We start from the raw sequence: 144,179 nt of genomic DNA, 5'->3' as shown, positions 1-144,179 counted from the left end.
CTTGGTCATATTACCTCTGTTTGGCGCATATGATACCTTGTTGCAAAGGTATCTTCGATTAATATAGGATTTTCTGAAAGCCCTTGCTTATGACTATGGGTTGAATATGGCCTTGGGCTTGTTGTGAACCTCGAAAAAACGTTGTTTAGGGTGTCAAAACTGCTCCGGAATTTTAGGACTGAAAAAAAATTCTAAAAATAGTAAATGTTGCAATAAACAAGGAAACAAATGAAAGTGACTAGGGGTCTAGGTGGAATAAGCAGGTGGCCACCAATATCCACCTAAATCAATAAGTAGAGAGATTCAACCATATTTAATTCCAAATTTCATTTTGTTCCATTTTTCCTCCACGTAAATCCATAAATGAAGGCATCCACTCATTTTTATAAATTTGTTTCATACAAATTTACGATGCAAGTTTTTAGCTAAAGATTGAAGTCCATTGCTCCATTACTTCACATGAGCTTCCATAGGTGAGAATTTTCCCATTTCTCTCTTTTATTTGTCCATTGCATAAGGAGAAGTGTTGTTAGATAGTTTCCCGATCATAGAGATCCTGGTTCTATCTTTTATTCTTTCCTAAGTGCTTCCAATGCATCTTTGAAGACTTGCATCTTTCATGTAGTCCTCATGAGTATAATTGCAAACTTCCCTTCTTGTTTTCTCATCTTTCATCTTCCTTCTTCCATGTCCCCTTGCATTTCCTCTTGCATGTTTATTTATTTTATGCTAAGCTCTTATTCCACTCTCTCCACTCTTATTGTTACAGGTCATTTTGTCACATTCAAACAAATGGCCCTGAACCTAGATCTATCACCATCCATTTACACTTTACATCAATCTCATACAAAGCCAAAAGAATTCCATTTCCAAAAGTTACAAGAATATTGGGTTACATTAGCTAAAAATCCTAATTTTGCTATTCACCACACTTGTCTTTAAGACAATCTGCGCTGGTGCAATTTTCACACATGATACTTGCTGGCTAGTGAAGGTTGCTTTCATAAAAAGTGCGATGAACACCTGGAAATGAGGAAATATAAAAATTAATTTTGAAGTTTCTCTCTCTATAGGCTTTGGGAGTGGTTTTAACTATTTATTATTGGATAAGAGCTTTAACTCCCACTATTGAGGTTTTATCTCTTATCTCCTACCACTTACCTACATTTAATGTGGATCTAAGCCCTAGAATGGTAAATCCAAAACCATCTCACTTACCCTGTAAATACAACACCTACCATAGAGAATAGGTTGGCTTTTAGAGACTTTGATTATGCCCTTATTCTTCTCATTTGTGTTTAAAGGTCCATAATCCATCCATGTGCTTTAGGTGTGATTAAAGGCTTAGCATTGTGGCAAAGGAAGGACAAGATAGCTAGGAGAGATTCACAAAGTCAAGGCCTACAAGGGATGTAATATTTTCATGTCATTATTAATACAAAAGTGAGATGTTTCTCCAATACAATATGTCTTATTTATGCATATGTAGAACATGAATCCTTGGCTTTATATTTGTTTGTATATTTTGGTTCTCTTGATTATTTTGGATGATTTGCAGGTTCCACTTTTAGAAATTGGAGTTGGAGCCGGAGCTAACAAGTAAGGAGTAAGATTGCGATAGATTCCAAGTAAGTTTTCCTACCATATTTCAAACATCTCTAAGGAAAAACATTAGAGTTTTGTCTTGGTTGTTTCTAGACTAAGCCACTAGGTCTATCAAGATTACTTATGTCTACAGAAGCAATTTATCCATAAAACAAATTGGCAACTCCACTAGGGAACGATATGTTCTTTAGTGTTTTTCTTTTCCATAGCCTTTAGGACCTCTAAGAAAAACTCTATTTGTCTAGTTCAAGTTGTAATTGGACTTAGGAAAGCTTAATTTCCATCTTGGTTAGGATTTATTTTTATATTTTAAGTGAATTATCCCCATTGCACTTTTTATTCCGAGACAAATTGGGCCAACGCACATGTCCCATTATATAAGTGTGATGACTCGCACTGGTTTCCATAAACTATATGCAATGATATTGTAAGTGCAAAAAAATTCATTTTCCCTATCTTTCTCTAAATTTTGTTTTGTTTTCAGTGTCTTCCTGAGTCTTCGTTATGTCAAAGGTATCTGTAATGCTAGTAGGTTGTGTGAAATTGAGTGTGATTGCCTTTTTGATAAGATATTGCTTCTTATTTCCTCTTCTTGTCAATTAGGTTTCTTTTGTCATTTGACTTGGTTATTGATTTGTTAAAGGGTTATTCATATTACAGTTCCAACCTGTTTGAATTCACTTTGATTCAATAATCTTGTCACTTTTCATTTTTCTTTACATTTGAAAATTGAAAGAAAGGAAAAGGAAAATTTCATTTTCTCATGCATTAGGGGTTCAAAATTTTGAATTGGAATAGTAAATTTGGGGATATTATTTGGAAGTTCTTGTTTTCTACATCATTGTTTGAAACTCCTTCCCTTACTTAGTTACATCTTCATTGAATAAAAATATTTCATTTTCTCATGCTAGTTTCATTCTAGGAGTTGAGGTGAATTCGTTCCGATCATTGAAATTGAAACCTTAATCAAGATAAAATTTAAAATTTATAAATGAATCTGTTATAGCTGTTGCAACAACACTGCCAAAAATCTGGGTAACCATTAAATTTTTGGAGCCCCTACATCAAGCCTAAGCTTCGGCCCCTCCAGGTCCTGCCCGAAGGTTCGTCAGTGTTAGTAAACTTAAAGAGAAATCCATTTTTTTGATTAAATTAACACAATTCACTATTTCATGCCTTGCTATACTGGTCATAGATTCAGAATGTGACTATCATCGATAATTGTGACCATGGAAAACCATTGCGACCACAGTGACTCGCGGGTCGCAAGGTCGCATAGTCGCACCTCCAACCTCTCAGCTATCCTGCGACCTCGCGACCTTTCGAGTCGCAAAGTCACAAAGTCACCTTAATTACCATCAGTCACTTGTGCAACTATGCGACTTTGCGACTCGCAAGGTCGCAAGGTCGCACCGCCTACTCACATCCCCCAACGCTACCTCGTAACTCATGCAACTTCGCGACCTGCGAGACGCTAGGTCACAATAATCGCACTACCAACCCTCATGACCTCCACACGTGTGATTATTTTATAAATAGGAGGGCACCCAGACGCATTCATAAAGGCTCTATTGGCTCCCACTGGAAGCCAGAAGCCCCTCCGACCTGAATTTCGTGTGTGTCCAACTCCGATAAGTAACAATCCTCCCCCCTACAATCATATTTCCTTCCAAGTGTCACTGACTGCCCCTCCTGACCTCTGGCTTATCTCTCACCCTAGGGTTTAGCCTTTTACTTAGCTTTCCTCTCCTTTTCATGCTTCATAGGTTGCCCTAGCCTTTTCCCTGTGCCTACACTTAGAATTTTTAGTTTTCCTTGCATCTGATCCCCTCATTTTATCAGGAAGCCAAAACTCCATCCTTCTGAGAGTGACCCCGGTCTCCCAAAGCCATTTAGGGCCTTCTCTGAGCCTTTATGAGATTTAGTCGTGTGCCATGTGGCCACGCTACCCTTCCCCTTGCAACTTTTTGACTTCATGACTCCTCATCCCTGCAACCTCCCATCGTTTGCGACCTTCGACCACCACCCGCCATGTGATCTGCAACCAAATTTTGTGCATCGCGACCTTGCATTCGCTCCCTGACCTTTGACCTTAGTCGTGCAGTCACATTCTTAACATTTGAGACCGTGCGACTTGACTTCCCCACGATCTTCCTTTCACTAGCTAAGTCTCCTTTTTATTTTACGGTTGCAATTAATTGTCATGCCATCTCTCTCATCGTGGGATTGCATTTTTGACATGCCAGGTGACATCGAGCTTGAGTGCATATCCATTTCTTCTTTTGAAGACGAGATGGGTCACCTGACTACTAAAGAAGATCAAGGTGCCCCAAGAAGTGGGGCATGGGAAGCCAATCCAAAAGAACATGGAGGAGGAGCTAGAAAGGCAACGGGCACTAGTAGAAGGAGAAAAGAGGCAACAGGAGGAGGAGCTTAGGATAGACAGGGAAAAGGAAGCTGAAGTAAATGAACAAGGAGAGACAAGCAAAGCAGTCGACTCAGGCTCAGGACAAAGTGAGCTTCCTCCTTTGGATGTACCTCCCGTTACTCCCCTCACTGGTGGACACCTTCCCCTCCGAGAGCTAGGCATCTCAGAAGATCAAGACGAAGAGGTTCTAGATCTAACTAAAATCACATTTGATGAAGTAAACCTCAAAATTATACAGGAGAGGAAGAAATCTTGCAGCAGGAACCTAGCTGACCCATTTTTAGTAACTACAGCAACAGATATCGTGCCAAATATCACGACAAATCCTCAAATGATCACCTCCGCCGGAACAACATTCGTGGCTGCCATAGAACACAACGTAGCTTGGATGAGTAAGCAAATTGTAGATTTGCAAAATAGGCTATACGCATCCAAGCAAAGGGCCACCGTTGCAGAACAAGGGAAGAGAAGGATGGAGGAGGAAAACATGACACTCTGCTTATTACACATAGGCTCAGCTGAATTCCAAGTGGTAGTCGCATCAGAAACAGAGATCCTAGGGGAGACTATGGCAGTAGTGTATGAAGAAATGGCAAAACTGCACCACACTATAGCACCCATAGTGACCATTCAAACTCACTCAAAAGAAAGGGTTGCCATGCTCAAAGAGGCCATGACCGCTTTAGATAAAATACATGAGTGGTCTAAAATGTACCCCGAAGCCTCGATAGTAGTTCCCACAAAAGATTGGATCATTATGCAAAATACTAGGGTCTAGCTTCATATCAAAGTTTAGTCTAGAGAAAAATTGGCCAAAGATGTGGAGAGGGTGCTGGCCTCCTACAGACAATTGTTCAGTATTTTGGAATCAGTGATACAACTACATGGGGCCCCATCCATATGAGAGATTGGACAGGTAAAAAATCAGGATGAGATCAACAATGAGGTGCAGGAATTCATAAAGACATATAGACAAGCCGCCCGCATGGGAGATATGCTGATCTCAATAGAAAATATCAAGTGCGACATAGTAGAACCAGTGAGGCTCTTCACCAAGGTGGGTACCTTGAATAATCATATACATGCCAAACAGAGTACCGTTCTCCTAGACGCACTGGAGTGCTTACACTGACATGATGAAGGCCAGCCACAGATCTCTCCCATCACGGTAGAATACAACATATGGCGCACTTACCTGACAGAAAAGCTCGGGCTCAACATTCCAGAACTTGCCATCTGTAGATTAGTCAATTAGGATGGTAGTCATTTTTCTTTTTGTATAACATTGTGTACTATGGTAGCACAAAATGCCCTGTGAATGTGAAAGGTCACATAGAATGCCAAGAGTCATATGGTAGGTGAAAGGTCATGAGAAAGTCCAAGAGTCAAGAGTAGACCAAAGGTCACTCTTATCCTATAAATGTAACCTCATGCCTCATTTGTAAGGGATTTTTGCTGAGGACTATTTTGGAGATTCATATACATATTGCTTGAGAGAATTGTTGTCCTTCTAGTCAATACAAGAGTTAATTGTACGTCTTCACTATTGAATTCTTCAAATATCTATGTGCTTGTGCCATGAGTATTTTCCTCACTTAACGGATCGAATGTTCCTAAAAGCTATTTGATGTGTAGTCTCCCCACATGTTGTTTCATACTTCAAATCTAGTTTTGCTACGTATGAATGGTATTTGGCTTACTCACTCTATGCTCATGCCAATGAACTATTTCTTTTGGTATTAGTATAATTTGTTTTGACTGCACAGTTATGTACGCTGATAAATGGTTGATTGTTGTGAACTGATTTACAATTGTTAAGCATTATTTATCTAGTATGCACAAGTCTTATCTAAAGTCCTGCTAACAGTAACTTTATGTAAGATTTTTTTTTTACATTTTGCTATTCATGGTATATATATGGTATAGGATATTTGTCAATTATTCTCTTGTGTTTATTAAAGCTCATACATTCTACTAAGTTTATATCACACCTCCGTGCGAAGATAGCTCCACAAAATGGAATGGAATTCGGGCCTACATACCGGAAGGGATCTCCAGTACACTCAGTGGAAGCTCTAGTTTGGAACCTACACCAGAGAGATCCCATTGACTGTTGGTGTAAAATGCCAGCCCATCAACAGATTTGGTGCTAGAAGGAGGGCATGGCAAGCACTAAAATTCCTCCTCACATGGAGACTTCCCATCAAGGAAGTAATCAACCTCAGCCTCCCATGCCCCCTGAGATACGATATAATCCTCCTTTCGAGCCACCCTTCACGAAGCCACTCCCGGAAGAACCCTATATTCCCATCCTTGAAGACACCCCTGGCGGAGAGGAACTCCCCATGTATGAAGTCACTAATGGAGAGCTCAGGGATCTGGGCCCTATCACACACCAATTCGCTAGGGGTCTAAGATGTATCCCTACCACTAACTCCCTAGCCAACTCTCACACCTCCAACCTTCAACATGCATGTCAAGGCGTCCTGGTTAACTCCATATCGCAGTTAATCGGCTTAGCCCTGGATGACTACATGGATGTTGTTGAAAGACTATCTATCGAAGGATTGGAAAGCCAACCTGAAGATGAAGAAGGGGAGCCTAAGAATACCTTTACTCGCGAGAATAACTAAATACATAGAGAGGAAATGCACGGGAACAATCGAAAAATCACTGAGGAAACCCCCGTTAACAATCAACCTCTCACCAGGGACACTCATGGGATCTTGGGGCAAGGAGCCAGGGACTACCTTAGGGACCACATAAACTTCTACAACAATCAAAATCTCCTTATAAACTGAAGAAACACCTATAATGTGAGAAACACGAGAGACCTAGGACACCTCAGAGTGTTGAGAAGAGAAGGTGGGCACCTCCTCGCACCAGCGGGGGGTCAGGCACAGATAGTGAATTAGAAGGCAATGATCGCCGCCTCCTTTTCAACCCTAGAGCAAACCGCCATCCCCCGTGGTGGCCTGGATGGATCAATCCCCTTTAAACCTTAGAGGCCTCCTTCATGATATGCCTTGACATTCTGAGAAGCATCTCCCAAAATTTGACCCAGAGAAAGGGACCTCAACCGATGACCACATTAGCAATTTCTACTTAGCTTTGTAAATGATAAAGGTCTATTTGGATGACGTAGCATGTCACCTATTCCCGCATACCCTTGAAAATAAAGTGGCCACTTGGTATCGGGTGCTACTTGTTACCTCCATCCGAATGTGGGATGAGTTCCGAAAATCCTTTCTGGACAATTTTTTAGAAGATAAGACACCTTCCATGCTCCTCACCGAGCTCAACACCTTGAAATGCCATAAGAAGGAGAAGGTAAAATATTTTATTCAACATGTCACCACTATTCTGAATGAATTCCCCATGGATGTAGCCCTTGATGATTCCATCATGAATGATTATTACACAAGGGCCCTGCCACGAGACATTGCCATATTCGTTAAGCGTGAAGCAAGCTCACTCTCGTAGAGAATTTTGCCATGGTGCTCGAGGTCGAAAATGATCTTCTCTCGATTGGCATCTTGGAACACAAGTCGCGAGAAGACGCAAAGTCCTCCGGTAAGAAAAACTAGGCCTCCTCAAGTAAAACGGTGGATAAAGATAAAGACTCCTTCGATTTCAAGGGACTGACCAAATCTCTAAAACAACTCACTAACGAAGTATCTAAGCTAAAGCAAAGAACCAGTGATACTTTGGGAGGTTCCAAGCCCGCTAAACCCTTCTTCTGCTAAGGTCTCGCAAAATCTCAGCTCAACCTTCAACGTAGAAGAGTTAGGCAAAGATAACTTCTGCACTTTCCACCAGGCCTCACACTCCAAAAAAACCTACCCACAATGGCTCCATAATATGATCATCATTGTCACCCAATTGTTAGAAGACCAGGCCATTGGGGAAGCAGAAGAGGAAACTAACGAGTCGAGAGAAGATGATCCTCCCCTTGGTGACGATTCCCCGTCCGTTGTGTTAACTTTCGAGGTCATCTGGGGAGGAGACGTGTGCACTACACAAGAAGCCTTTGTCAGGGAGACTCCCCAAAAGCCCCCCAAAAGTTACAATCTTAGGAGTAAAGGCGTTGTAGCAGACCCTTCCCTGGAAGACAAGAAAAGGGCTTTGTTGTGTAGGATCTTACCCCTGACCGATACCAACCAACCATCTTCCTCCTCACCTAGAGGAACGGATGATCTATGCCCAAACAAATCACCAGCCAACGTGAAAAGGAACTCTTCCACACCTAAGGATGAATCCAAAGGGGTTACCACTAAGGCCACCACGGCAATACCGCGCGCAATGCCAGAATCTTTACCCGTGGATTTAAATTACAATATCATCAAAGATTTGAAGAAAACATGAGCTAATATCTCATTATTCGAGTTGTGAAAATTGACTGCTCAGCGTGAGCTAATAGCCAAAGCCTTCACTTTCTCCCCTGCCCCTGTTAAACCCGCTACATCAAACAAGGGAAATTTCGTAGGTCGATCCCCAGCTGTGGTCGACCTCCAAGCTATAGTAAACGCTGCAAACACCAACTCGAGAGGCTCAACTCCCCCATTCCTCTTAACCTTTGAAATGTTTAATTTCAATGTCCACAACTACCTCGTTGACTCTGGCGCATCAACCAACATTATGCCCTGGTCGGTATGCAAGAAACTGAATATTCAACCAGAGAAAACTGACGCCAAAATTATCCAACTTGACAGGTCTCAAGTCCCCACCGTAGGAGAATTAAATAATGTCATCATTCAATTATCTTCTAATTCCTAAGTGCACCAGTGCATCGACATAATCATCGTAGACATCCTAGAAGCCTATGATCATCTTCCCAGTAGAGATTGGTCTTGCAAGTTGCAGGGCTACTTCGCCATAGATTGGTCTCATTTGTGGCTGCCTTACAAAGGAAGGAATAACTAGATCAGGGTAAATAGTGAGCCTTGTATGAAACATACTATTACCAACCTTGAAAGCTCTAATGAGCCAATCAGTTATGTGCAAAAAGATCTATGAGTATGCCTCCTTGAATCTTCATTTGGGTGCTATCAGCCTCAGACATCAACCGTTTCCCCGGATACCTAGGTTGAAATCCCCATGCAAACCTTGAGCCGCGGTGATGATTTTTTTTCCTTAAACTTACATAGGTAATATTTACCTTCCCCCAGCATAGAGACATGGACATTGTACTATGATGGTTCAAAAACCCATGATGGAGCAAGGGTGGGATGCATCCTGCTAAATCCCAAATGGGATAGATTTTTTTATCTCATGCAGGTTAGCATTCCAATGTACCAACAACACTGTAGAATATGAGGCATTGGTGATCAGCCTAAAAAAGCCTATCGACTTAAGAGAAGACTGCATAAAAGTAACTGGAGATTTGAAAATCATTACGAGATAGGTACGCAATACCATCCATTTTTTTCCCCGTATCTAAAGAACTACCAGCAAGAGGTATGGCATCTCATAAATTGATTTAAAGCTTTCAATATCATGTATGTTCCGAGGTTTAACAAAGTTGTTGTTGATACTCTAGCTAATGCCACGACTAGGTTCACACCCCTTAGAGATGGTTTTTCTATTGAAATTATGTTTAAACTAGTAGTACCAGACAATGTAACTAACTCACGCGTGTTCAATGATGACCAACAGATTCTGGAATTTATGGCAAATGCGGAAGTATTCAAAGATGTAGCTATTGACAAAGAGGAACATAAGAAATCATTACAAGATGAGGCGGATTCCCTGAAAGGAAATACCTTACTGAAAGGGGTGGTGTCATTGGAAAAATTATTCGACCTTCAGAACCGTTTCAGAGGTCCACCAAATACCAAGATGCATAGTTCCACTCTCTTACATGGGAAAATCAATCTCGGAACTGAGTCTGACCCCAAGTATGTTAACTTGGGGACAGAGTGCACCCCAGAGGAAAGACAGGCTTTCATCAGTTTATTTCAAAAGTACTGCAATGTCTTTGCTTGGACTTATGATGACCTGAAGGCGTATGATACTCAGATTATTCAGCATGTTATTCATACCAGAGAGGGAGTCAAACCATTTCAACAGAAACTGAGGAAGGTGAATTCCGTGTTGGAACCCCTCATACAAAAGGAGTTAAAGAAATTTCTGGATTCCCGCATTATTTTCAAGGTTAGATACTCAACATGGGTATCTAATCTGGTGCCAATAAGGAAAAAATCTAGAGAAATATGCCTATGTGTCAATTTCTGGAACCTTAATCGGGCTTCAGACAAAGATAGCTACCCAATTCCATCCATGGAGAAAATCCTTCAAACCATCTTAGGAGCCAAGTTCTTTTCTCTACTAGATGGATTCTCTGGTTACAATCAGGTTCTGGTATCAGAACCAGACAGGATTAAGACAACATTCCGAATGAAGTGGGGGACATTCACGTTTCGTCGTATGCCACGCAGACTCATAAAATCTGGGGTGACTTTCTAGAGGGCTATGGATATCGCTTTTCGAGGGTTAATGGGTCAGAGTGTGGTGGTCTACTTGGACGACGTCACCATTTTTTCAAAAAGAAGAAGTGACCATCTATAACAATTAAAACAGATTTTTGAAAGATGCCAGAAATGTGGGATCTCTCTCAACCCTAAGAAGAGCGTATTTGAAATTTCAGAAGGCAACCTGCTAGGCCACATCATTAGCAAGAAAGCAATCACTGTCGACCCTGACTACGTAAAATCCATAGCACAGATCCCTCAGCCAAACACCAAGAAAGGTATGCAATCTTTCCTTGACAAAATTAATTTATTGCGCAAGTTTATTTTAGCTTTTGCACAAATTGTTAAACCTTTACAGAACATGATAAAGAAATATACGGTTTTCAAATGGGATCAGGAAGAAAAGGAATCTTTTGATTGGATTAAGGCATCTATCATAGAAGCACCTTCCCTTTCAAGCCTAGATTTCAGCAAAGAGTTTATCTTGTACACTTACGCTTCAGATTCATCATTAACCGTGATCCTTACCCAAAAGGACTACGATCATGATGAACATCCTATATCATTCATGAGTACAGGACTGCAAGGGGCAGAGCTAAATTACATGGACATCGATAAGCAGGCTTATGCTATTTACAAAGTAGTGAAACACTTCAGGCCCTACATCCTAAAGAATCATGTCATTGTGATGGTCCCCCATCCTGCCGTCAGATCCCTCTTTGTACAACAAGAGATGGGGGAGAGAAGAGACAACTAGATGACATCCCTCTAAGAATATGATTTAGAACTTAAGCCCTCCCATACTGTAAAAGGGCATGGTCTCTGTAAACTCACCACCGAGGCCGTAGATCATAGGGACACAGACTTCGATCTACTAGCACAAGAAACAGAAGAATGGGAGCACGAGATCGAAATGTACCACAATGAACTCCTCAGCTCACCCGACTCCTCATCATGGTATGTTGATTTAAAACAATACCCAATACAGGGGTCTTTGCCTGAAGCCCTGTCTGCTAAATAGAGGAGATCCATCAAGCTTAAAGCCGCCTCATATTAGATGGTCCAGGGGAACCTTTTTAGGAATCATTACCTCGATGTGTTACTAAGATATCTAGAATACGATGAAGCTCAACGGGTGCTGAAATATCTACATGAAGGACTAACAGGAGCTCATTATGCAGGCGACATCATGGCTCACAAGGTCATGAGGGTAGGTTTCTACTAGCTCACTCTATTCAAAGACACTCATGCCTATGTACAAAAGTGTATGATCTGCTAAAAGCATGCAGATAGATAGGCAAGGTCATCTGCTCCTCTACAACCCATAGCAGTCAAAGAACCTTTTCAACAATGGGGTATGGACATCATAGGCAAGATCATACCTAACTCGTCAAAGCAACATAGGTACATACTCACAACCACCAACTATTTCACCCGATGGGTAGAAGCAATCCCATTACGAAAGGTTAACGATGATGAGGTAATATCTTTTATTAAGCAGTACATCATGGCCAGGTTCGGTGTTCCAACCTCCCTTGTTTTTGATAACGCTACTTACTTTTCATCTTTGAAATTATATGATTTTTCTCTAGAAAATAGCATAGTGTTAAAACATTTGGCTAATTACTATCCCCAAGGAAAAGACCTGGCAGAATCAACCAACAAGAACCTCATTCATATTATCAAGAAAACCCTGCTCTTGTAGCAGAAGAATTGGCACAATGCCCTCAGTAATGCTCTTTGGGCTGACCGGGTCACTCCCAAAACCTCAATCAACACATCTCCATATTTCCTGGTCTACAGGAAAGAAGCCATCCTGCCACCCAATCTGTATCTCCCCACCCTTAGGCTAGCTCAAGAGTCACAAGGCACCCCGTGCCCATCTATACAAAGTCGGATCGATACCTTGGTAAAACTAGAGGAAGAAAGGTCCAAAACTAAGGAGAAGTTCGCCATCCACCAAGCCCGGATCAAAAGATGGTTCGATAGGAAATCCGCAGGGTCCCACAAATTTGAGGTAGGGGACCTCATGCTCAAATGGGACCGGGCTCATGAGGACAAAGGAAAACACACAAAGTTTCAAGCTTTGTGGGTAGGTCCATTCCAGATTGTAGAAAAAATTGGTCATCACACTTTCAAATTACAAACCCTGGGAGGGCGAGTGGAACCCCTCCCAGTGAATGGCCATGACCTCAAACGTTACTTCACCTAGCAACCCTAGAGTTGCTAGCCCCACCTTGTACTATAGTCTACCATTGCTTTCATAGATAGTCGTCATTTACTATCAATTAGTTTCGATTGCTAGTTTAATCATTGTCTTTTTGAATAAAGTAGAGATGGCAGTTTACAGATAAAGCATCCATGCACTTTGGATTGCTCATATGTTCTCTGGATCCATTAACGGACCAAATCTTAAGTTGTGACAAGAGTATAGTAGGTCAGATTGGTGACGACGGGGAACTCGATGGCACACACAGGTCCTCATTCATGCCCACGTCAGTCTATCCCCACTGCTTACATGTTCAAAATTCTTGAAGCCATTCTAGCTCACCCGCAAACCTTGGAACAAAAGAGAAACTGAAGAAACTAGTAATGAGTATACATATATCCTGGGAAAATAATAAGGACTCTGAAAAAGCCAAAAACAACCTCTTTTCAAGTCAAATAAGTTGGAATCCCTCATCTGTCCGGGCTTTAAGCCTTCATTAAATAAGTGCATATATGCACAAGCAAAATAAGTGCCAATGAGCACCTATTAGTGCCTAAATATACCCGAGGCTAAAGGAAGGCAGGTCTAGGGTAACATCAAACCATGCTTAACCTGGTAGCTAGCCCTACCAGGTCGGGAGAGGGCTCTCTCCCTGTAAATCTTAGGAAAATATAGAAAATGAGGCTTGAGATGACTGATGTAAAGACTAATTTTAGGCTAGGTATATACTCAGAGGAATTTGATTGAGTTTTATGTTGATTTTCTAGATCAAATGTGAAAGGCTGTTTTGGGTCTGGGGAACGGACTCAATCTTGCAGAGGTTTCTGTGGGGTGAGGTAGGCAAATGATTTAGTAATTTGTATTAACTGAAATGGAGAGTCTTAAGACTGGTGAGGAGTTGGAGAGGGCATGACAGTATCAGGAATCCTCTTCAAATAGTTGAATACATGTAAAACCAAATAAACCCTAAGGTAGAGCACTACAACATCAATGAATTCCACCTTTATACTTGATTCATTTAGTTAAGCTGAAAAGAGATAGATGATGGAACACATAAACACATGTAAACTTGAATCACAGAAGGAAAAGCAATACTAAATCACCTTGCAACAAGAATCCCACGAAATTCTACAAACCCTTATCTATTTCCTTGCCAAACTGCAAAGATGAATGTAGAATAATGCTCAAAGCATTCACAAGAGTCCAACCTTTATAAATGACTGGAAAAACACATGATATAGAACTCCAAACCACTTGTGCTATCCATTAGGGGTTGAATCCATGAGAAGAGGGGTGGTTTCAACCATATCTAAACTAGGAACACAAAAATAGGCAGTGGAACAACTTGCCTCTAAAACCTAGGAAACTGATTCATTTAACTTTAAACCACCTACAACTGATGTATCTACCTTATCAAGTCAATTTTTATCATTTTTACATAATAGTACATCAATTTACATCATGTCACCTTATCAATTTTACCATAAGAGATAAAAAGTCAAACTAGAAGAAAACTAGGTGACAAATAGAGTTTTTGAGCAAAATTGGCACTTTTTCATCCTCTGCGTAGCACCACTTTTTTTGTGCGTAGCACTTTTCCCAGCTAAATTTGGAGGCCTTCCCCTTCACCAAATTTTCTCCAAGTTACCTTTTTGGAAAGGTCTATCTGTCTAATCTCTAGGACAAGTGGAATTTTTGAATTTGGTGTCCATTTTCGCCTCCAAAGATTAGTTCTCCCAACACTGCTTCCTATGTGGCCAAAAAGGGCAGAAAGGGCATTTTGAGGTGTTTTTGGCCCTTTTGGGGGTCCAAAACTTGTTAAAATTTCATAGTAATTTTTGGGCATGCATAAATTTTCATAAGAATCTAAAAATTCAAATTTTTCCTCCAAAGGATGTCCCTACTAAAAGCGAGCGCCGAGTGGCGCTACGCACCTGCCGGAAAAACCTGTTTTTTCCTTGAAAAATTCAAAATTGCCAAAAAGTTTGCCAAATTTCTTGAAATTTGGCATGAGTGATCTGCATCAAGTACTATGCTGGGCCAATGAAGCTTCAGCCAAGATCTTGAGCTTATCTTGCTCTTTCTTTCTCCTCAAAGTCTTCCTCAAATCGGCTTTTAGGCACCTTATCCTTGCTTTGCAAATCTTGTTTCGTGCCAAATAGTGATAGGCCATGTGCCACAACATATTTTTCTCCTTATTGGCTTTCTCAAGTAGCTTCTCCAAGTGCATATTTTCCCTCTCTAGCCAAGATTCCTGGTCAGCATCAATCTCTTGCTCAAGCGGTGTCAATTTGACTTTCCTCCTTTTTGTTGCTTGCTTGTTTTCCCTTATGGTTTGCAGCTCCATAATTATTTGTTTATCCTCCAACTGCTTGTTCCGATTATCAAGGTAATTAATTATCCACTTAGCCCTTTCAAGGTTAAGAGATAAGGCATGGATGTTAGCTTCTTGTTATTTGATGATCTCCTTGAGTCTTGAGCTTTGGGAGCCCAACTCAGTATCCTCCTCCTGAATCAAAATAAAATCTCTCTCCCGACGTTTAGAAGGCCTTTCCTCATGCAATGGTTGCTTCCCTTTATCCTGTACCTGCTTTGCTGAAGAAGAAGGCAAAGCCCCTTTCAACCTAGGTGAAGATAGCATTTGCCTGTGGTCTAATGAAGGAAACGAGACCCCTCCCACCCCAGGTGGAGATAGTACCCGTTTGTCAGCTACAAATAATCTCCTTGTGCCCTTTCCATAAGTGACAAATACTAGCACACCTGTAGTTTGATTATCATGAACCTCTTGCTGATTTGAAGGCCCTCCTTCCTCTTGAAATACTGATGGGTTCACTTGAGGGTTTTTGAAAACCTCATGTGAAATGAAAGAATCACATGAAACATTCAACAAGCTCAGCTGATGCAAAACAACAATCTTGATCAATGAAAAGTGATAAATGTTGTTGAACTATTGATGTAGAGGTTTTGTTTGCACCAATGTAGCCATTTTCTCAAAATTTCTGCATATGAAATAGGGGAGGTTCATCATCCTCACTCTAGTGAAATGCATCAATAATCTGACATGATAGGTGTACAAGCGAGAAAATCTCCCTTCACAGGTGAAGTATTTGATAATGAGCTTCATGGGTGGAGCATAAGTGTCCTGTAGGTATTTGAAAGGAAAGACCCTACTGATTTTCTTTTGATAACTAGCCTTGATATAAGGCTCATAATGCTCTTTGCCCACAAGCCCTCCTTTGTTCTACTATTCACCCACATTTGGAATACCTGTTGCTTCAGCTATAGTTTCAGGTGTCAAAGTGAAGGAAACACCCGCTAAGTTCACCTGGCCATTGTGAAGATGAAGGAAAAATAGCCTAGCAAGTTCATGGTGGTATTTCACCCTCTCCACCATCTCACAAAACTGGTAGCAAGACTGATGTTTAAAACATGTTACTGCAAGAGGGCAAGCTAATAACTTTGTGAGTGTAGTGGGCTCCTCCCGGATGTGTTTTCCTCCCTTATGTGGTTTTCTTGGTGAGTGAATCTCTTGGGAGGAATCACTCACAGTTTCTTCATCCCTTTCATAAGCTGAATCTATTTCCATATTTACCACTATATGGTGTAAAATGATGAGTATGAAGAGATTTTAGTTCAAGAATATGTGATTGTTGTTTTTTTCTTTGGGATTTGATGAGTGGAATTTTATGAGTGGAAGGTTTTGATGCTGGCTGTAGGGTTGTTAAGGAGTGATAGGGTTTTGGGAATAGTGGGAATTAGGTGTAGGGCTTAGGGTTTGGGAGAAAGGGAGTAAGATGAGTGTAAATGAGAGAGGGAAAGGGAAATAAAATTAGGGAAATTCAGTGGAGAGGAATGGGATATGGGAAAATGATGCAAGGGATTATAAACAACAAGAATGACAAAAACCCTATAAAACCCTAGACAGTTTTGCAAGACAACTGTGCAACAATTTAGGGTTTGATTTTTCACCTATTAAAACACCATCAAGGATGATAAAATGTCTTGCTATGGAAAATAGGAGGTTTTACTTACTTGGAGGAATGATATTTGCAAAATTTGGAGCTTTAGAAGGTCGATTGAAAGAGTTTTTGGCTTGGAAGACTGGTGCGTCGTGCCAACACCTAGGTGTGCCGTGCCCGATCAAAACTGTATGTAAATCCTGTGCCCAGTGCACCACACTAGGCTGGTGCACTGTGCCAATACCCAGGTGCGCCATGCCAATACCCAAGTGCGCCGCACCAAGAAAAATCTCAAAACTTGTTGCAATTTCCCTCTTTTCGCCTCAAATGCGATTTTGTCTTTGTTCTCTCTCACTTTTAGCACAAATGAAGTCTTATAACACAAGGAGCACTTTATATACTTTTGACTTTATTTTTTCATTTAGAAAACCCACTTTCTAAAGTTTTCCTTTCCACTTTGTTCTTTAAAACCCTGTTTTGCAGTTTGGCTCTCTTTTTGTCATTTGATGGACTAATGCTTGGATTTTCTTGCCTCTTTTGCAGGAGCTGGAGTGCAGGAATTTGGAAAGGTGGCCCAGGGCTGCAGATGATGCTTTATTACATATGAAAATGATAAAATTACAGAAAATTTGTACAAGAAATGGAAAAACCCTGTTTTCACCTCAAAACAGAGTTTTGAGGTAAAAACCCTTTATGGAGAAAATCATGAGTAAAATTTGTGATTTTATGAACTTATTGAACATCCTCATGTGACTGCTGGCCTGTTATTGAGCTTTTGAAGATCATGGTGGTAAACCCTAGACCTAATAAGACTTGAAAACCATAAAATGACCTCTGCAACTGAAATGAAATAAAAGTGACTGCAAATGATCTGTACATGTGCAAATAGGCTAGCAGATGAAAAGCATGAGGGAAATTGACAAAGAACCGCCACCATCAAATGATCCATGACCTAATGGAATGCAGCTGATCAGATGAGACACCTAAAATGCATGCAAAAAGAGAATTTTGATCACTGATGGAGGGATGAAGATACCGACACTAACAACACCTACATCTTTTCATAATAAGGGCTAAAGGGTTGAGAAAGGCTTCTTGTGCAAAGAGGTGAAGCAACAACTCCGCTGGGGTACTGACCAGGCTCGCTGGTAATGGAGCAATGTTTGCGATTTCTAGGTAGTGACTCCGTTGGGGTACTGTTCAGGCTCGCTGGTAGTGGAGCAACACCAAAGTACCATGACCACTATACTGGGAATACCTCAAAACTCATACTGTAACTTTAGTTTCCCTTTTGGGTCCAAGACAGTAGGAGGTAGTGCCCTATTGCATGTGCAAAGATCATGTCAGGCCAGTCGGGACAACTGACCAAGTTCGAAAGGGAGACCCGGAATACCATTAGTGGGACCCGCAGCTCCATGAAGTGATATTTACTTAAGTCCCCTTAAGTGAGGCCCGTAAATGTCAGAGATCCTAGATTCTTCCAGGGAATCGCCAATTGTTGTAGTTGTTGCAACAACACCTCCAAAAATCTAGGTAACCATTAAATTTTTGGAGCCCCTACATCAAGCCTAAGCTTCGGCCCCGCCAGGTCCTGCCCGAAGGTTCATCAGTGTTGGTAAACCTGAAGAGAAATCCAAGTTTTTTACTAAGTTAAGCCAAGTCGCCAGTTCACGCCTTGGTAGACTAGTTGCAGAGTCAGAACGTGACTATCACCGATAATTGCAACCATGGCAAACCATTGCGACCACAGTGACTCGTGGGTCGCAAGGTCACATAGTCGCACCTCCAACCTCTCATCTATCCTGCGACCTCACGACCTTATGAGTCACAAAGTCACCTTAATTATCGTCAATCACTTGTCCAACTATGTGACTATGCAACTCTGCGACTCGCAAGGTCGCACCACCTACTCATGTCCTCCAACGCGACTTTGTGACTCATGCGACTTCCCAACCTGCGAGTCGCAAGGTTGCAATAGTCGCACTCCTGACCCTCACGACCTCCACACGTACGATTATTTTATAAATAGAAGGGACCTAGTTGAATTTATCAAGGCTCTATTGGTTGCATTGGAATCCAGAAGCCCATCCGACCTGAATTCGCACGCGTGTTTGAATCCGGTAAGTAATAGTCCTCCCTATTAAGAAATTTACTGCATAACATAAATAATTACTGAGAGGAATAAATATAAAAATAACCAGCAACAACCATAAACACAGATGTTTATCCGGGAAAACCCCAAATCTGGGGAAAAACCCAACCTAATAAGATCTTATTAGCATTGGCCAAAACCCTGGCCAATCCGACAAAGTGAGCCTTCACCGCTCACCTCTAGGTCTTGCATTACAATGAAGTCCTTCCAACCTTTTATAAGCTCCATTACATATAATACCACGGGCAGAATACTATGGGTGCACAATACCATGTGCCCCAAAACCATCATTGTTTAACCTGGTCAACTTTGACTCTATCCTGAGTCAAGTTTACCTAAAAATTCCCCCCTTAAACTTGACTTGGAGTTCCTTGACTAACTCCAGCCAAACCTGCTAAGTGAGACAATCCCTCTCACTCTAGCTCTTACCCCCCTCAGTGTTTTTACCTAGGGTATTGTTAACCCGACATCCCCCCTATCACCTAGGTCTAACCCAGACTTTACCGGTGATCACCGAGGGGTACACATGCCTTACCAGGTGTTACAGTAGTATGCCCATTTACCTACAATAATCTTGACTTCATTAATTTTTTTTTTTGTTTATTGCTGCTGCGATTCTGATCCATCCTCTCTCAATTTGATTTGTGCAAAAACTTCTATCAAATCGCTCCAACTACGAGCTCGACGAGAACCTCGTAGATTCTAGCACCGGTAGCCTCACGTAGTAGAAAGCGAAAAATTTTTGAAGCCGCATGAACAATTTTCTTCTGCTGACCTTCTTTAAATAGCCGCATGAATCCCAAACAATTTGTCAGCATGTTCCAAACTGGTAAATATCCCAAATGCACTGTGATCCCTGGCAGTTACGACACTATCTTCCACACATTCTCCTCTAGGTTCTTCCACATACGATTGTTCCACCATTATTTTCAGACCCAGATATGTAAAAAGGTTGCATTTATCTCATCAGGCACTATAAACCCTTGGCGTCAAAGAATCCCTTTGAAGCCAATATCTGGCTCTGATACCAGTTGTTAAGAAATTTTCTGCATAACATAAATAATTACTGAGAGGAATAAATATAAAAATAACCAGCAACAACCATAAACACATAAACACATATATTTATCTGGGAAAACCCCAAATCCGAGGAAATACCCAACCTAATAAGATCTTATTAGCATCGGCCAAATCCCTGGCCAATCCGACCAAGTGAGCCTTCACTGCTCACCTCTAGGTCTTGCATTACAATGAAGTCCTTCCAGCCTTTTATAAGCTCCATTACATATAATACCATGGGCAAAATACTATGGGTGCACAATACCATGTGCCCCAAAACCATCACCATCACTATTTAACCTGGTCAACTTTGAGTCTATCCTGAGTCAAGTTTACCTAACACTCCCTCCTGCAATCAATATTTCCTTCCATGTGTCACTAACTGCCCCTCTTGACCTTTGGCTTATCTCTCACCCTAGGGTTTGGAATTTTACTTAGCTTTCCTCTCCTTTTCATGCTTCATAAGTTTCCCTAAACTTTTCCCCATGCCTGCACTTAGAATTTTTAGTTTTCCTTGCATCTAATCCCCTCCTTTTATCAAGAAGCCGAAACTCCATCCTTCTGAGAGTGACTCCGGTCTCCCAAAGCCATTTAGGGACTTCTCTGAGCCTTTCTGATCCGTAGTCACCCGCCCCTCGGCTGCGATACCCTTCCCCTCGCGACTTCGCGACTTTGCGGCTCCTCATCCCCATGACCTTTGACCATTTGCAACCTTCAACCACCACCCGCTGTGCGATCTGCAACCAAATTTTGTGCATCGCAACCTTGCATGCGCTCCCCAACCTTTGGCCTCAATCGCGTTCTTAAAATTTGAGACCATGCAACTTTCCTTCCCCACAACCTTCCTTTCATCGGCTAAGTCTCCTTTTTATTTTATAGTTGGCATTGATTGTCATGCCATCTCTCTCATTGTGGGAATGCGTTTTGACATTCCAGGTGACATCGAACTTGAGTGCATATCCATTTCTGTTGGAAATCATACTGAGAGGGGGGGGGAATCAGTATTATCAGATCAATAATTTAATTTTGCAAACATATTTGTATACACTACTTCAGCTAAGTGAACTAGCGTGTATACATGACTAGACTTAAGGAAACCAACATATATGCAGAGAACTTTTGATTTACCCAATTTATCATGCATTGAACTTTAACCAGTATATCAGAGATTTATTAGATAGTGCATTAAAAGTAGAATAAAGCATCACACATGAACACCAAGATATAAGGTGGAAACCCAATGTGGGTGAAAACCACCCGCTGTTGTTGTCTCTGCCTTTTTTTAATAATAAGAAAATTTGTTTACAATTTTGTACTGGTGCAAACTTATACTAGTACGCAGGCTTCTACTTGCAGAAGTTTACAACCTTCTCTCGTTCTCCAGCTTCTCCTGGAAGGGAGCTACAACCCCCTAACTCTTGTACTAGATGATACGTTTACTAGTATGTAGGCTGCGACCTACAGAAGGCTACGACCTTCTTTCTTCCTCCAAGGATCACGTTTCAGACTGGATCCATCAACAACATCATAACTGTAATTCAATCATCAAATACATCTGCATCAACCAATCACTTTCTGAACCAACCATAACCAAATCAATCAATTACTTCGACAACTCATCAACATGATCATTCATAATATTGTCACCAGAATACAGTAACCAGAACCCAAACCAAAACCCAAAACACTGCAACAGAAAACACAAACAACTGAAACATATTTTATAAGGTATACGCTACTTCCATGTGTCTAACATGCATGTATACGTGCTTTTCTCAAAGCCAACCAGCGTATACATCTCCAAATATTAATTCATAATTCTGCAGCTATTCCAGACTTCAATTATACCCAGATCATAATATTTACAGAACAACACATGTGTCAGTATACAAATCTAGAATAAACATGATCAAACCATATAAAGATAATTCATTTCAAGCCTTAAGATCCCAATCCATCATTAGATCTTATCCTCCATCAACCGCTAAGGTTCATCCCTGGTTCAGATCAAGCACAACACCATAAGCCAATAACCTGCATACTAGATCTCACACTTCATCAGATATTCGATACTTGCACACCTTGGCATAATGATATTCTCCTCCTTTTATAGTTTTAGGCCATTCTCAATACCATGGACCAAAACCACCTAGGACCAATACCTTAGACCAAATACCTAGGGTCAATGCCTCGGACCAGATAACTTGGACCAATACCATGGATCAAAATATCATAGACCAAATACTTCGGACCAAAAACTTAGTTTTCCAAGGTATACGAGCTTGTCCTTCTGTGAAAGTGTGTGTGTACATATATGCTACTTGTGGTCAGTGAACCTACATGTATACGCAGCTTGGTCAAGGTGAACCTGTGTATACCTCTCTTTCTTCATTCTGTGTAGACTGATCTATAATTCTTTGTTGTTAACCTGTTGTACTGTGATCTTTCATCTGAGTGAGTTTCCATCAAGGAAAATACCTGTATCATAATGCCGACAATTTCTTTGTTTGAATACGAGATGGGTCACCCGACTACCAAAGTAGTTCAAGGTGCCTCGGGAAGTGAGGCATAGGAAGCTGATCTAGAAGAACATGGAGGAGGAACTAGAAAGGCAACGGGCACTAGCAGAAGGAGAAAAGAAGAAACAGGAGGAGGAGCTTAGGATAGACAGGGAAAAGGAAGCTGAAGTAAATGAACAAGGAGAGACAAGCAAAGTAGTTGACTCAGGCTTAGGACAAAGTGAGCTTCCTCCTTTGGATGTACCTCCTATTACTCCCCTCATTGGTGGACACCTTCCCCTCCGAGAGCTAGGAATCCTAGAAGATCAAGACGAAGAGGTTCTAGATCTAACTAAAATCACATTTGATGAATTAAACCTCAAAATTATACAGGAGAGGAAGAAATCTTGCAGCAGGAACCTAGCTGACCCATTGTCAGTAACTACGGCAATGGATATCGTGCCAAATATCACGACAAATCCTCAAATGATCGCCTCCGCCGGAACAACATTCGTGGCTGCCACAGAACACAATGTAGCCCGGATGAGTAAGAAAATTGTAGATTTGCAAAATAGGCTATACGCATCCGAGCAAAGGGCCACCATTGTAGAACAAGGGAAGAGAAGGATGGAGGAGGAAAATGTGACACTCCACTTATTGCACATAGGCCAAGCTGAATTCCAAGCGATAGTCACATCAGAAACAGAGATCCTAGGGGAGACTATGGCAGTAGTGTATGAAGAAATGGCAAAACTGCACCACACTATAACACCCATAGTGACCATTCAAACTCACTCAAAAGAAAGGGTTGCCATGCTCAAAGAGGCCATGACCACTTTAGATAAAATACATGAGTGGTCTGAAAAGTACCCTAAAGCCCCGGCAGTAGTTCCCAGGAGATTAGATCACTATGTAGAATACTAGGGTCCAGCTTCGTATCAAAGTTCAGTCTAGAGAAAAATTGGCCAAAGATGCAGAGAAGGTGCTGGTCTCCTATAGACAATTGTTTAGTAGTTTGGAATCAGTGATCTAGCTACGTGGGGCCCCCTCCATAAGAGAGATTGGACAGGTAAAAAAATCAGGATGAGATCAACAATGAGGTGGAGGCATTCATAGAGACATATAGACAAGCCGCTCACATGAGAGATATGCTGATCTCAAGAGAAAATATCAAGCTTTACATAGTAGAACCAGTGAGGCTCTACACCAAGTTGGGTACCTTGAATAATCATATACATGCCAAATGGAATACCCTTCTCCCGAACACACTGGAGTGCTTACACTGACATGATGAAGGCCAGCCACAGATCTCTCCCATCGCGCAAGAATACAACATATGGCACACTTACCTAACAAAAAAGCTCAGGCTCAACATTCTGGAACTTGCCATCTGTAGATTAGTTAATTAGGATGGTAGTCATTTTTATTTTTGTATAACATTGTGTACTACGGTAGCACAAAATGCCCTGTGAACATGAAAGGTCACATAGAATGCCAAGAGTCATATGGTAGGTGAAAGGTCATGAGAAAGTCCAAGAGTCAAGAGTAGACCAAAGGTCACTCTTATCCTATAAATGTAACCTCATGCCTCATTTGTAAGGGATTTTTGCTGAGGACTATTTTGGAGATTCATATACATATTTCTTGAGAGAATTGTTGTCCTTCTAGTCAATACAAGAGTTAATTGTATGTCTTCACTATTGAATTCTTCAAATATCTATGTGCTTGTGCCATGAGTATTTTCCTCACTTGACGGATCAAATGTTCCCGAAAGCTATTTGATGTGCGGTCTCCCCACATGCTGTTTCATACTTCAAATATGTTTTTCTACATATGAATGGTATTTGGCTTACTCACTCTATGCTCATGCCAATGAACTATTTCTTTTGGTATTAGTATAATCTGTTTTGACTTCACAATTACGTACACTGATAAATGGTTGATTTTTGTGAACTGATTTACAATCGTTAAGCATTATTTATCTAGTATGCACAAGTCTTATCTAAAGTCCTGCTAACAGTAACTTTATGTAAGATTGTGTTGTTTACATTTTGTTTTTCATGGTGTATAAATGGTATAGGATATTTATCAATTATTCTCTTGTTTTTATTAAAGATCATACATTCTACTAAGTTTATATCACACCTCTGTCCAAATCTAGCTCCACAAAACTGAACGGCAGCTGGGCCTACACACCGGAAGGGATCTCTAGTACACTCGGTGCAGGCTCTAGTTGGGAACCTACACCGGAGAGATTCCCTTGACTATTGGTGTAAAATTTCACCCCATCAACAAAATCTAAGAGCATTTGAAAAAATAAAGACACTTTTAATTGGTCTAGGCTAGAATACATGTTCTGACATCTCTAAATGTTAAATTTTTTGTTAATTGTCTATGTTACATTCTGTGGGTGGTTGGTATTCCACGTACTTTCAAGTATATCAGATGGTTCTTCCACGTACCCTTAGGTAATCAGAATGAAACTCCACATATGAGGAGTATATAGGGGTTCTTCCCATCATACATGACACATTAGAAAGCACTGCTATGGACTGCACTTCCATGTACCCTTGGGTATATAGGAAGTCCCCATTAGGTTGCAAACCTGCCATAGGTAACTAAGTTTTCCGCATTTTTCCTGTGATACACTGAACACAACATTCAGGGATATTACCTTCATCTACTTAATGATATATTGCAATTCAAAACAACTTGGTAATCCCTTCATACCTAGTGACCCTTTTCATTGTTACAATTCCTTTGATTGAATTCACATGTTTTACTCCTTAGTAGACCTTGAGTTGAATCTTATGGCAACAAATCTAGAGTATGTCAGTCAAGGAACCCACTTTGACTCTAATCCTGTTCCTTTTCCTTCTTTTAGAAATATTGGTGCCCCTTACATGGCTACATTTTTACTTCCTATGTTCATGATAGGTTTACTGGTATGGTTGTTTTCAACCTCCTTGGTTTTGAATGTCCAAACTACTTCACAACCAAGTCCTCCACTTGAGCAACACCAACCTCTAGTTGACCCTCTGCCTTCTTCACCCATTTTATCTTCTTCCCTTTCTTCTTATTTTCCTGGTGAAAGTCCCTATCCTATCAACTACGAAGTTAAGAAGAAGAAGAAAAGGAAGAAGACAAATAAGCAAAATAAGAAAGGGGGCAACCAACCAACCATTACTATGGATGTAGCTAGTGTGTCCAATCCTTGTAAAGTTAAATTCCCTTGAAAAAATTGTAAAGGTGAACACCTTCTTAGAGATTTCTCTTATATCCCCCAAGTATTAGAAGTGTGGTCCATAGGTTCACATCAATCCTTGTCGTTAGTCTCTGGAGTTCATGTTGGTGAAAAACCATCAACTAGTGATAATAAGGTTCCCTGAAAAGAGGGTAAAGTTAGGTTTCCCTGTAGGTTATGTGAAGGAATTCATCAAAATCACCTTTGTAATCATATGGATGAAGCCTCAAAATTGTTGGAAAACCTTATTGTTTCTCAACAACAACTTCCAACTGGTTACTGTAAGCTTTCCCCAAGTTGATGAAGTTATTGATTTGGCTCCATTTTCAGTCAATCCCACTCTCCCTTAAAGTGAATCCCATGAGTCCTTTTCCAAACACCCATTAGTTGAAAAAGTGTATGACTTGATTCCATCTTCAGTTGATCATACTCTCCCCTTCGAGAGTGAAGTAAATACCACTCAGGTTCTTGTTATTACTTCAAATCCCACCAAACAAGGGGGAGATTCTCCCATTCTCACGAAACCCCCTCCAAGTACTGAGGTCATTTATTTTGATTGGAATCAATTAACAAAGCCTCGTCTCCCTTCTTACATGCCCTTCCAAATCATGGTAAAGGCTTTGGATAAGAACATATATCACATTATCATAGATGAATGTGCTTATGTTAACATTCTATCCTCAACTACTTAGCAAGCTTTAGGTTCCCCTCAACTTGTGTCATTAATCAGAATATGTTGGCTTTTAATAGAAGAGTCATTGAACCTTTAGGGATCCTTCCTCAGATACCTATGACCTTATAAGGAAAAAATGTTTGTATTGATGTTATGGTATTCCACAGTCCCTTGGATTTGAATTTTCCCCTTAACCGAGACTATGTTTATGCCATGAACGTTGTTGTGTCCTGACTCTTTCGAGTGATGTCTTTCCTACATGACGGAAAAATTATGAATCTTGACCAAAATTCATTCATTGGTCCCGATTTTATTATCAATCATCCAACTTCCCCAAATGTTCCTAATATGCAAGTGGATTCCCCCTCGCCACAAGTTAATTATGTGGCAACCTTTTATATGTCTACACCTACCAATGAAGAAGAGCCTCTCACTATTTTCTTGACTTATTTTAACCTATTAGGCAATATGGTAAATTATTTACTAGGAGCATTGGAGCCTAATCATTCTAACCCTATTTAATTCCTCGATATGAATTCCATCTAGAGCATTGTTCTTCCATCTGATAAAAACATCCGGGAAGCCATGATAAATCCCTTGATATGTATTCTTTCCAAAGAATTGGCCTCTTTAGAGCCATGATCAATGCAAATATTGTCTAATCATATTATTCTACTGTGTCAAGCTCATTAAAAAATGAAGCAGGTTACCACGATCATAGTTTCGTCTATGTTTCAAGTTTGCATAAAAATGAAATAAACCTTTGAGCATAGTTCTTTTTTTGTGTCAGCTTCATTTCATTTGCCCATATCACATGATCATCTTCCTTCCATCCTGATGAACATATTTCTATCAGCAACCAACATTCCATTTTATTCCATGAGAAGAGTTGGTGGACGAAATGAAGCTGGGGGGCATGCCTCTACCGCAATGTTGGGGGAAATATCTTATCTCAATCATAGTTTTTCTTTGTTTCAAACTTGTGCAAAAATAAAACCACTTGCAAGCATAACTTTTCTCTGTTTCATTATGCCTTAGTTCTGATCCCATACAGTTGTGACATTAGCCCTCTCTCTTACCTATATTTTAGCTTAATGATAGAGCTTACCTGATCACAGATGACATAGTATAGTGCCTTTTGTTGTCTTGCTCTCCATGTAGTCATTTTTATTATCTTTTCAAAATCCTTCCTTTTGACCTGCCATGACCTAGTAGATGAACCCCTTGTCCTCTTCTTTGTCATATTTTTGGCTTTACCCTGGAAGGATTCCACACTTTATCCATTGTGATTGCCATTTTTTCTTAGCTTATTTATGCAATATGAGCCTTGGTTTTCTCCTTCCATAATCACCATATGCTTGGCTGATCATTCACTTTCACTTGGTGTTTTACACTTTCCTAAGGAACTACTATGATGGGTGGCCTTATTAGCCTGCCTCTTGACCTATACATGTTTTGAGAAGTTCCATCATGACCAAAACCATTTTCTACCCTTTATACCACTTGTTCCTCGAGGAGGAGTTTCCTTTAACCTCTTTTCAGACTCCCAAAATATGAAAATATTGTCGAGCACTTATCTCTTTCGAGCTCGTTAAAGTGAATGAAAGGACGTCTACCCAGTATAAGTTTAACCCTTTTTTGAAATAGGATTATTTAAGAAAAATAAATACTTTATTCAAACATGGCTAAAAGGTTCTCCTAGGTATTATTTTATGCCTTTTCAGGCCTAAGAGACTAAATTTATAGAAAGGAACCTTTCAAAGTTTTCATTTTTCCTCTATTTCAAAATCTCTAAACATGAAAAAGAGTTGATTTATACCTTTTTTGGACTCGTAAAAATGTAAAAAATGTAGTACTCATCAAGCATGATGAGACCGAACCACTCCTTCTTAAGGTTTGTTAAAATATTTAGAAGGATTCATCTAAAGCATGAACTTACAGGTCAAACATATGTTATCCTCTTCAAGCTTGTAAAAAAGTAAGAGGTAATTGCCATAAATGGTGGGGAAATTGGGGAAATAAGACATAAAACCTATTATGGCAGTGAGTTTCTCTTGAACATTAAACTCTTTCACTTTCGTGACTATTTTGAGTTGGGGAATCCACTTTCCTCTCTATTGATTACACCTCATTGAAAACATTCAAAATGGGTCATTGAGTCAATGTTACCAACTCCATAAAAGTGCCTCTGATATGTTCAAGAGAATTCCACCCTCAGTTGAGATTTGCTATAATACCTTTAACCTTATTTCATGTCTTCCACTCATGAATTAGCTTTGAATCATCACATTCTACCTCAAATATTGATACTCGTTTCGTGTCGTTGGAGGGGCATATATTAAGGCCCTCTTGTGCTGGGTCGCTTCTTATCGACACTAACACTTTATCTAGGAAGTTTAATTAGAAACTCCCTTTATTGCCTTAGAACTTGCATACCTCAATGGAAATTCTCCTCACTTTTGGCATCAAGTTCTCATCATTGGCCTTCGACTGGAGGATTCTATGTGGTGTTCAACTTCAGCTCATTTATTTGCACCTCATATATTGTGCTTAGTACCTTGAGGGCCATTATCATTATTGGTGGTTCCTCTCACATCTATTAATGAATTTCGTTATTGGTCTGTAATCATTTGGTTTCTACCATGTTCGACTCTAATGCACCTATTCACATGGTTAGACTTGTACTATCGAGTGATGTGATAGAATACCTTGGATCTAGTTTCATTCATCGATCTATGATTTCAAGATTCATACAAGATATACAGCCTACGATCATATAAAGAGTCATCCACGCATAAGTCCACAATGTGTAATGAGTGGACGTAACTTTGATCATTTTACATTTAAACTGGCTTATATGTTGAGTATGGGTATGCCTACCTCAACAGTGATATCATGATGATAATGTATTGTAAAATTCAATTGATGACCTCAATTAATCGATTCTTGATCTGGAATTTTCACATGCTAATGCGCTTCAGTCCTTAGCCACTACTTCTGACTTTGTACTTTAGGGGGAAATCTATTACAGGTCATTTTGTCGCATGCAAACAAATGGGTTTGAACCTAGATCTATCATCATCCATTTACACTTTACATTAATCCCATACAAAGTCAAAAGCATTCCCTTTCCAAAAGTGACAAGAATCTTGGGTACCTTAATTTTGAGGATCATCTCACTTCTATTTAAGACAACCTATGTTGACTCAGTTTGCACACACGAAATTTGCATTGGAAAATGCAGGTTGCTTTCACAAAAATTACGATGAGCACCTAGAAATGAGGAAAAATAAAAATTAATTTCAAAGTTTCTCTCTCTAGAAGCTTCGATAGTGGTTTTAACTATTTATTGTTGGATAATATTTGAAACTCCTACTATTGAGGTCTTATCTCTTATATCCTAGAACTTACCTTCCTCTACTATGGACCTAAGCCCTAGAATGATAAATCCAAAACCGCCTCATTTATCCTATAAATCCAACACCTGCCATAGAGACTGAGTTTTCTTTTGGAGACTCTGGTTATTCCATTATGTTTTTCATTTGTGTCTAGAGGTCCATAATCCATCCATGTGCTTTAGGTTTGATTAAAGGCTTACCATTTTGGAAAAGGAAGGACAATATAGTTGGGAGAGGTTCACAAAGTCAAGGCCTATAAGGTTTGTAATCTTTTCCTGACATTATTAATACAAAAGTGCATTGTTTCTCCTATACATTATGTCTTTTTTATGCATATTTAGAACATGAATCTTTTGATTCTTGTTTAGATTTTTTTGTATATGCTATTTTTTATATTTTGGTTCTCTTCCTTGTTTTGGATGATTTGTAGGTTCCGCTTTTAGAAATTGGAGTTGGAGCTAGAGCAAACAAGTAAGGAGAAGGAGGAAGCTTGCATTTGATTCTAAGTAGGTTTTCCTTCCATATTTCAAACATCTCTGAGGAAAAAAATTGTAGTTTTATCTTGGTTGTTTCTAGACTAAGCCACTAGGTCTAGGGAGATTACTTCTATCTAAAGAAAAAAATTATCCACAAAACACTTATCATATTTTAATTCTTCATAATTATTTATTTCACTTTGGGTAAATTCCACCAATCATGTGTTTGTAGTCTATTTGTGAAGCAACTGAGTTGTACCATAATGTTATAAATACATTGTTGAGATATGTGGCTCCACATAGTACACTGGAAGCTTTTGCATGCTTTCTTCCCCCCTACTATTTGCACTATGTTTTTGGTGCTTTTTGTTGCTACTTTGAAAAAAAATTGGGAATCCATTTCACTCTAGAAATTATAGGATGAAAGTATATTGAGCTAGTGATGAGATTTTATACTAAGTCAATTTTTTCTACTTAAGTTCTCTTGTTTTTTCGCCATATCTCTTTTCTTGTTTTCATGTCCTGTTTCTCTTATATCATTCCTATCCTTGTTCCTTGGATTTGTAGGCAATTAACCTATGTATGGTCATATGTATTAATTTTCTAACAATAGTTGAACATATTCAATTTTATAGAAACAAGTTATCAAATCATGCTCCCTTTTCCTCTTCATTTTAATTCCTACTTTTGTGCATTCCACGAGGTTGGTTCTCTTCATTATTTGTTGTCTTCTCAAACATTTAGATGATCATCTCCATATGTATTATCCTTTCTTAAATATTTTTCATTCTTATGCTTATTTTTGTACTATTAATATCTATTTCACATTCCAACTTAAGTTCTAGAGAAATGTTGAGGAGTTGTCTTTGTGTCTTTATCATTGTGGTCCTTTCACTAGAATTGACATTGAGAAAAAAATCAAAAGATCTACCAATCTAATTTTTCTTCTTCTAATAGTTGATAGTTACCTTAACCTAGTAGCTCTTTAACTTTTCCATCATATTTTAGGGTTGATTTTGTTGGCTATTACCTAATATACTCGAGTTATTGAAAGGTTGAGGGTTTAGAATCAAGACAAATGTATGTTTTATTGAACCTTTCATTAATGTATCTCAAATAATGGAATATATTTTATCTCTCTATTGTCTTATACCAATTCAATGTAGTTTTTTGACAGTGCTAGATACCGCAAACGTACAGGGGATCTCCCTGATATGAGGTCCCAAATAGACCTCACACCATTTGGTGTAGGATTCATTTCCATAAATATGACCTGACTTCCATTTACTTAAATATTTTCCTTTGCTTAAGAAATTAGCATGAGAGAGTAGTGCACATGTGATTTCGAATGAGAAAAAGAGTGTGCCTTGTGAAATGTTCAATTGTAGATGTATCAAGGTTCTTCCACTCCAAGGATGTTATGAAACCATCTCAGAAAAAGATAGGAAATATAGATCAACACCTTAGAATTCAGCCTCGTCAAGGGGGCAACCTCCTTTACATTACACAAACAAGTAATTCTTGGATGATACAAATGACTTAACCTCCCTTCTATATATAGGAGTCTAAGGGGTCACAATATAATCAAGACGACATAAGAGTAATAACATAAGGGCACAACAATAACAATAGTGGGTTTCTATGGGGCACACTAATAACAATATGGGGACAATAGGGGCACAATAATAACAATAAGGGCTACAATGACAATAGTAATGGGGGAAGCACTAGTATTATAGGGACCTAACATGCCCCTCTCCTTCAAAAAAGTGTTGTCCTCAACGCTTGAGTAGTTATGGGTGCTTTTGTATAAAATTCTCATCCTCCCATGTGGAATCTTCAATGGGTAAGTTCTTCCACTTGATGAGATACTCTGAAATTGATCGATTTTGTAGTTGTCGAGTTCTTGTTTGTGTGACTGCTGCCAGTTCCAATATGATTTTTCATTCCTCGTCAAGTTTTGGAAATATTGTTTGAACTGGGAGCTTGTCCCTTATAACCTTCTTTAAACATGAAACATGGAAAATTGGGTGCACTCGAGAAGTTGCAGGAAGCTCCAATTTGTATGCCATAGTACCAATCTTTTGCAACACCTTGTATGGACCATAATACTTTGGTGATAATTTTTTATCCTTCTTAGCTTGCTTGAGGGACATTTGTTTATATGGTTGTAGCCGTAGAAATACCTAGTCAGCTACATCAAAAATTATTTCATTGCGATGTTGATATGCTTGTTGTTTCATTCTATTCTATGCCAACATGAAGTTATCCTTAAGAGTTGGAGAACTTGTTGTTGATGCTCGATGTGATGTTCCATTACCTGAACCTTAGAATTTTCTCTTAAATATGATGTGATGGATGGTGGATGTTATCCATAAAGTGTCATAAATGGGGTCATTTTTGCTGCAGTATGGAAGGAAGTGTTATACCACCATTCAGTCAGAGGCAACCATTTGACCCATTGTGTCTATTTATCAGATACAAAGCAACAAAGATATCCTTATGGTTTACTATCTCATTTTTCCCATCAGATTGAGGATGATAATATGAGCTACGAGCTAACTGAGTACTAAGACAAGAAAATAATTATGTCCAAAAATTTCTAATGAAAATGGGATCGTTGTCACTTACAATAATATTTAGGTTTCTATGTAGCTTTTGAATTGTTTCCATAAATGCAGTAGAAAATGTACTGGCTTTAAATGGATGTGATAATGCACAAAAGTGTGCATACTTGGTAAATCTGTCAACTACCACCATGATGACACTCTTTCCTTCAGACTTGGGTAAACCTGTGATAAAATCCATTAAATCCTCCTCCCAATGTTGGCTTGGAATGGATAAAGGTTGTAATAGACGTGGGGTCTTAATTGTTTCAACTTTATTTTGTTGGAAAACCAAACATTCTGCCACAAACTTTTGAATATATGATTTAAGGCCATCCCAAAAAAATTCCTTCTTAACCTTGTGGTAAGTTTTTAAAAATCCTGAGTGCCCTCCTAAGGGAGAAGTGTGCAATTCCATAAGAATATTTTGTTTGAATTAGGAATTCTTAAATAGGTATAAGTGATCTTTGTACCATAACAAATCATTTTTCCAACTAAATGTATCAGATGTACTGGGATCTTGTTGTATCTTTTGAATGAGGGCCCACACTTCTTCATCATTCATCCATTCATCCTTTGCTTCATTTATCCAATCTAGTTGGATAATAGAAATGTCACACAACAATGCTTCCACATCCTCATCCTTTCTTGAGAGTGCATCTGCCACAACATTTTGCTTCCCTTTTTTGTAGATGATTTTAAAGTCATAACCCAACATCTTTGTGACCCATTTTTGTTTCTCTTCAGAGGATAATATTTTTTCTAAAAAGTATTTAAGACTATCATGATCTATTTTTACCTTCAAGTGTCTTCCCATTAGGTAGCGTCGCCATTTCTTAAGTGCATGTAGTATTGCCAACATTTCCTTCTCATAAATATCTTTGAGTAAATAATTTCCTTTGATTGGATGACTTTTGAAAGAAATGGGTCTTTCATCTTGCATTAAAATAGCACCAATTCCATTTCCTGAAGCATCTCAGTCCACAATAAAGGTTTTTGTGAAGTTCGGTGTAGCTAAGACCACTGCTTGGCACATTGCCTGTTTAAGATGTTCTAAGGCCTTTGCTGCTTCTGGAGTCCATTTAAATCCATCTTTATTCAATAATGTTGTTAGAGGTGTTGCTATTCTCCCATAATTCTTAACAAACTTGTGATAATACTGTGTCAACCTGAGAAATCCTCGCAGATTCTTTATGAATATGTGTATTTTCCATTCCTTAATGGCTTTAATTTTGCTAGGGTCTACCTAAACACCTTCATGAGATATAATATGACCCAGATATTCCACGTCTTGTACTCCAAAGAAACATTTGGAGCTTTTTGCATATAATTGTTTCTCCTCCAATAGTTTGAGCACCCTGTCAACATGTTGAACACGATCCTTCCAAGACTTGTTGTAGATTAGTATATCATCAAAAAATACTAACACAAATTTTCTAAGGAAGGGTATGAAAATGGAATTCATCAAACCTTGAAATTTAGAAGGTGCATTGGTAAGGCCAAAAGGCACGACCAAAAATTCATAATGACCCTCATGAGTTCTAAATGTTGTTTTAGGAATGTCTTCAGTCTTCATTATGATTTGATGATATCCTGAATGAAGATCCAACTTCGTGAAGTAAATTGATCCATGCAATTCATCCAATAATTCATTAATGATAGGAATGGGAAATTTATCTTTAATAGTGAGCTTGTTGAGCTCCTTATAATCCAAACACATGCGCCATGATCCATCCTTCTTGTGCACCAATACTATTGGAGTAGAGAAAGAACTTTGACTAGGTTAAATTATACCAACCTCTAGCATTTATGAAACCATGTGTTCAATTTCACTCTTTTGGGCATAGGGATATCTGTACGGCCTGATTTTTGGAGGAACACTTCCTGGAATCAAATGAATAGCATGATCATGATCACAAATAGGTGGGAGGCCTTTGGGAGTCTCAAATACCTTGGAATGATTGTCTAAGGCTTCTTGGAGATCTGGAGAAATAGATGATTTCGATGTGGGAACCTCTAGCGAACATAATTGTGAAATTATGCCTTGGTGTTCCTTCTTTAGAAGCTTCGTCATACCACTAGAGCTGATTATCTTTCCCGGTTTCCTTGCAATACCCCTTAATTCAAATTCTTTTCCTTCCACAAAAAATTTCATGAAAAGTTCTTGAAAATTAAAAGCTATTGTACCCAAGGATTGTAGCCATTGGACTCCTAGTACAACATCAGCACCACCCATTGGAATGGAAAGCATTGGGCTATTCAATACATATTCTCCCATGCATAGCTTGATATTATGGCACTTTCTAGAGTAATTTATGGTTCCTCCACTTGTAACCATCACTTGACACTCTGGTGTTGGATATAGGAAGCAATTCAATTCCTTGGCTATCTTACAATGAATAAAATTATGGGTACTTCCCAAATCAATCAACACTATTACCTTTGTCCTCTTGATATGTCCTTCTATCTTCATAGTTTGAGTAGTGGTAATTCCAACCAATGCATTACAAGATATGGTTGGATTCATTTCTTCTTTATCTAGGGTTTTTTCCTGGGGTTTATCCTCTTCTTTTGACATTTCTTGTTCCTTTTCTTCCTCCATTTCACAATCTATGTAGAATAATTTCTTCTTAGCACACTTATGACCTTTAGTGTATTTGCTATCAGAGCTGTAACAAAGCCCTTTTGCTATTTTTTCTTCCAATTGTTGTGGTGTCAACCTTTTAGGTTGTGGAAGGCTAGGGGCAACAATACTTCCATCTTTATAGTTGTGAGTGGTAAGCTTCCCAGTTGCCATAATTTTTCTTTCCATTTTTCTTGCTAACCTAAATGCATTCTCCCATGAATTAGGTTCCCAAAGGCAAAATTCATGTTGGATCTTATCCTTTAAAGTCGCTATGAACACATCAATCCTATGCTCCTCTAGAATATCTTTTACCCTTATGTTCAATTTTTGGAAGTCCTCAATGTGCTCCATCATTGAACCCTTTTGTTTGAGATTTATCAATTGGCTAAAAAAGGTGTTTCTTTTTGTATCCTCATAATGTGCTATTTCTTCCATAAAAATTTCCCAAGTGACAATTTGTTTATGAGAGCAAAGACAGCGATACCATACAAATTGATTTGGTTCCAAATATAAAGTTGCATTACGTACCTTTTGTGTGTTTTGCACATTATGGAGATCGAAAAATTGCTCCACTTGTAGTATCCATGTTCTGGGATCCTTGCCATCAAACTTCCTCATATCAATTTTTGGAACATGGTGGGTCTCTAATCCAACATTACAGTCTATGAAATCATGATTAACATTTCTTTTGTTCTCATCATGAGTTTCCTTTACTACCCTTTCACCATTAGTAACCATTTATTGTAGCAAGTTATTCAAATTTATCTTCAATTCTTCCATCTTAGCATCCATGCCATTCATCTTAGTGCCCATGCCATTCATATTAGCTTCCATGCCATCCATCTTAGCTTCCACACCATCCATCTTAACTTGCACGTCCTTCATATTATCTTCCATGCCATTCATCTTGGCTTCAGTTACCTTTTGTGAGAGTGAAATTTGTTGTACTTGGTCTTGTAATTTTGATATATCATGTTTCATTTCTTCCTCTTCTTCATGAGTCATACTAGAGCTTTCAGGTTGCTTACTAGGCATTTCCATTTTCTTTCTTCGGGGCATCAATTAATGCTAATAATTCTTCATTTTTTTTTTCACTTTGTAAAAGCTCGATATTGAATATATTGTATCTCTGTAACTGTGGACCTCGAATATCTGAAATTGCATCTTGCAGTAGCCCTTTGATTCCTCTTTCTAACCCCACAATTCTGATCAAGATTGGATTCTCCAAGGAAGAGTTATGCCAAATCTCCCACGGTAACCTAATTATAGACTAGTTCAGTATAATGAACTTGTAGGAAGTGCCATGTGTCATTGTTTCGACCTTAGTACCTAAAACTTATATAAATAAAACTACAGGCTGTCCTCATTCTAAAAATTCTTACTAAATTTCCATCTAATTCTCAGAACAAAAGTTATTCCGATTTTCCCAGGTCACATGTTTGGAATGTAATTAAGGAGCCTGCAAAAACCCTAACTTCATCATATCATATCTCCAAACATATAGCGAGACAAGCTTTGAAATTCAGACCCAAAGTTTAAAATGATTTCGGCTCAAATGGGCTTTTTGTTTTGGATTTCTAAACGTTGCATAAAAAATGTTATAGCAAAAATGCCACGATGACCTGTTTGGAGCAGCGAAACCCTAGAATCCAAAGCTCTGATACCAAATGTTATGAAACCAGCTCACAAAAATATAGAAAAGATAGATCAATGCCTTAGAATTTAGCCTCTTTGAGGGGGAAACCTCCTTTACATTACACAAATGAACAATTCTTGGATGATACAAATGACTAAACCCCCCTTCTATATATAAGAGTCTAAGGGGTCACAATATAATCAAGCCGACATAACAATAATATCATAAGGGCACAACAATAACAATAGTGGGTTTCTATGGGGCACACTAATAACAATATGGGGACAATAGGGGCACAATAATAACAATAAGGGCTACAATGACAATAGTAATGGGGGAATCACTAGTATTATAGGGACCTAACAAAGGAAGAGAAAGTGAGCCTCTAAAATATAAGTAATAGTACTAATCTAATGGAGACACAGAAACACATAAACAAGAAAGAATCATTAGAAATAAAGAAAAATAGTTCACATAGATGATACGACCATTAAATCATCATAAGACATTTCCAACAAGTTAAGCACCAAATTGACTGAAATAGTTCAATCACTTTAGTACATATGAAAGCCAACATAAACCAAAAACATTAAAAGAGTAGTCTTCAAACATCCACGATCTATGCATGAAAATGTGTTGGATAAATGGCTTCAAGTATTAAGCAAAAGTTCCAAGATACATAAGTACAATGAACATCACTAGCTCCGATAGTGGAGCATTAGGGCCACCACTTCATCCCAAAAAGTAGTATCTCTATCTCTCTAATGCATTATGGGAGAATCCAAGGTTAAAATTCCTTTCCTTGAGAAACAAGGATCCTTTTATAGCTTGAGGCATGACATAAGTTCATATCCTCATGAATCTTGACTTTCCAACTTCTAATAACCTTTGGACTTTTAAATGACTTTTGGAATTACATGGATTTTAGAATTCTATCCATGGCTCTTTTGTGCATACATGACTCTTGGAATTCTTGTTTGGCCTAATGATTGGGTGGAGATCATGGTAAATCCTATTATTACATGTTTATTGCATTGGCCTAGTGATCCAGGATCAATTACGTAAAGTTTGGTTTCTATTAATGAGGGTGAGGTGGTTTAGCCTCAGGATGCCCTAGTTGGTTCTTTTGGTTTGAGTCCCACATTCATGCTTGGAATATTCCATGAGGGTGAATGGATGAAGAGAGATTTGGCTCAGCCATTCTATGGTCGGGTAGAATGTGGTAGTCCCATCCCGGGTTTGGATTTTGCATCATTAATGAAAGGTTATTTATCCTTGTATTTTTATGAGTATTATATTGATTTATATGTGGATCATATGGTTGTGATTTCATTGGTATTTCTACTACTATTATGTTGGTTATATATGTGTTTTATGACAGTGTCTATGTATGCTCATCATATTTTTACTTGTAAATTAATGGACAATGCAACAAATGATAAGAGGGAACAATGGTTCTTAGAGATTCTCAGATAAGTATGAGATCCTTTTGCTTAAATCTACTGTTTACACCTCTAGATTATATATTTGTAATGTGTTGGAAGAAATGCCTATCATGGCTAGTATGGGTCTGTTTAAGAGCTAGTTCAACTATTTTCTTTTGCATCATTGTTTCCCTCTTATTTTACTATTCTAAAGATGTCATTCAATTATGGGCAGTGACTCGGGCTCTGGGCCTGAAAAAGTGGCTGAAATCCCGGGGACGATTGCATAGAACTAGAAAAAATAGTCCTTGGATGTTGACATGCCTATAGCATGAGAGAATCCAAAGCCACCTAGACGCTAGCATACCTATATCATGAGAGCGTCCATAGGTCAAGTGATCAAAAAGTTCAGTGGGACCTAGGGGCTAGTTGTCTGAAGTTTTGGGATGGTTCTCAGGGGTCCTGTAGCTGATGTGGAAGGTTTGTGTGTTGTGTTTCCATAGATTTCATTTCCTCAAGGTCACACAGGAGGTCTAATATGATCATAGTAGCCTCTTGTTGCATGTTTATCCCGGTTGGCCAGTTACTTGTGTAGATGTGGGAGGAGGGTGTTACACTGAACCAAATTGTGAATGAACAAAAACTATTCAAATGGTCAAACTTGTTGGCTCAACAACTGAAGATCCATGTAGCTAATGCTAAAAATCCTCACAAGTCCAAGAAAGCCATATTTTACATGTTTGCATACCTACTGGATGCAATATACACTCACAATTCATTTCCTGGCATGAATTGGACCTGGACACCAAGAGAGTACGTCGTGCACATCTATTGCAAGATATTTCAAAGTGTAGCCACAAACGAGTAATGGAAAATTTGACTGATCACTTCCTCATTCCATTATACAAATTAATATTTGAGGAAGCATCACCTTGCATGTCACATGGGGAAATGGAATCTATGCCAGAAATAGCTGATTGGAATGCCTCACCAGATGGAACTTTCCTCAAAGTGTTTGGTAGACAAAAGTCATTGCATCTTCTACCGAGGTATGCCATCAATAAGTTGGTCATCCAAGAAGTTGCTTACCACCCTTCCATAGGGTTATCAAGGGTTCTGCATAGGAAGAAGAAAGCACCTTGGCCGGCTCTTCCTATGTATATCAGATTATATGAAATCAAGAATTTGAAAGTCACAAACACCGAAGGAAAGGAGATTGGAAAATTCACATGTATTCGTTTGGACTTCAATCAATACGATCCTAGGAATGTTTGTAAATACCACTATGCAAGAATTCATTTTCAGTGGCCAAGCGAGGCCTTCGTAGGCTCGAGGAGGAAGAGAATAAGAATATTTATAATGCTTCCAAGTCCTGTGAATCAGTTAGCGTCGCAGTGAAATCATAGGTTACTTTGAATAAGGAAACTTATTTAGAGACAGTACCAGTAGAAAAGTGAAACCCAATGGATGAAAAGGGAAAGAAGAATTTGTTTTGTAGTCTAGTGGAAAAGCAGATCCGTAAGATGAAAGAAAATCCAATCATCCTAAAAGCAACCATAGCAACAGAGAAGAGGAGGAATCAAAGGAAGGGGGAAGATATGAAGCAAAGGGAAGAACAAGAGTAGAGGAGATTGGAATAAGAGAGGCAAAGACAAGAAGAATAAGAAGAAAGGTGGAGAATAGAAGAAGAAGAAGAAGAAGCAACATAGAAACAAGCCAAGGAACAAGACTCAAAACTGGCTACTAGGAGAGGAGAGAAAATAGTTGTAGGACAAGGGGTTTGCTCAAGAAATCGAGGAGTTGATTGTGATTAAATAAATAGAGGTGGAACCAGAGTCATTTAACCAAGATTTTGATTTTAAGTTGAGCACTCAGCAAGTCACCATTCAGTCTCACCCTCCTCCAACAACAGAGAAAGCTCCAAGTGAGGAAGAGGAAATTGTACCTCTTGATGAGTGTCCAGTAATGGACACGTACAATATGAATTACGATGAGCTTCAGAAGAATATTGTACAAGCAAGCAAGATTTTTTTTACAAACGATCTAGCATCTCATGCATTGATCAGAGAAAAGGCGATTATGATAGACACCAGAAGGAATAAAAATGCTATTGTCGAAGCCAACTTGGCCTTCACAGGTGCTATAAATTCAAACACAGTGTATTTGATGGATGAGAACAAGAAGTTGGAAAAGAACTTATAGGTTGCGAGACAATAAGTTGAATAGCTCCGAAAATAGGTCTGGAACACATCTCCCATGCAAGTGTATCTAGAGGAACATAAGATAGCCATACTCGGTGAAGTATCGACATTGGGGGAAACCATGTAGATCCATTATGAAGAACTTGTCACCATCCATAAAGCAGTTATTTTCTTGCATGACATGCAGTAAAAGTGTAAGGATGATTATAAGTCCCTCAAGTATTTCCATACATACATCATTGTTGTGCATGAGTGGTCAATGTAATACAAAGGGGAACTATCTGAATTAACAAAGAAAACAAGACAAAAGGTAGAGATGGAGAACTCACAATTGCATATGATCATTTAGAGTAAAAAAAAACTTTCCTCATTCATCGCCAATATTTAGGCCTCATATGCATGATTGTAAAACAATGTGGATTTCATGGTTAAATTGCACAAGATCCCATCAGTTGGCTCATGAACTGAAGCCAAACATAAGAATTAGGTCAGGAAGGAGGTTAAAGAATACTTGGATTGGTTCAGGCACATCGCTACCAAGGAAGATCTTGAAGTGAACAGGATGAACATGTAGATGTACATTGGTGGCCCTATACATATTAATACTATGATTCTCCTGCTAAAGAAGGAAACTTGGACCGATTCCAAATTAGTGTACCTGGATGCCATGGAAGCTAGAGCCTACTTCAAGCCTGATCCCATCACACAATTTAAGGAATTCATCATGCAATACAAATCTTGGCACTTTCATGTGACCGAGAACCTAGAAGTTGAAGTTGTTGAGCTGGAGCTTCCCCAAACTCAAACTTCGCTTATTTTTCTTATTAGGATTTCTAGTTGGCTCTACCCAATTTTTTCCTATATGGGTACGAGTATATTGTAGTATTCTTTTGTAATTAATTTGTAAGGGGAATTCCAAGTGTCAATTATGGAATGTGAAGAGTCACTTTGTAAAGAAGTTGAAGAGTCATGAGAGAAGTCTAGGAGTCACAAAAGGGAGATGAACAGTCACCGCTTTTGTTATAAATATGTCCTCATAACTCATGTAAATGGATTTTGGGATCCAGGGTTTTGGCCAGGCTTTAAACCTAGGATCAAGAGCTTGGGATTTTTGTTGAGAGCCTCGACTTCCTTGTAGCATATTGGGAGAATCTTTATTTGGAGGAGCAAGTGTAGACTTCATGTTCCACTATTTGGATTAGTGGTTTGCCAATGATATATGTAAGATTGGAACTTTCATTTTAATAAAAGCTCGAAGCTGACACATTTTTGTGCATATGTTGTGAATATAGTAGGAATATTCTTGTTATGTTTGAAATATATGTTATTTCAATTACGCTTATGCTTATGAACTATTTGTTTTTCATTATTATGAATCTTGTTGAATGCGTGTTGTTGTATATTTTCATCATGGTTAACTTGTGAACTATTTTTCAGGCTAACTCATGATTTATTTTACGCTTGTAATTTCCTTTCAAGATATGTATTAGTATAAGATTCTAAGGGGCTCACTCACTTTCCCTTCATCGTGTTAGAATCTTTAATACATTGCACTTGACCTTTGGCAGAGTCACACACTTGTTCATGAAAGTCACGAATACGCCACTCTATGCGTTATTGTAGCCAAGGCACATCACTAAAACCCTCTACTTTGGCAACCAGGTCGTATTCTAGATCATGCTCCAAATCCAAACTGTGTGAGGCCTAATTGGGAATTCATATTTGGGAGACCCCGTAAATGTCGGTAGTTCCAACACCGTCAAAACCTTCTTATTTACTAGGAAGGAGGTTTGAGTTCTTACTTTGACCCTTTCGAGATGAACTTTGATTCCACTCTTTTCAATGATGTGTCCTAAGAGAGTGCCTTTTGACACACCAAAGATGATTTTCTTGGGATTGAGAGAAATCCCATATTTGTGACACCACTAAAATATTTGTTTTAGATGGAAAACATGGTGAGATCTTCTTCTAGAGAATGCAATAAAATCATCCATATTAACTGATACGCTTTGGCCAATCAGGCCATGGAATACAATTTCTATTTCTCTTTGAAATGTAACACCAACATTGGTAATCCCGAATGGCATATGCTTAAAGGTGAATGTTCTCCTCTTGTTCCTGAAAGTGGCTTTGAGATGGTCTAATTCTGCCACTAGCACTTGATTGTAGCCAGAAAAACCATCTAGCAGAGAGAACATCTCAGACCTAGATATTGCTTGGAGGATCTGTTTCATGGATGAAACCAAGTAATTATCTTTGTCTGATTTCCAGTTGAGATTACAAAAATTGAAACATAACCTTATCTCACCAAACTTCTTCCTCACGGGACCAAATTCAAAACCCAACTAGAATGTCTAACCTTGAAAGAGATCCAATCATTCAACAAATTTCTCAATTCCTTTTGGATTAGGGATTCCAGTGTTGGATTAACTTCTATTAGTTTCTGCTAAAAAGGCTTTACCCCTTCCTAGATGGTAATGACATGCTAGATAATACAAGTATCATATGTATTCAAATTGTTGTAAGTCCATGCAAAAACATCATGATACTGTTGGAATAGGCGGATGAATGCTTGTCATTCTTGTAGAGAACAACATGTACCGAGGTTTACATATTTCATATCATCTTGAGTTCCCAAATTGACTTGTTTGAATGAAATCTTCTAGCTCTGAGTCTTAGTGTTAATCAATCCTCTGAACCATTTTCACGGGTCATATAATTTTTCTAGGCACACTACACCTTTAGGCATAGTATTTCCTTTCATTGCATTAGATTCCTCCTTCAAAGCCTTATCATGCTCATCCTCCTTAACAGTAACATCTTTGAACATGTCTAAATTAGCCATAAAATTCAGTATCTGTTGGTTATCATTGAAAACAAAAACATTAGTGATGTTATCAGGAATAGATGGTTTATATATAATCTCTATGGAAAAACCATTTTTCATAGGCGAAATTCTAACAACTGTATTAACTAATGCATCTATTGTAACATTAGCTAATGCATCTGTTGCAACATTTCTAAGTATAAGAACATAAATAATATTAAAATATTTAAAATGATTAATCAATTTCTGTACCTCCTATTGGTATTTTTTATGATTTGGTGAAACACAGTGGATAGTGTCCCGTACCTAATGAGTGACCACTTTTGAGTCACTATTTACAATGAGAAATTCTACCTTCAGATCGATGGCTTTCGTTAACCCAAGAACGAGTCCTTCATATTCGGAAGTTTTATTTATAAACGTGAAATCAAAACGATATGATAGGATGTACTTATTATTATATGGCTCTATGAGTATGTAACCAACTCCAGAGCCACCTTGTGTTCTTGAACCATCAAAGTATAAAGTCCATATATTATTAACTACTAAACGAGTTCCTATACTATTATTACTATTACTATGTACATCTATGTTATCAGATTCATTAACACTAGTTGGAGTATAAGGAAGGAGATTCGATTGTATATTTGGTGGGATGGGTGATGGTTGTGCTTTCTAACCCCCATGATCAGTTTCCAAAAATAAAAAATCCAAAGATCAAGTCTACAAAGGAAACAGGCTCATTATGACCCTCAAGTAGCATAATAGTATATTTCATGTATGGTTCAATATCCATTCGAATTTGTTTGTTTCTACCCTTATATGGAAGCCACAAGTGTGACTAATCTGGAGCAAAACACCCTTGTAGTTTACTACACCAGTCTTGACTGAGGAGTATGCCATAGGCGTTAGGGATGTCCATAATTATAATACTTATACATTGGTGTACCTGGTGATCAAATGAAAAATAGATAATAACATTATTCAACTTACCAATATCTTAGACAAGGGTTCTATCTAGCTAGATGATTTGTGCATTAATTTTATCCCATTTAGCATTAGTTTTCTTAGCAACAGATAATGGCATTACATTCACAAATGCACCTGAATCAACCAAACAATCATGGACATTGTAATTAAATATTTCAAAAGTTATCAAAAATGGGGAGAAAATATTGTTAGCATCTAACGTTACATTATAGACTATAGATTCGAGAGTTCTAGAAGACTTATCAGACACCTTTTGAGAAGTAGAAGCTTTGTCACATAATGAAGGCTATGAGGAGGCTTGGAGTAGTTCGCATCAGCCTACTATCTTTGTGAGCTCAAAGACGGAAATATTGGCACGATCTTTTTCCAAGTCTTTAACAATATTATAATTAATGACTTCACTTTTAGCAAGCAGTGTTGAAGTGTCTGGCGGTGTAGCTTTATTTGACATTTCCAAAGTGATAGAATTGTTTTTCCTGCTAGTGGAAGTGTTCTTAGAAGTGGCTGTATTTCAAGACTATTTTTGTGCATTCTGAGCAATATTGATCAGTGGTGAGATCCTTCTTAGCAATTTCTCCTTTAATTTTTGTCTCGTCACCTCATGTTTAGAAATGGGCCCTTTACTCCTCAAACTATAATTACCATTTCGTTTCTAAGGGGGGGCTTCACTTTGAGGTCGTACTTCAACACTCTTCCAGTCAGTATTAATAATAAAATCAAAAGTGTTAACTAAGTTTCCAATACCTATACTTTCCTCAGCCACTGTAGTCTCATTTGTTTCTTTTGTCTACTCGAATGGCTCATCTTCTATTAATGTATCAATGATATGCGCTACCATAACATTCATTTTATGGTTCCACTATGGGTACATTTTATCTAAATTCCATTATTGATGGAAGGAACAATAATTATCCATACCTACACTTTCAATATTCAACACAACATTTAAACTCTGGGAATATTTAGTCAATTGGTTGTTGTTGTGATTATTCCTTCTGAATTGGAAAGACTTGGGGGGATTTCTACTCATAGAGGTCTCACTTGACTTTCTCTTTAACTCTGATACTTCATTAGTGAGTTCCTTTAACGATCTAGTCAAGATTTCAATATCAACATAATCCTTTTCTTTAGACTTAATTGAAGAAGACTGAGACTTCTTACCATTCTCCTTGGAGTTTTTAGATTCATCATCACCAGTAATGGCTCCAATGGCATGCAAGTCTTTCTCCACAGTGACCACTTCTGAAAAGTTTAGAGCCAATGTCTCCTTTGCAGCTCTTTTGATGAAAGCATAAATATTTGTCGGCAAGGAAACTATATAATAATCAATAGTGATAGAATCATGAGGTTACGTATCTAGGTGAATCTTGTTTAATAAGTGGTTTAACCTTTCACTGAAACCCTTCACTTTCTCCTTTTCCCCCATCTTAATATTTTTGAGCTCTTTTAATAACATGGTGGGAGTTTTATCATCGAAAAATTTCTCTAGAAATAATTTCTTAAACTCCCTCCAACCATGGATTGAGTTAAAAAGTAGACTATGATACCATGTTATTGCTATACCTTCTAAAGTGAAAGTAAAAATCCTATAGGCAATGTCATTGTACCATAACTCTAACATCCATAGATGCATGTTGTTATGTGGAATTTTGCAACTACAAATAAACACAATTTCCCTAGGTGGGTAGCTACACCTAGAACAATAGATTTAAAGTGCTTAACGTTTTTCTATAGAAGATAAATAAGACAAGGGACCTACTTGTTATATTTTGCTTTCCCTTTGTCTCCTTTTTTTGGCTCTTATCGCTCCTTCTCGAACTTAATCCACTCAACAAGTACCTGCAATCATAAACAGAGGACAAAAACCAATCAAAGCAACAGATCTATCTACTATAAGAAAATGGAATCGAAAGCATTTACACATATAATCAGCATACATAAAGACAAGAATATGGGAAAATGCGTAAACAACTTTATTAAGTAGAAGGAAGAATTACAACCATGAAGTCCAATCCATTGTCACTCTTCCAGCTTGGGTTCCAACCAACATCACATCAAAAGTAGAATACTCTGGCAGCATAACAATACTTGCTTACAATCTCAAACCTCACACCAACAATATCTCCTTACAAATTCTCTAAGTCCAGCCCTGATCACTTAGATGAGTGCTCAATTTATAGGAAAATAGAGGAGTTTTGGTCATAAATGAGGGTATTGAATGGCCTTCCAAACTTAGAGTTAGTTTCCATGGAGGAAGGGATGAGAGGATAGGAGGTTACTTAACTCATTCCCTATCCAATTTTGAGCTCATAGGAGATGATAAGTGTGGGAATATTCTAGAAGGCTCTAGAAGATAAGAATATTCCCAGAACCCTATGAGGATTTCGCTCAATCTCGCCCAACGCAGGTCAAAGTGGGCCTAGGTGCTCTGAAATGCACCTTGACATGGGCCTACTTGCACTAAAGCACACTTACCCCTGACCAAGGTTGTGCTAGTCCCTCAAGGAGGCATTTCTGGAGGGCTTCAGGCCAAGAAACTCTCAAGGAAGGAGGCATTCAAAGTGATGATTTCTCTAGGGTATGTAGCAACTGAATTAGGGTTTTATGAGCCCTAAAAGTACTAATCTGAATGATGGGAGTGATGTGCCCAAATGGATCTGTAATAGTTGCCCCCTAAAGCATGAAGTTGAAAATGTTAATGTCGAGTGATATGCTTTACGATGTGATGAGGAGGTTTCGAAGTGGATGGTGACCTGCATCAATTACAATACATAATATCATGATATTTTGATTTTTTCATGAATTGCTGAGGGAAGGCATACCCATGCTCAGCATATAAACTTTCATTACATGTACATAGATAGTCGTCTACAGATATATACCCATGATGGGATGACCATCAGTGTAAAGCCATTGTACGAATGATTTGGTACTTTCCTGAAATCGTAGCCTAGATGGATGAAACTAGATCTGGGTTCTTCTATCTCGTTCAATTATTCACTCAAGCACCATTCTAACCATGCGAATATGTGATCTGAAGTTGAACATGGGAAGACACCATCTGATTACTAGCCAATGATGTAAGTCATTAACAAATGCAAGAGAAATCATCGATAATGTTAATGATCTTCAAGGTATTGCAATACATTCTGCATGGTGTGAATAGATGTTTTGATGTCAAACACCATACAAAGTATTTTGGTCGAAGGCTAGTTATGTCAATCTATCGCTGGAAGTGAGAAACCTGCCATTGATGTATGAAAGGCTCAAGGTACTGGAAGGGTGTTTCTAAGCCAACTTCTTGGATAATGTGCTGATGTCGACAAGAAGCGACTCATCGTAGGAGGGCCTTGATGTATCCCACATCAATGACATGAAACGAGTGTAATGATTTTTGGAGAGGAATGTGACTGACGACACAAGGTTCAGGAATGGCGGTCATGAAAATGAAGGTTTATGAGTATTGCAAAGGATGAATTTTAACTTAGTGACTTATCTTGAACATGTCGACGACACTGAATGGATTGGCAGCATTGACCCAAAACCAAAGTAATGGATGGTATAATAGACTGGGGTATGATGACCATCAGGCAAATTACCCAACCCAAATAGTCACAGTGATGAAGTGAAAGTGTCATGTTCAAGAGCGACCTGCTTCCGTAAAGTGGTTTACCCCTTTTCCTATTTTCCCTAGTCATTGTTGACAAGTACCTCTTTATTTTTATCAATCTTGAGGAGGATAACATATGCTTGTTGTATAATTCCACCCTTTGGGTTAATCCATCACTATGTGATGTTTTAACGAGTCTAGCGAAGGTGAAACTCGGTCTTGTCATGATGGACAAGTTTGTCACTATTTGATGTTTTAACAAGTTTAACGACAATGATAACTCAGTCCTTTTCATGTTTAAAGAGTTTGAAAAGGGACGAAAAGAGAACTCCACAAGTTTTTTTTCATAAGTTTGTCTCTCAAGTCCGAAAAAACGTAAAACAATACAAGAGAGAACCTATTGACCATGTTCAATCAACGTATTCCTTTTTTGTAGATAATCTATCTCAGTCCGGAAAAGGGTTAAACTCATACTGAGTAGATGTCGTTTCCAATTTGTTAACGAGCTGAAAAGGACAAGTGCTTGACAATCTTTTCATATTTCAGAGTCTGAAAAGATCTTAAAGAGGACTCCAAGGCGATTCCTTTTTCAATGTTTAACAGAGCTCGAAAAAGAGATAAAAGTATGCTCTGTCGTCAAAGTACAATTCACGATCATGCATGTCAAATTCTGTAAGTCAGCCATAAATTTGTTCAAAGCAACACTAAATGGATTAAACATACCTATTTCATTGATAAAAATAGGTAAATACTAAAGTTTACTCATTTAATTATCATGAAATAAACATAAAAACAAGAATTTACCATGTTATTTTCACCATTTGATATTTACCATTCAGTTTGTGCTCTGACCCTGTTTTTTACCTCAATCTTTAGCAGCTGATTGCGAGATATTCTATGGATCATTTCTCATGTCGTCCAGACCAGGTAGGAGATCTACCCCTCCTCTTTCTTTTCATATCATTCTTTTATTGTTTCATGCAAGTTTTTAGGGTTTTTAGGGACCCTGGGGTTAGAATATTTCGCCCTGGGATTAGCGCAGCCTTCCATGTCAAAAACTGCACTGGGGAGCACCTAGACAAAAGGGTAGCTGCACTGCAGTGCACTGTCTCCTTGCCTAGGTTGCGCTGGGCGAGTTTAACAAACTTGTTTCACATTTTTGGCCCAAAATTTCTCTAGTTTTTGCATGAAATGGATCCTAACTAAGCCTATGGTTTGATTTTAGGCTTTCATCGGATCAAAATATCTATTACTTGGTGAGAAAGAGAGCATGAAGAAAAAGACATGGTTTCCCTAAATGATATGGGTACAGTTGAGGCCCTCAGAAACTGTGGGTTGCTGAAATACTTCAGGTTGTCCGGAATGAGGCAACAATAAGAACTATTGTAGTTCCTAGTTCATAAATGGGATCCAACGGATCAGGCTTTTCACATAAGGGACAAAGTTGTCCCTATTATGATCAATCTTGTTTACTTTCTTACAGAATTGTCAAGACGTGGTGCCCCCATTTCTCTTTCATGTTCTTCCCATGGGGGGAATCAATGAGGGACTATGTTTGACAAGTCTGTCGGCCAGGTATAAAGCATAGCAAATACAGAAAGATAATCATCAAATATATTCATGATTCTCCATTGAGAGCAATCCTATTCACTATCACAAAATTGGAAGGCAGTGTGACACTTCATCTGGCGAACATATCATACATGCAGTATGCACTTGAGTGTCTTGAGCCAAATTTATTCAACTGGTGTGAGGCAGTACTTTCTTCATTGAAAGAACAACTAACAAAGGTAAAGAGCGGTAATATGAATAACTTTAGCTATGGATCGCTCTTAATTTCTTTTACATTAGAGAGAATTCCATTGATGCAACCTCAGCATGTAACACTGGGTGTAACTGGTCCTAAAGATCCACGGATGCAGAGGTGGGTCAAATTGATGGCTAGACATGTCGGTTAGTCATCAATCACATTTTCTACTGCATTCTTCAGTTGTCTCGATCGGCAACACATTGTCACCAAGGAGCATCCATACGCAGGGATGGATTTTCATGGAGATCTAGAGTTGAGTTTACCAGTGGGCACTCAATCGCGTGCTATAGGTAAATTGTTTTTTGACCAAAATGTTTTTTGATTTTTAAGTTTCTACATGTTTTTGTGTTTTGATGTTTCCAAGACTAAACTAAAATCGTTCTCATGGATACATATTTTGGTATTTTTCGACCTCTGAGACACCAACAGGAGGTAGGTGGACCAACGCAGAGAAATGTTGGGAGAGCAGTTCTCCAGGATTTGGATTTGGCCGAGACATTGGAAGAGTTGCACGATCATGTAGAGGGATTAACCCTAAATATTCTGAATGTTTGGATCGAGGAGTTACCTATGAGGCTGCAGCACCATACTATTGGTGTTCTTGGCCGTTGGATGCGGCTCTTGTGCATGATAGCTTAGCCTGTGACCTGTTATCATGAGCATCACTAGGTCTACTTAGGATGATGTTTGCATGCATTATGAGTTTTTAAGTCAGATGAACAAACATGTCTTGGACACAAATTTTGTAAAAAATTTTAAAACATTTATCTATTTTTTACTTTCAGAGTTTTGATATATGGTTATATGCAATCCTATTCAACTAATGATGTGAATTGAAAATTTACTTTTACATGTGCTGCAAATGTCTGTTTAAAACATAGTTCTCTAATGAATCAGTTAATGTGTTAAAGTTTCTGGAAATATGTTAATATTGAATGTACTCAAAATGGCTTTCCAAAATATGAATTCTAACGAACATACAAAGAATTGTTGGGTTTTAGACGGTATAAACTTTTGTCAGTTGTAGTACGATGAGTTGTGAGTCTAGCCTAATGATGATTTGGCAAATGCCAAGTGAAATGGAATCAGAGAGAAGTTCGATAAATGCACTATACTTAGTGATATTATTCGTAGAACGACCAATACAAATCCCTTAAAAACTCACTAACTCGCCACTTGGAGCGAAAATGGCACATGCTGCAGAAGATAGGTTCTACATACTATGACTAGCACCATCGGCATAACCAACAAATGGTTCCAAAGATTTCGACATCTGCAACAAATGAAAAGTATATTACTTAACCACATAAAAAATTCTAAAAGACACACTAACACACACACATGCAATTAAAGCATATATATAGTGATTTTACTACACTCAATTAAGCATAGTAACATTTGAGGTACAACCCATTTCGGGGCTGTGACAATGGAATTCCATCATAATCCACCAAATTGTAGGCACCTTTTTCCAAAACACGCTTGACAATGTAAGGGCCCATCCATAGTGGTTCAAATTTCCTTGCTCCTACTTTATCAACTTCCTGATCATAAAGCAAGACTAGGTCTCCTTCCATGAAAATGCAAGGCTTGAAATTTATGTCATATTGCGCCTTGATTCGTTTCTTATGTGCTTCTTTAGCCAATGTGGCTTCACGACGGGTTTTGTAACGACCTATAGCTCCGGCTTGAAGTGCGATGGTGGAAGTGCGAGCTCTTCCAAGTGTGCAATGACACTTATGTGCACATATGAGGAGGAGAGCTTGTGTATATGGCGTGGGATGTGTATCAACACATATGAAGGCCGACTTGATGGTTTAGGGGCTTTTGCGATGGAGCAAGGGCGTGGGTGAGGTCGGCTGGGCAAGCCATGACCTCCCCTTCAACGCATATATATTGTGTTGCGTTGGCCCTCATTTGACATCAACCAACTCGCTCATACATCTTCGCTAAGGCAAGGAGGCGCAGGTTTCTAGTGCGCAAGTCTAAGAGGAGGAGGCGCAGATTTCACATGCGCCCATTCTTGGGCAAGGTTGCACGGTAAGGCATGGTTGCGGGTGAAGGTTGAGGCAGGAGCGCTCGGTGGTTGGGTGAGGGCATGCACGGGTGTGTGGCACCTGACGGACGGTTGAGACGTGCACGAGTAGTGCGCCCGGTTTGTGCGAAGGTGCCTGACGGTGAACGGAGGAGCGCCCGGTTTGTGCGACGACTTGGCACGGGTTCTTGGGTGACTCGGGTGAGCGCCCACCCGTCGTGCAAGTGTGCACGGTGACTTGGTGAAGTGTTGAGATTGTGAATGGAGGTGTGTCTCGGGCAGAGGCGCCCGTGTGTGGCGACTTGGAGGTGCGCCCGAGTTGGGCAAACAACACGACTGTGCGACAAGGTGAATGAAGGGTTGGAGAGTCATGCGGCGACCGTGCGGAGGTACCGACGAGCTGGGCAATCGAGTTTGCTGAAGTTGTGAAAATTTGGCTAAGTATAAATTTGGGGTTTCCCAAGGACTTAGTCTGTACTTTGTAAAAGTGGAAAAATTATATATATTGATATCGGGCAGACTCATATTGCAGGGAGTTGCCCCTCCCTTTATACTATTGTGCATTTCTCTTATATAATGCTATTGATAATGAATTTGTATGGGTATTCATTGGTATAAAGGAATACATTAATAATACTTGGTAACGAAAATAAACTAAGTATGGAATGTTAAGGCGTAGTCTACAATCGTAAGTATTGGTGAAAAGAAAACGATTGGTAGTGCCGCACCTCACTATAAGCGGTTGAAAGACTACCGCAGGTGTAGGGGCATGACAGGTGGTATCAGAGCTGGTACGTGACGAAGTGTAGGTGTGGATGCACTTGACAATTGATGATAGTGGAAGCTTGGTGCAGCTGGTGAATGGTAAAACAGGTTTAGCAGGGGTGAAACTTAGTGCTTGGGCCAAGCTGAACGACAAGACATGGTAGGTTTGGAAGAATGCAAAGGGAAGCTCTTGCTTACCTTATACAGGTTGAAGCGGATGAAAGAAGAGAATCCCCGGATTCGAAAGGAACTTGAAGTCTTGGAAAAGAATGTTGAAGATGAACTTCTTCAACTTGGTTGGACAATGGAGCAGGATGAAGTTGCAAATTGTGCTGACCAGGAAGAGGAAGCCGTGATGATTGAAGATGTTGCAGATGTGACAACGATGGAGGATGAACTTGAGATTGATCAAGTTGAACCAGGATCGTGCAGTTTGCAGACATGGATGGATGAGGAGACTCACATGGAGGAGCCTCATGATGATGATGTAAGTAGTATTGATACTTGTGTTTCACTTGAGAATTTGGTAGATGGACCGTATGCAGGGAAGGGAAAAGACAGTTTGCCGATGCTAGGGAGCATCTTACCATGGATGTCTATGATGAGACCTTGTATGGAGAAGCAAGGATTGTTGACTGTTGCAGGACTTGTTGGGGTTGTTTGTGACCTTATGGTAGAAGGTACAAAGGCCCGTGACAAGGGAGGAACATGATGATCGTTGCGGATGAATGGGTCATGCTTTAGTCACATTGGCTAAGTGCCCGGCATGACTCATGGACAGATTGGGGAAGGGCACACACTTGAGATACTTGGGTGAACTTCTCATGGCCGAGACCAAGAGATAGTCTTGTTGGAACCTTCAGTGGAGGAGCCATGATGGAAGGGACTCGTGATGTGATGATGATGATATGGTTGGGTGACCGAGTTCACTAGACTGAAGATTGCAGACTTGGATGAGGATGACTGATTGTTGTGATGGGTCTACTTGGTTGGACTACATGGGAAACTTAGTCATCAACATCAGGTTGGAAACATGGAGCATGGCAGTCTTATGCATGGACATTATGCAGGAGCACTTGTAGAGGTGTCACTTATGGGCATCCAATGAGGAGTGACAAGGCAGGGATGTTGTGCAGGTGGATTTTTTAGTGTGACATGGAGACTTATTACTTATGAGCCAATGGAGAGGTTATGCACTAATGTACAACAAGGCCATGGACTTGGATGGAGTTGTGAGTAGACTATGGAGCATTCCTACTACATGGAGAGCTGAGGCATCTTGGAGAGACCTTTGGGCTGAGACTTGTATGCTTGCTAGGATGTTGGTTGGGGATGACTTATGGAGCTCATGATGACATGAGATTGTTGTGACTTTTGGGGACACTTTGGAGCAATGGAGTTACAACGATGATGATGCCTTGGTGGCAACACTTGGGCATGGGTTGAGCCGAGACTCAACCACTTTTGACACATGGGGGCTGATTGATCTATGATCATGGGCAGCACATGGATAGATGAGACAGGTGTATACTTGTTTCTATGACAGACTTGAGGGATGGCACATTGCAGATATGATGGAGGTTGCTTCATGGACCTGGATGTGGCACATCGAGAGTCGGAGCTTGATGAGATGGTCTCTTCATATTGAGGAGATACACATATGGATGATGTTGGGATAGATGTGGCTGATTTCATGCAGCACATTGGTACCAAACATCATGGACAACATGTTGCAGATGAGATGAGGACTACTTCATGGACCTGGGCATGGCTTGCACTTATATGGAGATGGATTCTTGATCGAGTTGATGATGTGACAGGATGTTCTGAGAAATGACTGATGATGGCATGAGGATGTTCACTCTCATGGTTTGAGCGTGACAGTTGGATTAGCTACCCAACTAGTTCAAGCATGGGGACGCGTAGTGTACAGAGATGTGTTAGCATTGTGTTGGAGTATCATGGCAGCAGTTCACACGAGGATGACACATGATGAGGTCAACACGATATGTTGCAGGAAGCATGTAGCTTGAGATGGAGGGGCCAGCCTTCCACGATGGGGAGCAGCATGTGGAGATTGTGACAGGGTGATCGATGGTCATGGATTGAGATGATTTCCGATGTATGACATACCGATGAGGTGTATACCTTGGTATGGTGATCTTGGTGACAGATGGTTGCCGGGACGAGACATGGTGGAGACGGTGGTTCTACATATGTTGCAGTGATGTTTGCAGTATGTGGAGGAGTTGACATCATGGATATTGTTGATCTTGGTGGATGGCTACCAGGATGGTATGTTGTCGAGGACGACAACGACTTCAGGTGGAGGAGGATGTAACGACCTGCAGCTCCGGCTTGAAGTGCGACGGTGGAAGTGCGAGCTCTTCCAAGTGTGCGATGACACTTATGCGCACATATGAGGAGGAGAGCTTGTTTATATGGCGTGGGATGTGTATCAACACATATGAAGGCCGACTTGATGGTTTAGGGGCTTTTGCGATGGAGCAAGGGCGTGGGTGAGGTCGGCTGGGCAAGCCATGACCTCCCCTTCAACGCATATATATTGTGTTGCGTTGGCCCTCATTTGACATCAACCAACTCGCTCATACATCTTCGCTAAGGCAAGGAGGCGCAAGTTTCTAGTGCGCAAGTCTAAGAGGAGGAGGCGCAGATTTCACATGCGTCCATTCTTGGGCAAGGTTGGACGGTAAGGCACGGTTGCAAGTGAAGGTGTAGGCAGGAGCACCTGGTGGTTGGGTGAGGGCATGCACGGGTGTGTGGCACCCGACAAACAGTTGAGGTGTGCATGGGTAGTGCGCTCGGTTTGTGCGAAGGTGCCCGACAGTGAACGGAGGAGCACTCGGTCTATGCGACGACTTGGCATGGGTTCTTGGGTGACTCGGGTGAGCGCCCGTCCATCATGCAAGTGTGCATGGTGACTTGGTGAAGTGTTGAGATTGTGAACGGAGGTGTGTCTTGGGCAGAGGCGCCCGTGTGTGGTGACTTGGAGGCGCGCCCGAGTTGGGAAAACAACACGACTGTGTGACAAGGTGAACGAAGGGTTGGAGAGTTGTGCGGCGACTTTGCGGAGGTGCTGACGAGCTGGGCAACCGAGTTTGCCGAAGTTGTGAAAATTTGGCTAAGTATAAATTTGGGGTTTCCCAAGGACTTAGTCTGTACTTTGTAAAAGTGGAAAAATTATATATATTGATATCGGGCAGACTCATATTGCGGGGAGTTGCCCCTCCCTTTATACTGTTGTGCATTTCTCTTATATAATGCTATTGATAATGAATGTGTATGGGTATTCATTGGTATAAAGGAATAAATTAATACTTGGTAACGAAAATAAACTAAGTATGGAATGTTAAGGCGTAGTCTACAATCGTAAGTATTGGTGAAAAGAAAACGATTGGTAGTGCCACACCTCGCTATAAGGGGTTGAAAGACTACCACAGGTGTAGGGGTGTGACAGGTTTCATCTAGATGGATGAGTTCTAAGAAACGCGCTTCTTCATTAGAAGTGTCAGGTAACAAGTCAATCGCGAGTCTAAGAGATGAAATTTCACATTGTATCGGCAAGATTTCCTCCAGACCATACACCAATTGAAAGGGTGTGAATCCAGTTGCATTCCTAACTGAGGTTCGATATGCCCACAAAGTAGAGTATAGGATTAAATGCCAATTTCATTTATGAACCCCTATCATTCTTTGAAGCATTCGCTTCAGGACTTTGTTGATGGCCTCAACTTGTCCATTAGCTTGTGGATAATAAGGAGTAGAACTATCATGTGAAAGTCCTAACTTGGCAGTTAACTCACTCATCATGTGATTGTGAAAATGCAACCCATGATCTGTAACTATAGCCTGTGGTACACCAAACCGGGCAACCACGTGGTTGAAAAAGAAAAGTGTAGTTGTCTTGCCACTGTTGTTTAATGTTGGCATCGCCTCGGCCCATTTTGTGAAATAGTCAACTGCGACTATAATGTATGTAGGAATTTACAGGGTAAGTTCCTCAGAAAGAATACCAAAAGGACACCGCTCACAACCAGATCACAGATCAATACACCAGTATTTTTGACGTGGTTAAAACCCTCAAAGAGGGAAACAGTCCACGGCCTGTCCCAACGTGGGTACTACAGGCAATTTATTAATCAAAGAATGAAAATTTACATAAGCTTCTCTCATGCACGGATTACCCGAACAATGACCCTCCATGCGCTTTAAATAGAACTCATGGACCAATCGGGTGTCAAGCCACAGATCAAGTGTCGGTAATACCGAGGAGAGAATGAACCGTCGGATCACTACATATCGTGACTGTCGGATTGTAAGTTACAAAATGTACAACGGTAAAGAAACACACTTTACCTAACTCTATACCTAACTCTATACTAGACCAAGTTGAACTTAACTATTTCCTATGTGTCGGAATATCCTAACATCCCCCCTTAAGAACAACTTGGGATAGGATTGAAGGATTTACAAATATGACACAATAGGAGAAGGAAGGAGGCACTAGAGCCTATCCCCCCTTAGTGACAACTTCCTGAACTCCAAGCATATATCGAAGTTTAGTGAACTTCGCCTCTGTGAGAGCCTTTGTGAAGATGTCTGCAACCTGATCATCTGTTGAACAATATTGCACTTCAAAAACATGGTCATGAATGAGCTTTCTGATGAAGTGCATGTGTAGTTCAATGTGTTTGCTGCGCTGATGCTGGACTGGATCTTTGCATAGCTGAATGGCACTTTGATTATCACACCAAAGTGTGGTTGGATGCTGCTGCTCAAAGCCAAACTCTGATAGGATCTGACGAAGCCACAAGGCTTCCTTACTAGCTTCCACGGCACCACGATACTCTGCTTCTGCTGACGAAAGAGAAATGGCAGCCTGTTTCTTACAAGCCCATGTAATAGGTCCTGAACCAAGAGTGAAGACATAACCGGCAGTAGACTTCCGATCATCAGGGTCACCAGCCCAATCAGAATCAGTGAAACCAACTAACAGAGGAGCTGCTTTGGCACTGTAATGAATCCCAAACTGTACTGTACCTCGAACATAACGAAGTATTCTTTTAGCTGCTTTCCAATGACTTTCACGGGGGTTTTGCATAAAATGAGCAACAAGGCCAACAACAAAGGAAAGATCAGGACGAGTATGGGTTAAATACAAGAGTTTTCCTACAAGTTGACGGTATAAGGTAGCATCAACTTCAGGAGAAGTACAAGAGACTGAAAGTTTGACTCCAGACTGAAAGGGAGAAGGGGCTGGCTTACAGTCTTCCATGTGAAAATGATGAAGAATATCACAAGCATACTTGGACTGGGAAAGGAAAATACCCTCCTTAGATTGCAAGACTTGAAGACCGAGAAAATAGTGTAAGTGTCCTAAGTCTGTCATTTCAAATTTCTTTTTAAGGCTGGACTTCACATGGTTTATAAGGTTGGGATCACTACCAGTAAGAATAAGATCATCAACATAAAGAACAAGGATGATAAGAGAGTTGCCCACTTTCTTGGTGTAGACAGTATTGTCAGAATGACACCTAGAAAAGCCAGATTCTAAAAGAAAGCTATCCATTTTGGCATACCAAGCCCGAGGAGCTTGCTTGAGGCCATAAAGGGATTTCTTAAGTCGACAAACAAGGCTGGAGTCTGTTTGTATGAAGCCAATGGGTTGTTCCATATAGATTTCTTCCTGCAAGTCCCCATGCAAGAAGGCAGATTTAACATCCATCTGATGGACTTCCCATTTTAAAGAGGCAGCAAGGGAAAGAACAAGGCGGATAGAGTTCATTTTGGCAACAGGGGAGAAGGTTTCAGTGTAGTCAATGCCTTCAACCTGTGAAAAGCCCTTAGCAACGAGACGAGCTTTATGTTTATCAACTTTCCCATCTGGTCCATACTTGGTTCTGTAAACCCATTTACATCTAACAAGTTTGCGTCCCTTTGGTAGAGGAACAAGATCCCATGTATCATTTGTCATCAATGAATGATATTCTTCATTCATAGCTGCTTCCCAATGTGGATGGCCTGAAGCTTCTGCAAAAGTGTCAGGATCATGATTTACTGGAGCTTGAGCCAGTAAAGAAGAGGCTCTTTCAAACTGAGAACGTGTACGTCGCTGATCTGTAGGATCACCGGCAAGATCACTTGCTGCATCCCGAGTAGCACAGACCCATCTTGGAAGTTGAGGATCCTGAGAAGGTGGGGGAGGATTATCATCCTCGCTTTCATCATCTGAAGAAGAAATGTTTTCAAAAGTAGAAGAGATAGGAAGAGGTGGCACATCCGCCGGACTAGGCTCGCAGGCCGATTTATTTTCATCAAATTTTACATCTCTTCTAATGATAACATTTTTGGACTTAAATGGAATAAGTCTATAACCTTTTACATCTTCAGAATATCCAACAAAAGTACATTTCTCACTCTTAGGTTCTAAAGCTTTATGCTTTTCATCTGGAATATGGGCCCATGCTTCACTTCCAAACACACGAAAGTGACTTACATCTGGTTTAATGGAACTCCAAGCTTCTTCTGGAGTGATATTCTCTAGAACCTTAGTAGGAGTGCGATTGATTATATAATTTGCACAATTAATTGCTTCAGCCCAAAAACTAAGACTGAGTCCTTTAGATTGCAGCATACAATTAGCCATTTCCTTTAAGGTGCGATTTTTCCTTTCAGCTACACCATTTTGTTGTGGAGTGTATGGAACAGTATGTTGCATTTGAATTCCATTTTCGGTGCAAAAGTTGATGAATGTGTTTTTAACATATTCTCCACCATTATCAGTTCTTAGCTTAAGAATTTGATGTCCAGATTGTTTTTCAACAAAGGCTTTGAAGGCCAAAAAAGTGTTAAATACTTCGCTCTTGAGTTTTAAGAAGTATACCCAAGTGCGTCTGGAGAAATCATCAATGAAAGTTAAGAAGTACTTGCAGCCAGAGAATGAAGCAACAGGAAGAGGACCACATAAATCACTGTGCACAAGCTGTAAAGGGGCTGAGGCGTGCCAAGAGGCACGTTTGTCAAAACTGTCCCGATGATGTTTTCCGAGTACACATCCGGAACAAACACCATCTCTGCAAGATACCATAGGAAGACCTGTCACCATATTTTCTTTACATAGATGCTGAAGGGAGCGATAGTTTAAGTGACCAAATCGCTCATGCCAAAGTTTGCTCACTTCATCATTATGAGCAACAAATACTGAGGGAAGATTTGATGACCCAAAGTTGTGAAACTTATACAACCTTGTGGAATCATCAGCAAGACCAGTAGCTAGAATCTGTTTAGGATCTTTTAGATCCTTGATTACAACATCATGAGGTGAAAATTCAACAATTTTACCTTCACCTGAATGAGTTATCTGATAGACAGATAGAAGGTTGCAGGATAAGGTTGGAACACATAATACATCATTAAACTGACCATTGTCTAGATGAACAGTTCCAGTCCCTACAACATTAAGAGATCTATCATCACCAACATATATATTTTTGGTGTTACAATCATTTAAAGAAGAAAACATGGCTTGGTTTTTGGCCATGTGATAAGAGGCTCCAGAATCAATGAGCCACTCATGAGAATGAGAAGAAGAAGAAGATACATTTAATGCATAACCAGACTGAGATGATTGACAACGACATGCAGAAAGTGCCATTCCGGAAGTTGAAGTTGAAGTAGGCTCCACATGGATGTTATGTTTCTTCATTGCGGCTTCCAAGGCTTCCATCTTCTTAAAGCATTTAGATTCTAAGTGGCCATCTCGATTACAAAAGTTACAATGTCTATCAGTCTTCTTCCATTTGTTTTTATTGGTCTTATCATTTTGCTGAAATGATCTTTCATTTTGAGGCTGAGTTGGTTTAGGACCATTCTTTTGAGGATATGACTTCTTAGGATTCTTTGAATTTGGTTGCTGCTGGGCGGCTAACGCTTTCGTGGAAGAGTTTCCAAGATTAAGAAGACCAAGGTGTAAGAGTTTTTCTTGTTCTCTTATTAAGGAATCACAAAAGGAGTCAAAGGAAGGGGCCTTGTAGTCTTTTCCTTGACAAATGAAAGCTTCCCTTGTAGAATGGAAAGTGGAAACAAATACAGAGTAGGCTGGTCCCAACTTAGTAAGGATGGAATAAATAAGGTTACCATCTTCTTTCTTAACTTTAACACCTTCCAAGAGATATCTAAGGGTCTTGAATTTGGACAAGAAATCTTCAATGCAAGAAAAATTATTAGGATCCAAAGTAAGCAACTCATTTTCAAGTTGATGGGCTCTAATTTCATTTTTAATCCCAAAAACTTTAGCGAGTTTTTCTAATGCTTCATGAGGAGTCTCAAGTTCTGCAATGTGGAATCTAAGATCAGGAAAAATAGACATCCCTATCAAACCACGTGCTTGATCTTGTCTATTTTCCCATTTTGCAGCCTTGTCTTCATCTTTTGGTTTCTTCTCTTGGTCTGTGGCTATTCTGAAGAGACCTTTACTTCTAAGTAAATCTTCCATGTAGGCTACCCATTGGAAGTAGTTAGTGCTGTCAAGAATGACTTGGCATGGACTTTCCATTTTTTAAAAAATTGAAGCTAAAGATGCTGAAAGTAAGTGTTCCAATGGATAGATCTCGAAAAAATAGGCGGTTTTAAAAAAAACGGCTCTGAAAAAGGCTTTCGGATGAAGAAGTTATGGCTTTTTGAAAAAACATTGTTGACGTTGCCGGCAAAGTGCGCGAATGTGCGGGAATGAAAAAATCCGCCCCCACAAAATGGAGACTTGAACCCAAGACCTCTACTCTCTTAAAATAGCTTTGAACCAATTGATCTATACAAAAAATTTGAGAGAGAGAGAGAGAGAGAGAGAGAGAGAGAGAGAGAGAAGGGGGGGGGGGCTTGGTTTGCGTGCTTGCCTTGAGAAAGCTCTTTTTTCCCTACAAAACACAAAACACAAAACCCAACACGAATATGCAAAGAAAAACGAACCTTGCGGCTCGAAGTTAGCTTTAGCCAAAAAACTAGAAATTTTTTTAAAAAAAATCTCAAAGTTAGCTTTAGCCGAAAAATTAAATATTTTTCTCAATGTTTCTGATTTTCGAGATCACACTAAGGTGCAGGGAAAAGAGCATACGCATGAGAAAAATCCTTCCTTTTTGTTTCTGATTTGCCCAGATCGCACAGAGTCGCAGGGCAAAGAGCATATGCAGAAATGAAAGGTATAGATCCGGTTAAAAAAAAGGCTAAATAAACCGAAACCGAAATAAGCAGAGAGAAAATAAACTGCAAAAAAAACACTGTATACCTCCCGATCTGAAAAATGACGCAGCTAGGGCTACCGGAAACCTTTTCGCGTGAAACGAAAGGGGTTCCTCACTGGAACAGATGCTCCGAATGCAACAGAGCAGTCCTCTCGGCCCGAAAGCAGTCAGAAATAGCAGATCTAGGAAACGACAGCCGCATGCAGTTCTACCGGCTTCAGATTTGGATCACCAACGGACGCGGCCCTCAAATAGCTCTGATACCATGTAGGAATTTACAGGGTAAGTTCCTCAGAAAGAATACCAAAAGGACACCGCTCACAACCAGATCACAGATCAATACACCATTATTTTTGACATGGTTAAAACCCTCAAAGAGGGAAACAGTCCACGGCCTGTCCCAACGTGGGTACTACAGGCAATTTATTAATCAAAGAATGAAAATTTACATAAGCTTCTCTCATGCACGGATTACCCGAACAATGACCCTCCATGCGCTTTAAATAGAACTCATGGACCAATCGGGTGTCAAGCCACGGATCAAGTGTCGGTAATACCGAGGAGAGAATGAACCGTCGGATCACTACATATCGTGACCGTCGGATTGTAAGTTACAAAATGTACAACGGTAAAGAAACACACTTTACCTAACTCTATACCTAACTCTATACTAGACCAAGTTGAACTTAACTATTTCCTATGTGTCGGAATATCCTAACAATGTACCCATGGCCCCCGGCCGAGGTGGGGTTACATGTCATGAAGTCAATGCCCCATTTCGCGAATGGTCCAACAATGACAATAGGATGTAGTGGTGTAGGTGGTAATCTAGCTTTACAATCATAGATCTGGCATGCATGATAGCTTCTGATGGAAATAATGCATTCTTTGAATATGGTAGGCCAGAAGTAACCAGCACAAAGAATTCTCTCTGCGGTAGTATAACCAGATAAGTGTCCACCACAAACATCTAAATGGAAATCATTCAAAACTTTCTCGGTTTCCTCATGAGTGAGGCACATTCATAAAATCGTATTGATACCATGACGAAAAAGAGTGTCACCAACGATCAAATAATCTTTGGAATTGTATCGGATATGTCACTGTTGCGAATGAGAGGTATCGGGCTGGAAAGTTTGGGTCTGGAGATAAATCAGTATATCTCCATACCACGGGTCAGATGATGAAATCAGGAACAACGACTCATCCAGAATTGATTGTTCTGACGTTGAATCAATGGTATTTGAGGGGCAGTCGCAAAGAAGCTTGGAAAACACTAGAGATTTCTTTGATTTGGATTTGATGAATTCCAAATCAAATTCCTGCAAAATTACGATCCATTTTGAGTATTTTCCCCCCAACAATTGACGTGAAAAAATATATGTCATATGATTGCAATCCAAAGTGATAATCGTCTTTCGGAGAAGGATATAGTGTCGAAATCTCTGTACCGCTTGAAAAACAGTGAGAGCTAGCTTTTTGATGTAAGAGTACTTAACTTCTATATCATTGAGATTATGGCTCAAATAATATATCAGATGTTCAATCCCATCTTCTTCTTGGACTAAGATGATTCTAATGGTTGTATCTTCAGCAGTGAGATACAGGAGATAGTCGTTTTGATAATTCGGGGAATACATTAATGAGGCTCTAATCAAGGTATCTTTAAGAGCATCAAAGGAATCTTGCGCAACTTGATCCCATTGGAAGGGTATCCCCTTTTTCAATAGACGAGTAATTCCTTTAGCCATTTCAGCATAATTGGGAATGAACCTCCTCAGAAAGTTAGCCTTCCCTTGGAGTCTCTGTAATTGTAGTAGATTGGAAGGTGGAGGTAAGTCAAGAATTGCCTGAACCTTAAGTGGGTCTAGTTGAATTCCCTCCTTAGACACTACGAAACCAAGAAAATGACCATAGCCAACACAAAACACACATTTGTGTCGATTGAGTCATATTTTGTAGTGTCGGCACCGTAAAAATATAGCTCTCAAATGCTGTGGGTGATCAATCCACTTTCGTGAATAAGTAGTTAAATCATTAAGATATGGTTGAACAATATGTTTGATGTCATGGAAGGCATAGTTTATTTCCCTTTGAAAAGTTTTCCCTGCGTTCTTCAAACCAAAAGGAAGTTTCATGTAAGCTAATGTGCGCCATGGACAAATAAAAGTAGTTTTAGATTGGTCCTCTGGGCGAATATTAATCTTATTATAGCTGGAAAAACCATCAATGAATGAGAATATTTCACATCCGGCACATTCATCAATAATCTGGTCAATAAAGGGAGTGGGATAATTATCTTTTGGACAAGCTCGATTAACATCCCTATAATCGACGCACACTCATATTGTCCCTTGTTTCTTCATGATAGGAATAATATTGGAAACCCAATCAGTAAGAGGAACAGGGTATATGAAACCAGCATGCAAAAAATTTTCAACTTATGTTTTAATGGCAACAACCTTCTTTGGATGAACAGGATGGAGGTGCTGTCGCACTGGTTTGACATCAGGATACATTTTGATTTCATGTTCAACTATACTAGAGTCAATTCTTGGCATCTCCTCATATGATCATGCAAATATATCTTAGAATTCATGAAAGAGAGCATGGTAATTATCAAGTTTTGATGGAGAGTAAGATTTTCCAACATGAATGTTTTCTATAGCTTTAGGTTTGGTTGAAATGTTGATAGAAATTGTTTCTTTGATATTTGATAGGTTTCGCTTGGAATCTACTATATCTATGAAAACAGAATTCAAAAGGAAATCAACAACTGAAGGGTGATTAAGTTCATTTGAAAAATCTTCTATGTGATCTGGAAGATGGGAATGATGATGATAATCTTCCCATGGTTCTTCTTCCATCAACAATGATTGGATGATTCCTTCATCAGTAGAAAATATACGTGGAAAAGTATCGTAGGAAGTACCATATTATAATGAACGATCTACCCATACAATTGGTGAAAATGGATTTGGGTTCACTGCACAAGCCAAAAAAATTGATTTCTATGCAATCTCAATAGGGCTTAGCGGCATGATTTCATTATTACTATCAAATTCAAAACTATTGGTAATATTCCTTAAGTCGGATGAAGTGGAAGGTATCATATTGCAAGTCTCAACTTTTGCCACTTCCACCAAGTTTGATGGTGACGGTAGTGAAAAAGTACCCATTAGGGAAGGATCCTTGAAGAGACCTATGCAAATGTTTTAAAGAGATAGCGAGGGTTCGTGTACTAATGGAATGCTTCTAGTACCCTGTGAACTAGAGCCGAGGAAGGCGAGTTGGTCAATAACTGTGATTACACCCTTATGAGGGAATGCAATCGTACAAAAGTATGTTGAAACCACAACAGCCATAGCATAAACCGATGGTCTTCCTAGCAAAATGTGTAGTCAAGGGGTCCGTCAAAAACCTCAACTTCAACAGTTACTATTTCGCCTCCTAATTCGATTTGCAGATTACTCAATATTCCACAAGGCGTCTTTGTGCGAACATCAACATCTTTTAACGTTGTTGGTGACTATGACAAAGGCGGTGAGCCAAGTGTTTTTCAGCAATTCATAGACATAATACAAGTAGATACCCCCTCGTCAATAATGGATCGATGAATAGGTTTATTCAAGGCATTTAAATTAATCATGGATGCCAATTTCACTGGTAACTGTGGTGTATAACCCGCATGGTTGAAAACCACAAGATTGGAATCAGTTGGATCGATTCCTCCAATTGCTAACAACAAAGCTTGTTTTTGGGAGGGGAAATTTTGAAGTACCTCGAGCGTTGAAATAGCAGAAGGCTACTAAGCCAAATCTTCTACTATGTTATAGTTCTGTGCAGCTCAAGCTTGAGGGTTAAATGTTGATATATGTACAACTCCCTTAGGTGGTTTTATTGCTAACTCTAGTGCAATATGTAGTGGAATAGGATTAGACGAAGTCAAAGTCAAAGGATTAGTTTGATCAGCCTGGTTATTTGACAATGACGGTTGATTTCCATAATCCTTACTTCCTGTTGACACCAAAACTTCAATTTTAGGCTTAGAGGTGGATATCATAAGCACTTGGGAAGTGGAAGCATGGTCTGTAGCAACCATATTTGTCTCCAGTTTTGGAAAAGGATCAGTCAATACCGCAGATGTACCAGAAGTCTTAAGAAGCTTTGAGACTTCTGAGTGGTGAGGAAAATCTCGCATAAAATTCTCATCATTACGTATTAAACATGGGTAACGAGGTTTCATAGCTGAAGGAGAGGAATTAGATGATTTATCTTGAGGAGAATTATTTTCTTTCTTCTTGTTTTTCCCCTTCTTCTTTCTTCCTGGTTGCTTTTCATTCTTGCCTTTGTCAGATGACACGACATTGATTTTAGAAGCAAGAGTGTTATTAGGTGCATTTGTAGTTTGATTGGAAATGGCAAGTGTTTGACCAGATGGTCTACCTACCATTTTTGTGCTCGAAGAACCAATCACAATATCACCGGCATGATAGTCCTTACCCGATGGTGGTGGAGGAACAGTGAAAGCTGGTTGGGGTGCATTCATGATCTTGTCATAGAGCATGCCAAACTGTGTATAAATCAAGTCCAAATATTGGGCATGAGCAATTACTTGCTCTTCAGTGACAACTCCACCTTTCGCCACATCCTCGGTGATAGATGGCAACAAGGATTTTATAAACCACTCAGCTAAAAGCTGATCAGGAACATAAGTTTTAACCATTCGACGACGACGACGCCACTCATGAATATGATCAGAGATATGAGTAGCAGTAGTCTGTTTAAAGTTGGTTAATAGTTCCATTTCAGTTTCATATCGTATTCGTAATTGGAAGTGGGTTTAAAATGTGGTAGCTAAAGTAGTGAAGTTATCAAAAGAAGCTTGTGGCAACTCAATGTACCACTTCGCAGCCGGTCCAGTAAGCGTTCTTTGGGAAAGACGTAGTCTAACTGAATCATCATTCAAGGAGTTCGATGAACACCATAAATGAAAAGTCATGACATGGTTGGATGGGTCTTCTCGAAGGTTGCCATTGAATTTCAGAATATCGAAAGTTAATTATGAGGAATCAGCGGCCACCAAGGTGCATTAAGAATTGGGTCATTGGTGAGCCGATTTAGATCTGGTAATTCAAGTGTTGCAAAAAAAGGCAACTGTCTATTGAGGTCAGATTGAGAATATCTAGGGTAATATGGGATTGCATAGGCAATAAGCCTTTGCATACTAGCATAAGGCATCTGTTGCTGGTAACCTTGATAAGAGTAAGTTTGTTGACCAAATCCAATGTAAGGTTGTTGTTGAGCACCATGATACATTTGCTGTTGACCAAACCCAGCATAGGCTTGTTGACCAGTACTTAGGTAAACTTGTTGCTGACCAATTCCAGCATAAGCTTGTTGACCAAGTCCAAGTTGAGGTTGGTATTGCTGGAATTGCTACTCTTGATATTGGGGCTACCAAGGCTGTTGAAGCAACTATTGTTGTTGTTGATACAATAGTTGTTGATTTAACGGTTGTTTCCCACCAATGTAAGCTTGACCAGGTTGTGAATACACTAAACCAGTGTAAGTTTGAGTCATTCCAGTGAAAGGTAAATCGTCCTAAGGTTGTTGGACTTCAGGCACAAGTGGTTGTTGTAAAACTGGTTGAGAAGGCTGAATCTTTAAACCTGAAACTTGGGGGTCTGAGGTTGAAGGACCAACTTGCACAGGTTGAGATACAACAATCTGAGCTTGTGATTGTGGTAAAGTTGTAATAATAGGCATTGTACATATGGATGAGATAGATTGCATAGGTTGTGATAGATACACATGCCTAGGTTGAATGGGCATTGTTGGCTGCCATTGACAAACAGTCAGTCCAGGCTGACCTAAAGATGACGACATACTAACATATGGTTGACCCCCAGAAAATGGAGGATAAGGAGAATGTGCATATTGTTCCATATTGGGGGTAGTCTAGTGTAAAGCGGATACATAGGATGGTAACCAGATGAACCAACTTGATATTGACTTGATGGGTCCATTTGTTCAATAATCGTTAATGAAGAACTAAATAAAATTCCAGTAGAGGACATTGGTGAAGACCAAGGGCCAGAAGCAACACCTAAGTGGGTTCCCAATAAAGATTGGTAACTCAATGGGATGGACGAAACACCATACAAGTGTGACTCAGGTGTCATAGTAAACATTAAAGAAGTTGTGACAGAAGATTCTGCCGTAGCTGTAACAGATGGTACGGTCTGGGATGTTGACTCTGCCATATTCAAATGTCCAAATAAATTTCCTAACAAATCAATGGGTGTCTGAAAGTAATCAAGATCAAAAGGAGTAGTAAAATGAGGAGTATGAGGATATAGATAAAGTCTAATTCCAAAATGGAATGGAGTTTTGGGTGGTTCTACCTCAGGTTCCTCTTCTATCGAAATCAAACCAGGTGGAAGAATTTCACCATCAGGTCTGTAATAGATTTCTGGTATTTGTTGTTGAGGTAAAGAGGAAGTCTTGACAATTACGAATGTCTGAGGATGTACCGGTCGATCTTATTTCGGTATGGTAACAACTTATGATTGTTGAACCTCAAGATCCAAGTGTTCTGGTAAAAGAACAAGTTCAGGTTGGGCTTCTTGAACAAATTATGGCTCAAAAGTAACTTCTGATTGAACAGTGATAGGTTTAGGATCAACTTTTGATTGAATAGATTCAGGTTCAAAATTAATTTCTTGCTGAACAACTTCAGGTTGAGAATTAACTTATTGTTGAACGACTTGGGTTACTGTTTCACTAGATTCAATTCTAGTTTCCTGAGGTAATTATGGAGATTCCACCTTAGTAACAGATGTACCAGTAACTATAGGAGTAACTAGGGTCACAGTACTTACCGATAAAGGTGTTTCTTGTAATTCAAATGAATAACCAGAAGTTTGTGAAGTACTAGATCCAGTCAAACGAGACCACTTTGACCGAATATGTGTAGCTTCGAGCGGTAAAGGAAGTTTACTCGCTGTCCCCTATGAATGAAGGGGTAAGGGTTGATGTTCCTCCATGATTTCTGATTGATTTTATTAAAAAAAATAATAAACAAAAAGGGGTAAGCTAGGAAAAATGTTTACCGAGAAACTGTGAATTGCAAAATACCTCTCGACAAACCGAGAAGTATGGGCAAACAATCTCCATGAATGATGTGTTCGGTGTATCACAGTGTACAAGGAAGCTGACTCGGTTACCTAAGGATGGATAGAAATCTAGTGTTGTCCTCCCATATATACCTGAAAGTACATAGAGGCCCAATCCGTATTAGCATTGTTTAATGTGAAACCGCACAGTGAGAGCATTCCTTTATACTTTATGTACTCTAACACCACCCTATATACCCGAAGGTACGTGGATGAGCTACTTTATACTCATGTATGTGGAATGAGGTATCACACTCAGAATGTATCGTAGACAAGTTAGTGATAGATGCTATGTTTTACGACGTTGGTACACATCTCTAGCCTAGAACCTCTAAATGTTTTGCGTTAGGTGACAATGCTCCATTAGGTTAATTGATGTTAATTTTAAGTTGATCTTGATTAAGAATTTGCCTTTCAAGGTTCACCACATGATGTATTTAAAATTACTAGAATGAAACTAATATGATAAGCATTCTTTTCATTCAATTTGAACAATGAAAACCTTAGCTAGTAGGGATAGATCAATCAGATTCTTTTAATAAAAGAACAAAGAACACATCTAATGCAATTTCCCTAAACTATTCCTATGAGCACACTCAAACTCTTTCAATGCTAAATATAACTTTTTCTTTTCAATTCCCTTAATGTTAAGATGAACAAAAGGAAACTAATGCACATACAATCAATCAATCTTTTTGCAATAACGAAGACTTTACGACAGTTCCGTTTCGAAAGAAATGAATACTTTTACGGCACTTTCTTTTGAACAAAGATTAATTGATTATAAACTAACTTTGACAGTGATAAAGAAATCATTTAAGAAACACTAAAAAATCAAGGCCAAAGTAGGGCTAGCAAAGGAAACACAAGTTGATTTCAGAGAGATAACAAGCATTGATCATTCAACAAGTAGAAACAAAAGGAAATTTGGGGAAAATCAAGTCAAAAGAGGGATTTTTTGACCTAAGCAGGATCAGTGCAGCATTGAATGGGAAACAGTGTGCTTCAGAGCACTGTCCTCAAGCCAAGGGTGCTTTGCAGTGTTTTGTCTCTTGATCAACCTGCGTTGGTGCCAGAAAGGCCATCCTAGGGGCTTTCAAGCACATTTTTTACCAAAAAAAATTCAAAAAAGGCAGAAACAAAATCAATGGAAGCATGTTGAAAATGCAACAAGATGATGGAGCTTAGTGGAAAGGAGTTGCCTTCACTAAGTATGCCCGCAGGTTATTTTTGGCACAAATTCTATTTTTAGACATATGGATCATGGTCTATGAGTTGCAGGATGATATTTGTGGATGATTGGGCATGTTGGTAAAAATAGATGGACTTCTATTTTTAGACATATGGGCAGAGTCTATTTTTAGACTGCCAGGCTAAAAATAGAACAGTCGAATATTATTGGCTCTTAATAATATTTGGACTATAAACATTATCTTATCCTCTTGGAGCACTTCAGTTCGAGCTACGGATGTGGCACATGCAACTGCCAGAAGGAAATATGCTTTTCTTATGGGTTAGTTGAGCTATTGCATGAAGGACTTCAGTTAGAACTCAAGTGGTTGAGTTTGGTGGAGTTGATTGAGGAGTTGATGGAGTTGTGTTCAGTTTGACTTAGTTGAACTAGTTATATTTAGTCTAACTAACAAATACACTAGTGATGAGTGGTGTGAATTAATTATTAATTAATTCACTAATTATTAACTCATAAATCAACTAAAGAATACATCAGTTAACTCAGTGCGTGGACAGTTCAGTGGAGACAAGTATTAGAGGTGAGTGAAAGGGCAAGACAGCTATCATTGTGACTATAGTTTTGCATGAGATTTGCACAATCAATGGATTGAGTATTTCCAATGAGGATCGCGTGGTTCAGCCAACGGAAATACGAGTTTGGATCAGCCATTCTCATGCAGGATTGCGCAGTGGAGGCAGGCAAGCAGTGGAGGAGATTTGAACCTATGATTGATTCAGATCTAAGCTAGTTTGTGTGTAACAGGTGGAGATAGTACTGAGTACTTGTGAGGAGTATTGTACTATGTATTGTTACATGTTCTCAATCAATATAATATACAGATAGTTGGGGGTTTTCAGCTGTATGCTTTCCCCGTGATATACTGTGTTGATATGTGTGATTGATGCTTCAATGTGCGCATGCGATTGTTTCTGAATACTGCAAATTGATGATCAATAGTAGAGGAGGTTATGTATTATGCATGCATTCCGTAAATAGTGTATAATCAGGATAATCTCTGTGAATAAGTGTTATATTATTAAAAATTTCTACATGGTATCAGAGCAGAGTTGATCATCAGATCTATTATTTAGAAAGTGGTTACATTTTATTTCTTCAGGCAGAGTCTGTAATCGGGCCAGGTAGCCTCTAGATTCATCCTTCCTTTGGAAGGTGAGATATCCGGTAAAATCCCATACAGTCAATCTCTGTACGAGAAATACCTTGTTCTCACGAATTTTAGATCAGAAGCAGTTGAGTTTTGAGTTGGGGGAATTCGAATTTGCAGCAGTGTTTTCTTGGTGTCAAAGTTGAAATGTCTTTCAACGGATTATGATTGGAGTATGCTCTTGAAGGCAGCTCAAATTATATTGCATGGAAAGATAGGATGGAGGCGGTGTTAGATGACAATGGGCTGAAGGAGTTCATAGAGGCTGAGGTCCCAAAACCTACTGATGCTGATCACGTTGAGGTTTGGCAGAAGAAGACACCAAAGTGTCGAAGGATTCTGTTGGAGGGCATGAAGGATCACATTGTATCCAGCCTGCATGGAAAGGCTTCTCCATACTTGATGTGGAAAGCGTTGATAGATTTATTCCAAAGCAAGAGCGACCAAAGGAAGTTGGCACTCAAGGATAAAGTCAGAAACATTAAGTGTGAGAATGGAGACAGTATGCCCAAGTATCTCACAAAGTTCACCTAATGCAGGGATGAGCTGGGAAGTGTGGGGGTGACTGTCAATGATGAGGACTTGGTGAGCTTGGCTCTCCTTGGTCTTCCAAAGAGTTGGAATTCCTATCAAGACTCTGTCAATGGTCGAGAGAAATTGCCAGGATGGGAGAGACTTTGGTCGGATCTTGAACAAGAGGAGATCAGGCGGAATACCAGGGATGGATCTTCATCAAAGGCATCTAATGATGAAAATTGCGCTTTGGCTACCAAAGAAAAGAAGGGGAAGGAGAAGGGTTCTCTTTCTGAATCCATTTCTTCCAATGATGGGAAGAAGGTTGACAAATCAAAAGTGCGATGCTTTCGTTGTGATGAGGTGGGCCATTATGCTTCAAATTGTCCATGGAGGAAATCCAAGAAGGGATCTGAGGAAGGATCTGAAGGTGAGGCACTTGCTTCACAGTTTGAGTTGGATTTCACACTCTTTGCATGCATGGTTTCATCCATGGTGGGAAGTGGTTGGTTTCTTGATAGTGGAGCTTCTTTCCACATGACCGATGACAAGAGTTTGTTCAGTACTTTGGAGGAGAAAGATCTCGAGATACTCATAGCGATGGGTAATGATGAGAAGTATAGTGTCTCAGGTGTAGGCACAGTTATTTTTCAAAGGGAGAATGGAGCTCGCCTTACCTTGACCGATGTCAAGTATGTACCAGGACTGAAGAGAAACTTGGTGTCGATCGCGATGCTGGAAGACAGAGGCTATGATGTAGTCTTCAGTAAGGGAAAGGTTTTCCTTAGACACATCATCACCAGACAGGTGAAGCAGATTGGTTCACGGGTAAAGAACTTGTATGCTCTTGAGGTTCAAGATGCATGCAAAGCCTTGAGTAGCGAGGCAACTGATGGAGACTTGGTGGTTGAGAGGGAGCGTATATTACCTCTCAACATGTAGAGCGAGAAGAAGTCTCAGACGATTGTGGAGGAGCCACGATTGGTGTAGCAGCTTTAGGAGGTTGTGGAGCAGCCATAACAAGGGAAGTTGAGAGGAGATCAAGTAGAGACATCTACTCATGCAGAGACCTCCAGTAGGGGGAAACTTCGAGCCAGGTGGGCTGAGGGATCACATGCAACCATACCTCCAGGTAGGAGGTGGGGTGATGTGGATTGATTGTCCCAAGGAGGAGGGGCAGGATCCTTGAGGTACCCAACCTCTTGGATGAGACCTTGCTACGGGAGCCCCAATGTGGAGTAGCAGGAACTGATTGATTGGGTAGAGATAGATGCGGATGGAGTGGCAGAGAGAGCAACAGTGTAGGGAATCCCAGGACAGCACATAGCTAGCAGGTTGCAGTGACGCGAGAGGCACAAGTGTTTTGCACAGTGCTAGGTGGCACAGAGAAGTGTGCAATGGTGCGAGATGCATGGAGATGTTGCAGTAGCGCAGATGTCAAAGAGGGAGCACTTGTCAGCAGCAGGTAGAGCTTCAGCATCAGAGTATGTTCCTAGCCCAATAGAGTGGTCAGTTGGGAGTGTTTTTGTTCCAAATGTTGTTGGAGCAAGTGGACCGGGCAAATGTGTTGCATGCAGAACATTCCAGAGTTGCAGGATAGGTGTTGTAGATAATCCATATCTTCTTGAGAGGGAGTGTTGAAAATGCAACAAGATGATGGAGCTTAGTGGAAAGGAGTCGCCTTCACTAAGTGTGCCCGTAGGCTATTTTTGGCACAAAGTCTATTTTTAGATATATGGATCATGGTATATGAGTTGCAGGATGCTATTTGTGGATGATTGGTAATGTTGGTAAAAATAGATGGACTTCTATTTTTAGACAATGGGCGGAGTCCATCTTTAGACTGCCATGCTAAAAATAGAACAATCGAATATTATTAGCTCTTAATAATATTTGGACTATAAACATTATCTTATCCTCTTGGAGCACTTCAGTTCGAGCTACGAATGTGGCACATGCAACTGCCAGAAGGAAATACACTTTTCTTATGGATTAGTTGAGCTATTGCATGAAGGACTTCAGTTAGAACTCAAGTCGTTGAGTTTGATGGAGTTGTGTTCAGTTTGACTTAGTTGAACTAGTTGTATTTAGTATAACTAACAAATACACTAGTGATGAGTGGTGTGAATTAATTATTAATTAATTGAATAAGTATTAACTCATAAATCAACTAAAGAATACATCAGTTAACTCAGTGCTTGGACAGTTCAGTGGAGACAAGTGTTAGAGGTGAGTGAAAGGGCAAGACAGCTGTCAGTTGTGACTATAGTTGTTCATGAGATTTGCACAATCAATGGATTGAGTATTGCCAATGAGGATTGCATGGTTCGGCTAAGGGAAATACGAGTTTGGATCAGCCATTCTCATCCATTCTCATGCAGGATTGCGCAGTGGAGGCAGGCAAGCAGCGGAGGAGATTTGAACCTGTGATTGATTCAGACTTGAGCTAGTTTGTGTGTAACAGGTGGAGATAGTACTGAGTACTTGTGAGGAGTATTGTACTATGTATTGTTACATGTTCTCAATCAATATAATATACAGATAGTTGGAGGTTTTCATCTGTATGCTTTCCCCATGATATACTGTGTTGATATGTGTGATTGATGCTTCAATGTGTGCATGCGATTGTTTCTAAATACTACAAATTGATGATCAATAGTAGAGGAGGTTATGTATTATGCATGCATTCCGAAAATAGTGTATAATCAGAATAATCTCTGTGAATAAGTGTTATATTATTCAAAATTTCTACAAAGCAAGTAAAGTATACTTGGGTGTACTAGGATGAAGGTAAACTACCCAGAACGATGATCGTTTTGCAGCGAAGTCACAAATTTGTTATGTGGAATTTTTCATCTACGGATAAACACAATTTCCCTAGGTGGGTAGCTACACTTAGAACAATAGATTTGAAGCGCTTAACCTTTTTCTATAGAAGATAAATAAGACAAGGGACCTACTTGTTATCTTTTGCTATCCCTTTGTCTCCTTTGTTTGGCTCTCGTCGCTCCTTCTCAAACTTAATCCACTCGACAAGTACCTGCAATCATAAATAGAGGACAAAAACCAATCAAAGCAACAAATCTATCTACTATAAGCAAATGGAATCGAAATAACTTACACATATAATCATCATACATAAAGACAAGAATATGGGAAAATGTGTAAACAAATTTATTAAGTAGAAGGAAGAATTACAACCATGAAGTCCAATTCATTGTCACTCTTCCAGCTTGGGTTCCAACCAACATCACATCAAAATCACAACACTCTGGCAGCATAACAATACTTGCTTTTAATCTCAAAACTCACACCAGCAGTATCTCCTTACAAATTATCAAAGTCCAACCCCTGATCTCTTAGATGAGTTCTCAATTTATAGGAAAATGGAGGAGGTTTGGTCATAAATGAGGGTATTTAATGGCCTTCCAAACTTAGAGTTAGTTTCCATGGAGGTATGGATGAGAGGATAGGAGGTTACTTAACTCATTCCCTATCCAATTTCGAGCTCATAGGAGATGATAAGTGTGGGAATCTTCTAGAAGGCTCCAGAAGATAAGAATATTCCCAGAACCTTATGAGGATTTCTCTCAATCTCACCCAGCGTAGGCCAAACTAGGCCTAGGTGCTTTGAAATGAACCCTGACATGGGCCTACCTACACTGAAGCACACTTACCACTGCCCCAGTTTGCGTTGGTCCCTCAAGGAGGCATTTCTAGAGGGCTTTAGGCCAAGAAACTCTCAGGGAAGGAGGCATTCAAGGTGATGACTTCTCTAGGGCATGTAGCAACTGAATTAGGGTTTGATGGGCCCTATAGTACTGATCTAAATGATGGGAGTGATGTGCCAAAATGGATCTGTAACACATGTAGAATTCATCGATATGATCTTTTGCCTTAGTCTTCTTGTCAGGATCAAACTTAGATAACAACTTCTTTAGATGTCTAAACATTTTATGAAGATTATCTGAAAGAGCGAGTGGCCCTTGGGCCATCCAATCTAAGTCCTTATGAGCCATGTCTTCATCTTTTTTTTCCTCCTCCCTTTTTGAATCTAATGAGCCCTCTCCTTCACTATTCAGGACAACTGGTGATTGTTCTCCATCAGACAGAACAATATCTTCCTCATACTCTTCATGAATGGGAAGTGCCTCATGCTAGATTGTTCTTTTGGTGACTCTGCTAATTCTTCAAGAGTGGGAAAAGCCAAATTTTCCACTGATGCAACCAATACACCAGTACGAGTTGTTTCTTTCTTCTAGGGATGATGAGGAAGATTATGAGCAATGAGGAGTAAACCAATAGCTTTCGTAAACGAATGGGTAATATGTCGAAGTGCCCAGAGTTGTTCATAGGCCAACTCTGGACCAAGTTGAGAAACCCCTCCTACTTCGAGAAAAGGGGTTGGAATGGAACTTGAGATATTATTGCCTTGTCCAAAAGAAGAATGATTGGGATGTGAATATATATCAGCCATAAAAATTTGGTTTCCCTCCTTCTAGTGCTATAATGTTGACAGTCCTCAATACCACTAACATACAAGGGATATCCCTGATATGAGGTCCCAATTAGACCTCACACCATTTGGTGTAGCAGTTCCATCCAGAAATATGGCATGATTGTCATTTACTTAAATATTTTCCTTAGCTTAAGCAATTAGCATGAGAGAGTATTGCACATGTCCTTTTAAATAAGCAAGAGAGTTTGCCTTCTGAAATGTTATATTGTAGATGTATCAAGGTTCTTCCACTGAAATGAAGAGAAGGTGAGCCTCTAAAAGATAAGTAATAGTACTAATCAAATGGATACACATGCACACAAACAAAAAAGAATCAATAGACAACAAGTGAAATAGTTTGCATAGATGCTAAAATCATTAAATAATCACAACATATTTCCAATAAGTTAAGAACCAAAACCGTCGAAATAGTTCAATCACTTTAGTACATATGAAAGCCAACATAAGAAATAAACATTAGAAGAGTAGTCTTAAAAAATCCATGATCTATGCAAGAAAATGTTTTGGCCAAATGACTTCAAGTATTAGGAAAATTTCCAAGATACATAAGTACAATGAAAATCACTAGCTCCATTAGTGGAGCATTAGAGCCACCACTTGCTTCCCAAAAGTACTATCTCTATCCCTCTAATGCCTTGTGGGAGAATCCAAGGTTAAAAGTCCTTTGATTAAGTAATGAGGATCCTTTTATAACTTGAGGCATGACCTTTCATATCCACATGACTCTTCAATTTCTAACTTCTAATGACCTCTACACTTCTAAATGACTTTTGGAATTACATATGACTCTTGCAATTACAGGTCTTGTGGACTTCTATACATGGCTCTTTTTTCCATACATGAATCTTGGAGTTCCACTTATTTGTCTTTACAATAATTACATGATTACATCATAACCTCCACATCATCATGTGGTGAGGATATTACATGTCATTGTCATTGATGACTAGGATTCATAGTAACTGATGACATGGATTTTCTTCAATAGATGACAATGTTTCCACGTGTGTCTTTGATCTTGTATTTAGATTTCATGTTGTTCATTTTTTCACCCTTCAAAGGGTATTTTATATCATGGACTCTTTTGGGCTTCTTTAATCATCAGGATTTCAATGTATTCTTCATTCTCAAATGCTTCCTTTGACTTCCCTCTTTGCTCAAACTCTTCATGCATCCTTGCAATTTTGTTCTAGAATACCTGTAACTGAAATCATTCATGGAAGGAAAAAATAAACCTACAAATTTCCTATTCTAATATGTCTCATGTAAATTTTCCATTCATGACTTAACAGAGCGCTCGGAAAGGAAAAATAAACTTTTGGGCACAAGGGTGCACTGTTAAGGAGGGAAGGACTAAGGGATTTGAGGCTTCAGGGTGCGCTCATGTGCTCAACAAGAGAGATAAAAATTCAAGGGAGGGAATAGGTACAAAGGATGAAGGAAGATAATTTGGGCTTCCCAAGTGTGCTGTGCATTCGAGGGAGATAGTGAGGGCGCATGGCGAACTATTGAAGGATGAAGGAATGAAGCTTCAGGGCTTTATGGTGTGATCACGTGCTCAAGAGGTCCAAGGAGTGTGCAAGGTGTAGTGATGAAGGATGAAGGGATGAAGATTCATGACTTTGGAGTGCGCTCATGTACTCAAGAGTGCCAAGAAGGGTGTAGGGCGATTTTTGAAGGTTGAAGGAGTCATGATGTTGCTTCAATGATGTGTCATGCGCTCAACAAGGAGGAAGGAATTCTTGGGGGGTGAAATTCGGAACAAGGAAGGTGAATGCAGCTTAGGAGTACACTATGCACTCTTGTAGGGTACAAAGCGCACTTCCAAACTACGAAGGAGACTTGATTAAGGCTTAATATTGTGCCATGCACTCCTAGCTTCAATGAGTTAACTTGTGCAACAAAAATTTATCTAAGTTTGGAAGATAGAAAAAGAGACCAACATAATGAGTTTAGAAATTAAATGAAGTGTGACACATACCAACTCATCAATAATACTTAGATAGGCTTTAACAATGAAAAGTAGACATCAAAATGCCAGTTTACAAAGACTCTCCAAGTACAATGAACAAAGTGTCTGCAACTACAACCAAAAGTGTCATTTCACAACAAACAAATGTGTTATGACCATGAAATGCACTAGAGATGTTCTAAACAATGCAATGACACTTAAGAATGATCAAGAATGCTTGAAACATGTGGAATGATGTAACATCCCTGGTGAAAATTCCATGTAATAAAACTTAATAAAGGAAAAATAATAACCACCATTGATGGGACACTTGTTCCAAGCTAAATGTTGGTCAAGACATCCTACTGTGGGTGTTCATTTGGTTATTAATGGCTAAGGAAACTGGCAAAGGAAATGGCTAAGGCTTTGGAAAGGAAAATGGAATTTTTGCCACATTTAATTATGAGAATAATGGAAATTAGGAGAAAAGAGAGATGAAAGGTCACAGGTTGCATGTGAGGAGGAAAATGAATGAAAATAATGGAAAATGAAGGAAACATAGGCCTAATTGATAAAAAGGCTTATGAGGATCGTTTGGTAAGCTTTTGTCAGTTCAATTTTGGAGCCCTCTCATTTCCTCTCTCTCTCTCTCTCTCATTCTTGGACAAAGAGTTTTCTTGGAGCACTCTTGGAGGGTGTGGCATACTTGGATTTTTTGAGCACGAAGGCAAAGGAAGAGCAAGAAATCACAAGAGGACATTGGGATCAATAGCTACAATGGGTTTTTCTTGCAGGTAACGAGTTGCATGTATGTTTTCCTCACTAGTTTTTGCATGCACGACATATGCATGTGCTTTATTGGTCATGATCTGTCAATAGCATAGAGGATTGCTTGGATTGACAGTGGATTTTCCTAGCCTTGCCATTTCTAGGATAGACATGGTCTTGTGGGTTCATTTTCTTTGTTTTATGATTGGTTCTCATGTTTCCTTAGCTCGGGTTGAGTTATAAGTTCCTAGAGCCTTAGTTGGACAAACGTTATGGAGCCCTGTAACATCTCAGATTGAATTATTAGTCCTGGAGCCTTGGTTGGACAAAAACTCTTGAGCCCTTGGTGGGTTGAGTTACTAGTCCTGGAGCCTTGGCTGGACAAATAATCTGGAGCCAAGCAACAGCTGTGGGTTGAGTTACTAGTCTTGGAGCCTTGGTTCAAACAAACGCTATGGAGCTCTGGAAGTCTTAGATAGAGATCAATCCGATGATGGTTTGGTGAGTTTCAACCATGAGGTGGAATCACTATTTGATGGGTTGAGTTGGTTGGTCTCTTGAAGCCCTGTATGGTTTTGGATTGATGTATTTTATGAGATCCCACATTCGTGATTGGAATATGGCACGGGGGTGACTGGTTGAAGAGAGTTTTCACTCAGCCATGTCTACTGTTGAGTGGTTCATGGAAGTCCCACAACTGGTTGGCCTTTGCATCAATAATATGAGGTTATTTCTCCTTGTTATTTTATGAGTAATATACTGGTTTATATGTGGATCATATGGCTGTAATTTCCTTGGTATATCTGTTGCTATTATGCTGGTTATGTATGTGTTTTATGACAGTATCTATGTATGGCTCTCATCATGACTTTAATTGTAAATGAATGAAAAATGTATCTATGACCTAATGGATGAAATGCAAGCTAATGTGTTGAGTCATCAATGCTTCTTAGTGATTCTTAGATGAGTATGAGACCCCTATGCTTAGATCTATGGGTTATACATGTAGATTACATATGTGTGATATGTTCGATGAAATTCCTATCATGGCTAGTAGGGGTCCAGCCAAGGCATTATTCAAAGTAATTGCATTTGTATTGACATTTCCTTGTTATCTTATTGTTTTGAGAGTTTCATTCAATTCTTGGCAGTGGCCTGGGCTCTAGGCCTGCAAAAGTGGCTCAAATCCTGGCGATGCTGGCACAACACTGTGACATTTAGTCCCTGGATGCTAGGATTCCTTGTCATGAGAGTGTCCAGAGGGTCCAGCCAAGGTATTATTCAAAGTAATTGCATTTGTATTGACATTTCCTTGTTATCTTGTTGTTCTGAGAGTTTCATTCAATTCTGGGCAGTGGCCTGGGCTCTGGGCCTGCAAAAGTGGCTCAAATCCCGGCGATGCTGGCACAACACTGTGACATTTAGTCCCTGGATGCTAGAATTCCTTTTCATGAGAGTGTCCAGAGCCTCCTAGACGTTCTCATACCCATATCATGGCAACGTCCAAGGGTCAAGTGGTTCAGAGTCTTAGTGGGACCCACGAGCTGATTGGCAAAAAGGTTGGGATGGTTCCTGAGGGTCCTAATGATGATGTTGAAGGTCTGTATGGTGTGTTTCCATTGGTTTCACTTCCTTAATGTGACGTAGGAGGTCAAATCATATCATAGTAGCCTCTCATCACATGTTTACGGGGGTTGGCCGATTACTTGGGTAGATTGGGAGGAAGTTGTTACATAGTGGTATTGGAGCTAGTTTCACCCCTCGAACTCAATGGTTTGGGTGTGTTGGTCATGCATTATGTTGGTTGCATATGTGATTATTGTGTTGTGAGACCATGTTCTTATTGCATTTGCATGGTGTCGATCATGGTTGTAGTGATGTTGCCATGTGGAAGTTGATGGTGTTGTTGTTGAGTGCATTGTCATGAGTGTATGCCTAGTTCCATGTTGTTATATGTCACTTGCCTGTATCATTCTTGTATGCTTGGTTACATGTTGCTACATGTTGTTACAAGTATTTATCTTTTACGCTTGATCATATGTGTTTATGCATGTGTGTTGTCCATGGTTATGCTTGTGTGTTGTTCACATATGTGTTGGTGTATCGTATACATTTATGGTTGTGCATTGTCTACATACATTGGTATGGTTTATGTCTTCATGCATGAGGTCATTGTATGTGTGGTTGACATGGTCATGCATTGGTGACTGGAATCTAACTAGAATGATGGTGATAAGGTTATATGCTTATGAGTTATATTTATATATGTTGTTGTGACTATGTTATACATGCATTACGTTGATTTTTTGATCTTGTAGATGAGATATCCTCCACGAACTATGCTAAGGTACGTTGGTTTATTGTGATTTGGTTTAGCTGACATGATATACCTTGCAGGAAGAATATCAAAGATGACTAGAAAGATGGTAGACTATAGTTCCCGAGACTCTCCCTATGGATCAAATGAGCAATGTGGTGTTGGGCACTCTTCTGATCTAGCAGACACATTGAGAAGATTAAAGGTAGAAATAAGGAGTTGTAAGGTAGAAAATGACAAAATCATACATGCACAGGAGAAACAAGTAGAGGTAATTGCAATGATACTTTAGGGTTTTTTAGATTTGCAGTGACAGGGATCACTTCAGACGAGTTTAAGAAATAAAAGCCACCTACTTTTGATGGAGAGATGAATAAATCGTAGGATATAGAGGCATAGTTGCTTAGCATGAGGAAATTCTTCAGGTTGCATGACTATTCAGACAACATGAAAGCCAAAGTAGCTACATTTAGTCTCAAAGATAAAGCAAAAATTTTGTGGGAATATGTGAAGAATGTTAGATGTATTCATGAGGAGGACTTGACTTGGAGTGAGTTCGAGAGGCTATTTAAGAAGAAGTATCTGTTAGAGAGATACTTTAGTGATAGGGAAAAAGAATTCTATGAGTTAGAGATGGGATCTATGACAAATGATGAGTACACTAGAAAGTTCTTAGAGCTACTGATCTATGTGCCTTACTTCATGGAGGAGAAGGCCAAGATTCAGAGGTTCATTAGTGGATTACCAGTTGCATTCAAAGACATGATTGAGTTCGACGAGCCTAAATAATTGGAGGAGATCATTGCATTAAAAGTGAAAATCTGAGACTAAGTCAGATTAGAAAGGTAATGCAAAGAACAAAGTAAAATGGGACAAGAAGTGAGAAAGACATCAGGGTACAGGTTATAAAGAGAACGTAGAGCCATCTAAGAAGTTCAGTGCATTTGATAGAGGACAGGGACATCGATCTGAGGAGAAGAATAAGGAGCCCATGCGGTGTTGGAAGTGTGGAGGGGATCATCGCGAGAGAGATTGTCTATAGTATCAAGATGATAGGCCTCAGATATATAGTGCATACGAGGCGCAGACTGTTGGGGATGTTGGTCAGAATGTTCCTCCTATTTATGCAACATTGGATAAAAAATAGGTAGACCATTAAACATCTATCATTAAGATGCACGGTAATCTTTGTGATCAAGTTATTCTATTTTGATTGACCCTGGATCTAATTATAGCTATGTTAGTCCGAGTTCGTGGATAAGTGTGGTTTGAGTAAGGAATTTCATGTAGAACATTGGTTAGTGCAGTTGGCTATAGTTACAAAGAAGTGAGTTCATCATTGGGTAAGAGCTTGTGCATTTGATTTAAATGGTATGCATACCACGACACATTTGAATGTATTACCATTGGGATCATACAGTATGTTGTTGGGCATGGATTGGTTGTACCTTAATAGAACCAAGGTGGATTGTTATGAAAAATCCATGGAGTGTGTGGATGACAATGGGGAACTGAAAGTCTTATAGGGAAATAAGAAAGCCACATCAGTTAGGATGGTAACATCTATGCAGGCCAAGTGTAGTCATAAGAAACGGTGTGTGTTATTCAAGTACACATTTCTAGTGACAAAGGTAAGGAGGTTGAGGATGGAGATGTTTTGAGAAGGTACCCAGTTCTACAACATTTCTAGGATGTATTTCTTGAAGACGTTTCAAATTTTCCGCGTCACAGGGAGGTAGAATTTTCTATTGAGTTGGTTCTAGGTGTAGCTCCGATATCAAAAGCACCTTACAGGATGAGCACACCTGAGTTGGTAGAGTTGAAGCTGCAATTGAAGGAAATGTTGGACAAGGGATACATTAGGCCAAGTGTATCACCTTGAGTGCACCAATATTTTTTGTGAAGAAGAAAGATGGTACTCTCATATTATGAATTGACTATAGGAAGTTGAAAAAAATGACCATCAAGAACATGTATTTGTTACCAAGGATTGATGACTTCTTAGATTAGTTGAAGGGAGGAGCAGTGTTCTCAAAGATTGATTTGAGATCTGGATGTCACTAGGTACGCATCAAAGAGGAGGACATTTACAAGACATCCTTCTGGATTAGGTATGGGCATTATGAGTTTGTTGTAATTCCATTTGGTTGACTAATGCTCTAGCTACTTTTATGTGCTTGATGAATAATTTTTTCATCCATATTTGGATAAGTTTGTTATTGTGTTCATCGATGATATATTGGTATATTTTAAAAATGAGGAAGAACATGTCGATAATTTAGCAGTAGTGTTGATTTTGTTGAGAGAGAACTAGTTGTATGCTAAGCTCAGTAAGTCTATTTTCTTTTAGACCAAGGTACATTACTTGGGACAATTTGTCTCCAAGGAGGGCATTGGACCCAAAAAAGATAAGAGCTATCAAGGAGTGGGCGGATCCTAGAAACATAGATGAGGTGAGATCTTTAATGGGATTGGTAGGCTATTACAACAGGTTCATCAGGAAATTCTCACAGATTGCTTATCATATCACACCACTGTAGAGAAAAGGTAAGAAGTTTGAATGGACAGTGGAGTGTGAGGCTAGTTTTGAGTAGCTCAAGCAATTGTTGACACTTGCACTAGTGTTAAATATTTCAGATCTAGAAAAAGATTTTGTGGTATGCAGAGATGCTTGCAATAAAGGACTTGGTGGAGTCCTTATGCAGGATGGACAGGTGGTATGCTATGAGTCACAAAAGTTGAATGAGAATGAGAAGAACTATCCAACACATGATTTTGAGTTGGCAGCGATCATACATGCATTGAATATGTGGAGGAACTATCTTTTAGGCAATGGGTTTGTGTTTATGAGTGATCATAGTGGTTTGCAGTAACTATTTGACCAACCAAACTAGAATCACAAGTAGGCTTGGTGGTTGGCCACGATCATTGAATTTGATTTTGAGATCAAGTACATCATAGGTAAAGAGAACAAGATGGAAAATTCTATTATCAGGCAGGTATAGGTAAATTACTTAGCAGCTATGAGCTCCTATAGGATAGACTTAAAGGATGGGATCTCGCAGGCAAGTTAGTAGGATGTCAAGTATATGGAGATTGTGCACAGGTTTTAACAGAGTATAGGTACAAGTATAGGTAGTCGTATAGGTATAGGTGCAGGTGCACATGATGTGGAATATTGTCTTACAGCAAACGATTAGTTATATTTAGAGACAGGATATATGTGTCAGATGATAGTGAGCTCAAGAAGGTGATATTGAGATAGTTTCATGTGAAACCTTATTTAGGTCACCCGGGCTATCAAAAGACATTAAACACAGTGAAGAGATTTTATTATTGGCTAAATCTAAAGAAAGATGTAGTAGAGTTTGTGGCTAGGTGTTTCAATTGTCAATGTGTGAAGGCAAATTGTAAGCATATAGGTGGACTGATAGAGCCGATTGTGATTCTAGAATGGAAATGGGAGGTCATTTCCATGGAATTCATCACAGGTTTTTTAAGGATAGTGAGATAGCATGATTCCATCATGGTTGTTGTGGACAGGTTGACAAAGGTCATGCAATTCATTCCAGTGAAGTCTACATTCTCATCTAGTGATGTAGCATAGGTATTCATTAGAGATGTGGTCAAACTGCATGGTATTCTGAAGAATATTGTGTCACACAAGGATGAAAAGTTCACTTCCAAGTTTTGGAAGGAGTTGTTTGTAGGTTTGGGCGTAGATTTGGCCTTCAGTACAACTTATCATCCATAGACTGATGACCAGACAAAGAGGGTGAATAGGATATTGGAGGACATGTTGAGGATATATGTGATGCATCAACAGCGAAAGCGGGAAGAGTATCTTCCACTGGTAGAGTTCACTTACAATAGTGGGTATCAGGAATCTTTCAAGATGATTTTTTTTGAGGCATTGTATGGGTGGAGTTGCAATACTCCCATTAGTTGGAGTGATCTAGTTAACATGGTGTTGATTGGACCGAACATGTTGGTAGACATGGAACAAGAAATGTAGGCTATAAAGAATAATATAAAGGAAGCATAGGATAGGAAGAAGAAATATGTAGATCGAAACAAGTTTTTCAAGGAGTTCTAGGTTGGGGAACAGGTGTACTTGCACATCAAACCAAAGAAGAGCTCCTTACAGATTGGTTCATGTCCTAAGCTGGCACCATGGTTTTTTGGACCCTTCAACATTATTGAGAGGATTGGGCCAGCAACCTATCAACTTGCAGTGCCTCTGATAGTGAAATTCCATGATGTTTTCCATGTGTCATTACATAAGAAGTATGTTAAAGATGTTGATCATGTGATTTTCTAGTCTGTATTGTAGGTGGAACTAGGTGGAGAATTCCAACCAGAGCCTCAATGCATATTATAGAAAAAGGTGCTCATGCTCTAGAACCGAGAAATCAAGTAGGTTAAAGTGAAATGGAAGCACTTTAGGCTCGATAAAACTACATGGAATATGACAGATCCGATGAGGGCTATGTATCCTTCATTGTTTGCCGGTTGAGGCAAAGCAGTTTTGGTATGGCTGTTTAGTTTATGTCTTGGTATATGTTTTGGTACATGTTTTGGTGATGTTTGGTATATGTACATATGTATATGGATGTAAATACTGCCATGAGCTATGTTATAAAGCTTCAATAAGCGGAATGGGTGTCATGCCATTATGATGTTATGTTTGTTTTCATGTTGGTTTTCTTCTCAACATGTTGATCATTATAAATATTGCGATGAGCTAAGTTATAAAGCTCCATAGGCAGTATATTTTTTTACAACAACCTTGTAGTTATAGGTGTTTTTGAATAACGAAGACAGTGTTCTCCCAAGGGGGAGGGTTTTATAACAACCTTGGTGAAAATTCCATGTAATAAAAGTTAATAAAGACAAAATAGTAACCATGGTTGATGGGAAACTTATTCCAAGCTGAATGTTGGGAAACACATCCTATTATGGGTGTTCATTTGGTTGTTAATGGCTAAGGAAATTGGCAAAGGTAATGGGTAAGGCTTTGAAAAGGCAAATGACATTTTTGGCACATTTATTTATGAAAATAATGGAAATTAGGAGAAAATGGAGGTGAAAGGTCACAGGTTGCATGGTAGGAGGAAAATAATGGAAAATGAAGAAAATAGAGGCCTAATTGATAAAAATGCTTATCAAGATCAATTGGTAACTTTTTGTCATTTCAATTTTGGAGCTCTCTCATTTCCCCTCTCTCTCTCATTCTTGGACACTTAGAGTTTTCTTGGAGCACTCTTGGAGGGTGTAGCATACTTAGATTTTTGTAGCAAGAAGGAAAAGGAAGAGAAGGAAAGCACAAGAGAACATCGTGATCAACAACTACAATGGGTTTTCCTTGTAGGTACTAAGTTGCATGTATGTTTTCCTCACTTGTTTTGGCATGCATGGCATATGCATGTGGTTTATTGGTCATGATCTGTCACTGGCATGTAGGATTGCCTAGATTGATAGTGGATTTTCTTAGCCTTTCCATTTCTTGGATATCCATGGTGTTGTGGATTCATTTTCTTTGTTTTTTGGTTGGTTCTCATGTTTCCTTAACTTGGGATGAGTTACTAGTCCTTGGAGCCTTGGCTGGACAAATGCTCTAAAGCCCTGTAACAACATAGGTTGAGTTATTAGTCCTCGAGACTTGGTTGGAAAAACACTATGGAGACCTTGGTGGTTTAAGTTACTAGTCCTGGAGCCTTGGTTGGACAAACGCTCTAGAGCCCAACAACAACTATGGGTTGAGTTACTAGTCTTGGAGCCTTGGTTGGAAAAAACGCTCTAGAGCCCTGGAAGGCTTGGATAGAGACCAATCTGGTGATGGTTTGGTGATGTTCGACTGTGAGGTCGAATCACTGTTTGATGGGTTGAGGTGGTTGGCCTATGGAAGCCCTATATGGTTTTGGATTGATGTGTTTTATGAGATCCCACATTCATGCTTGGAATATGGCACGAGGGTGACTAGATGAAGAGAGTTTTGGCTCAGCCATGTCTATGGTCAGGTGGTTCATGGAAGTCCCACAACTGGTTGGCCTTTGCATCAATAATATGAGGTTATTTCTCATTGTTATTTTTTTAGTATTATATTGGTTTATATGTTTATCATATGGTTGTGATTTCCTTGGTATTTTTGTTTCTATTATGCTGGTTATGTATGTCTTTTATCACAATAGATATGTATGGATCTCATCATGTTTTTACTTGTAAATGAATGAACAGTGTATCTATGACCTAATGGATGCAATGGCAGCTAATTTTTAGAGGCATCAATGCTTCTTAGAAATTCTCAGATGAGTATGAGACTCTTATGCTTAGATCTGTCAGTTACACCTGTAGATTACATATGGATGATATGTTTGACGAAATGCATGTCATGGCTAGTAGGGGTCCTATCAAGGTCTTATTCAATTAATTGCATTTGTATTTCCATTTCCTTGTTATCTTGTTGTTATGAGAGTTTCATTCAATTATGGGCAGTGACATGGGATTTGGCCCTGAAAAAGTGGCTCAAATCTCGAGGATGTTGGCACAACACTGTGAAATTTAGTCCCTGTACACTGGAATTCCTTGTCATGAGAGCGTCCAGAGCCCATTGGACATTGTCATGCCCATATCATGGGAGTGTTTGGGGATCAAGTAGTGTAAAATCTCAGTGGGACCCAGGGTCTGATTGGAATAAATGTTGGGATGGTTCCTGAGGATCCTAATGCTGATTTTGAAGGTTTGTATGATGTGTTTCCATTAGTTCCACTTCCTTAACATGAACTAGGAGGTAAAATCATATCATAGTGGCCTCTTGTCGCATGTTTACCCTGGTTGTTCAGTTACTTGGGTATATGTGGGAGGAAGGTGTTACAAATGACTTGAAACAACACTTGATGACCAAAGCGACACTTGATGTGACAACATTTTATGTTCTAAAGTTTGAATGTAGTGAAATTTTCGAGGGTGTTGTAGCAGCGACAACATAGTGGTACACAACAAGGCCTTATATTTATCTTATTCAATATGGATTCCAATTTCTCCATAGGCTTCATACATTACCCAAAGATTAAAGAGTTGATCATTTCCAGTTATAATACATCATATTTTGGGTTGTTTGATGGGTTGTTCGATATATATTTTCTTAATCTTTTACTCATACTCATCCTCATATATTCCTCCATAGTAGTATAGTATTGAGAATTATCATGTATATGTTAATTTTCTTCAAGCATGTGATTCATTAGAGTGATGTCGTCTTGATCTTAGTTTCATGGACCACTAAGGGTTTCTACCTCTTCTTTTTATTTCCTCTTGTTAGTCATGGTCACTCCATCAAAGGATTCAATTCCCTATTGTTGGATGGGGTTTCTTTAGGGTGAATAGATCCAGCAATGAAATTTTGTGTGATAGATTAGTTGGTATCTTCTCTCAATGAGAATATAATGTTTATTTCTTCTCCATAATAAGGTCTTCTTTTTTACAATTGTCTTCTTTTGACTTAGAATGCTCTTGACCTTCTTCAATGGTTCTTAATACGAACATAGTTAAAATCTTTGTAAGAATCCTGAAAGTTGATATAGGTGGATATAGGTGGCCACCCACCTTGGAAAAGATTCTATGCCTTCTTAATTCTACAACAAATTTTCAAGTCCTAAGTTTTTAGTACACATTTCAAGAAATTCACTTATATTTTTGGTAGTTTACAATATTGTGAGCTCTATCAAAACACTTAGAGCTTTGAATAAAGTTTATCAAGGTCCAAAAAATGCCACAAATGAAGATCATATAGAAATGTATCAATCTTGGGGAAATGTTGTATCAAGTAGGCCCCTTCGGAAGTTGTTTTTGGGCCAAATAATTGTGCAAATAAATACTAATTACCTTAAATCACTTTAATTATCAACCCAAGAGTCACACAAACCTATGAAATCTTGTGCATTGTATATGCAACTATAAAAGTATAAACTAAACTAATTGAAAAATATATAATTCCAAACTTTGATAATTCGTTATCCTCATATTTCACATCATTGAATTCTTGACTTTTAATCTTACTTCTTTGACAAAATGGAAAGTAATCTATATGTCTTAAAATCGCTGCATCTTGGGTAAAGAGGTAGCTTAGTGTGCCTAATGAATCAATGTACTCATAACCCTAAAGATACTACTAGATCACTCAATATTTGTAGCTACTAGAAATCACAATAGGTTTGCTAAATGTGATTCAAAATGATTATCCTTGTAATATAAGCTATTGAAAAATTTTATTGAGAAAAAATAAGTGATGTTCAATAATTCAAAGGAATCACAAAGTTGTTTTAAAACAACTAGTACTTTATTTTACCGCAAAGATTGTCTAGGATTGAGAATGGAAATGAAAGATAGGAAGGAAATGGAAACAACAATATGTAGTCCTTCCCTTGAATAGGACCTATCGAAAGAACATCCTAGAAACATTTTAGAAAAGTAGCATTCAAAAGTTCATTAGAATTATATATTCTTCATTCACTACCATGAAAAATAATGTATAAAATTACCTCACTAATACAATTGAAATTACTAGGAGCAAGAGAGATGAATGATAATACAATAATGGGGTTTAATAATCTATAATATGATGCCATTAATATACTTGAAGAGGAAACCTATCCAAGATTCCAATCAATCTCTTAATTGATGGAATCTATCCCATAATTTCCTAAATATCAACATGTTGTTTTATGGGAATATTGATCGCTGGAAAAATTCCTGTTGAAAACAACAAATAATATCACTAGATCAAGGCCCCAATAAGTCTTATGCTCATTTGGTATGGTGATGTTTATTGACATGCAGACTTGATTTCCATGAAGGAGTTTGGAATTGACTATTGTCATTCAAAAAGAATGAAAATAAATTAATATGACTTATAATGTATTCTAAAATGAATAAATGTAATCTAAAAACTAATATATTTAATTACATATATTGATTATGAGAAAATACTAATTATATTAAATAAAATATTAAAGATTTATCAACCAATAAAGAAAGAATCCATTTATTCAATAACATATAAGTGTAAAAACATATAGTGTGTTAACTCATATTTCATAATTACACCCATTAAAATATAATATTAGGATAAGAAATTATAAATGTAAAAGAAAAAGATTAATAAATGCATACTTTACAGAAATGAAAAAGTATCTAATATATCAATTACAAGATTATGCTTCAAAATATGTTTCACTTTATACTTCAATTAAAACCTTACAAAAATACATTAGTTTAAATTCAAATACAAAGAAAATATAAGAAAATAAATTCTAGTCCAAAGCAAGAAGAATATCACTTTTGTCCCCAAAAAAAACAGTCCCAAGAAATATGCTTCATCTATAGATAGAAAATTTTATTCTCTCTAGCTCAAGAGTTCAACCCTTATATCCCTTTTTAGGTCTCTTTATGCAGATGATTACCCCTCCATTATATCTAGTGATATGCCTCTATCTTTTCTTCCCAGAAAAGGATGGATATCCATAGAATTCTTCTTAAGAGGAGGAAGCTATTTCCTTTCAGATAGTTCTCCCATTTATTATAAAGTCTGGGTCACAAGAGAGACATATGGTGGATTTAAATTACTCAAAGAATTTGACACTGGTAGTTTCTTCTTTTGATGTTTAACTTCACTTTCTTATATTTGGAGAAAAAACGTGTGTAATAGATTTCATACTACTAGTAAGGATAAATATTTTTGAGTGATTCATTGTTACATTGAGTTAAATTCATGATTTCTTCTTTAATATCATCTTGCTTTCTTCAAGGCTAATTAAATAAAGTGTTCTGACAGGGATTTTTTGATAATACCTAATTATGGAATATTGTAGTATTTGGTAATGTCGAAAGCTAAATTCCATAACACTAAACACCAATGATTGGCTTCTTCAACCCAATATTTATACACGAATCTACAAGTTTTCGTCCTTCGTGATTTGGTGTGTATCGATTGGCTTTTCTTCTATCTACTACTTTTATGTATTTATCAAATGAATCCTAGGTGGATTTCTTATCATCTATCTGCAGTTACACTTGATTACTAGCAGGGAAAATTTTAAGGATGGAAATTTATTTTAAAGTTTTAAAAATTTGGCAAATTTTACTACTATGTAATATGTAAACTATAAAATGTTTGTTGATATATTTGTAAAAATATTCAAATTTCTAATAATTTTATATATAATCTCTATATAATTTTGGTGATTTTTAAGTTAAAATCATTTTATATTGTAAAAAATGGGTGAATCATTTTTAGAAAAAAAGGAAATTGGTGAATCTTTTTTGGAAAAACCTTGGAAAATTAGCCCATCTGCGAATATTAGCCCCTAAAATTTTCTATGATTACTAGGTTTAATAAGCTCATGATAAAAGGTATGAATTTTTCTTACCTTCATGAATAATTTCCCCTAAATATTATTCAATTAGAAATTAATTGCAACAAATTAATTTTTGAAAAACTCAATATCCTTTTTCTTAGTTTAAATTTATTTTAATTTTTCCTGTAGAGTATTCATTTCATGTTGAAAACTAATAGATATTGTTTACAAATTCATTTCATTTTATCTTCTTCTACTTTCCATTTCTTTAGTAAATTCCAAATTCATGGTGTCCATCTCTTGCTCATGCTTTATTTTTGCCTCTATGGAAAGAAGATTAAATTTTTATTCAATTGATTAATTTGTGTTTTATGTTAATTTTCTAACTTTTCCTTTTGATTCATTGATTCTTTTTTAAATTTTGCAACTTAATATTTGTATTTGTCTAGCTTGGGAATTAATTCACTCATAGAACATGCATTTTCATTTTAAAAATCCTGAAGGGTTGACATAGATTATTATGCTACTTTGTTTGGTAATATACCAATTACATTCCAAGCCAAATACTGATGAGAGGATTCCTCCTATAGAGCACTTAATTTTCTTTTTCTTGGTTTTTTCTTCATTACTATTTTCTTCTCCTCATAGAAAAAGTATTCCCACAAAGGAATAATAGTCTCTTCAAGATGTCTTAATTTATCCAAGTTTAAAATGGAAGGAGTCATATTCCCACTTATGTAGCCAAAGTTGTTATAAACCCTACATGAGAAAAAGTTCCATTTAAGTCAGTAATGATGTTTTTGGTGATGATTCCCTATGAATGAACATTATCAAGCCTGGTTTAGTAACCATCACTTGTGGATTTTTCTCTTCATCATAAATGATAATTGCATCTTTGTGATTTACTTAGTTTCAACATTAACTGATATATCCATATACTTCTTAATGATCTTTTATGTTTCCTGAATCTATTGTGTATCCCGAGTTTCTGGGATATCAATATCTTGTTCTATGGTTGGTGTTGTAGAATCAGTGTTTCCCATTTTGGATTTCTCTATAATGGGAACATACTTATCTTTTACTCTTATTCTTGGTGTATGATTATGTCTTATTTTCCCATTTATTGGATATGTTTGTATGCGATTTGTTCTTTCCCTTTTTCCTTTCCATCTTGATCATCCTTTCTCAATATTCATAGACTATATAAATGTTTGCTGATATAATCCTCTCTTTTAAGAACAATTTAGTTATTTCCCTATCTAAATGAATAATTAAATTTCTATCTATTGGATTATGGATATTGTAGATATTGGAGAATACTTTCTCATAATTTGCAAGTCTCTCAAACATAAAGTCAAATGGACTTTCTTCGTGTATGTAAGACTTGTTATACATGACATTTTAAATGAGAATTGATAATGTCAAAAGTATCATGCCTGTAAATATTTATGCTATAAAGCCAAACCTCTTCCATCATGTTTTCTTCAACTTTGGAATGCTTGTGATCTAGTAAATAACAAAGCCCCCCTTTAATTGGAAAAATAGGCCATAGCTATTTTGAATTTCTCTAATTTTTTTAGTAATACTAGTAATATTTGTTTCATGTATAAATATTCTCTCTAGTATATATTTTGGCATAAAGTGAGGACCTACTCCACAACCAAATATCCTAAAATAGGAAAAGAATTCATCAATGTATTGGTCCTCAACATTTTCTAGAGCATTTTTTATGATTTAATTCTAGAGCATCTTTTACTTCTTGTGAACCCTTGGAGGAGGTGCATTAAAGAACATTTCATATAGTGAAGCCATGAAAAAGTCACAGAATGTATTAAAATGATTTATATATCTTTTGTTCCATATAATGGAATAAAAAATATGAATAGGTTGCTCATTTGGTATCCAACTCCAACTCAACCTACAGAATGGAATAGTAGCACACACAACATCAACAAAATAAGATCACAAAAAAAAATTCTTAATTCAAACTCATGGGTACCCTCCATTATTTTTTCAATTGTATATAAAATATTTAAGAAATTATTTATGACCAATTGAGAATTGTTCGTTTCTTAACTACTTGGTGCATTAAGAGCACCCACTCCACCTTATAGTGTTCTGCATTTTTATTTCCATAAAGTTTGCATATCATGGTGATTACCATGATATGTGGTATTTGAACATGTGAATTGGGTAAAGAATAGTCAATTTAACTTTAAAGGAGGCTAGGTCATGACAAAAGCCTTTAATAAAGTATTCCATTTCCTTCTTTTTGGCTTTCAATTTAGTTTCTTCAAATTGTTGTAAAAATTTACTATTGAGGTAGACCTCAGGAATATCCAATTTATAAATAACCATGAATCTATTAATATTATTGAAAATGGGGGAACCTCATATCGATAGAATTTTAAGGAATTTGCGAGTGCATCTAGGGTTTTCAATGAGGATTATTTGTGCAACGGATCAAACGAGTGTGATCAAGGCACCATAAAGCTTAAAGGGTATGGAACCTTCCTAGTTTTTACATTGGGCATGAATGATAGTGGCTTTGTAGTTTGGATTCAGTGTTAGAATATTAGAGATGAGTGTTGGGTAGCACGATCTATTTTTTTTTTCAAACCCTTCCTTTTATTCCTTATCAGGTTGTGGTGAGTATTCGATTAGATTTGAATGGAATTATTCTTGTCACTAGGACAAGGGCGTTAACCCTTGTTTTTTATATTTTCTTCATCCCCATGTGTGTGTATGTATGGCCATTTATGGGATCAACTTCCATTCTACTACATCTTTGGAATATAAGTTTGATCTTTCAATTTAATTACCTTTGGTGCCTTCCTTTTTAGCCTCAATCTATTTAGATTGAGGTAGAACAAATTGAAAAAACCCATGGTCCATTTATGTATGGATTAGTGGGGGGTCCTAAAGGTCCATTTCAAATGGAATACATTCATATTTTCTTGAACACCCTTAGTGGAATCATGATCCAAATATGGGTTTACGGATCGATTTTTGGGCGAGATCTAAAACAACTTATTGAGAATTCACTGGGGTTCCTTGTAGTTGTACACCATCTTCTTTGTGAAGGGAGACATCTATAGGAGTATCCCCAATTGAAGTATTATGATAATTTTTTAAACTCTACCATCATCTTGTTGTTGAGTCTACATCAGGGTGTCTTGACATCTAGGAATCCAGGAGGCCTATCCTCCTACAAGGATGTGACGTGGGGAAAAGGACATAACCCATTGGATATGCCACAATTCAATCCTATAACTTACATTATTGAACAAAAATAACATGTGTTTTCCATGGAGGTAAATAGTTAAACCTAATAGAGGTAAATCAATTGTTTTGTATTCTTCAGTCTAAGGTAGTGATTTGCATATTTAAATGGTTTTTGGATCAATGGGTGTTTACAAATTGTACAAGAAACTATGAAATATACCTATTCTCAAAAGGTTTCTTTGTTGTTCAGTTCAATACCCAGGATGATTTGGAGAGAGAATTGAAAGAAGGGCCCTAATTTACAATAAATGCATGACTCTTCATTACCCATTAGTTTCCAAATTTTAATGCCACAAAAATGGTGGTATCAACAATGCTAGTATGGGTGAGGCTGCTAAATATTCCCGTTCCTTTTTGGAATCATAAGCTCCTTGAGGGAAATGGAAACACCTTGGGGTATTTCAAAAACATGGACACAGAGAATGGAGAAAGGGTTATTTATGTAAAGGTATAGGTGATTGCATTTATTTGAAACATAAAAAATTCTAGTGGAACCATCTTCTGGATTATGAAAATATAGAATTTAGATGCCGACTTTTCTATCAAATAGTGCACTTGTAGGACACATTCCCTTAGGCAAAAAGTCACCAAAAATCGAAAAAAGTGTAGGCCCAGGAAAGAAAAGAGTGGTAGCCTTCCGACCCCTACCTCGTGGAGGAAGAAGAAGGGAAATCACGGATAATCCTCCAAACCAAGAAGAATAGGGTACTCAGGTTTAGAATGGAAACACAAACCACAAGTATAATGGTGAATAATCAGAAGCAATCCATGAATTAGAAAAATAGATAAAAGTGCCAAACAAGGAGGATTGGATAGTGGACATAAAGAGAGTTCATATTTTAGAAAGCTTAGATTCATACAATGAACAAAAAATAAAGATCATCATCAGTGAATTGGTAATGGTAGAAATTGGACCTAACTCAGGGTAATTGCAGAAGGTTCAGAAAAATAAAGGAAAGAAAGGGAAAATAATTGATTTTTATATTACTTAATATTCCCCTTTGTATTTTGTATTTTTGGTTTTTTCCCTACTTTTGAGCTATAAAGATGCTTATACGAAATGCTATTAGCATTTGTAAAATGTAATTTTTTTTTCTCCATTTTCTAAAAAAATACAAGCTTTTTCCCTTTGGAAACAAATATTATTGAACATGGTGCAATTTATAATATCAATGTGAGTTAAAATCCATCATAACATATATTAGTAAGGTAAGATGGTGTTGGGCGTGGGATCCCCCAAGGATAGTTTTGGGGCTAAAAGCCCATATTTTGAGAAAATTTTGTAATCCGAGTGTAAAAGACTCCACATTTTGTGGTCACGGAGCGCGTAGATGTTAAAGAGTCATAAGGTTATCTGCCCTTATTTTGAAATTTAATGTTGGCTGTAAAAGACCCACCCATGATCCACATACCATGGGAATTGTATAAATAGAGCGAAGCTCTAAGTAGTTTAAAAAAAGGGAGAGACATTGAACATGTAAGTAAGTGATAACTCTAAGCAGAATTCTAAGTTCAGGTCGTAGCGTAGGTAGAGGCTCTGCAGCTGAGTGCGCAAAGGCCTAGAAGTCCACAGCTAAGTGTGCGGACCCCTGCAGTTGAGTGCGCAGGGCGAGTCGAGTCAGTAATTGTCTGGAATCATCAATAAAGAGAAGTATTCTAAAATTTCTGTGTCTTTCTTTCCTGTTTATGCATCTTGTTATGTTGGGTATGAATTTCACTTATAATGCTTATATGATGCGGGAATATACGTAAATGTGTTGGTTAAGTGAACACAAGTAAGAACATCTGTTTACATGAAGCTAACTAAGATAGGTTAATAAGATAAGTAAGACACTTAGCCTAGTTTAGGAAATATCACAGTTCGCTGCCCTAGTAGCATGAAAGTCCCTGAGCCATAGGTTAGGGCTATGTGAAAGCCAATTGTACCCTTTCGTGAAGGTACTGAAGGGTGGAATAGAGGGCTAAGCAACTTGAGCGAAGGCAGGTATAGCTGGAATATAGTGAAATCACAACCATCTCAAGGATGCGGAAATTTGGTTCCAGCATCCCCCCATACTGCTTCGAGTGAGACTTCAGTCCGTGCTCTGCGAGCTGATGTTGAAAGGGCTAGTAGTGTAGGGATTTCTTTGGCTAATTAACATTGAACCTTGGTTAGGCCCCCTTAAGCCAACAAATGGTTTCGTTTCCGGGACCAGAATCTACATAAGAGATGTGTGATGTCGTATCACTGGAATCTAACTAAGCAAGAAAACAAAGGCTAGTTGGACTGAAGGATCCACAAGTTCATGACACAAGAAAACAAAAATTTGTGACTAACAAAAGGACAGTGGCTAGACAGGTACCTGTATATGGAGATCCATGAAATCTTTTTCGCCTCCTTTCCAATTGCGCTATATGAGTGGATCGTGAAGCTAGCAGATAGCCAAGGGAGGTGGAAACTAGGCAGTCCTATTGTGTGGACCCTAGAGCTAGTGTGAAGGTTGGAAGCATCAGCAGATAAGATTGTGCACACTGTCAATAATTGGCTTGATCACATCATAGGAGGATTTGTTACTGAATTCATGGTCGACACCTCAGTCAGCTATAGCAAGGTAGAGCGATGCTTTTTCAAATAACCACAAGGTAAGTACGTAAAATCTTTGAATACTTGGATTAAAATGTTGTTGTGTGAAAAATAGGTTGTGTAGCTATCTTGATGTTTGGGACTACGTGAAGCAGAAAAAGTTATAGAAATGAAGGAAATAAGGGTCCGGGGTATAGCCCCTTGATTTCACCTCCGAGAAGAGATGAAGAAGGAATAGTGAAGGTCTCTCCGCGAAGTGCTATTCAGTTGATAAGACAAGGATTCCCACGAATACCACCTTTGCCCACACCACCTCTGACTTCACCGCCATCACCTCCAACTTCACCCGTACCACCTCCACCTCCACCGTGGTTCAGTATGGCAAATACAGTGAAGTTTCCTTTGTTCAAAGGCTTGGGAAATGAGGACCCGGACCAATTCTGGTTCGTTGTGATGGTTGTATGGGAAGCTCAAGGTGTTATAGATGACCACATAAAGAAGGTGACACTGGTTAGTGCTCTACAAGATCGCGCGCTAACCTGGTATATTAAGTACTCTAACGATAACCCAAATGTTGGAGTAGCAGACATCCAGACAGCACTAAATAAGGAATTTAGCAGGCCTAAATCTGAGGCACAGTCGATTGTGGGATTCAAAGAGATCGCGATGCGACTAGGCGAGACACCTTGGGAATTGGATCAAAGATTGAAGTGTCAAATCTGCAAAGCCAATATGAATTTGACAGATGGACAACATCGTGAGTGGTTTGTGGCTTCACTACTACCCCACTTAAGGAGCGCGCTGTTGCAGCAAAAGATAACAACTCAAGCCAAGGCCTTGGAGATTTACATGAGACTACATGAGACTTCGATGCAAGATCCTAATGTAGGAGTTCAACAAATTCATGCACAACTACAGAATCTATGCCTAGAGATGCAAAGTTTGAAGCAGGATAGGACGGTTCAACCAGAGGTACACGAGGAGCTATGGTGCTTGAAATGCAAGAGTCAGCGTCATGAAAAATACCATTACCTAGTCTTTGCAAATTACCTTGCAGGAGGAGGACCGATGCCTTTAAGGCCGGAAGCTCAAGCAGGACCTAGTGTGAGGCCTGCATTATGGTGAGCTATCTGTCAAGTAGCCGGAAACCATGCCACAAATAACTCTCACTTACTACAGAAGTATGTACAAGCATCGCAACAGCTGTTCTACAAATTTTGTAGGTCGGTAGGACATGATGAGCATACTTTCAGGAGCTATGAATTGATGATGGATAGAACTCCTGCCTATAGGTTTCAGGCTGAAATGCGAGCCCTTGACTAGAATACAGGGATGGCGTGAATAAGATTTCAGTGGCGTGGACGAGGTCGAGGCGAAGGAGGACCTAGTAGAGGTCACAGACTATTGATTTGCTACAATTGCGAAGGACCGCGACACTATGCTCACGATTGCACTAATCCAACGCATCCGTCCTGCAAGTATTGCACACTGTTTGATCATGAAACAGAAGATCGTCCTACGATGATAGCTAGGATACGTGACAAAGGAGTGCTACCACCTCCCCTGACTCAAAACCTGTAGATAATGAGGTTTGAGCTGTGTGAGGAAGATCCAAACGTAAATATAGTGCTTTGGAGTGGAATTGCGACTGGAGATGAAAAAAAGAAACAACCAGATGACAGTACATGGGTTCGTAAAGCCCTGATGAAAGAGGTTGAGTTCAATTTGGAGCACACTTGTGAAGCATTCATGAAGCTAAGAAGAGCTTCACTAAGGCCTCCACTTCAGGAAACAAGGATAAGCCTGAGCTGGAGATGGACCCCTCTATGCTCACAACTTTCCTAGAAACTTGTATGAAGTTATTGCGTGACATTAAGGTTGTGAAAGGGTTACAAGAACTCATCAATAGATGTGTTGGGACCACGCCAGGTGAACCGTGCATAGTACGAAAGATTGGCAAGCATAAGACAAGGATGGGGCATGAAATGAGACTCACCACATAGATCGGAGAATACGAAATGGATCAAGTCATTTTGGATTTGGGGTCAGATGTGAATGTTCTACCGAAACAGACATGGGAGTGAATGGGGAGACCTGTGTTGCAATGGTCTCAAATTCAGCTAAGGATGGCGAATCAATAGAAAATTATCCCCATGGAATGGCTGCAGGGGGTGACCATGGATATTGAGGGAGTGAGCGCATTGGAAGATTTTGAAGTAATAGAGATTGTGGATGACAACAATCCTTACCCTGCACTCCTAGGAATTGACCGAGCTAGTGATATGAATGGGGTAATCAATCGGAAGAAGCGCAAGATGATCTTTGAGAAGAAATCACTGTGCGTAATAATACCCCTAGATCCTGCTAAAGGATCGCACTATACGGAAACAGTTTGCGATTATGAGAGTGATGATGGTCTGGACTGCATCTATAAGATAATAGCGTGAGAACAAGACTGGGTGAATCCCACCGCAGATGGATGAATTACATGGGATTGCGAGAGTTCCTGCACTTCAGATTCTGGCGAAGAAATAGAACGTTAGCAGAATCGGTTACATGAAGTAACTATGCTGAATTGCAACATGATGACTCGGTTGCTACACTGTGTGTCATCAGAGGTAAGAACTCTACCTACTTATGATGGAATGAATGAGGTAGATATATTTTTGGATGCATTTGAAAGAGAGGTACTAGAAAAGCAGCGCTTCCAGGCCTTGGACTGGGCACTGCACGCTACGCCCACAAGATGGTGGGGTACGCATAAAGGAAGCTTTGATGATTGGCACGACTGTAGGAGAATGATGAGAACGTGATTTGGGAAGCCTAAGATGTGACTAATAGACAAGTACAATGGGTAAAATTATCCACGCGCGCATGTAGCCAAATGGACGCAAGCTTATGGAGAAAATCCCCAACCTGAGTGGGTGCACCTGTTCTGCCATACCCTAGATGTTATCCCAATGAATTGGTATATAGAAAGAGAGCTCTGCCATGGGACAAGTGAATGGGATATCTTGTGCGAAGGATTAATGATGATATTCAGTTTTGAGGACAGGTTTGACAGTATTGATGAAGCGCTGCAAGAGGTGAAAGCAACCATCTTTAGGATACCATAGGATCCTTTAGACCTGACTCGGCCTGAATGGGCTACTCAGCTGAGTTGTGCATTGGAATGCTATAATGCAACTACTGAAGAGGAGGACGAGGATACATGGAATATTAACATTCTAGAAATAGAAGGTCATTGCGAGGTTCAAGGAACGTGAATTGAGAACCCTGATATAATCGCGTGAGAACTAAATAGGTGAACATTGGTACAGAGGCAGAACCCAAATTCGCAAAGATTGGAGACTACTAGGACAACACGATGGTGGATAAGGTCACTAAATTGCTCTATGAATACCAGGACTTATTCCCTACCAAGTTTATGGATTTGAAAGGGATAATCGAAGATCTAGGAGTGATGAAGAACACGTTAAAGCCCGATGTGAAGCTAGTTAAGTAGAGGCCTTACCGCCTAAATCCGAAATATAAGGAGAAGGTCTACTTAGAGCTAGACAAAATGCTAGCAGCAGGCATCATTGAGCCTCTGGAGGAATCCAATTGGGTAAGCCCAATAGTGGTGCAAGAGAAGAAGTAGAAGGATGAGATAAGGATATGCGTGGATCTTAGAAAACTGAATGACACTTGTGTGCATGATCATTTCCTGACTCCATTCACAGATGAAGTGTTGGACAATGTAGGTGGCTAGGAGGCATATTCCTTCACTCATGGGTTCTCTGGGTACCATGAAATCAAAATCGCGTCGGAGGATAGGAGCAAGACAACCTTTACGACTGAGTGGGGTTGTTTTCAATACATTGTAATGCCATTTGGCCTGAAGAATACACCTGCAATATTTTTGCGTGTGGTTGTTCCGGCATTCAAGGAATTTTTTTCATAAGTTCCTGGAGGTATATTTTAATGACTGGAATGTATTTGTGCTAGTTAAGCGCCATGTAGAGAGCTTGCGCTTAATGTTGGATTACCTGTCGAGGATACCATATCGTGCTCAACCTCAAGAAGTGTTTGTTTTGCATTCCTTTTGGGAACCTATTGGGGCATGTGGTTTGCAGACAAGGACTAATGGTAGACCCCACGAAGATCATGGTGATACTGAACTTGGAAGCACCGAGAAGTGTGAAACAGTTGCGCACTACTCTGGGACATATAGGATATTACAAAAAGTTTATCAAAGGCTATGCCCAGATCACCGGCTAATGGAAAAATTGTTGAAGAAGGATGTCATGTTCTGTTGGAATGATGACTGTAAGAAAAACTTGGATATATTAAAATACAAGATGGTTACCATGCCGATTCTAATCTTCCTAGACTGGAAGAAATAATTTCATGTACATGTCAATGCGTCATGTATATTATCCAAAGTAGATAAGAACTATTCTACCATTGAATGTGAGGGGCTAGCTATGGTGTATGCAGTCCAGAAGTACTAGAACTACTTGCTAGGACGCCATTTTAAGATGTATATAGATCACTCCGTGTTGAAGTACCTAGTCAATAAGCCTATGTTGGGGGGGAGAATCTGTAGATGGCTCTTATTATTCCAAGAGTATGATTTTGAAGTTGTTGTGAAGCCTGGATGATTAAATGTGGGACCTGACTACCAATCGTGCATCAAAATAGGGGAGGAACCTACTAACTTGGAGGAAGGATTACCTGACGTGCAACTCTTTGTTGTGTGCATCATGGATGGACATTTTGATGATATAATACACTTCCTAACAACAGGAGCCACACCAGAAGGATACTCTATCCAACAAAAGAAGGAATTAGTGGTGCGTGCGACAGATTTCTCTGTCACTGCTGGGAATCTATACAAAATGGGGACTGATGAGATATTACGAAGATATGTACTGGAGTTTGAGAGAAGCAGCATCCTCGCAAATGCTCATGGGGGCACCGCGGGAGAACTTTATGTAGGGACAACAACCACGTAGAACATTCTACACGCAGGATTGTGGTGGCCAACCCTTCATCAGGATTCAAAAGCATTTTGCAAGGCATGTGATGTATGTCAGTGAACAGGCAGGCCATCACGGAGGGATGAAATTCCTTTGAATCCACAAATGACATTGCAACCTTTCGAGAAGTCAGCAATAGATTTTGTAGGACCCATTCAGCCACAAGGAAAGATAGGTGCAAGGTATATTATCACTGCGATGGAGTATTTGACTTGTTGGGCAGAGGTGCAACAGGTGAAGTATTGCATGGGTACGATGATCGCAAAGTTCCTATTTGAGCATGTACTGACATGATTTGGATGCCTAAAGATTTTGATGAGTGATTTGGATACGCACTTTTTAAACGAAACAATTAGCATGCTGATAGAATAATTTCAGGTATATCACCAGAAGAGTCCTCCCTATCACCCACAGGCTAACGGGACAGTGGAGGCATTCAAAAAAGTGATTGAGAACACACTGACCAAAGTTTTCAATGCTGAGTGAAGTGATTTAGACATACGCATACCTGTAGTGTTATGGGCTTATCGGATGATGTGCAAGAAGTTAACGAGACAGACACCATTTAGGTTGGTATACAGTGTTGAAGTGGTGATGCCCATGGAATACATCGTGCCTAGTCTATGCATAGTGGTGCTCACGGGTATGACAGATCATGAAGCCCTGGAAGGGAGGCTTGTGCAGTTGGATGAGCTTGAAGAAGAGATATTTTTGGCTAGATTTCACCAGCAGGTCCAAAAGAAGCACGAAAAAGCATGGCATGACTGACATATTAGGATGTGCACCTTTAAGGTGAATAACTTGGTGTTGTTGTATGACAGTAAGTTTGATAAATTTCCATCGAAACTCAAAATGCATTAGTTGGGGCCCTATTTTATTAAGGAGATTACCAACAGTGGCATGATCTAGTTGGTTAGGTTGAATGGAGATCCCTTCCCAGGAAAGGTGAATGGCAGTTGATTAAAGCCATACACAGGTGGCCCGACCATCTAACTAAAGGAAAGTAGCACAGTCTTAGCTCTCTAGGCGACTGAAAGGAGGTGTGGGACTATAAACTACACCACCCGGGTTGGAGAGCTGCGCAATTTTAGGAGTGCGTGAAGCAGTGAAGTGTCACAGGGTCCGTGACAGCATGAAGGCAGTTGCGGTACTTGTGGAAATAGTGCGCAGGTCCATCAGAAAGTGACCATTAAAGCCACTGTTTACGATTTGATGGTTGGATTGAGGCCAAATGGAATGGGCGACAAGGATTTAAGGCGAAATTTATGGGTTAGAGTCTTGAAAACTTGCCACCAATATAGCATTAATGGGTCAAATGTGGGGGGAACAGTTGGATTTGAATTCAAAAGACCCTATAAATTACAAGTGGTTGTCCAATGAAAAACACTTGGCATTTTGAAAATTAAGTTGTTGCACTATTAGTTGTGTATGGACCTTGCTAATTTTGAGGCTTTGAGAGTAAGTTTAGTGTTTGAGAGATTTCTAAAGGAGACGTGGGACCTCCTATGTTAGGAAACCAGCTCACAAAAAGATAAAAAGATAGATCAATGCCTTAGAATTTAGCCTCTTCAAGGGGGCAATCTCCTTTAAATTACACAAATGAACAACTATTGGATGATTGAAATGACAAAACCTCCTTTCTATATATAAGAGTCTAAGGGGACACAATATAACCAAGCCGGCCTAACAATAATAATATAAAGGCACAAAAATAACATAGTGGGATTCTATGGGGCACAATAATAACAATATGGGGACAATAGGGGCACAACAATAATAATAAGGGATACAATGACAATAGTAATGGAGGAATCACTAGTATCATAGGGACCTAACATGCCCCTCTCCTTCAAAAAAGTGTTGTGCTCAAAGCTTGAGTAGTTCTGGGTGCTTCTGTATAAAATTCTCATCCTCCCATGTGGAATCTTCAATGGGTAAGTTCTTCCACTTGATGACATACTCTGAAATTGATCGATTTCATAGCTGTCGAGTTCTTGTTTCTTTGACTGCTTCAGGTTTCCAATATGATTTTTCCTTCCTCATCAAGTTCTAGCAATATTGTTTGAACTGGAATCTTGTCACCTATAACCTTATTTAAGCATAAAACATGGAAAACTAGGTGCACTCGGGAAGTTGCAGGAAGTTCCAATTTGTATGACACAATACCTATCTTTTGCAACACCTTGTACGGACCATAATACTTTAGTGATAATTTATTATCCTTCTTAGCTTGCTTGAGGGACATTTGTTTATATGGTTGTAGTCGTAGGAATACCCAATCACCTAGATCAAAACTTCTTTTGCTGCAATGTTGATCTGCCTACTGTTTCATTCTATTCTGTGCCAAGGTAAGGTTATCCTTTAAGAGTTGGAGAACTTGTTGCTGATGCTCGATGTGATCTTCCACTGCTTGAACCTTAGAATTTTCTCTTAAATATGATGTGATGGATGGTGGATGGTATCTATAAAGTGCCATAAATGGGATCATTTTTGTTGTAGTATGGAAGGAAGTGTTATACCACCCTTCAACCAGAGGCAACCATTTGACCCATTGTGTCTATTTATCAGATACAAAGCAACGAAGATACCCTTCCAAACATTTGTTTACTATCAGTTTTCCCATCAGATTGAGGATGATAAGATGAGCTATGAGCTAACTGAGTCCCAAGACAAGAAAATAATTTTGTCCAAAATTTTCCAATGAAAATGGGATCTCTGTCGCTTACAATAATCTTTGGGTTTCTATGTAGCTTTTGAATTGTTTCCATAAATGCAGTAGAAACTGTACTCGCTTTAAATAGATGAGATAATATACAAAAGTGTGCATACTTGGTAAGTCTTTCAACTACCACCATGACACTCTTTCCTTTGGACTTGGGTAAACCTGTGATAAAATCCATTGAAACCTCCTCCCAACATTGGCTTGGAATGGATAAGGGTTGTAATAGTCCTGGGGTCTTAATTGTTTCAACTTTATTTTGTTGGCAAACCAAACATTCTGCCACAAACTTTTGAATATCTGATTTAAGGCCATCCCAAAAAAAATCCTTCTTAACCTTGTGGTAGGTTTTTAGAAATCCTGAGTGCCCTCCTAAGGGAGAGGTGTGCAATTCCCTAAGAATATTTTGTTTGAGTTGGGAATTCTTACATATGTATAACCGATCCTTGTACCATAACGAATCATTTTTCTAGCTAAATGTATCAGATGTATTGGGATCTTGTTGTATCTTTTGAATGAGTGCCCACACTTCCTCGTCATTCTTCCATTCATCCCTTGCTTTGTTTATCCAATCTGGTTAGATAATAGAAATGACGCAAATGAATGCTTCCACATCCTCATACTTTCTTGAGAGTGCACCTGCCACAACATTTTGCTTCCCTTTGTTGTAGATTATTTCAAAGTCATAGCCCAACATCTTTGTGACCCATTTTTGCTTCTCTTCAAAAGATAATCTTTGTTCCAAAAAGTATTTAAGACTATCATGATCTGTTTTTACCTTAAATTGTCTTCCCATTAGGTAGGGTCGCCATTTCTTAAGTGCATGTAGTATTGCGAGCATTTCCTTCTCATAAATAGCTTTGTGTAAATACTTTCCCTCAATTGGACAACTTTCGAAATCAATGGGTCTTTGTTCTTGCATTAAAACAACACCAACTCCATTTCCTGAGGCATCACATTCCACAATAAAGGTTTTTGTGAAGTCTAGTGTAGCTAAGACTGGTGCTTGGCACATTGCCTCTTTAAGATGTTCAAAGGCCTTTGTTGCTTCTAGAGTCCATGAGAATGCATCTTTCTTCAATAATGTTGTTAGAGGTGATGCTATTCTCCCATAATTCTTAACAAACTTGTGATAATACCCTGTCAACTCGAGAAATCCTCGTAGATGCTTTATGGATGTGGGGATTTTCCATTCCTTAATGGTTTTAATTTTTCTAGGGTCTACCTTAACACCTTCATGAGATACAATATGACCCAGATATTCCACCTCTTGTACTCCAAAGAAACATTTAGACATTTTTGCATATAATTGTTTCTCCTCCAATAGTTTGAGTACCATGTAAACATGTTGGACATGGTCCTTCCATGAATTGCTATAGATTAGTATATCGTCAAAAAATACTAACACAAATTTTCTAAGGAAGGGTTTGAAAATGGAATTCATCAAACCTTGAAATATAGAAGGTGCATTAGTAAGGCCAAAAGGCATGACCAAAAATTCATAATCACCCTCATGAGTTCTAAATGCTATTTTTGGAATGTCTTCAGTCTTCATTCTGATTTGATGATATCCTGAACGAAGATCCAACTTGGTGAAGTAAATTGATCCATGCAATTCATATAATAAGTCACCAATGACAGGAATGGGAAATTTATCTTTAATAGTGAGCTTGTTGAGCTCCCTATTATCTAGACACATGCGCCATGATCCATCCTTCCTGTGAACCAATACTACTGGAGCAGAGGAAGAACTTTGACTAGGTTGAATTATACTAGCCTCTAGCATTTCTGCAACCATACATTCAATGTCACTCTTTTGGACATAGGGATATATCTAAGGCCTGATGTTTGGAGGAACACTTCTTAGAATCAAATTGATAGCATGATCATGATCACGAATAGGTGGGAAGCCTTTGGGAGTCTCAAATACCTTGGAATGATTGTCCAAGACTTTTTGGAGATCTGGAGAAATGGATGATTTCAATGTGGGAACCTCTAGTGAACATAATTGTGCAATTATGCCTCATTGTTCTTTCTTTAGAAGATTTGTCATTCCATTAGAGATGATTATCTTTCCCAATTTCCCTGCGATACCCCTTAATTCAATTTCCTTTCCTTTTGAAGATAATTTCATGAAAAGTTCTTGAAAATTAAAAGCTATTGTACCCAAGTATTGTGGCCATTGGACTCCTAGTACAACATCAGCACCACCCATTGGAATGGAAAGCATTGGGCTATTCAATACATATTCTCCCATGGATAGATTGATATTATGGCACTTTCCTTACAAATTTATGGTTCCTCCACTTGCAACTATCACTTGACACTCTAGTGCTAGATATAGGAAGAAATTCAATTCTTTGGCTATCTTATAATGAATAAATTATGGGTACTTCCTGAATCAATCAACACTATTACCATTTTCTTCTTGATATGCTCTTCTATCTTGATAGTTTGAGCGGTAATTCCAGCCAATGCATTACAAGATATGGTTAGATTCATTTCTTCTTTTTGTAGGGTTTTTTCTTGGTGTATATCCTCTTCTTTTGATGTTTCTTGTTCCTTTTCTTCCTCATCATCACAATCTATGTAAAATAATTTCTTCTCAGCACACTTATGACTTTTAGTGTATTTGCTATCACAACTATAACAAATCCCTTTTGCTCTTTTTTCTTCCAATTGTTGTGGTGTCAATCTTGTAGGTTGTGGATGGCTAGGGGCAAAAACACTTCCATCTTTATGATTGTGAGTGGTAGGCTTCCTTGTTGCCATAATTTTGCTTTCCATTTTTCTTCCCAACCTGAATGCCTTCTCCAATGAATCTGGTTCCCAAAGGTGAACCTTATGTTGGATGTTATCTTTTAAAGTCCCTATGAACATATCAATCCTATGCTCCTCTGGAATATCTTTTACCCTTATATTCAATTTTTGAAAGTCCTCAATGTGCTCCATCATTGAACCCTTTTGTTTGAGATTCATCAATTGGCTAAAAAAAGTGTTTATTTTTGTATCCTCATAATGTGCTATCATTTAATCCATAAAAATAACCCAAGTGATAATTTTTTTATGAGAGCAAAGCCATCAATACCATACAAACTGATTTGGTTCCAAATATAAAGTTGCAATGCACACCTTTTGTGTGTTTTGCACATTATGGAGATCGAAAAATTGCTCCATCTGTAGTATACATGTTTTGGGATACTTGCCATCAAACTTCCTCATATTGATCTTTGGAACATGGTGGTTCTTCGATCCAACGTTAGAGTCTATGAAATCATGATTAACATTTATTTTATTCTCGCCATGAGTTTCCTTTACTACCCTTTCGCCATTAGTAAGCATTTCTTGTAGAAATTTAGTCAAATCTGTCTTCAAATCTTCCATGCCTGTCTTCAAATTTTCCATCTTAGTTTCCACGCCATCCATCTTAGCTTCCACGTCGTCCATCTTAGCTTCCACGCCATTCATCTTAGGTTCCACGCCATTCATCTTAGCTTCTACGCCTTTCTTTAAACCATCCATCTTAGCTTCCATGCCTTTCTTTAAACCATCCATCTTAGCTTCTACGTCTTTCTTTAAATCATCCATCTTAGCTTTTGTTACTTTTTGTGCGAGTGACATTTGTTGTACTTGGTCTTGTGACTTTGATATATCATGTTGCATTCTTCCTCTTCTTCATGAGTCATGCTAGAGCTTTCAGGTTGTTTACTAGGTGTTTCCATTTTCTTTCTTTGGGGCATCAATTACCGATAATAATGCTTCACTATGCCCTTTGAATTCCTTCAAACTAATTTTTCAAACCAAGCTTATGCAAAAATTGGGAAAAAAAAACTACACACTTTTTTTCACTTTTTAGGAGCCTGATATTGAATCTGATGTTTTTTTTGCAATTTTAGCTCTTCAAATTCTGAAATCATGACCTTCCATAGCCCCCTATGTCTTCTTTCCAATGCCACAAGTCTGATTGAAATTGGATTCTCTAAAAAAGATTTATGCACAATCTCCCAAGATGACCTAATTATATACCCTTTCAGAAGAGCGAACTTGTATGAAGTGCCACGTGTCACTATATTGACCTTTGGATCTGAAAAATATATACACGAAACTATAGTCCATTATGTTTCTGTAACTTCTTACGAAATTTCAATCTGATTCTCAGAGAGATAGTTATGACGATTTTCCCACGGTCACCTATTTGGAATGTAATTCGGGGGTCTGCAAAAACCTAAACTTCCTTAGACTATATCTCCGCAAATATAGCGAGACAGGATCTGAAATTCGGATCCGAGGTTCAAACCTACTTCTTCTCAAATGGGTTTTTGGTTTAGCTTCTGAAACTTCGTAGCGAAAGAGTTATAGCAAAAATCCCACGATGACCTATTTTAGCTTAAATTTTGGAACTTGCAAAAACCATAACTTCCTCAGATCATATCTTCGAAAATATAGCGATGAAAGCTCTAACATTCAGAACCAAGGTTTAGCATGATTTCTTCTCAAATGGGTTTTTTTTTTCACTTATGAAATGTCGCAGGAAAAAAGTTATAGCAAAAATGCCACGATGACCTATTTGGAGCAGCGAAACCCTAGAATCCAAAGCTCTGATACCAAATGTTAGGAAACCAGCTCACAAAAAGATAAAAAGATAGATCAATGTCTTATAATTAAGACTCTTTGAGGGGGCAACCTCATTTACATTACACAAATGAACAATTCTTGGATGATTAAATGACAAAACCTCCTTTCTATATAGGAGTCTAAGGGGACACAATATAACCAAGCCGACCTAACAATAATAATATAAAGGCACAAAAATAACAATAGTGGGATTCTATGGGGCACAATAATAACAATGGGGACAATAGGAGCACAAAAATAAAAATAATGGATATAATGACAATAGTAATGGGGGAATCACTAGTATTATAGGGACCTAAGATCCTAACTAGAATGATGTCGACACCCGAGGAAGTCGTGCAGGAAATTGCGGTAGTAGACGCCCCAGAGAGTGCCAGAGCGGTAGTGGAAGTCCCTAAATCACCTAAAACACCAAGACCAAAGAAGGATAAAAATACTTTGACCCTGGTGCGCGTCTCACCAAGAAAACCACAGAGGACCAAGCTCACTTTGTAAGAAAAGGGGAAGGCCATTAATCTGGAGGCCAATGAGGAAGAATCTGAAGAAATACTAGTGGATGAGGAGGACGTGGAAATGGAAGTTGAAACCTAGGGTGTGGGCCCTATTACCAGGTTACTAGAATAGTTCCACCTCACAAGAGCAAAGGCAAGGTACCGAAGAACATAGACGAGAGCAATAGATCCCTACAGACTCCGTTGCTCCTAGACGACATTGTTTTTGAGTGGTCATGCTTCGGGCAGGTTCCTATACTAAAATTCGAAGATTGGGACCTCGAAGATCATGAGAAGTTCTCGCATTTAGTGTCTGAGTAGTTAATGTGCCAAAGATTTAATACGACTGCTGGAACAATTGAATTAGAGCCGCAAAGATGGCTCAAGGGTGTATAGAAAGCCAGGCTGCTCAACCTTCTCTGGGTACCACATTACCACCGCACCCCAGTGACCGTCTTCATAATCAAGCAGCTGCTTTGCTTGGTGCATGATGGGTGTTTGTGGCTAGAGGAGCCCATTCCCGTCACAGACCACTTTATTCATCGGATCACATGGCTGCCTTACTCAGGGGAGGATCGAGCTAATATATCAAAAGGAAAAGGTTGTAAGTTGGCCCTCGTGGAGGCTATGAAGAAGAAGTTCAAGTTGGAGAAGAAGAAGTGAGGATATGCCATCTCCAACATTAAAAACCTTGCAGTCAAGGTAGCAACACAAATATTAGCAGGGAAGATGATGCAGAAGTGTCACATGGATGAGATGCCCATGCATGTGATTGCATTAGTAGCCCAATGTGCTGAGGGAGTCCAGTTCAACTGGGTGAATTATCTGTGTGACAAGTTCCTTGCGAACTATCGCGAGGCATAGGAGTAGGGAAAGACATTCCACTACGCATGGCTCTTTCTCTCGATTGTACTGGTGGCATGGGAGTTTCCAGAGGACATCCAACTCCCTTCGGTCATGTTGGACCTTCCAGAGGCAACGAAGTATGCTTCACTATGGGCAACCAAGAACGCGTAGCGCATAAAAGAAAGAAAGATCTTATGGATCTTAATGGAGATGAGTATCTGGATGAGGATCAATCACAAGCCACGGTTGTCACCCACAGTATCCGCCAGTTTACAGAGCTTTTCAGAATTCAAAGCGGATTTACACCATGTCTTTATCAGGGCATGGAAGGACCCTACAAAGAGATGGCATAACTTACCATATCTGGCAACTAACGATGTTATCTTCGCAGTCCTCGAGTCTTGGCCACCGTAGTGGCACGCTGCAACAAGCTCCGTGGTGGAAACAGACAAGTCCGCCTCATAGTGTAAGAAGGAAGAAACAAAACTCCGAATGGCACAGCTGGCTGAGAAGTGTAGAAAAGAGGAAGCAAAGGCTAAGGCCCAGGTAGCACGCAACACTGTGAAACTAGCATAACAACATAAAACAGGGGGAGAAGAGCGTGAAGGAAAAAAGTCACCTTTGCTCAGGATTGAAGCAGAAACAATGGAGCCAATAGAACAAGGTGGCACAGACCCATAAATGACATCCACCCAACTCAAGCATCAGCACCCGCAAGAAAAGATAGTGCCGCAGAAGAAAACCAAGGCCTCAAACACATCCTTCAACCCAATCACCCTCATTGAGGGGGATTTGAACAACATTGGAGTGATCCGGATTTAAACAGGAACGCAACAAATTACAGAGATAACCATATACACAAAGATGCAGCGGAAATAATACTTCATTTCATTAATGGAAAATACTGAAATATGCTTACAAACAGAAATGGAAATAAACTAGCTAGGGCGATGGTAGCTTATCTCTGAGAAGAGATGTGATGGCTACATGCCTCTGAACTGTGTTACAATGAGGCTCGAAGACCTATTTATTGTTGAGAAACAATGGAAAAAACCCTTATCATTCCAAAACCTAACCCTAGGAGATGAAACGCCAAACTGTGGGCCCCGTTTGGGGGTAAGTTGGTACATCAACTTCCCGGGGTCGTAACTTTGGCATATGATCTCCGTTTGACGCGTACAATAGCTCATTAGAAAGATCTATCCGAGCACTATCATTGTTGGAACGGGCAACACCAGTCCATTCCATGGACTCGTGTTGCCCCCGGATTCCCCAAAAAACATCGTTTAGGGCCTCAAAACGGCTCCGGAAGTTTAGGACCCGAAAAACTGCTAAAAATAGTAAGTTGTGCTACAATTAAGGAAACTGAAAATGCTGAGAAAGACAATGGTGGGGGTCCAGGTGGACTTGGCAGGTGGCCACCAATATCCACCTGGATCATTCCTCCCCCCTTAGGAAGCAATGGTCCCCATTGCGTTGAGCTCCTCCATGAGATGAGGAAACTTCTGCTGAACTTGTTCCCTGGTGAGCCACTTGCCCTGCTGAAGGAGTTGGCCCGCTTTGACAACTCGATACAGTTGGATATTCTATTGGCGAGTGTTCTTGATCTGTGTGTCCATGATCCAATCAGTTGCAGCTTGTTCCATGCAATCTGGATTTAATTCTGTGGGTTTGAGCTGTTCTGCAATGTCGGATGTGTCTAGCAATGGTGGAAAGTATGGCCGAAGGCGGTCCACATTGAATACTGGGTGCAGGCCAAGGAATGGGGGAATGCTGAGCTCAAATGCATTGTCTCCCATAGCCTTAGTAATGGTGTAAGGACCATATCGGAGTGGTCTCAATTTCCGATAGGCTCCAGTAAGGCGTTCCTTTTGTAAATGCAACCAGACTTTGTCCCCCACCTGAAACTTGTGTGGCACCCGATGTTGATCATGTTGCTGCTTGTACTTGGCATTTGATTTCTCAAGAATGTCATGGACCTGCTGGCAAATATGTTGGATGCGCTCAATGAAGCTGGTGGCCTTATCTGTTTCGGACTGGACATGAGCTGAATTCATGTGAGTAGTTGCAAGTGGCATGGCCACATCAATGGGGCATAGTGGCTGGAATCCCAAACCCACCTGAAAAGGGCTATGGCCAGTGGAGCTGTGAAGAGCTCGGTTGTAGCTGTGCTGAACGTAGGGGAGGCTCTCGTCCCATGTGCGTGGATGCTTTGAGTTATACATGCGCAGAATGTGCACAATCATCCTATTGACAACCTCTATCTGGCCATCAGTTTGAGGATGGAAGGCTGTGGATTTTGTGAGTTTGGTGTCCAGCATTGACCAGAGACTGGACCAAAAGGTGCTGAGAAACCGATTGTCCCGATCTGAGATGATAGATTGTGGGATCCCAAAGTGCACCCACACTAGTTCAAAGAAGAGTTTAGCAGTGGCTTCTGCTGTGATATTCTTCTTGCAGGCCATCATAATAGCCATCTTTGAGAACCTGTCGACGACCACAAAAACATAGTCATTTCCATGCTTAGTGGAACGAAGGCCTGACATGTAATCCATGGAGATGGATTCCCAAGGTCGACTAGGGGTAGGCAACGGGGTATAGAGGCCTTGCTTCTTAATGGTCGGTTTAGCAATGGCACAGGCAGTACATGATCGGATGTACTTCCCAACATCCTGTCGAAGATTTGGCCAATAGAAATAGTTTTGCAGTACTGCCACTGTTTTCTCGACCCCGAAATGCCCAGCAGCCCGACTGTAGTGTGCTTCCCAAATCATCTTGGCACGCTTGCTTGAAGGAACACAAAGGTGACCGAGGTGGCATAACAGGGCATCCTGGAGGTGAAAATCTGCAACCTGTCGTCCCTCTAAGAGTGTCTGGTATGTGTGGCCGAATTCTGGGTCGCTTTTGTAGAGAAGTGGCCAATCAGAAGTCTCGTGCCCGCAAGAGTTGAGCACGGTGGTTAGCGCCATGATTGGTGGTCGACTGAGGCAATCTGCAACATTATTGGTGCTGCCCTTTTTATACTTGATATTCAAGTGAAACTGTTGCAGGTATGTAGACCACTTCTGATGGCGATCATTCTGCAATTTCCCTTGGGTCTGTATGAACTGCAGAGGTCGGTGGTCTGTGTGGATGACCGTTTCCTTCCCCAAAATGTAATGCTTCCATTGTCGGCAGGCCTGTACAATGGAATACATCTCTTTATCATAAGTGGGGTACTTCCGGACTGTGTCTGAAAGTGTTTCACTGTGATATGCCACTGGATGTCCATGTTGAGTAAGGACTGCCCCAATAGCATAGTCAGAGGCATCTGTCTCGACCTCAAATGGTTGTTGTAAAATTGGTAACGCGAGCACTGGTGCCGTGTAGAGGCGATCCCTCAACTCCCTGAATGCCTTCTGTTGAGATTCAGACCAAAATAATTTTGCTTTCGCCCCGCCCTTGGTGACTTGACTCAAGGGCCAAGAAATATGAGAAAATCCCAACACAAACCTGCGGTAGAAGTTGGCAAGACCTAGAAAGCTGCGGAGCTCTGTTAGAGTGGTTGGAGAGGGCCAATCCCGAATGACTTGGACCTTGGCTGGATCAACATGCACCCCCTGTTCATCAATGATGTATCCCAGATACTGAACCTCGGTCATGCCAAAAGTGCATTTCTCCAAATTGGCACATAGCTTGTGTTGCCACAGTGTTTGGAGAACCTGTCGGATGTGGTGGAGGTACTCTTCCCAACTCTGGCTGAAGATCAGAATGTCATCCAAGTATACTACTACAAAGGAGTTGGTGAATGGCCGCAAGATGTCATCCATTAGCCTCATAAAGGTTGCAGGAGCATTCGTCAATCCGAAAGGCATGACCAACCATTCGAAGAGGCCCTCCTTGGATTTGAAGGCAGTCTTCCACACATCTGAGGGTTCAATTGGTACCTGGTGATATCCTGACTTCAGATCGATCTTGCTGAAATATTTCGCCCCCTTTAGTTGGTCTAGGAGGTCATCAATCCGAGGGATCGGGTACCTATTACGGACAGTGATCTTGTTCAGCGCCCGATAGTCAATACAGAGTCTCCACGTCCCATCCTTCTTCTGTACCAACACTATCGGGCTCCCACAGGGCGAAGAACTCGGACGGATGTGACCTTTCTGCAGGAGCTCCTGAATCTGCCTCTTGATTTCATTGTTCTCCAGAATGGAGTGCCGATAAATTGGTCCATTGGGTAGCGGCGCACCTGGGGTCAGATCGATGGAGTGCTTGACTTGACAGTGCAGAGGAACCCCTGCCGGGGAGGTGAAGATGTCTTCGTACTCCTCCACAATCTTGTCCATCTGTAGCTGCCGTGCAGAGGGACCCCGTTTGGAGGCCGCGGCCACTGTCTTCTTCTTCCCTTGAGGGCGTATCATCAGGAAAACAAATTTCCTGGTTTTGGAAATGATCTTATTGCATTGTTTTGCAATAATCAAAGAGATGGCGGCAGGTGGTGCTACCTCTGGTATCCTGAACAACTTATTTCCCAATGTAATAATAACAGCACGGGGCCTTGATTCATACACAGCATGTCGCTTCCACAAGTATGGTTGTCCTAGTAATACATCACAAACTTCAAGGGGAGCAATGTCACACAATACCTCATCCGTGAAGGGCTTGATGTTGTATGGAAGGCGACACTACTGGCTCACGCGAAGATCTCGCCCTTGGTGAAGCCACCCAATGGTGTATGGTTGTGGATGTGCTATGGTCGGTAAGCCCAACCGCTTCACGACCTCTGCCGAAATGAGGTTCTTTTGACTCCCGCTATCAACAATGAACTGTATCGGGGAGCCCTTTACCCACATCTGGGAGTGGAAGAGACGCTCCTCCTCCTTTGGATCTTCGGGTTCATTTTTCTGGATCTTTGCGGTAGCAACAGTGGCGCTGGGATCCGCATCAATGATTTGCTTCCCTTTTTCATACCCCTTATCGGGTTCTGACTCAGAGTCGGAACATGCATCTGATTCTGAAACCTTTAGCTCAGCCACGAGTGACTGCTTGGCCCGACACTCACTTGTGTTGTGAGTGGAGCTCTTATGGAACTCGCACCATTTTCCAGTGTCCTTTCTCGGCTTCACGGCGTTGCTCTTTGCTTGCAGCTTCGGCTGGTTGTCTTGGGCTGTCCCGCCTTGGCTTTGTCCTTTGTTCTGTGGTTTAGGGGCACCTTTCCCCTGCTTTGGATTCGCAGATCCAAAGTCTCGCTTCTTTTGTTTAAACTTCTGCTCGACCTTGACGGCATACCGGTATGCTGCGCCCAACGAGGGGATGTTTAGGAACTGTATTTCTTCCTGGATGTACTTGTGCAGGCAGCCACGGTATTTGAGTATCAAATGTTGCTCCGAATCCTTGATACCCAACTTTGTGCGAAGGGTATGGAAAAGATTGGTGAACTCCGGCACGTCTTGGTCCCTTCCCTGCCACAGCGTGGTCCACTTTATGTATTCATCCTCATAGCTTCCGACAGGGTAGTACTGCTCCTTGATGGCATCCCGGAACGAATCTCAGGTGGGTGCGGCTGAAAATAGTGAGCCAATACTTTCATCCTTCTGCTCGCAGTAGGTTTCCCACTAGTCCTTGACATGGGGGGCTGCTTTGAGAAGAGCAAAAACAATCTTTTCCCGACTCGAAAATTCATGAACAGAAAAGTAACCCTCTAGCAGATTTAACCATTTATCTACGGCATCGGCGTCTATCTGACCCTCGAATATGGGGATTTCAAATTTAACTTGTACCTTAAAGGGTGTGGCGTTTCCAGAGGAGCTGCTGGAAGCCGATGCGCCGCTTCTGGGTAGCCGCTGAAGGATCTGCGCAAAGCTGTCCATCATCGCATTCCGTTGTCGCTCGAGCGCTTCTTCGAGCAAGATTTTGATGGGATCTCCTGCCCCCTCGTCTTTCTTCTCGTCCGCCATGGGAGGCCGTTGGGATTTGCGAGGCTGGTCTTGCAAAGGTTCAACCAGTTCAAGCCCTAACTCCTTATATCCCGACCTTGTTGGGGACATGCAAAGAAAAACAGAGAAAAAGCAGACCGCTCTGATACCACTGATCCGGATTTAAACAGGAACGCAACAAATTACAGAGATAACCATATACACAAAGATGCAGCGGAAATAATACTTCATTTCATTAATGGAAAATACTGAAATATGCTTACAAACAGAAATGGAAATAAACTAGCTAGGGCGATGGTAGCTTATCTCTGAGAAGAGATGTGATGGCTACATGCCTCTGAACTATGTTACAATGAGGCTCGAAGACCTATTTATTGTTGATAAACAATGGAAAAAACCCTTATCATTCCAAAACCTAACCCTAGGAGATGAAACGCCAAACTGTGGGACCCGTTTGGGGGTAAGTTGGTACATCAACTTCCCGGGGTCGTAACTTTGGCATATGATCTCCGTTTGACGCGTACAATAGCTCATTAGAAAGATCTATCCGAGCACTATCATTGTTGGAACGGGCAACACGTCCATTCCATGGACTCGTGTTGCCCCCGGATTCCCCAAAAAACGTCGTTTAGGGCCTCAAAACGGCTCCGGAAGTTCAGGACCCGAAAAACTGCTAAAAATAGTAAGTTGTGCTACAATTAAGGAAACTGAAAATGCTAAGAAAGACAATGGTGGGGGTCCAGGTGGACTTGGCAGGTGGCCACCAATATCCACCTGGATCATGGAGAAACGGTGAGGGATGTCACCACGAAAGCCTTCCAACAATTCGAAGAGTAGCAATAACTGGTATTAGGGGCTCCCTGGACAGAGCTGCAGGATTTGCAGGCTCACAATCCACAAGCTGGCATAGTGTTGACTAGCCTCGTGATTGGCACTTCAGCTACCATGGAGATGTTGCGCACAAAGGTGGCCAACACGATAGTGCTACTAGATGGGGCACTTACTACATAGAATGAGGTCGACAGGCCCACTGTCAGCAGTCTGAAAGGGGTGGGATTGAATATGGCTGCACTCCCTCGAGAGACACTAGACCTCTTGTAGGATGGAGTCATCGCAGAACTTAGGGCCCAGGAGAGTCATGCTCTGTATGTGATGAGTGAGTAGCACATCAACATTGAGCAGTTCGACCTGCAGTGCAATGAGGCAGTGGAGTAGAACAAGAAAATCATGCAGGTGGTGGAGGAGGCTTGCCGAATGGTCCCAGAGTTGGACATTCAGGCAGAAGAATCAGTTGAGGCGCACGTCCGCAAATTTGCCACAGGGTGTGCGATGCTCGAGAAGAGATGACCAAGATTTAGCTGGAGCTAAATCTACAAATCACATAATTGCAGCTGAGAGCTCAGCCTTCAACCTCGCTGCAAGTCAGGGAACAAGGTGCCACTACTGTTGCAACAACAATAGTGGCGATCGATAGTGTAGTAGCAGACTGCATGCAACTTTTCAAACAGTCATTTGAGGTCCTGACCACCCTGCAAGAGGACCCAAATGTGGAGCACCTGGAAACAGAGGCACACGAGCTACAACAAAGGTATGATTAGGTCAAAGGGATTGCGAAGATGGTTGCCCTTACACAGAGGCTCGCACAGATGCAAGAGGAAAAGGCGGTTAAGGAACAGGTGGATGCTGCTCAACACGAAGAAGTGGTCTTAAAAGCATGCCTATAACCATGGATAGACGAGGCATATACAATTACAGCCTCCATTGAAGGAAAGCTTGTGAGACTACGGGGAACGCAACAACAGATTCAGGGTGGCAGTTCAGTAGCAATCACCAAGTAGAGAGTGGATGAATTCCAGCAGGCGACTGCTCAATGCACTACCGAGGTTGCGGCCATCCAAACAGAGCTGGGAGGTCTTCGTACTAAGATCTCTGTGCCTGCAGAGTGACTCGAGGGCAAGCCATGATGTTTGTGTTGGGGGCCTGTTGGGTACGAGATCCCCCAATGATAGTTTTGGGGCTAAAATCCCATATTTTGAGTAAATTTTGTAATCCAAGTGTAAAAGACTCCACATTTTGTGGTTGCAGAGTGCATAGATGATAAAGAGTCATAGGGTTCTGCCCTTATTTTGAAATGTAATGTCAGTTGTAAAAGAGGAATTGTATAAATAGACTGAAGCTCTAAGTAGTCTAAAAAAAAGGAGAGACGCCGAACATGTCAGTAAGTGATAACTCTAAGAAGAAGTCTAAGTATAGGTCGTAGCATAGGTAGAGGCTCTACAGCTGAGTGCGTAGAGGCCTAGAAATTTGCAGCTGAGTGCACAGACCCCTGTATCTGAGTGCGCAGGGTGGGTCGAGTCTGTAATTGTCTGGAATTGTCAATAAAGAGAAGTATTCTACAATTTTTGCATCTTTCTTTCTTGTTGATGCATCTTGTTATGTTGGGTATGAATTTCACTTATAATGCTTATATGATGCGCGAATATATGTAAATGTGTTGGTTAAGTGAACGCAAGTAAGAACATCTATTTACATGAAGCTAACTAAGATCAGTTAATAAGATAAGTAAGACACTTAGCCTAGTTAGGGAAATATCGCAGTTCGTTTCCCTAGTAGCGTGAAAGTCCCTAAGCTGCAGGTTAGGGCTATGCGAAACCCAATTGTACCCTTTCACAAAGGTATTGAAGGGTGGAACAAAGGGCTAAGCAACCTACGCGAAGGCAGGTATAGCCGGAATAAACCGACATCACAACCATCTCAAGGGTGCAGAAACTTGGTTCCAGCATCCCCCCATATTGCTTCGGGTGAGACTTCAGTCTGCTTCATGAGCTGATGCCAAAAAGGCCAGTAGTGTAGGGATTTGTTTGGATAATTAATGTTGAACCTTGGTCAGGTCCCCTCAAGCCAACAGATGGTTGGCTATGGCATTCAACCCTATACAATTATTTTTTTGCAAACACATTCTTAATTTAACAAAAAGGATGTAATGGAAAATACAAACATTAACATAAAGATTTTATCTTGGAACCCCAAACTAGGAAAGCCAACATAATTTTTTCAATATATATTCTAATGTATTACAATATCATATATCATATGACATCCATGAAGTGCCAATACATTTACCCTAGATTAGAATAAAATCATATTTCTTTAACTAAAACTAAAAAACCATGGGCAAAACCACCATGTTCCACAAAATTGCTTTTAGAAAAAATTATGCCAAAAACCAACAAAAACAAATACAAAAAACCACCAAAAATCCCACATAAGGGGGGGTTTTCCCCCTTGTAAAACCCTGCAGAAGGGGGGGGGGGGGGGGATTCACTCCCCTGCAACACCCCCCAAGTTGTTTCCTACATAGAGTACAATGCTTGGAATTCTAGTCATGCAAATAATATAACATATATCTGACCTTCTCCCACTTATTTCTTTCTTTGCACATAGGGGGTCACAAGAGTACGCCATAAATAATCTAGGGAAGTGATGCCCATTGTTTCTCTACACCAAGATAAATTCTTAGTGCTCATATATTTTAGGAATGAATCTACAACATTCTTAAAAGTGTTCACCATCACCAACAAAACCTTCTTATCTTCATTCATATCTCTCACAAAGTCATACTGAACATCAATATGCTTTGTATTTGAATGATATGTTGAGTTCTTCACCAAGAAGATTTAAATTTGACCATCAAAATCTATCCTTGAAACTTGTACCAACCAGATATCTAAACACAATATCTATAACCATATTGATTCCTTAGTTGCATGAGTGGTTTCCATGTATTCAAATTTTTTAGTTAAGAGTCCCACTACATATTGTCTCTTGCTCATCCAACTGATTTCTCCTTCAAATATTCTTAACACATACCCACTTATTTACTGATCTATATCTCTGGCCCAACCTACATCAATAAAGCTATGTATGTCCAATTCTCTATCCAATCACGATCTTCCTTAGTAGCATAATCCATAGCTGGTAGTACCAATACAAATATTTGAAAACCCTCTTTACTAATGTCTAATGCTTCTTCCCTGGTTTTGACATATACCTACTCAATACTCTCACTACATGAGCAATGATTGGTTTAGTATAGACTAGTGCATACATCAAATTTTCAACCACATAGTACATGTCTACTTCCTCTTCTTATGTATTGGGACACTGATCTGCAAATAACTTTATACTTACAAGAATAGGCGCCTTCATCTATTTGCATTCATGCATATTATATCCCTACAATATCGTCTCCACATGCATCCTCTAATTTAGCTAGAGTTTCTTGTTTATTGCTCTCTTTAAATTTCCATACCCATAATAAAATTTGCAACACCAAGATCCTTCATGTCAAATTTAGAGGAAAATTGAGTTTTCACTTCCTGGATGACTTCCCTATCATTTCCAATCAGAAACATGTCATCCACATATAAGACCAAATAAATAATGCGATTGAAAACTAATTTGAAATACACATAGTGATATACTTTTCTCCTTGTGTCGCCAAGTACCAATATATAAGTATCACATTTTTTATATCACATCCTTGATGATTACTTTAACCCGTACAAAGACTATTTTAGCTTACATAATAGCTCTTTATTTCATTTCACAACAAAGCCTTATGGCTATAATACAATATAATACAAGTATAATATAATATATATCATGCAGCTTCCATGAACCACTAATCCATTTACCTTGGATTAGAATAAAATCATATTTCCTTAAATAAAACTAAAAAACCACGGAAAAGAATACCATGTGCCACAGAACTACTTTTAGAAAATACTGTACCAAAAATAAACAAAAATAAATGAAAAAAAGAATACATTTTTTTTAGGGTGGCGTTGCCACCAAACTCTCACACAAGGGAGATTTCACCCCTTTGAAAAACACTTGATAAAGGGGGGATTCACTCCCATGGGACCCCCGCCCCCCCACCCAGCTGTGCCCCATGCAATGTAAAATATGTGGAATTTTAATCATGCAAAGAATATAACACATACCCATGGCATTCTCCCACTTATTGTTTTCTTTATACATAGGGGTTCACAAGAGTACAATATCAACGGTCTAGGGAAGTGATGTCCATTGTTTCTCTACACCAAGAGAATTTCTTAGTGCTCATATATTTTATTAATGAATCTACAACATTCTTGAAAGTGTCCACCTTCACAAAAAACACCTTCTTATCTTCATTCATATCTTTCACAAAGTGGTACTGAACATAAGTATGATTTGTATTCAAATGATATGTTGGGTTCTTTACCAATAATATTTCACTTTGACTGCCAAAATGTACCCTTACAACTCTTACCAACCATATATCTACAATAATATTTGTAACCATATTGATTCCTTACTTGCATGAGTCATTTCCATGTATTCACCATTTGTAGTTGAGAGTGCCACTGCATATTGTCTCTTGCTCATCCAAATGATTGCTCCTTCAAATAGCTTTGAAACATACCCACTTATAGATCTTTTGTGATCTATATATCTAGCCCAATTGGCATAAATAAATCTATGTATGTCCAATTCTATATACAATCCTAATCTTCCTTAGTAGAAAAATCCATAGCCAATAATACCAACAAAACTATTTGAAAACCATCTTTATAGATGTCTAATACTCCTTCCCTAGTTTTGACATATACCTACTCAATACTATCACTACATGTGCAATAATTGGTTTAGTATAAACTAGTGCATACATCAAGATTCCAATCACATTGGCAGATGGAACATAAAATATGTCTCCTTCCTCTTCCTATGTACTGGGACACTGATTCGTAAATAAATTTACACCGACAAGAATATGCACCTTCATCGATTTACATTCATGCATATGAAATATCTACAATATCATCTCAACATGCATCTGCAGATTTAATTAGACTTTGTTGTTTGTTGATCTCTTTTAATTTACATACCTAAAATAAAATTTGCAACAACAATATCTTTCAAATCGAATTTAAAGGACAATTAAGTTTTCACTTCTTGGATGATTTCCCTGTCATTTCTGATCAATAATGTATCATCCACATAGACAACCAAAGAAATGACATGATCAACCACTGATTTGAAATACATTGTGATATCCCCTGACTTGTTGTGTTTATGTAATTAAATGTGCATATGTGTGTTACTTGTTAAATGTTTTAGTTTGAAATACCTTTGAAAATTTTAATTATTATTAATTTATTATTGATAATAAATATTATAAATTTGTAATTATGACATTTCATTTTTGTAAATAAATAAATCTAGATAATTATTTTTTGAGTACAGATGACAGACGATGTTGCAAATTCTTGTGGAATATTTATTACCCCTCAATAAGTCCTAGGTATCTACTGTGGGTGATTAGATTTAATTGAGGAATTATGATATTGTCCAATTAATTGTTTCCCTAAAATATAGGGAGCAATGTTTAGTAGTGGGAAATAATAGCTCATTAATGAGTTGATAACTACCTGCTACTTATTGACGAGGTGGAGGCAGTTACTAACAACCAAAAGAGTGGTAGATGGGTTTTTAGAGTGGTAGATGGGTTTTTGGATAAAAATGTTTTATCCACTTTATTTTGTCTCATTTTGAAGATAAAGGAAACAAAATAGAAGTAAGAAGTGGAGACAAAAAGAAAATTGCAGGCATGGTATGCTGGCGAGGATATTGGCTATTTTGCAGTGTCAAGGTTGGGAGGAGCCACATACTTGAATATTAATTTTCCATATAATTAATCAATTCATTGTCTTTGCCTACAATTATCATTTATTTTCTTAAGAAAAAGAAAATGTTAAGTTTTATTTTCAGCTTTATTTTATTACATAGTGAAAAGAAAAAATGATATTATTAAGCAAGTAAGATGTTTTAGTAGAAGCAGTTTGGTTGCAAGGGTATATCATACTTAGTGGTTAACTATACAAGTATTAGTAACTTATTTATATATTTATATATATATATATATATATATATATATATATATATATATATATATATATATATATATATATATATATTAAAAATAAATGAAGAATTACATAATTTCACAGTGTTGTGGATGAACTAGATACCCAGAAAATAGAAGAAATAATATGTTTATTCAATTGTTTTTGTACTAATAGAAAATTGAAAGTAATCAAGAAGAGTAAACTTGACAAGTAAAGTAAAATTACAGTGGAATTGGGAACACACAAAATATCAAGATTATATATTAAAAGTGAAGAACTTTATAAGTACACAAATTATGAACATAAATCTACAATTATAATTTGTAAACCACTTAAACATATTACAGTCATATACTGATGTACAATTCAATATTTTGTAAGGGTTGTTAGATGAACCCTTAAAGGAAAAAGAAGACAAATATCTATGTACAACAAAGAGCTTTATGTCTTTTGAAATCTTCCAATTAGGAAGAATTTGTAATTACAACTTCATAAAATCATAACAAAGTCAAGAAAGTTGGCACATGAAGCACGAATGCAGGAACCAGGAGCTAGATGTTTGGCCTGGTGAAGGAAATTGAACTCTGTATAAGTTGAGGATGACCAAAACTCTAAAAGAAATGAAGGAAAAACTATGTTGTTTTTAAACAAATATCAGTACTTAATGAAAAAATATATATAAGTTTCAAATTAGTAATAGAAATTCATTAGTACAAACAAAAAATTGGGGATTGTGTTGAAGTCATGTATGGACTAAAGATTACCTATAATTAAATTAGTCAAAATTCAGATAATTTCTCCACCTGCACAGAAATGAAGCGGAAAGATTGAATGGAGCAGGGAAGAAAATTATAGTTTAAAACAATGGTAGCTTTGCAAGTAATTTAAAGATGCATTCAACTTCTTGTGAGTTGGAAAATTATTTTAAATAGTAAACACATCATTAATATATATTGTAAATGTTATAAAAATTTTATATACAGGAAATCAGATTACATATATAAAATATAGTGGACTCTGAAATAACAAACGTGCCAAATGTATAAGCATTTACAAGATACTATTATTTTCTTACTAAATTAAGGAAGTTATAAAATTATAGTAAACAAGGTATAAAAGAAAATGTGAGGGAATCAACAATGAATTCCTCATACATGTATTATTACTCATAAATATGACCAATGTTGAAAAAAATACCCTTGTTAGTTGGTCCTTAGGGTTTGGAATATGACCAATGTTGAAAAAAATACCCTTGTTAGTTGGTCCTTAGGGTTTGGAAAAAAAACCCCAAATTAGAGCAATTTATAATAATTCCATTTTCTAAGTTAAATGCCAAACAAAAACCCAGTTAGGGTATGAAACAAATTTAAGAAATATTGGCTAGAAATACTAAAACCCCGTCACAACTCTTTAGAAAATAATATATCTGAAGTAAATTGAACAAAGTAGTGGTTTATTACAGCCATCTATTTTCCATACAAAAGTCTCCATTGGAGAGAATAATAAAATAGATTAAAGAGTATAAACCATAACTCAGTGACTGATAAAAATAAAGCTATAGGAAACACCATCGAGATAGTTCATATAACAACACTTTATTAAAGAGTTGCAAATACCAGAAGGTCATAGTTAAACCCAACAATCCCAAGTTCAATAAGACTTAAACATGAAATCGACAAGAATTACAAATGGGTTCAGAGTAAACCAAACAAATGGTAAATAAGCGATACTTCCAAGGGTTACAAGACTCCTCTTCATCTGTAACAACTACCTTATGAAATTTCGGAAAATATAAATTGAGAAACTAAAAGAAAAGGGATAAGAAACAAGGTTTTATCACTTGTGCAATCTCCTATTATTAACAAAAGGAATAGGACTATTATAGAAATAGTGAATTGGGAAATGGTTTTATTAACAAAAAGAATAGGACTATTATAGAAATAGTGAATTGGGAAATGGTTTTATACTACCATTACTTAAATCATCAAGACCAAATTTGTATCAATAGTAAAATTAACTAATGGGGAAAGAGTCACTCCACTTGACAGACGATAAACCAAACATTGTGATGTTAAATCAGACTCTCTTACAAGAAATACAAAATATTTGTGTAAAAATACTGAAGAAAACAAACCTTGGAACACAAGTTACACAACAACGAAGGTGGTGGAAGGAAACTCGGAAATTAATTATGTTTGGTAAAGATAAAAGTATTCATTAGGTTTTCGAAAAACCTTAAGTCGGCCTCCACTTTTGATCATGTGGGAATTAATCCCAAGCATTAATTCAGTAGTTCAAAAGTAATACACATGGTTATACCAGAAAATGCCATGCATGTGTAGAGCAATTTGGAAAGTTCTCAATTAAATGCCCAAACCTTACCACAACTAGTGAGCCAAACATCAAATTTAATACCACATTCAAAATGAAAGAGAGTAGCTTAATCCATTTATAATATGTAACATTGTTTATCGGATGCATCTAACAACATGCATGTAATATGCTCATTGTGATTGTATATGTGATTTGGTTATAATACAAGTTCATCAATATAGTCTCGTTAAAAGCTAATAACAATGAAAGTGTCAGTAGGAAGGATATTTACATGTAAATATCGAGTATGAAAATGGGACAAGAATAATATTTTAATGAAATAAAATTAGGGTATATATATTAGTTTTTGTAATAGGATAGTACAATGGAAAATGTACTAGATAATGGATAGTCCCAAACCTGTGTAAACAATGAAATATCTATATATATATATATATAAAATGGTTAAGAAAGAAAAATCATCCTATTGAATATCGGTGACAAGGAGTAGTATATATTAACTATGGTTTAATTAGAAGTAAAATAATGATGTATGAGAGGAGTAGTATATATTAACTATGGTTTAATTAGAAGTAAAATAATGATGTATGAGAATCTGCTAAGAAATGTCACAACAAAACAAAATTAATGATTATTATTTAAAAATAGATAAAAAATTGTGTGAGGTATATTACAAGTGGTATTAGAGTTGTAGGTTACAACACTGGGCCTTCCATCAGTCCTAAACTAAAATATTAGTTTTTTTTGTGATATATAGATAATAAGCAATTATAAGAATCTAAAGAATGATTAAACAAATCAATAGAGATATTTCTTTAGAATCACCTAAAGAAGGTGAGGAGCATAATACTACATTGGGGCAGTGGGAGGAGAAGCTGATAATATAGATTACTGATTAATTACAAGTTACTATTATATAGTTACATGGGCACAATTTTTTTTTTACAAAACCACAAAAGTAGCATATCCATGTCTGCACCTAGTCTAGTGCCATCATGAACACGTCTTCACTAAACCCCAACCCATAAATCTCACACAATGAAAGTCAATGTTGAAGAAGAAAACAAAGCTACGAATATGATTAACACAATATTAAAAACAAGTAACAAGGAAAACCCAAAATTTTAAAAGTCACCTATGAGAGCTGGCCCCCAACTCAAAGAATTAGTCATAGACATAATAATACACATACAATTGAAAAACATTGTACATAGATGGAAAGAAATGAGGTTAATAAAATCATTCAAACCTTATGTATAGTTGTAAATAATAAGTGAGTACAGATGGCTGAAAGGGATGAGGCTGCAAATTATTATGTAATATTTATTACCCATCAGTAAGTCCTAGGCATCTAATCTAGATTATTCGATTTAATTAAGGAATTATGATATTGGGCAATTAATTGTTTCCCTAAAAGACAAGGAAGTGTATTTAAGAGTTGGAAACAAAAGTTCATTAGTGAGTTGATAAATACCTACCACTTGTTGGTGAGGTGGAGGTAGTTACTAACCACCAAAAGAGTGGTAGATAGGTTTTTGGATAAAAATGTTTTATCCACTTGCTTTTGTCTCATTCTAAAGATAACAAAGGCTGAATAGAAGCAAGAAGTAGAGACAAAAAGAAAATTGCAAGCATGGCATGCTCAGGGAGACATTGGTTGGTTTGCAATGTCAAGGTTGGGAGGAGACAAGTACTTGAATATTAATTTTCTAGATGACTAATCAAGTCGGTATCTCTACCTACAATTATCATTTGTTTTCTTAAGAAAAAAGAAAATGTTCAAGTTTCTTTTTATTGTTATTATACACTGAAAAGGAAAAATGATTTTATTAAGCAAGGAAGTAGTAAGGTTGCAAGAGTATATTATACTTAGTGGTTAACTATACAAGTATTAGTAACTCCTTAATATATATATATATATATATATATATATATATTAAAAAATAAATGAAGAAATTCATACTTTGAGAGTCTTGTCGATGAACTAGATACCTAGAAATAAAAAAAAAATATGTTTATATGATTATTTCTGTACTAATAGAAAATTTAAAGTAATCATGAAGAGTAAACTTAACAAGTACTATAAAATTATAGTGTAAGTGTGAAAAAAAATATCACGATTACATATTAAGATTGAAGAAGTTCATAAGTACACAAATTATGAACGTAAAGCCACAGTTATAATTTTTAAACCACTTAAACATATTAGAGTCATAGACTCATGTACAATTCAATATGTTGTGTGAAAGGGTTGTTAGAAGAACCCTTGAAGGAAAATTAAGACAAAGATATTTGTACAACAAGGAGCTTTATGTCTTCAGATATCTTCCAATTAGGAAGAATACGTATTTAGAACATTATAAAATTATAATAGAGTAAATAAAGCTGGCACAAGAAGCATGAATGTAGGAACCAGGAGCTATATATCTGACCTGGTGAAGGAAAGTGAACTTTGTATGAGTTGAGGATGGCCAAAAATCTAGAAACAATGGAGGAAAATTTATGTTGTTTGGAAACAGATATCAGTATAAATGTTTAATGATAGATAGATATGGTTGACTCAGGCTAGGGTCTTTGATAGATTCAATGAATTTATTGTATGAATGATGGAATAGCTTCATTTGAGCTTTAGGGACTATAGTGTGATCCCTAATCTACCATTCATCCAAAATTGCTGAGAGGATGATCTCACCTTTTTCCATTTCTTCTAGGCTATATTTTATGGGCTCTAATTGATCTTCTTGGTTGCAATTATGTGAGTGGTGTTGAGGTTTCCTTAGTTGCACCTTCATCACTATTGAATTGACATTGTGGGATTTTCGGTTCTTTCTCTTCCTCATCGTAGTGTCCACATCCATAGATTTTGGTGCTTGCTTCACTTCTTTTCCCTCTTGGTCTAGGATTTTTAGAGCACTAATGTGGCTTCTATATGGGTAATTACCTTGATTTTTTGTTGGTTGGGTTTCTTGAGTCCTTTTTTTGGTGGGAAGAAGCTAGAATTGATTCAAGTCTGGAAGTGGACCTTGAGATTGAGGAGACATTGTTTGATTCAGTGGACAATCTTGGAAGATGTGCCCATATTTGTGAAACCATCGACATCTAAATAGAACATTTTCATAGTCTTATGGTTAGAGAATGACTTCAACTTGGTATGAGAACTCGATGTATTGTGTAAGAGGTTGAGTAATGTTCATGTATACACAAATGTGAGCATAGGGAATGTCTCTTCTAGTCCTAGTTACCTCTTAGATTTTGCTAAAGGATCCAATCATATTCCCAAAGTCTTATAGTATATCTTCTTGCCAATAGTCAATGCGAAGGGGGTACAATCTTACCCACATAGGAGCTGCCATAAACTTATTGTCTAGATTGTATCTTAGTTCTTAGAATCTGATAAAGAGACCTACATTAGTGAAGAAGTAATGACCATTTTCAAAAACCCTTGTCACAAATTGTATTTTAGAACTTAATAATTAGATTTAATTAATGATCATATAAAAACTCTCTCTCTCTCTCTCTCTCTCTCTCTATATATATATATATATATTAAAATCTCTATCTATATTTAAATCAATGCTATCGCTTTTACACTAAAAATTCAAAATAAAAATTATAAAATACAAGCTCATATATAAGAATATTTTTATATATAGAGATGTGAAATTTATATAAATATAAATAATATTATTAAGAACCAATGTTGATTTATCTTAATATAAGATCTACCAAGTGTCTAAAAGAAATCAAAGCTCTCAAGGTACAAACATTTTTTGAAAGTTTATAATTAAAAAACCTACAAAACTAAAACTAAATAAACTTAAATAAATATGATACAACCTTAACATAAAAATAGGATGTGCATTGGAAGATCTTGTCCTTCACAATTATTAGAAGAAATTTAGTTTTTTTTTTTTTTTTTTAATTTAGTGGAATAACAAATTTGGGTAAAAACAAGTTTGGAATCACAATAATAGTGATTTTTATCAACCTTACTGTTGTTAAAATAAAAGAAAAAGAATCGTCCCATCAGTTACTCTATGTGAAGGGTGAACGTAGTTTTTCCTTATTATCCCTGTTGCTGGTAGGATATAACACATTCGATAATGCATTGATTTTCAATTAGTTCTAGCTTTGACTAGAATTTTAAAAAGTTCATTTGTAATGTTAACCTTATAAAAAAAAATATCTTTTAATAATTTAATTCTATTTTTTAAGCTTATGATTGGTTAATTGGCTTGACGTCTTATTGTGCAAGCATGGTTTCCATTTTCAATTGGGTTGACATGCCTGAGAATTTGTACCAGCCTCTCCTCTACCTTGTCACATCTGCATTTCAATGCGTTTTGAATCATACTAATAATCTTGCAATCTTATACATTGGTTTCATACTGTAACTGAATCTCAAGAATAAGAAATTGTGCACACGCCGCCAAAATTGTACCAATGGATAGTTACCTTTGATGTTGTGTGTTCTGTTGTATATAGGTAAATAGGACAATAACATAGTTTAGTCACTCATTGAAATTATGGAGATTACGTGCATTCATAATGTCCAGCGCTTTCTTGGTAGCCAGTCATTTGGCTAAATAGACATGTCCAACTATTAGCCTACAATTTTCAAGGTTATGGAAATATTGTGGAAACGGGAAGGTGGTATCTATCAAAATTTTATCATTGATAAGTTGTTGAATAGGAAGATATAAAACAATTAATATGCAATTTTCCAGGTCCATGAAAGGCTTTGGGAAAAGGATGGTGGTATCAATCAAACTTTATATTTGACAAATCATGGGGACTGGAATATAATGTATTGTCCTCATCACCAATGGACATAATTGAATGGACAACTAGACAGAAAATTGATTTAGCAAAGTTCATGTATATGAAATATAACAAATAATGATTTTTTTTTAATGAAAACCACACCAATTTCATAAAAAGAAACCTCCTGAAATATCAACATCTACCAGAACTTGTAGGTTATAGAGAAAACCATTACAATTCAGGTTGAAGCTTAGGTTTTCAGGTTGTGGTTTCAAAGAACAGTTGAGAGATAATGTTTAAGAAGTAACAAAAGGTTTTGAAAGTGCATAAAATAAAAAACTTAATAATTTTGATTACATCTTGGAGTTCAGGATGTTTAATTCGCATAACAGGTAATGAATTTCAAATTAATGTGAAAATACCTCTCAACTATTTTTTGAAAAATGAGGTAAGATCAGGGCTAGTGTCTACAAAACCTCTAATTAAAACTACTGCCCAACATGACTAACGATTGGTTTTATTAGAAAAACCATGAAAAAATTTAAAAGAACGAAAAGCTCTCGAATCGAGAAAAAATATTATTATATTCACATATGGCGGACCCACAAGTTAGGTAGTCAGGTAGTCAGAGGTACTTCAAAAAAATTAAATAGATTTACTAGTTTTAACCTCAACTTAAAACCGAGTTGGGACAAGGTCTAGGTTGAGGGTTGAAGTAATCATGAGGTCGAGAGGTCGAAGGTTGGGAGATGAAAACATTTATAAAATAATCGTCTTAGGTATGACCTCTGACTTTGGTGGAGCAAGAAAGCAGTGAAGATAGTGAGATTGAGCTTTTTAGTCACTGATAAAGGCATAAAATTTGATGAAGCTCTTGAATCTATAAGACAATTATGAACATTTATATTGAAAATTTCAAAAGTGAAGAGAAACAAAGGAGTCTTAGAAGATGATCTATCTCCAATAAGAGTTGCATTGATATTAGATATTTTCTTGGTAGGAACTTTTTGAGAATTGTCAGAAGTTTGAGTTTGATATGTATCTTTTCCTAAGGCTTTGAAAAATTTATCCCTTTTTTGGGTTAATTTTGATAACTCAAATAAAGAGATATTTGCTCTAGTTTTCTTCATATTCTCAAATAAATCATATTCAATGTCATAAATTTGAGAATCAACACTAGGTGTCACTGTAGCTTTATCAAAACTTTGCATTTTCTTCAAAATTTTGGGAGGATTATTAATAAAAGATGTATATGCAAGGCTAGAATATTGATTTTGATGTTTATTTCTAGTTTGTAAAACATTAATGTATCCCTCTTCAACTGCAAAATCAACTAGTACACCCTATGAAACATCCCATAAAACATTAACCATCTTATCAGACTCAGTTTCTCCTTTTCTTTATTGTGATTGTTCATCTTCATTAGCTTCCACAAAAAAATAAACATATTTATAAAAGAATCACATGTCTTTTAAGAATGACTATCATTATGTTGTCTACATAAATCATCTGGTGCATATTCTTCAACATTAGTTTGATTGGAATTGGGTAATTGGTTTCTGCCAAAAAGTATCCATGTTTTTTTTACAAGAGGTGTTTTAGAAAGAACATTCATCGGTTATTTCATTATACATTTTCTTGATTACCTTTTGAATGGAGTCTAGATCAACAACTTCTTTTTATTTTTTTATCATCACTAATTTTACTAGTTGAAGGTTTTTTAACAATTGTTTTGGTTTTTTCCAGACCATGAACTTGTTTGGATGTTATCTTACGAGTTTTTTTTTTGACATTTAAGGCTTATTCCATGTTTAAAGATAATGTTGCTTTATCTACTCTAATGACAATAAAAGACACATTTGAGAGAAGGGAAATAGTGTAAACTTCACATAGAATGAGTGCTAAGTGAACTATTCAAAAATCATAAGAAATTAGTCAGTTACGACTAGTTGTCATGGAAATGGTCATACGTGAATGACTTACTTAATGCAGTTGAATCCCAAAATGATATCTAATATAATGCACTGCATAAACCCCCTAATACTTAAATTCAAGAAGAGTGAAGGGATCTCTACTTGAATGGCTCATGAGGCACAATACTTGCTAAGGTTTTGCAAATGGGGTAGCAAGCTAAGTGGGCTCGATTGTGGGGAAAACTCCACAGTTAAGCACACTTGAGCCAGAGGCGATCTGGGATGGGTGACCTCCCGGGAAGTCCTGGTTATCAGGTGCAAGCCTCGGAAGTGATGATTGACGCTATGTGATTCATTTCACTAGTTTCAAACCCACTTCTTCACCCCTGTGAGCATCACCCAATGCAATGAGTGCTAAGTGAACTATTCAAAAATCATGAGAAATTAGTCAGTTATGACTAGCTGTCATGGAAATGGTCATATGTGAATGAGTTACTTAATGCAGTTGAATCCCAAAATGATATCTAATATAATGCACTGCGTAAACCCCCTAATACTTAAATTCAAAAAGAGTGAAGGGATCTCTACTTGAATGGTTCATGAGGCACAATACTTGCTAAGGTTTTGCAAATGAGGTAGCAAGCTAAGTGGGCTTGATAGTGGGGAAAACTCCACAGTTAAGTGCACTTGAGCCAAAGGCGATCTTGGATGGGTGACCTCCTGAGAAGTCCTGGTTACTGGGTGCAAGCCCCAGAAGTGATGATTGATGCTATATGATTCATTTCACTAGTTTCAATCCCACTTCTTCACCCTTGTGAGCATCCCCCGATGCAATGAGTGCTAAGTGAACTATTCAAAAATCATGAGAAATTAGTCAATTATGACTATCTCTCATGGAAATGGTCATACATGAATGACTTACTTAATGCAGTTGAATCCCAAAATGATATCTAATATAATGCACTACGTAAACCCCCTCATACTTAAAGTATAAACTTCAGTTAACACATCATCTCCTCGTCTTGAATCTATAGGTATCATATTAAGAATAGAAATAAATATTTGATTGAAATATTTAATTTATTCACTAGAAGTCATTCTAATATTTGAGATATCTACTATTAAGGATGCCTTTGCTTTATCTTCACCAAAATTCTTGATAAATTTATTTTCAAAAATATTCTAAATAGTAATGGATCCGTCAACCAATGTAAAATACCATGTTGTAGCTTTTCCTTCAAATGTGAAAGAAAAGAGCTTACTGACTTGATCTTATTTTGAAATTCCCCTAGTTTCAAGGACAAAATAAATTTTTTAATGTGCTCCTCAATAGTAATGGGTCCATGTGGATTAAAATTAGGAAGCCATCTTTAAGAATGTTTTGGGAGAACATGTTGATCACCAACAACGATAATTGGACCTGCTAATAACCAGGGTTGACAAACCATGGTTTATCTTTGAGAAGGAGAACATGGAGAAGGAGTATGTGGTGGTGAAGGAATTGTAGGAGGTGGTCCTAAAGGAGGTACTAAAGGAGGTGAAGGAGGAGGTACCAAAGGAGGCGGAGCTCTTAGTTTTGGAATGAGTAGTACAAAGATTGGAAAAGAAGAAATGGGAGTAACAAAGCTTGCAATGGGTGAAGGGGAATGAGATTGAATAGGTGAAGTTGAAAGAGGAAGAGTTGTAGGTGTAACTATCCAAGATGAAAAATTATTTGTTTTGTAATAAACTTCTTCTAAATGGAATAATGGATTTGAGTATATGGAAAATTTTGACGAAGTTATTTTTATTATACTTAATAGCAAATTTTGAAATCAATTTAATCTGGTCAAAAAGAAATTGCAAGAACTTTTGGAAAGTTTGATGCGTCCAAATTTTGGTTTCAGTTATCACTATCAGATCTCCTAATGTGCTATCTTTTCTCTGTGGTTGATTCAAATATCTGGGGAATGCCTCCCTTACTAGTTTGGATCAAGGAAGATCAAATTCTTCATTGAAGTTTGTCCCAATCTCCCATACCATGATGAGTTGTTCAATAGATTTCTTGGCCCACATTTGGATTTCCTTTGATTCTGATTCTCTCAATTTATTGAAGCATACATGAGTCTCTTATCCTTCATAGAGGGTTTAAGAATGTGCTCAGGTTTTGTTGTTCATATGTCTTTCTAATTTGCTCAACCTGTTGGGAATTCTTGATTTTTAGTTCATTCAATTGAATTTCAAACTGACTTTCTAAATTGACTCTTTCAATAGTAAACCTTCCAGCCAGGGACACAAAATGAGATTTTCTATTAATTTTCATGCAATAACTAAATCAAACTCCTTAAAATTGAAACCTATCTCAAAAATGGGATAAATTAAATGTTATATCTTTTTGAATATCATATTTCACCCTCAAATAAGAACATAAACAAGAAATAGTTCATAATCTTTGTATGAAAGTAAAAATACATCGCAACATATCTTAAGAAATGTTAACAGAATATCCCAAGATTTAATCAAAGGTGAATATGAATCAAGTTATAAAATGAGTACTAGATGCATCCATTAATTAATTAAAATGATGTCAAGATATCAAATGCATACCCTAAATTTGGTATTCTTTTTTTGCTGAAGCAAGTGTCGATCCTTCTAATTCATTAAATCAAAAGAAAAAATACATATTGTACATAAAACCCGATCCTTTACAAGACTTCGGGAAAAATGAATTCCTACCAATGATCAAGACCCCCAAGCTACTATAGTGATCATCGAACTTTTGAGAAATAAACACGGAAAGTCTACAAAAGCCCCCACCCATACTTCCGGATAAAACATACTTCCCAGAGCCAACCTACGACTATAGACACCCCTGATCGCGCAAATTCCACACACCAAGAAAGAGGGAGAAAACACACCAAACCAGATGATAGGACAAAGCCCACCTGGTCCCAAAAAAACAGCATGATCGATTCCAACCATTGATCTTGGTTGCTAGATCCAACGGCTGGAAATCATATCGCGCGGCCTAACACGACTAAGAGATAGTGTGTGATTGAAGGCGGTTTCAAAGTCAACCAACCTGCCACGTGTTACAATATCTATGGAATCTCTCCCAAAACTACAAAATCATAAACCGCTTATGAATCACGTGATCACCGTAAAACCAACTATGCTGTGGTTTTCAAGCCCGAAAGCGGAAAGGGGGAGAATTCCGGCTGCCGGAAAAACGGACCACTCATTCTGATTATTTCTGCTATAGAACCAGACTCCTATATTGTTCTTATTTGGGAAAAGACCATGCAACTTATCAGCTAATGAACTGAGAACCTCATTCAATTGACTCAAGGATAAAATGAGACAAACTTTTGTTTTCCTTTCTACCGAGTACATACTGAAAGGAAAAACAAATCTAGCTGGAGAAATCAATTCATGCTAGTCAACCTAACCCGATATCTAAACACTTCTTTGTCTTTTGCGGCTTCTTCTTCATAGAGAACCTTTAAATGGTTTTGAGGTATCTCTTGCCACTTTTTTGCCATTCCGCCATCAACATTATTCACCCCTTGGTTGGCCAGAAGGTCCGCTAGTTTATTAGCAGATCGACGAACATGGTTGAAACTCACTGTTTGAAGCTCATGGAGGTGAACGTGGATTCTTTGGTAGACCTGGATTAGTTTCCAATGAGTGGATACTTTCTCTAGCCGAGTATCGTAGTTGATTCTTTTCACAGAGTTAATCGTAATCTCTGAGTCCGCTTCAACAATGACATTTGAGCCATGGTACTGGATCAGAAATTCTAGACATTGTTCCAGAGCCATTAATTTTGCCATATTATTTGTGGCTCTTCCCAAATGGCAGTGGAAGATAAAGATAATACTGCCCTTATCATCTCTTAAAACTCCTCCAAAACCAGTTGTTCCCGGGTTGCCTTTTGAAGCCCCATCGATGTTGTATTTCAGATAGCCTTTCGGTGGTGGTTGCCAGAAATCCTTCTCTGTATCCATAGTTATGTTCTTCTTTATCAGTCCTTGGGGAATAATTCCTTTCATTCCCAGTTGTTTGAGAATTCTGAGCTCAGTCTCAGAGGGGGGATTTTTAGGGAGATTGCGAACTGTGATACTAACTGTCTCCCTGAGCTGTTTTAGGATCAGATCAAATAGTCTTAGAGGAATAACCTTTTCATTCTTAAAAATTATTTTATTTCTTTCTTTCCAAACTTTCCAAATAATGAAGCTTAGCATGAAGGCCTAGGCCAAATTAAGGAACTCATTCTCTGAATAGTTTCTTCTCCACTTGTTTATGGTATTTGTGATACTACTTATGTCCCTATCTGTCTGATGGAAAATGGTAGAGAAAGAATCCCACAACCAGGTGGTGTAAAAGCAGCTGTTAAGAATGTTCTCCATGATCTCCTCCTGCTCTTCACAGAGCTGGCATCTAGAAGGCCCCATAACCCCCATTTTCCTAATGTTTTCCCAAGGTAAAATTTTCTTATGATGAACCAACCACATGAAAAGCTTGATATTCATCCAACCTTGGTGCTTCCAGGTATTTTCTGGAACACTGGAATCAAGCTCAAGAAGAATACCTTTAGCTTCCTTAAGGTTAAAGGTGCCTTTATTGTTATTGCCCCATCTCAATTGATCCTACCCCTCTGTTACTAAAATCATTCTTTGTTTCAGCAAGCTCCTAAGAGCCTCTGCTTTAATTTTAATGGAGCTATCATCTCTACAGTTAATTTTCCTCCAGCTTCTCCACTTTCTAGAGTTCTGAGTAGGATCCCAGAAATACTTAAAGCAGTGAGAACCTTCTTGATGTAAATCCAATTCACCTTGTCATATGCTTTGGCAATATCCAATTGCATGATCATCCTCGCCTGCTTTTTACTAGTAAGCGTGTGAACCACCTCATGGGCTTGAATAATGTTTTTTAAAATTTGTCTGACCTCCACATAACCTGCCTATTCCTCTAACACTAAGGAAGGAGAGGTCTTAGTCTGTTAGCAACAACCTTGGATATTATCTTGTATACAACATTACATAAGACTATGGGTTTGTACTTATCTGCAATTTGAGCTGAATCCTGTTTGGGGATCAAGGAGATGAAGGAGTTGTTGAGGGCTTTCAGGATGGTTTTTCTACACCTGGAATCCTCCACCACATTCAAAATATCTTGTTTGACAATATGCCAACAAGCTTTAAAAAAATCCACATTGAAACCATTTGGGCCTGGTGCTTTGCAATTCTGCATGTCTTTGAGAACCTCGCTTACTTCCTCTTTAGTAACAGGTCTATTGAGGTTAAAATTGTCCTCTCTAGACACCAACTTAGGGATATGCCTTATAATTTCCTTGATGGATTGTTCCCTGTTTGGATTGTTTTCCCAAGAGACATTTTGGAAATGCTTAACAAGCCAAGCTTCAATATTCTTATGAGTGTTCTGAAGATCCCCATTCTCGTTATTTATCGAAGAGATTCTATTGTGTGCTCTATTAGCTATGGTAGATCTATGGAAAAATATTGTATTCTTCTCTCCTTCCTTGAGCCATTGAACTCTAGACTTTTGCCTCCAAAATATTTCCTCTTGTTTGCATAAATTTTCCCATTCTTGATGATGTTTGTTAGCCTAATCACTTTTCACTTTGTCAAAGCCATCTTGGATCAATGCCTGGTTGAGTTCCTGAACTTTTATCTCCAAAGATTTTTTGTTCACAAAAATGTTTCCAAAATCCTTCTTGTTCCATTATTTGAGCCTGAACTTGACATGTTTTAGTCTTTTATGAAGTAGGTACATTTTTTATCCTTGTAATTGCAAGTCTTTAGACCACCATTTTTCAATGTTACTGATGAAATCTGGGTGGGAGAGCCAGATATTCTCGAATCTGAAGGGCCTATTTCTGGGAGAAACCATACCCTTGATTTCCAGTTGAATCAGCCAGTGATCAGACCCTCCGAAGGGAAGGATTCTTGCTGTTATTTCTTTGTCTATAATCATCAGCTCCTCCAAAATCATGAACCTATCTAATTTAGAGGTTACCTGTGCCTCGCCTCCTCTTTTATTGTTCCAAGTAAAAAAGCCAATGCTCAATTCTGAATCAACCAATTTCATATCATCTGTGAATGATTGGAACACTAAAAAGTCTTTGGCTAGCACTCTGGTTCCTCCTTTTTTTATCTGAAAGAGACTTGATCATATTGAAATCACCTCCCAAGATCCAAGGAATCCCATCCTGTCTATTCCTGAGATCTATTAGGGAGTCTATCAATTTGAGTTTGTCATCTATTTTTTGAGGGCCATAAACATTTGTGACCAGGAAGGTTTCTGAAACCCCCACTAGTTGCATGACCACTGATAAGTAATTTCTGGATGCTTCAGCATCTATTATGTTGATTTTCTGGGGATTCCAAAGAGTTAGAATGCCCCCCACTGTGCTTTCAGCTTTAACTTCTAAAAACTCAAATCTGTTGAGCCATTTGCTATGAATTTGTTTTATTTTATGAATGGAACATTTGGTTTCCTGGATGAAGATCATATCCGGCATTTCTTGTTTCATTCTGTAACTTAGCATTCTTTGTTTTCTTTTACTACCTAGACCTCTAATATTCCAGGATGTGAACTTCATAATTCAAGATTTGTAAAGGAGTAACTGGTTAGGTCTTTCATCTTACCTGAGTCTATCATTAACTTTCCACACTCCATCAAGAGGTCCTTCTGCTTTTTCCTACCCCTTTTCTTTCCTGCATTTCTAGTAGCTAATCCTGGAGTTGATTTAATTGTTTTCACACCTCTGTACTCCTGCTTATCAATGGTTTTTCCTTTATCTAGCCCATTTTCCTAAGTTTTCCATAAAAAAAATTGTTGAATTATGTTGCAATCTTCTTGGGGTAGTGAATCTATCCCTCCCAGGTTTCCCTGCATCAAGAACCCTTCCAGATCTAGGTGTTCCTTTTCTAGAATTTCTTGAAGTTCATGGTCCTCTAGATCTGTTTCACTCTGGGTCATTTCCTGATCCATCTCTAGTTCTGTTTCACTCATCATAATTTCTTTCTTATTACCAATCTCTTGTGTTGGGTTGCAGTTTTCTTCCTTTTCCTTTTCATTAGGGTTGTCCTCCATAGATTGATCTTCATTTGCCATTTCTTCATTCTCTTCCAATGCTTGATACCTATTTTGACTGGCCTTTTGACCCTCATTACGAAGATGCTTTGGTCCTTTTTTGCCTCCTTTTCCTCTACTTACCACTTTCTAAAAGCTCTCTATGTCCTTCATTGCATTTTGTTTGCTTCTATTATCTACTCTACTAAGAGGGCAATCTCTGAACAAGTGTCCATGTTCATGGCATTTACGACATCTGAATGGGATATGCTCATAGTCCACTGTTTGCACCCAATCCTCATCAAAAACTTCCAGGATGACTTCATCCGGAAGGGCTCCTGATAGATCCATTTCTACACAGATTCTTGCATAGGAAGTGTATTTGCCCCTTCTTGTGGCTTTCGAAGCTTTGACAAAATGACCTAGTTTGTTGCCTATGGCAGCAAGCGATTCAGTTTGCCAGTAATCAAGAGGAAGAGAGTAGAGCCTTACCCAGACAGGAACCGAAGTGAAAGTCTCTTACTCTGGAACAAAGTTCATCATCCAGGGCCGCATATAGAGGCCAGCTGCTGCATAAAAGTAGGGTCCTCCTTCAAATATTTTGTCTTTGTCTTCAATACTTGTGAACACCACGGTGAAGAATCCCTTTGACCCTAGATGCAGATCAATGCTTCCTTTGGGTTTCCAGTGGTACTTGATCCACATCTGTAAAGCCTTTTCTGTGGGCCATAGTCCCATGAATTTGCAGATTATAGCGTAAGTCCCCATGTGTTCCCTGTGTGCCTGCAGTGCAGGATCGTTTAGCACTACTCTAGGAGTAGTCTCCATTTTGGGTCTACATGGTCCCTTTTGTTTATTGTCCCTTGTTCTCTGGCTTTTGTCTTCTTCCTCCTTGTCTTTAGCGCTGACATTAACTTTGGGCCTAACCCCATCTATCTCCTTTTCATTATTATATTTTTCCTCTTCCCCAGAACCTCTGACATTTCCCAGTGGGGATTTTTCTCTGCTGGCTACGGCCTCCTTGTAGGAGGGAGTGGAGCTCCCTCCTCTGCGGCCCTCCATTAGGAGAAAGCACTAAAACACTTAGTAACCCTAGCTGCGTGTTTTTCTCCCACTCCTCTCCATCCCCTTCGTCTTCTAGAGTTTCCTGTTGCCTCACGTCTTAATCTTGTCACCACTATTATTTTCCCTAAATTTGGTATTCAAAAAAACATAGTTTTGAAAATTTATTATACCATGCAAGTCTTGAGTTCCACAAGTCATGGACCCTTACAAAAATGTAAGAAGCCATATAAATACTATAATAAAACAAAATAGAGTTTGTTAGCTTCTCCAAATTTAGAAAACCTTTAAGATTTTCTTTAATCAGAGATGATGCTAAAAATAAAATATTATCCTTATCTAAGGATAACTTCCTAGAAAAAGTGCAAAATTGTTTCAAACTTCATCCTCGCCTTCAGAGTCCTTATGTTCAATGTTAAGAAGATGTGGAGCATTTGCTTGGATAAATCTTACCTAATTTGTATACACCTGAGAAATTGTAGAAAAGTGAACCAGATGGAAATGAACTATGTTTACTTGTCATATTGACACTAATTTATGAATAAACCTTTTCTTTTTACTATACTTAACAACAAATTTTGAAATTAATTTGATTTGTTCAAAAGGAAATTACATAAACTTATGGAAAGTTTGTTGTGTCCAAATTTTGGTTTCAGGTATTGTTATCACTCAGGTTGTCCTTAAGCTCTGGAAAAGGATACGGCCGAGGTAACCACAGACCAACTTTGGACTGCAGGTTCTAGCCAACCTGCAATCAGAGAGGGCTCTCTCTTTTAGATTTAGCTTTGTTGAAAAGGATTTTAGGCTAGGTCTTGAGTTCAGAGGGTTTTTTTTTGTTTTTGGTGGGAAAATTGATGTTTTCAGACAGAGAGGCAAGGCATAGTCTGGAAGTTTCAAACCATTGGGCGTCGAGTCGAGGAGGAGAACTGCTGGTGCATTTCTTCGGTCACAAGAGAGGGAAAGTGGAGCAAGACAGCTGAGCATGAAACAATATTTCAGGTTCAAATGATGGGAATAATGCTAAGTAATGAGAGGCAGTTAAGAATCTCTCAATCAGCTTAACAGATGGAGGTAACAGAGCTCTACCTAGGGGCAGTGAAGAATCCCTAGATAATTGGCCAACACAAGTGAATCAGGGTAAACATGAGCCAGGAGGAATTCATATTCATAACCAATTCAATCAGAGGAAAACATAAAGAAATAGCAGGAATTGAGCATAGAGTGTATTTAAACAAATTCTAAGTTATTCTTTCTTTCTACTACTTAGATAGTGGTAAACAATAAACAGAGGTAAGATGCACTTATTGCTTCAGGCTGCAGCACAAGAATTCCATCTTCATATCTCCAAAAACATTCATTTACAACAGTCAGTTTGCTTTCCAAGCTTTCATCAATCTTTGATTATAGAAAAACCCAGGTATACAATGCGAGTCTCTAGTGAAAATTCTCAATCAACCAACCCTTGAAACAATGTAGAGGGCGGTATATATAGGGCAAAACTATCTACAGAGTTCCTTTATTACATCTTGACCTAATCAGGTCATAAAGAATAATTAATTGACCTAACTCTAGCAGAAATAAATGCATGAAATAACTCGGGCTGCGCTGAGGGCGGCTGTATCAAAACTGGATAAATTTTGTAGTCCTTGACGGCTTAGTGCAGTGTTTTCTGCAATAAATGTGTATGGGTTTCTGCCTCTTTACTGTCTATCTGCATTTAAAGCTTTAACTGTGATGTGAGGGCAAGGATGGGCTTATGCCTCTTGATTTGACTTTCTGGGGGGGCTCATCAATGTTCAGGTTCTTCGAGCCCCTAAAAAATCTTCGGCTGATACTCTTTGGCTTTTCTTATTCCTCTGATACTCTTTGGCAATAAACCGATGCTGTTCTGACGTGCTGTGGGTCTAAATCATCATTTAATGGCCGTTGTTCGGCCTCTGTTTTCTTCAAAATTGTTTTCTGCTCCTTCCGGCAAGCTTTGCGAAGAAAAATGGTTCATTCGGCGCCTTTCGGGCATCTTGGGGGCTGCAGAATGAAAAGATTCCCTGAAGATTCCCCATTCAGGCCCAAAAAATCTAGCAATGAGAGATTTGCGCTAGGCGCTAGGTGCAAATCGCTCATCAAAAACTGCCTCAGAAACTGATTCTGGGGCTCCGAAGTGCGATTTTTGCTCCTTCGCGCCAAAAAGTGTTGATAACGTCAACATGACGTCAGCGGATGTGACTTCGTATGGCAGGTGACATCAGCGATGACGTCAGCATGATGATGTGGTGGGATGACGTCATCATGTACGGATGGTGACGTGGCATGTACAGTGACAGGGTACGGTGGCAGGAGGCCACGTGGCAGGTGACGTGGGGCTTACGTCACAGGGGAGGGCGGTAAGCAGTTTTGGGCGCACCGCCTTAGCGCTTGGGCGGTTTTGGGGGAGGGGCTTCGCCACAGCCTAACGCTTGACGCGTGGCGGGAGTACGGCGGGTAATACCGCCCATCTCCCGGACGCTAAGCTTTGGGCGGTTCGAGGATGGGAGGGCTCGTCGGCCGTGGATCTGCGGGGCGGATGATCCAACGGCTGGCGGCGATGGCGAGTCGGCGGGGGTATACGGGCGAGGAATATGCGTAGAATATTCCACATTTAATAAC

Source organism: Pinus tabuliformis, chromosome 4_2, assembly GCF_031772625.1.
Source record: "Pinus tabuliformis cultivar Carrire ecotype Pingquan chromosome 4_2, CPIR1, whole genome shotgun sequence".
Lineage (NCBI taxonomy): Eukaryota > Viridiplantae > Streptophyta > Pinopsida > Pinales > Pinaceae > Pinus > Pinus tabuliformis.
Note: the sequence above shows the minus strand (reverse complement) of the source record.